At 35.5% G+C, this 144,179-nt stretch overlaps 9 protein-coding genes across 18 annotated transcripts in view; 3 read left to right on the top strand and 6 right to left on the bottom strand.

Moving 5' to 3' along the window:
- Nucleotides 1-7,000: 7,000 nt before the first annotated feature.
- Nucleotides 7,001-8,518, top strand: LOC128546760 (uncharacterized). Its single transcript, XM_053518059.1, has one exon. It carries the CDS (start codon nt 7,001-7,003, stop codon nt 8,516-8,518), a length of 1,518 nt encoding a protein of 505 aa, XP_053374034.1.
- A 2,061-nt stretch (nt 8,519-10,579) lies between these two features.
- On the top strand, nt 10,580-92,691 carry LOC123532844 (tubulin monoglutamylase TTLL4-like). 10 transcript variants are annotated; one of them, XM_045314428.2, is made up of 23 exons: nt 10,580-10,692; nt 25,214-25,394; nt 25,839-26,055; nt 26,869-28,099; nt 28,401-28,525; nt 29,143-29,364; nt 29,991-30,101; nt 30,515-30,591; nt 31,022-31,216; nt 31,841-31,923; nt 33,319-33,447; nt 34,968-35,090; nt 36,274-36,372; nt 39,965-40,099; nt 40,518-40,658; nt 46,601-46,712; nt 47,662-47,872; nt 74,796-74,869; nt 77,410-77,507; nt 78,770-78,838; nt 87,139-87,300; nt 88,605-88,652; nt 92,342-92,691. In XM_045314428.2, exons 2-23 carry the CDS (start codon nt 25,314-25,316, stop codon nt 92,343-92,345), a joined length of 3,747 nt encoding a protein of 1,248 aa, XP_045170363.2. In that variant the 5' UTR covers nt 10,580-10,692; nt 25,214-25,313; the 3' UTR covers nt 92,346-92,691. The 10 variants fall into 10 exon arrangements, 9 of the variants coding, with proteins under 9 accessions (XP_045170363.2, XP_045170362.2, XP_045170364.2 ...); XM_045314427.2 differs by lacking the exon at nt 10,580-10,692 and adding an exon at nt 22,756-23,003; XM_045314429.2 differs by lacking the exons at nt 10,580-10,692; nt 88,605-88,652 and adding an exon at nt 22,759-23,003.
- Nucleotides 61,774-64,357, bottom strand: LOC123532847 (uncharacterized). The gene is made up of 2 exons (XM_045314438.2): nt 64,214-64,357; nt 61,774-64,042 (listed from the first exon to the last, which is right to left on the bottom strand). The coding sequence occupies exon 2, from the start codon at nt 63,498-63,500 to the stop codon at nt 61,935-61,937; it is 1,566 nt and encodes a 521-aa protein (XP_045170373.2). The 5' UTR covers nt 63,501-64,042; nt 64,214-64,357; the 3' UTR covers nt 61,774-61,934.
- On the bottom strand, nt 69,131-74,178 carry LOC123532846 (uncharacterized). The gene has a single exon (XM_053517249.1). The coding sequence runs from the start codon at nt 73,622-73,624 to the stop codon at nt 72,059-72,061; it is 1,566 nt and encodes a 521-aa protein (XP_053373224.1). The 5' UTR covers nt 73,625-74,178; the 3' UTR covers nt 69,131-72,058.
- Nucleotides 92,692-107,362: 14,671 nt separating the features above from the next.
- LOC123532616 (uncharacterized) lies at nt 107,363-110,431 on the bottom strand. Its single transcript, XM_045314087.2, has 2 exons — nt 110,035-110,431; nt 107,363-108,138 (listed from the first exon to the last, which is right to left on the bottom strand). The coding sequence occupies exons 1-2, from the start codon at nt 110,255-110,257 to the stop codon at nt 107,507-107,509; spliced, it is 855 nt and encodes a 284-aa protein (XP_045170022.1). The 5' UTR covers nt 110,258-110,431; the 3' UTR covers nt 107,363-107,506.
- A 6,125-nt stretch (nt 110,432-116,556) lies between these two features.
- Nucleotides 116,557-119,321, bottom strand: LOC123532550 (uncharacterized). Its single transcript, XM_053518060.1, has 2 exons — nt 119,004-119,321; nt 116,557-117,158 (listed from the first exon to the last, which is right to left on the bottom strand). The coding sequence occupies exons 1-2, from the start codon at nt 119,224-119,226 to the stop codon at nt 116,557-116,559; spliced, it is 825 nt and encodes a 274-aa protein (XP_053374035.1). The 5' UTR covers nt 119,227-119,321.
- A 10,426-nt stretch (nt 119,322-129,747) lies between these two features.
- LOC123532596 (uncharacterized) lies at nt 129,748-132,233 on the bottom strand. Its single transcript, XM_045314059.2, has 2 exons — nt 131,823-132,233; nt 129,748-130,177 (listed from the first exon to the last, which is right to left on the bottom strand). Exons 1-2 carry the CDS (start codon nt 131,857-131,859, stop codon nt 129,882-129,884), a joined length of 333 nt encoding a protein of 110 aa, XP_045169994.2. The 5' UTR covers nt 131,860-132,233; the 3' UTR covers nt 129,748-129,881.
- A 5,861-nt stretch (nt 132,234-138,094) lies between these two features.
- On the bottom strand, nt 138,095-141,917 carry LOC123532599 (uncharacterized). Its single transcript, XM_045314062.2, has 2 exons — nt 141,488-141,917; nt 138,095-139,659 (listed from the first exon to the last, which is right to left on the bottom strand). Exons 1-2 carry the CDS (start codon nt 141,708-141,710, stop codon nt 139,028-139,030), a joined length of 855 nt encoding a protein of 284 aa, XP_045169997.2. The 5' UTR covers nt 141,711-141,917; the 3' UTR covers nt 138,095-139,027.
- A 2,243-nt stretch (nt 141,918-144,160) lies between these two features.
- LOC123531890 (deleted in malignant brain tumors 1 protein-like) overlaps nt 144,161-144,179 on the top strand; it is a 4,323-nt gene continuing 4,304 nt past the window's right edge. Inside the window, exon 1 of the mRNA XM_053518282.1 lies at nt 144,161-144,179. This exon is cut by the window's right edge and continues 107 nt beyond it. The gene's annotated coding sequence lies outside the window, so the exon portion shown is untranslated.

Consider the following 144,179-nt stretch of genomic DNA (forward strand, 5'->3'; position numbering starts at 1 on the left):
TACAGTTACAATAGTTTCACGCTCATTCCACGATATCAACATTTATATGATGTTATTCCTTCTTTCGATAAAAATGCCTCGCAAATCAGAATTCACTACTCAAAGTAAAAAAGGTCCACAGTATGGCCGTCTGACAGGCATTTCAAAAACGTTTTTTAGTTATTAATGATAACACAATGAGTTTGCTAAAGCCAATGGGTCAACCATAAATGCAGGGATTCAGAAACTACTTTACTTGTATATACTGTGTTAAAGCCTTTTTTCTCTAAAATGACTGTCCGTGACTTTACAAAGATAGAGCATATTGTATTTTCTGTCTGTATTTAAACTGATAGTTGTTGTTTAAAAAGTAATCTTATGTAGGAATATCGGAATATTAAGATTGATTTACAACGTTACTGTGTTCATACCAGTAAAACTAAAAATGGCATTTAAAAATACTGTCTTCAAGACCAAGCCTTATTCAGAGTCTTATTAGAGTCTGTCTCTCCAGCAAAATATCTAGGACTAATAATTTTCAACTATAACACTCGTATCCCAAGAACGACAACAAATCGTCACCTCAGTGCAAAAAGTGGAAAACTACATTGACTTAAGAAAGAACTTATTCATTTTTTGCGCTAAGGTGACGAAATAATAATACTTTTTGATTCATTAGATAGGCAGAGGAACTAAACATACAAACTTCAAGTAAGCTCTACCTATTTTAAATATATGTGTAGTTAACTGCATCAAAGTACACTCTGAAAAACTAATCAAAATATCATTTTCTGAAAAAAATGATTTGAGCTAAAAAAATTATCCTGGGTAAAATATTTGATACAAATGGAGACAAAATCCGCTATTTTAAAGACCTTATGCAAACCATGCGCTTTTTACCTCTAGGCATGAAAAAGTATGCATAGTTACTACAGTGGCCAGCAGTCTGAACAGAAAACTATGTAAAGCTCAAATAAATTTATGCCCAGGGGGAAAGTGTTACATTTTTTTTTTGGTAAAATGTGTCAGCAAACAGACGATTTTACTGAAAAAGTCAAAATCCACGGAATTTTATCAAGTAAATATGTTGGAAAATCTAATGCTACAAATATATATATGCGTCAAAGTACGAGAAACCTTTCTAAAAATACGAGAAAATCAAAGAAACAATTTCGTGATAGTAAGATGCGTGACTTTGTTTTCCTTGATAACATTTAATATAGACAGCTTATGTTTTCATTGCTTTGATGTAACACAGACAGGATTAAGATTGACAAACGGTGTTCACACAACAATTGAATATAAAGGTTGTTCGCTTTGTGTAAAGAATGCTTAAGGTAAATCTCTACATTAAGTGAAACATCACCACCAGCCATGAAAAAGAAAAAATAAATGGCATACAAGCCCTAAGACCGACTGGAATATGCTTAAACCATCTATAACCCTTATAGCAAGACAAAACGAACAAGGTAGAAATGGTCAATGATACGTACCATACATTGGATGAAGCGTGATTATTCCGCTCTTTCGAGTGTTATTGACGTTCAAGAAGATTGGGGCTGGCGGTCTCTTAACATTTCTGACATGTACTTAAAATCCTGCCTGTAGCACTCGCGAGGGAAATTGGCGGTATGGAGAGAGAGGGAGAGAGAGAGAGAGAGAGAGACAGAGAGACAGAGAGACAGACAGACAAAGCCGACCTACTGACAGATATATGGAACATATGGACAAGATGAATTACGATCAAAAGGTAGTTTAGATGTAGTTATAATTGTATGTTTAACCTAATTCGACATTTGATGAGGCGGGAGTTCTTAGTAAAATTTCACTTTTATTTTCAACGGCCGTGGCTAGTGGTTACGGTGTTCCGTTTGGACAATCGTGACTTTTTATTTAATACTAAACGGCGATGCACGATGGTACGATGACGAAAACGCGATGGCGCGATGGCACGATGATGAAACAACGATAGTACGATGGTGAAAACACGATGGCACGATGATGAAATCGCGATGGTGCGATGGTACGATGGTGAAATGTCGATGTAATATCGCGTTTTCATCATCGTACCATCGCGTTTTCAACATCGCACCATCGTGCCATCGCGTTTTCATCATCGTGTACACCATCGTGCCTTCGCGTTTCCACCATCGTACCATCGCATTTTCACCATCGTTCTATTTTTTTATTTTATTTCTAAAATATCTACACAAAACTACGTTACAATGACGACTTAATGACAACTTATCACAGCTTATCCCCGTTAGTTATCACATGCAATGGTAACACAGTACAAGTATATCGATTACCGGGCCTCTAGATTCTGGGTCTGGAGGTCCGGTTACCAGACCTTGTCTGGAAGTCCGGTTACCGAACCCCTAGCCACTTCCTTTTCTAAAGCCAGCTTGCTCTTTACACAAAATATCATACGAGTTTAAACACTTGTTAAGATGATTATTCATTACAGTAGTAAAGAGATTGTCTAAACAGCTTGACGTAGTTATACCCCTGCAACTATCGGGATCATTTACATCACCCTTATTCTTAAACAATGGTAAAATAACTCATTTGCTCCATAACTCCAGGAAAATACCAAACGTCAGATTAACATTAAACAATTTACAAAACATAGGCAGCATATCATCTTTAGAATTTTTCAAATACTCATTCAAAATATTGTCAAAAACTGAAGACGTTTTACCACTTTTCTTAAGATTTTTGCGCTGACGATACTTCTGCTTCGGACAATGGTGCATTTAGCTCCACATTTAATGCAGGTCTTCAAGATTGACATCATCAAACTGGGTGCCTTCATCACTTAAATTCTGTTTAAGCTTACTAAAATGGTCATAAAATACTTCATTAGAAAGGAGAAGGTTCACTTTTGCCCAAAAATGGTCTAAAAGTGAGTCTCTAAATGGAGTAAAGAGCACGTTTTCTTTCATCAAGAAGTATTGTTTTATCAAACTGCACGAAATATTTTACAATTCATTCATTATCAAAGAAAATATCTGACGTAAATGAAAATACTTTTAACATTATGGGTACGGGAAACCCTCAGTTTTTACCGATTTTTTTAACACGTCCGAAAGTTTCACTTTGAGCACAGCTTTCAACCGCAATAAAAGATGATCATAAATTCTGTTAGAGAAGCTAGACCAACTTTCAACATATTTTTGTGGTCCTTGAGTGTGCTCACTACTAAAAACATTCCCATGTGACCAAAATATGGTAAAAAATGAGATCTCATCAATATTCAGTGACATGTTTTGAACAAAATAATTATTTTGTTTATAAAAAAACTAAATTCATTATAGTAGATAAACATTCTGGTAGCAAACAATGTATATTATTTCTAATCATAATGAATTTGAAAATTTTCCAAATTGTGTTGGCCATATAAGGCTTAATTTAGATTTGAAAATTGAATACTGCTTAAGCCGGTGCTAGGGGGCGTTGGGAGTGTTGCATTTTCCATTACTGCTCATGAACAGACTCAATCAAACCGAGTCTGCAATTTTCACTTTTTGCCTTGTTCTCGGTGCTTCCGAGGGATCTACTTTCCAGAATTTATTAAGTGAACTTTGTCCGTTTATTCAAGACAATCTTCCTTTCACTTGAATATTTGTTTAAAAGAACCCAATAAGATTCAACTGTTTATTAGCATTAGCATAAAATGATCTAAACTTAACATTAACTTCCTTTTTGTATCGTTTACTACTCGGTAACAAATTATCATAGTTTGCTGTGTATCGAAATCTTCTCTATTTACCCTTAGCATGCAAATACTGCTTAGATACATTCTTCAAGAATCATCAAACCAGGGTTTAATGTTATTAACAAATGCATTTTTATTGCTTTTTTTCCTAGATTGTTTTTATTTTGATTGCACACTGGTCTTCCAATCCTGAGGTCGGGGGTTCGATCCCCGGCAGCTACTCGGAAATTTTCAGAAACGCTTTTCAGTGTTTCCCACCCAACTAGAGGTGTACTGGTCAGGAACCCAGGCAATCCTTGCGTGTATCAGTGCTATACACTGGGCACGTTAAAGAACCAGGCTGTCTATTAGCAACGAGCTAGGCTAAGTTAGCCGGACAAGCCTGTATCTGATTTCTGATCTCTCTGTCGTGGGGGCTTTGTCTCACTCTGTCCCTCTGGTCAGATCGCTCTGTGTCTGTACTAGTAGAGGATGAATTATGCGCCCTATGTGGCTGCATTTGAACTATGTAAAACGCCTTTGAACGTGAAATTGATCATGAAAAGGGCGCTATATAAATCTGGTATAATAATAATAATAATAATACCACAATTTTTAGCAGCATCTACAAAACTCTAAAGCATGTTTTCTGTTAACAATAACTTCACTGCAAGTTTTACTAGCATAAAAATCAGACAATTGCACAAAACTATCGACTAAGACAACATTTTCCAATTCCGTTACAAATTTCGTAGCTTCTTCTTTTACTCAGACAGGTTTATCTTCATTAACTATTACCACATTTTCATCAATGTCATTTGACAAACATGAATTAGAATAGTCATTGCAAAATTCAATGGGGCAATGTCTAGTTTTCACCAGACAATATAACATAGTTAATAACACTGCCAGATAAGCAGGTGTTTGTACCAATGTAGGCATCTGTGCCACACCGACCATTAGCAAGGTTCCATTAGCAATACATAAGCTTGTACTCCTACAAATATCCGCAAGTCTATTACCATAATTACTGGTTTGCTTGTCTACTGAGAAAATTATTAATATAATAACCATGTAATAGTTATTGTCAAAATCAGTAAAATCTGACAAACTCCACTTCTGGCATTAAAATCTCCAACAAATTTCAAGTAAAATATACACAATCCCAAAAATACAATTATCATCCTTGAATTTATACCAAAGAAAATTTTCAGAACCAAAGTCAAGAAAACATATAAAATTCACAAACTAGTTTTGACAAACACACATAAACCTCTAGATTTTTTTTTAAGATGAAACCTTAGCACCAGTTATGTACGTTCCCTTTTAAGAGTATCCATTAACAGAAACATCATCATATTGATCAAGTTTTGTTTCTGCAACACTGAAAATGCCGTTCTTTTCATAAAACTGATTTAAAATCATTTCTCAATTTTGTGATAAACCCACAAACATTTAGAAAAGCAGCTTTGACTTTGTCAGACATAAATAATGGAGCCGAAATGAGTCAGGCCAGCAGTCGTATTAATAGCTCGGAGCAGATAAATTTAGAATCGGCCGCGGGCGGAAATGAGGAAAACGGCAGGAGTAGTGAAAGGGGCCCGAAACGGGGAAAGGAAAAGGTGGTAGAATTTATAGAGATAGGGGAGCAAATCCTACAAAACTTACAATAAACGATGGCAGAATTATCTGCCCAAAGCAAGAAAATGACTTCGGTTGCAAGCGTTGTAGAGCATCTCCAATCAGAAATGGAGGATATGAAATCAAACACGTTTTCGTAAGGGAAAGGCCAAAGCACAAGTACTAATGGACAAACACACATCTCATCAGACAATACCCATATAGACATTGACGACACTGATGAATCAGATTCAATTCTTCGACAGGCAAAATCAAAAAGGCCAGCAGAGGAAGCAGAAGATGCAAACTGTCAAGGAACAAATAAAAGACGAAACACATCAAATTACCACGAAAGCTCCGATGATGATGAATATGATGAAAATTTAGACGACCTTTTATCTTCATAAATACAGCCAGAAGCTCAAGAATCCGATATTCTTCAGGAACTTGAAGACTTGTTTGAGGACAAAGAAGTAACTGGGGCCTCAGTGTCAGAAAGACTGAGCAAAGTTGTTAACAAATCAATGCGAACACAAATGGAGGACAAACAACTGAAAGACTTAAGGGAGAAACACCGAAGACCTGTGAACACAGAACACCTTCAGACACCAGGGGTAGAGCCATTTATTTGGAGAGACCTCCCTACTCCAACAAAAGCAATAAATGTAAAGATGCAAAGGGCAGCGACCGACATGTCAGCCTGCCTCGTTCCGATAATCAGGGCACTTGACATAATTCAAAAAGCTCCAAACTATGATAGGGATCAAGTAAAAGAATTGGTTGGAGACAGTTTCAAGATGATGGTTCACAGTATTTCTGCAACCAATAAAGCAAGAAAAGACAGACTCCTCAAGGACATCCAGCCGGCATACAAATCCACATGTGCTAGGTCGAAAACATCGGCAACTCAATTATTCGGTGACACATTGAAGGAAGATATCAAGGTTGTAGGCGAGAAGACCCCGCATATCACGTCTTACAGCATGAAGAAGGGTTCTTTTTTAGGCAGAAGACAGGTCCCACAACACAACAGGGGTCATCAAATGGCTTATTACAAAAAAACTCAGATGTACAACCGGAATCAGTATCAGCCAAGAACACAGGGTTTCCAGCAAAAGAAGACACAACAGACAACAGCAAGACATCACAAAAAATAAATGTAAATAGCAGCATATCAGATCTGACAAATACCACTGACAATTTTGTTGCAGGGAAAACACAGTATTATTATGATAACTGGAAATCAATTACAAATGATAAGTGGATACTTAAAACCATAACTGGATATCAAGTAGAGTTGGCTGAGACACCTTTTCAACATACAATCCCAAAAGCTTTATCATTTAACACATTAGAGCATAACTTAATCCAGATTGAACTAAACAGGTTTCTAAATTGCAACATTATTGAAAAGGCCGACAATAAGCCACAAAGTGGTGAATTCATTTCAAACATTTTCACTCGACCGAAAAAAGATGGTAAAATTAGAATTATACTTAATCTTAAACAATTTAATGATAACTTTATGGAAAATATTCATTTCAAAATGGAAACATTACAACATGCAATCAACTCCATGCGAAAAGATTGTTCGCATCTGTAGATTTTTCCGAGGCATTTTACTCAATCCCCATTCGAATTCAAGACAGGAAATATTTCAGGTTTATTAATGACAATCAAAAGTATCAATTTACTGCGCTAGTCATGGGCTTAACAACATCACCAAGGGTCTTTACCAAAGTAATGAAACCTGTATTTGCTTCACTCAGAGCGAAAGGTCATATCAGTTCTGCATATATAGATGATTCTTGCTTACAAGGATCCACATTTACCGAATGCCAGACAAATGTTTCAGATACAGTGGAACTCATGGATTCGCTAGGATTGACAGTACATCCAACAAAATCAGTTTTGATACCATGTAAACAAATCACATTTCTAGGTTTTATCCTATGTTCTGAAACAATGTCCATAAGATTAACCTCAGATAGACAGGAAGAGTTGATTAGCCTCTCTTATTCTGTTCTTTCAAAAAAGTCTGTAACAATACGTCTTTTTGCTAAACTCAAAGGAAAAATGGTGGCAGCTGAACCAGGAGTGGAAGCTGCTCCTTTATTCTATAAACCTCTAGAAAAAATCAAAGACAAATGCATCAAAATTGCAAAAGGTGACTTTGACAACTATATGAAAATTCCATCATCAGTCAGGTCAATTATTTCTTGGTGGATAAGCCATCTCCCTACAAGCAAAAAGCAAGTGTCTCATGGACAACCTGAATATATTATCTATTCTGATGCCTCAAAAAAAGGATATGGCGCCATAAATAAAACTACAAACACTTCAACAAATGGTCAGTGGTCTTTGGCAGAACAAAATTTACATATTAATATTTTGGAGTTGAAAGCATGTCAGTTAGCTCTTACCTCTTTATGTAAAGATACTAATCAGTGCCACATCAGAATTTTCATGGACAACAGCACAAGTTGTGCTTATATTAACAAATTTGGGGGCAAGACAGATGAACTAAACAACCTTGCTAGAGACATTTGGCTTTGGTGCATAGATAAAAACATATTTGTAAGTGCGGCACATGTGGCAGGATCTGAAAACAATGAGGCGGATACACTGTCAAGAAAATTCAATGATGATTTGGAATGGACGCTGAAAGAAAATATTTTTCGCAAAATTAGGGACCAGTATCCAAATATGTCAGTAGATTTGTTTGCTTCTAGGCTTAATCACAAGTTAGAAAAGTATGTTTCATATTCACCAGAAGCAAACTCTTATGCAACAGATGCATTCACACTACACTGGGTTCATGAATTGTATTACATATTTTCTCCTTTCAGCTTAATACCAAAAATTCTACAGAAGTTAGAGGAAGAACAATCCGAAGCAGTGATGGTGTGCCCAATTTGGCCAACACAAGTTTGGTGGGCATCTCTAACAAAATTGATTTGTGGACAGTGCTTCCTTCTTCCAAATCCCCAGAACATTCTTTATCTTCCGCACAAACCAGACAGAATCCATCCCCTCAAAAAGATGCGATTAGGGGTTTTCAGACTATCAGGCAATCGCTCCAAAGCCAGGGAGTACCAACAGAAGCAATCAACATCATACTACAGTCATGGCGTAATTCCACCAAAACACAGTACAACACATATATTAAAAAATGGATTACATTTTGTGGGAAGCGCATCAATCCCATTCGACCATCTGTGAACTCCATATTAGCATTTTTTGTAACATTACATCGACAAGGACTCAAATACAGCGCTTTTCAAACAGCACGATCAGCAATTAACAATTTAACCAAAATATGTGGAAACTTTGATTTCAGTAACAACAATTTAATAAAAAGATTTATGACAGGAATTTTCACTGAACGACCCAGCTTACCAAAATACACAACAGTCTGGGATGTCGACATTGTATTAGGATATACTGGGACATTACAGAATACCACGCTTCTCCAGTTATCCTGCAAATTATCGGTGCTGTTCTTAGTGCTTACAGCCCAAAGATGCCAGACCTTGCACCTCTTAGAATTAGACGACATCGAATTTCAATTGGACAAAGTTATAATTCATGCTAATCATATACTTAAACAAACTAAACCAGGACATCACCTTCAACATATCGCATTACAAAAATATGACGCAAACCCAAATATATGCATTGTAAGGTACTGAAAGAATACAATGACAGGACAAAAGAACTACGTAACAAAGAACAACAATTACTCATAAGCACACAAAAACCACATAATGCAGTATCACATCAGACTGTTTCACGATGGGTAAAAATTATCGTAAAGAAGTCTGGCATTCATAACAAGTACGGGGCACATAGCACAAGAGCAGCATCCACTTCAGCAGCTAATATGCGAGGGGTTTCACTGACAACCATCATAAAGACGGCAGGATGGAAAGGAGCTGAGACATTCGCACGTTTCTATAACAAAACAATAGACAGCAGGGAAAAAACTGTTCAGGAAGCTATTCTGAATTAAACAAACTGTTTCAGGACAGCACAGTTCAACAAAATATGGTCATAATAACATTCATAGTTACATTCATAATAAACTTAGATTAGATAAAGCATATTAAACTTAGATTAGTTAAACTAGCGTTTTACATTTTATTTATTTCCCAAAACGTTTAACCATAGTACGAACAACAGTATTTTGAATGCTCCGAAGAATCAACTCTAAAATCTCTGTATGAGGCCCAAAAGGGATATGCGGTTGATAAAATGGGAAGATTAAACGAGACTTACCTTAGGAAGTTGAAGTTTGATCGATATTTTATTAACCGCAGTCACTTCAGGAATAACACACCCACCCACCCAAATCCCACCCAATTTTAAATAATTTGATTCTTCGGCAGCATTTACTTACCATAGGGTCAAGGTTTAACGCTTAAACTGTGACCTAGTGGTGACTCTAAAGACTGACCAGTGTTACTGATAAGCCATCTTCTCTCTGTGTGATCCCAAAAGTGATTGCGGTTGATAAAATATCGATCAAACTTCAACTTCCTAAGGTAAGTCTCGTTTAATCTTCCCAATAAACATGATCATGTATAAGATTATCTTTCATACACTCATCAGGTGAAGAATTAGTTACGCTCTCAGAACTATCAGAACAAGATTTAGTACGATGTGCATTGATTATTTTGACATTTTACTGACAATGTGTGCATGGTGAATACGTGTACTTAAAACAAAATGAAGAAGTAAAACATTTTTCAAGATCAATGTTTAAGCAAGGACAAGCAATGTTATTTTCATTGCGACACTTTCAAACATTTAAACAGGATCGAATAGTCTATAAACCCATTCACCTCGACGTCCTATTCTGGGGTCTTCAACCCCAAAGCTGACAGCTTCTCGTTTACATCAATGTGAAGACGAAATAACCATCTTCACTTTGACATTCATTGCCTTCGGATTTTTACACGTGCAATGAATGTTACCATCTCTCAGGTACACGTTGGTGACGTTTGGAGCATTATCCACAGCAGTTTTTTAAGCTTCATACAGAGGGCAGTAAGGTTCTCCGAAATAAACACATTTTTTTTATTTTTCAGACTTCTTCATGAACTTTTTCATCTTGAAAACTTCATGCACTGTAGAACGGAACACAAAACGCTCAATAACTTGAGCTTTTCCATTATTGGTTTTGATACCTCCTTCATTTCGGTTTAATTCAGCACGTTATGGTAGTTGAAACCTATTTCGCTTCGGCTATAATATTTGTAATCCAGTCAGCGCACGTTGGCGCCGTATTCCTCGCACATGTCCCACCGAATTTCATTGGTTAATTGGTATGTTAAATCAATTTTGATTGGTTTCAAATCTGTTACTTAGCATCGGTGGAAATAGTTGTCATCAAGGTAAAACATTAAATTAACTATGATGTTTCAGACTTTAATTTAAGTTAGAATTTATTTTTACTTTACTTTCCTTTGTAATTGATAACATATACTATAATATCATTCACTGGCATAACTCCTTTTGCGTCTACTATGGTGTATAGACATTCGTACCCAAATTATTTCGAGTTCGGAAATTTCGGGTCAGTCAGATTATGCCTCTTTGTCGTAATTCCGAGCCTTCTCATTGACCCGAGCCTTTGACTTGCAGCTATTTCCTATTTCTAAATTTTATGTATGTTGTGGCAAATCGTTGAATCATGAGCCCTGATTGGCTCGAATGTCTGGTAGTCGGTCACATCGGTATTTCTTCACGGTATAATTTTCACTCGGGTAGTATTCCAATAAATTAAATTTAATGTGAGGAGGTATTGTTCATGTGACGCTTTGTGATACTTATGAAGCTGCAGAGCGTCTCGTTCAATAAATGTCGCCATTCAGTGTAAGGGAACTTCCGTAATACTAGAACCGGAGGCTACGATTACGGCAGACCTGGGGTCAATTACTTTAAAATGTAATTAATTAAATTACAATTACATTGAGAATTGTCCAATTAAATAACAATTACCATTACATGAAAATTAGCAATGTAATTAATTAAATTACAATTACATTGGAAATTGTAATTAATTACATTCAATTACAATACCAAATGTGGTGCTTCTTACACGAACACTGTAGCAAAGTTCTTTACTTTGTACTACACAAACATGATAATCCACATGTAAACTGATTTCAGTTATTTCAAAATTGAATTTAAGCTCAAAGTAAAATCTGTGTTTGCAGGAGAACATTACTCTGTCTTTAATATTATTGCAAAAGGAGCTACAAGTCAGCCCTAATTAATAGTTAATACATCGTCTAGCAGAATTCGGTTAGAGAAGATGCATGTAAAGTCAGGTATTTCAGTGTACGAAATTCAGATTTGAATCCAATAGCCCGTTCGGGCTACCAGATTAAATTTTTTCCAAGCCCGACACCAATTTCACTAGCCCGAACTTTTAACACCTTAAAATACATAATTTTTGCACCATATAACATCTTGTTTTACAAACATCTCTATGCATGTTTAAAGTAATAAAAAAGACATACAGTACATGTTTGCCATGTTTTTGAAAAAATTTAACTCGAAATACTCCAGTCCAGATCAGCATCGTCAGAGTCCAAAAGCATCGGACATGACACTCCTTGCCAAAACGAAATCTAAACTGTTATGCCCGATTTTTTAGGATCCGCACTCGCCAATTACTGCAACTCGGACTGTTGACAATTTGTAAAATGTAATACAGAGTGCTGAATACACATTTACACACACGCTGATAACATAATTTAAGCTCCGCCTACTGCAGGTACTTGTGAGATTTTCGCGAGAAGTGTGAAAGCTAATCAAATTATCCGTTACGCTAGAGGTGATTGTATTCAGCCAATTAGCGCTGCGGTTACGTCTTTGACACTGTGTTTGATTGTCAACACGTTAGAGTGCAAAAACCAATAATTCCATAAGCGTTTCTCAGTCTGGAAAATCACGATGCAGTACTCGTTTAATTAGCATGTTTTTTTTTAAACAAATGAGGAAAATTCGGTAGCCCAGTCGGGCTTGTACCTGTGGAAAATCGGTAGCCCGAGCTGAAATTTGGTAGCCACGGGCTGTCGGACTACCGTGAATTTCGAACACTGGTATTTCTCTGAGGTCTGAATTTCTCTGAAGTTTATAGGATCATGGTTCTGCAATATATGTTTCAAATTTAACTAGTCTAGTTCAGTATTTAATAATGGAAGTGTCTAGGGGTACGGATCCGTACCTCTAGAATCTGATTCTAGAGGTACGGATCCGTACCTCTAGACAAGCCTGTTAGAGGTTTTCTAGGGGTACGGACCTCCTTTTTCTAGAGATTTAGGTTTATTTATATCTTAAATTTTGTTGAAAATGAAAAAACAACTAAGTCTTAACCAGTCTTCACATAAAACTTGGATCTAATTGGTTTACAGATACCAGCGTTCGTCCGATTGTTTACCTTCTCTTTCAGAACCTAAATAACCGAGGAACTCCAAATGAATACACTGTTCTGTGCCGATAGGAATTGGTTTGTTGTCAAATAAACTGTTGATAACAGCTAGATTAATGAATGAATCTATCCCTTAAATGAATTCTATTTGAAATTCAGCAAATAAATAAATAAATTAGGCATAATAATATGCACCAATCTATTTTGTTATTTAACAATGTACATTGTTGTATAATGATAATCGGCACGGAACTGATTGTTTAATAATCAATTAAGCGACATTAAGTAAAAGAAACTGTTTGTGAAAACGTCCCATGTATCTCGTAACGGCTACCAAATGTGTGAACAAAATTTGAAATGTAAATGACCCTTAATCTCTAGAAAAACGGAGGTCCGTACCCCTAGAAAACCCCTAACAGGCTTGTCTAGAGGTACGGATCCGTACCTCTAGAATCAGATTCTAGAGGTACGGATCCGTACCCCTAGACACTTCCTTTAATAATTTACATTTTAAACATATATTTTAAGTTTTTATCCTTGACACTACAAGTTATCCAAAGGACCACATTGAAAATAAGTTGTAAAACATTCATGAGTCATCCTAGAATAACTATGTCACTAAAACTGTAGAATACTCATAATGTCTACAATAATAATTAAATTTTTTATCTTGTTAGAACTGTGAAATGCTATGTTGTTTATATCATTTAATACAACAAATTTTATCACAGATAAAAAATGATTAAACTAAATGCTAAGCATTTCAATTTTTGCTCCGATAAAAATCTAAATAATAATTATGCAAATAACAATTTCAAATCCTAATTTGATCATTTTCTCCAAAAACATAGTGACAAACATCATCGAAGATTACCAGTTAGTTCTAATGAAACAAATATCAGAACAAGGAGCTATGTCCAAGGGGTTAACACCTACCATAATATTCTATTGTTATTTTTCACAGCTATGAAATGCATATTAGCATGTTAAAGTGAAGTGTCACTGGTAATAAACATAAAATAATAATCCAGTTTGTTGAACAAATTATATATACTATTTGTTCAACAAACTTGATTAGCATGTGCCATGTAATTGGAAAGTAATTGAAATGTAATTGTCAATTACACCCTAGAACTGTTCTGTAATTAATTAAATTACAATTACATTTAATTGATAAATGACCCAATTACAAATTACATTCAATTACTTGGGAAATGTAATTTAATTGCAATTAATTACAATTACATTTTTAGCTCGACTATTCATAGAATAGTAGAGCTATTGGACTCGCCCATGCGTCGGCGTCCGCGTCGGCGTCCGCGTCCACGTCCGCGTCCCGATTTGGTTAAGTTTTTGTATGTAAGCTGGTATCTCAGCAACCACTTGTGGGAATGGATTGAAACTTCACACACTTATTCACTGTGATAAACTGACTTACATTGCACAGGTTCCATAACTCTGTTTTGCTTTTTTACAAAATTATGCCCCTTTTTTGACTTAGAAATTTTTGGTTAAGGTTTTGTATGTAAGCTTGTATCTCAGTAACCACTTGTGGGAATGGATTGAAACTTCACACACTTATTTACTGTGATAAACTGACTTACATTGCACAGGTTCCATAACTCTATTTTGCTTTTTTACAAAATTATGCCCCTTTTTCGACTTAGAATTTTTTGGTTAAGGTTTTGTATGTAAGCTGGTATCTCAGTACTCACTAATGGGAATGGATTGAAACTTCACACACTTGTTCACTGTCATGATCTGACATGCACAAAGCAGGTCCCATAACTTTATTTTGATTTTTTACAAAATTATGCCCCTTTTTCAACATAGAAATTTTTGGTTAAGTTTTTGTATGTAAGCTGGTATCTCAGTATCCACTAATGGGAAAGGATTGAAACTTCACACACTAGTTCACTTTCATGATATGACGTGCAGTGCAAAGGGTCAATAACTCAACTTTGCATTTTACAAAATTATGCCCCTTTTTCAACTTAGGAGTTTTTGGGTTAAATTCTTATATGTAAGCTGGTATCTCAGTACCCACTAATGGGAATGGATTGAAACTTCATACACTTGTCCACTGTCATGAGCTGATAAGCACTATGCAGGTTCCATAACCCTATTTTACTTTTTTACTAAATTATGCCCCTTTTTCGACTTTCTTATTCATTCAAGCGACAAGGCTGTTAAATAGTCGAGCGTTGCTGTCCTCCGACAGCTCTTGTTAATTACCCCAGGTCTGGATTACGGTACCGTAATCGTAGCCACTGTCTTCTTTCTTTGGAGTACTGTAGTGTATCTAGCAAATTCTAGTTGTAATCTCTTCAAGATAATGCTGGAACTGTTTCAGCAGCATGTCGACATGCGCTCAATGGCGATTCTGCTAACCCGATCCTATGCATATACCCATTTAGCATGCAGTATCCGGTTCTCAATTGATGGATGACATGCTGGCATTGTACTTCGATGCTGGTGTTTGTGGGGTCCTTCAGTTTAAGCCCAACATCAGGCATGTATTGTAGTCCAACTAATTGTACGTGAGCCACGATATTGTGATAATTTTTGCATAGGTCAATATCTTTCCTCCACGTACAACATAGAAAGTACCTTTTATGTGTTGAGTCTTCCGTGCTGTTTTCTGAGTGGAATGCTCAACACAGACAAGGTGATTTTTAAATCGCATTCTAACTATTAGAAAACAAAAATATTTGTGAAATTTTAAGATACCTGAAAAGAATATCCATTTTTTTCTTCAATTCAATTAATGTTTATGTGAATAAACGGTAAAACACGAGTTTGTCACTGTTTTAAACAACACACCCTAAAGTTTACACAAATTTTACATCAGCTCCGATTCGTGTCACGTGATCGATAACGACCAACTGCACTGTCAGCGTGTGCTGAGTATAATGGTGGATGTGTAAATACAGCAAGGTAGCCAAACTGAAACATTTTGTGTTTACGCTTTATTAACGTGTTTTACTGTTCTGTTTAAACCATAAAATGATTCAGTTTTATTATGTTTTACGATTTCATCGTGTAAATATATTGCCTGATCGTGTTTTAACCTAAATCTAATTTCAACACAGGAAAGGTTGTTCTTGGCTTTGATGTAAAGAGAGGGATTATGACCTATCACGAAAATATCTCAGAATCACTTTTGACGTCAAATTATTTGGACTAGCATGTGTTGGTGTCTGTTAGTTGCCATCTATTCTGCCATTTCATCTCGCATGACTTCTTTGCAAGGTAGTTGGGATATCAGACTCGCCCATTGTCTCAGCTTCACTTGCAGCTTCCTTTGCTAGACGGTCAGCTATTTCATTCCCAAAGATGTTTGCATGACCAGGTGTCCATAAAATGTTTGTTTTGATGCCTACTGAGTCCAGATCTTTCATCAGTTGTTTAGTTTCTCTCACAGTTGTTGTGTATGTGTCAGCTTTCCAACCTAACTCAGTAACTGTAGAATTCCTACAGCAGATTGGCTGTCTGAAAGTATCTTTATTTGGTTTATGTGTCTTCTTTCTGATTCTTCTTTGCAGTGTTGCAGTGTTATTAGCTCGACTATTCGAAAAATAGTCTAGCTATTGTACTCACCCTGGCGTCGGCGTCGGCGTCACACCTTGGTTAAGTTTTTGCATGCAAGTACATACAGCCATCAGTTAAAGGCATATAGCTTTGAAACTTATTTTTTCTTTTTCTAGGTCAATTACCAACCTCTCTGGGTCAAGTCCCATAACTCTGACATGTATTTTGAGCAAATTATGTCCCCTTTTGGACTTAGAAAATTTTGGTTAAAGTTTTACATGCAAGTTACTATCTCCAAAACTAATGCAGATATTGATTTGAAACTTCACATGTGTCTTCGGGGTTATAAAACTAGTTGATAGCAGCAAGTCCCATAACTCTGACCTTCATTTTGGCCAAATTATGCCCCCTTTTGGACTTAGAAAATTCTGGTTAAAGTTTTGCGTGCAAGTACATACAGCTATTTCTAAAAGGCATATAGATTTGAAACTTATTTTTTCTTTTTCTAGATCAATTACCAACCTCACTGGGTCAAGTCCCATAACTCTGACATGTATTTTGAGCAAATTATGCCCCCTTTTAGACTTAGAAAATTTTGGTTAAAGTTTTACATGCAAGTTACTATCTCCAAAAGTAATGCAGATATTGATTTGAAACTTCACATGTGTCTTCGGGGTTATAAAACTAGTTGATAGCATCAAGTCCCATAACTCTGACTTTCATTTTTGCCATATTATGCCCCCTTTTGGACTTAGCAAATTCTGGTTAAAGTTTTGCATGCAAGTACATATAGCTATTACTAAAAGGCATATAGATTTGAAACTTATTTTTTCTTTTTCTAGATCAATTACTAACCTCACTGGATCAAGTCCCATAACTCTTACATGTATTTTGAGCAAATTATTCCCCTTTTTGGACTTAGAAAATCCTGGTTAAAGTTTTGCGTGCAAGTACATACAGCAATTACTAAAAGGCATATAGATTTGAAACTTATTTTTTCTTTTTCTAGATCAATTACCAATCTCACTGGGTCAAGTCCCATAACTCTGGCATGTATTTTGGGCAAATTATGCCCTCTTTTGGACTTTGAAAATTCTGGTTAAAGTTTTACATGTGAGTTTCTATCTCCAAAACTAATGCAGATATTGAATTGAATCTTCACATGTGCCTTCGGGGTTATAAAACTAGTTGATAGCAGCAAGTCCCATAACTGATATGCATTTTGGTCAAATTATGCCCCCTTTTGAACTTAAAACTCTTTTAATATTTAACCTTTTTGGGTAATATTTTCCTGCTTCTGGGACAATATTTCGAATAGTCGAGCTTGGCTGTCTTACGGACAGCTCTTGTTTTTATAGCTACAATTTCACCAAGCAGGATTATTGCTGAGCTTGACACTGGTTTCTTCTGTTCTGTATGTGTGTCGTCAAGTGGCATAAATATGCATGCCCCGGCTCCAGATGGTCCTGGATTGCCCTTGCAAGAACCATCGGTGAATGCTAGTAAGGTGTGGATGTCGCGGTCGTGTATCTGGTTTCTGATTATTTCTTTTGATTCTTGTATTTGGATTGCAGATCTATTTATGGATGAACCTAGGGTGATCCAATATTCTGATGGTCGCCGTGTTGGTTGCATGTACTCTAGGTAGGTTAGCTGATGTTCAAGATTGTAGTAGTTTGAACTTGTGTTCCATGTCATTTATCTGGATGAACATCTTTCCTAAGGGAGATAAGTACCTTTCTGGTGTCTCTTTTGTTGTCTCTAGCCAATGTATTATGGTTTGCTTGATGGGCTCGGTTTCGTGTCTCATGAGTAGTCGGGCCAGTTCTCTAACAGACAGTTCTTCACGTCTGAGGTCTAGCGGGAGTGTATTTGACTCTACTTGAGGGCTTCTGTGCCACCACAGGCTGGTATGCCAAGACATCAAGACATGCAGCTAGTCCTTTCCTTTGGATACTATCTAATCATATGACAGTTAAACAAAAATTAAAAGAAAATAGTATTACTTGCATTAAAATTTCTTATCTAAAATCACTGGGGTAACCTATAATATATAACTATATAGCAAAAACTCTTTTGAAACTTAAAACTGTTACTGACCAGCACTGAAATACCGGTTAAGGGGCTCGGAATAACGAGGAAAGGGCATACTGGCATCTTTTTATTTTCAACTTCAGTGAGGTTTCTTGCCAACATCCACAACGTAGACATCTATAGCAATATGTAATTTTGTAAATTTTTTTCAAATACCTGCACATAAAACTTATTAATGTTCTTGTCATCATACTTATTGCCTTGTGTTGTGTGTATGTTACTGACCTTAAATGTCAGTAAATAAATAAAAAAAATAATACAACTACTAAGACTGAGGAAATTAAATCCAAAATCAGGGTCACTTTTAGAAGTCAAAATTTTATGTAAAATGGCTTTGTTTCATTTCTGCCTTGTGTGTGGTATAACAAGCATCAGTTGTTGCAGAGGGCTAAAACCAGGTCACAGTGTTTAAGATCTAGGTCAAACTTGGTGGTCAAAGGTCATGAACAAAGTTTATCTTTCAATATCTGGGGTTATTTAATGATCACATTCAGTGATAGCTTCAGCTTGAAAAAAAAGTTCTTGTATTGTTTTTTGTTAAATCCCCATTGGTCTAAAATAAGTTCTGATTGGGCTTAATTATGTATAGATGTGCCCAGCATGTTGTATGGTGGTGATTTGTTGGCTGGTACTGTGAATTAGGACAGTTTCATTACTGTAAAATCATTTATTTTCGTGAGCATGAAATTTTGTGGTTTTGGTCCAAACGGCAAATTTCGTGGGATATGAATTTGTGGATTTCAACGTTTGAACATAAAATGAATGGGAATTTTACATGTTCGTGGGGATTAGATTGACTCAACCACGAAATCCACAAAACTTAGTCTCCCATGAATATTAATGATTCCACAGAACTCTATAATTCATCTTACCAGGAAAAATTGAGCTGTAATGTTATCTTGATCATTACATTTAAATATATATTGACTGTTACTTTTTAGAGAACTTGCTCTTAGGCAGTGTTGTTTTTCCTTTAAAATTTAGTATCTTCTCAACTCTGAAATTGGCTTATTATTTTCATATTTTAGAAATACAATTTCTAAATTAATCTCTTTCTTATTTGTCTTTGTGTTCAATGATGTTACATGTATTCTTGAAACTGTTCCTGGTGAAATGCAAAAGTTTCATAAAAAGCAAGTTTTGTTTTCTTAAAGACAAGGCTCGCCCAGCATATGTATCTATAAAGTCAGGGTGTTTTTTTTTTTGTCACAAGGAGGTGAAGGACCTGCGTATGTCATCCTGGAATTGAAGAGCATAGTGTAATGTCAATTTTATGGGAATCGGCATGATTTTAACATTTTCTGAGGGCCTTGCTATAGAAGAATTGGGAAATCTGGATACATAAGTGATGATAAATTACAGCCTTACAATACAGGATTGCTTTGAACTGAAACTATTTGTAGTTTTCATTCTGACATGCCATTAAATATTTTGTAGTCTTTACTTGTATGGAGATCGACTTCTTTTGTGGTAAAATACTGCTGTGTATTAGCTTATGAATAAATCGTATTGGGAGATCCTTTCATAAATTAGATTTGAAGGAATCTTTAAGAAGTTTGTCTCTAAAGTATTGATGAGTTTGTTTGAAAATTATTTATCCGTGTATTGATTTGTTACAATGATAGCTTTGTGAAGTTTTACCAAGGTTTTGCAAAAACTGTCAGAAAGATAAGAAAATTGATATATTTGCCAATATTAAATTTACATTCCTTTGATGTACACCATTGGCAGAAAAATCAACTTACTGTACTGCGGTTGGAAATAGCTACTTGTTGGACAGTTCTTAGATAAATCATAATTACGGTTATTGCGCTAGGGGAAGGGCCCTCCCCTTTTAAGGGGAAAAAATTGATTTTTTTTTTAAATAGATACACACATCTTAACCCTCAACAAATCTACTCGTCTACTTTTAAATACAAGTAGAAATTGGCTCTGGGCGAGTGGTGCTAGCTTAAGTACTCATCCAGTAGGATAGAACTTCTAAGCCAGATAGGTAACAGATCTGAAAGGGAAGTTTATTTGTTGTTCGTAACTCTAAAATCTTTACCGCACTATGACAGTACTACATTATGAAAGCATTAGCAAGGCGCTCTTCAATCCATTAACCCTTACCATGCTAAATTTCTATAATGGACTGGTCCATCTTCCAATTTGGGCAGTACCATTTATCATTTGAAGGGGTGTTTACTAAAAATTTACTGACTGAATAGCGAACAGTGCAGACCATGATCAGACTGCACGGATGTGCAGGCTGATCTTGGTCTGCACTGGTCGCAAAGGCAGAATCACTTGCCGCCAGCAAGCTAAGAGTTAAACTCAATTTTGGTGTGTAATGATTTTAATGGACTTTAAAATAGATGCTCTCTTCTTTAAATGAATTACAGGACAAGTATAAATTGTAAATTGTAGCAGGACGAGTGAAAATTCTAGGCAGCTCAACAAAGAATTTGTCATGCCCTGCACCTTCCTGTTTCTGTATTGTGCAATGATTAAAGTTTCCTTTCATAGAATTGCAAGCATTTATATCTTTTATTTACGGTTTTAGACTATGCAAATAGCAATTGTTACATTTAAATTCCATTTTGTTACTTTGTAATCGCTTACTTTTCATGGAGTACCGAAACCTATTTTAAGAACGTGAAATTGAAAGTACAGTTTTCTCGTCAGTTTTCCCATGCATGGACAAACGGATGTAAACGATTAATGATTGCAGCTGGAAGCAATAGTTGCGAGATTTCAGTAAGATAATTTGACCATTATAATTTGTATGTTATGATTAACAAAGAATCCTTTTTTTTTCCACATAATCATAAATTTTTACTGTCTTGGTATCTTGACATTGTTTATTTCCAGAAATAGATGTCTGTGCATGGGCTGATGTTAACTGCTATTTTAATAATTGAGCTGCGCCAAGGGAAAACCAACATAGTGGCTTTGCGACCAGCATGGATCCAGACCAGTCTGCGCATCTGCGCAGTCTGGTCAGGATCCATGCTGTTCGCTTTCAAAGCCTATTGCAATTAGAGAAACTGTTAGCGAACAGCATGGATGCGCAGGCTGGTCTGGATCCATGCTGGTCGCAAACCCACTATGTTGGTTTTCCCATGGCGTGGCTAAGTTGCTTTATTGTTGTGCACGATAGTTAGTGGTTTTGTGGTGTTTCCCATCAAAATCTTTGAGAGAGCCAGTTCTAACAATTTTCATTGCTTCACTACTGAAAACAAAATAATTTGACCAGGTACAAGTAGAACAGTTTTTTTCTCTAACAAAATTTAACCCTTATCATGCTGGACATGATTGAGTCTGCGATTGCAGCCAGTGTAGATCATGATCAGCCTGCACATCCATGCAGTCTGATCAAGATCTGCACTGTTTGCCATTCAGTCAATATCTCTTTGGTAAGCACCCCTTTTAACAGTTAATGGTACTGTCCAAATTGAAATTAGCAGGGTAAGGATTAACTGTTGTGTGGAAAGCAGCTTTAATGAAGAGAACTCTTTTTAAAAAAAATATTTCTTTGTTTGGCAAAAAAAAACCTCTTTTTTTTATACTTATTTGTAGCCTTTACTTGACTGCTGTCTGTTAAGGAAAGAAACTTCGGCAGTACTTGTAATGCTAGGTTGGAATAAATCTTTTTTTAATACACAAAAGTCTGGGGGAACTATTGTATGAAAAAACATTAAGGATCTTTTAGCAAAATTGTCAATTTATTGCAACAGACTAATTATGCAGTTCAAACTGATATTCTTACACTTGACTTCTTCTAATTGAATTTTAAACGTTATTATATTTGCATTAATCGGAGAACTTATCTTTCATAAAAACTAATTTAAGCATAATTGAACTTTTATGGCTGTCACTTTACACGGCTTTAGTTACCTTTTGGAAAACTTTTATAGAATGCAAACATTCATATATCAAATTTTATTGCATGCTTTGACACTAGCAAGTTTTATTTATCGATACTATTGAACAGTTATAGCCTATTGAACTAGTTTTTGCAAATGAATAGGTTATACCGTTAAGATATTTTAAATGTGGAAAATGTATGTTAACGGTTCAAAACGGTTCAAATATATTCTGCACTTGTTGGATCCAAACGTTTTTCGGATTTATCAGTTGTTGAATTTCAAGTGTCCTATTTAAAAATCTGGTTTAATCTATGTTATAGTTTATTTAGATCAGTTTTGAATGTTTTTGACAAGAGTAAATATTTCTCTTTGGCTAAAAGTCAGATATTTACAAACAAAAGTCAACAAGCTAAAGACCTAAGCAATATATGGCTACTTAAATGTATTTCAATATTTACATTCGACTTAAAATAGAAAATGCTAACATTCCATTTGTGGATATGTCAAGATTTCCTTAGCGATGCTGATTAACCATATGAATAAAAAATGTCTGTGTAACAAGTTCTCAGGTATGAAGTCAGAAAAAAAATTACATTAAACGGAAATTGAAATATTCTGAAAATGGATCTTTAGTGAAATCAAAGGAGTGAAGATCAATACAGGAGCGATTGATTGTATTGAATTTATTGAAATAATGTTTGATATTAAAGATATTAAAGAGTAAATCAATATTTCTGTGATTAAAATTGAAATTGTGCATGAAGGACGGATTTGAAATTTGCATTAGTTTGTGAGTATGTTTTGATGTTTATGTTGAAGTAATCCTAGAGGTTTGAGGATTGATTTTTTTCTGCAAGTTTCATGGAAAAAATATTTTTAATAAGGTACAGTCTGAAGATGGAATTTTATGTTGAAAGGTGCTTGATATTTCAGTGAATTTTGAGGATGTGAGGAATTTCCTTGATACTGTATTATAACCACTTTATTTTGTGAGCATGAAATTCCATCCTTTTGGGCAAAATGGCTGTTTTATTATAGGGACATGTCAGTTTGTGGATTACTTAAAATTAATCTGAAATTTACATGTTCACTAAAACAGTAAAATGTAATTTTGTGGATGGACTTAACTACAAAAAATCATCGTCAGTCTCAAAAATTGATAATTTCATAGTATTTTTTATTAGTCATTGAATTATTAGAGCACAAAGTGGACCAGGCTAGCAAAATTAGGGACTTTTATTGGAAATTTCAAAATAAATTTTTGGCAACAATCACTACAAAATTTCTTAGAGACTTCCTAAAGAAAAGTGAACGTGCCATGGTTTTGCAGTTGTAACCTCAGATATTTTTAGCTTGTCTTACTGTAATTTTTTATAGCTTTGAAGCTTTCTGCTTATACTTTGTTAATTAACATTAGATGAATAAGTATTCTTGGAACTGCAATCTTCTCTTGCATCTGAATTATCTCCCTTTTTACCTCAGGTTTGCTTCTGGGACAACCTGTATATACGAAAAGAACCACAGTTTTCCCCATGCATGATAAAACAAGACAACTAATAGGCGCTGAACACATTGTTTGCTGTATCATTGTGGTTCCAGCAGGCATATAAGTTACGATTCCATACCTCTTATTGTTATTTCGTTGTAAATGAGATTTATTTGAAACCAAACATTTTAGTCCTGTTTGTGACTTGAATTGTGTTGGTACGCTGTTAAAAAAACAAATAGAAATGAGATTACTGATACTTTTTAAAAAAAAGTTCCTTGTTTGTGGCCACTTCTTGAATACTTAAAGCTACCGGTATATATTTATTTGGCAAAGAACCATAACTCATTATAAATATACATTGCCTTATGTCAGGCAATTACAAACGAGTGATGGCACCTGCAGAGGGTGCTCTTGTTAAATGTCGGAATAGTATACTTTTTGAACACATTTTCAGTTTTTAAAAAAGTTAGGAAATACATAAATATTTACATGGAATCTTAGCAACTATCGTGTTAAATAAAAGTACCACTTCAATTTTTGAAGTATGTTAGTATATCAGTTTTAATAGACAATGATAGATGCGTTAATACTTGTACAAGTAAATTTACAAAAAAATTTAAAATTGAAAAACAGTGGGATTAAAAGTTCGCCTAACTTTTAAGGCAAGTGGATTTAAAAGATAATCCTACCTTGATTGGTAAGGAATGGATTATGGTTGGTTTTAGCACCTTGCCTGATAACATGACAGGGACTGTATTAAAACTAAATGGTTAACCTGATAAAATGTCTCCCAGTAGGTCAGGTATTCTGCGTGATTTTGATTGATTTAGATAAGTATTTGACATACATGATTCAGCATATATCATTGTCAAGTGCTATTGATTTGAATTTGTTTTAAGTAGTTTGAAAATACATGTAGCTCTGCCAGTGTTTAAGCAGTGATTTGTTGGTGCATGTTCTGGGATTTTTAATGGATTTTTAATTGCCAGTAAATATGTTTCTGACATGAAAATGATCAAGGTAAGTAACTCACAGTGCCCCTCAGAGAATTGTTTCTGGCATGGGCGGCACCCAGGTAGAACCACTAACTTTAGGTAAGCTAGCTGGATGGCTCCCTCACATGAAGAATTTTACACAACAAGCAAGGTTTCGAACCTTCGTCAGTGAGTGGCAAGTGATTCAAAGCCAGCAGTCTTAACTACTTGTCCATGGAGGCTCCCACTCTGCATGTGAACCAGCTCTTCTTTTAATCTTGGAAACCTTTACTTGTGGAGGTCAGCATTTTCAGAAGCATTCTGAATAAAATATGAAATGATATTGATCGTAAAGTGGTTATGCATTTTTAAACCAGGTAAAAGGCATTCAGAACTATTGCTAAGGACTTATTAATAGATTTTAGAATGCTATGTTGTGCTTGAGGACTTACTAAAGAGATTCAGCCCTAAAAATCTGCAAAGGAGAGTTTATTTTATTGTCAGCTATGCTTTACAATGATTCATTTTCTTTTTCAGAAAATTTAATAGATTTCTGTGATGACAGGAAGTTGACGTCAGTGGGAGGTTAGTCCCTCCCCCTTTTCTTTCCGTCCCCACCCACCAGAAACAGGTCATCATGGGAGATCAGGGTATGGGCAAGTTGACGGCAAGCCTGGAAGACCTTTCCTTAAAGAAGCAACTTCCACTTCGTCAGCAGGTAAATGAATTGTCTATATATATACATAATTGCATAAAAAGTAGCATTTTATTGAAATGGTTGGTTGTTTTATAAAATCACTTAATCCCCACAACTAGATAATAATTTGTCCTTGTGAAGAAACTAAGCAACTGGAGGAATTAAGGAATTTTATTTTTGTAAGTTGTGAGGTAGGGTCTAATGACCCATTGCCAGGTTATAGGCAGATAGTACTGAAAAGCTTAATATGTAGATGGTTTTATCTGTTGATAAACAAAAACAGCTGATTGATTTTGCTTTATTAACCTCTGGTATCTTTTTTATTATTTACCCATTGGCAAAGAATGGTACATTTATGATTATGAACAGCATTTGTTAAACTAGAAGCCTGATCAAGTAATTTTTACAAATTTGTCAGTTTTATTTTTTACATGGAATGAAAGAACTTTTTTTGCTACTTCACAGGCCCAGAAACCAATGCTTAAATACAGCAACAATGCAATCAAACCAGTTCAGTTGTTTAACCATGCTGACCTGATGTCAATACGCAGCAACGCGGAGGCAGCGCGTAATGCGTATAGCAGCCTCAGTAATGCATCTACGTCCAGTACCATGTCGACTCCATTTAGATCCAGTGTTAAACCTGCACCAAGTCCACAGATGCTACTTCAACAAGCTACAGGTATGTAAAATTTTTGTACTAGGGTTTAAAGGTAATTTAACCCTAATGTCATATTTGGAAAAGATGAGTTATTTCTACATATAATTTATGTAAGCATGAAGTTAACAGGTTATTTGTATAAAATAACACACTCGTAATACATATACAGCTAAACAAAGTATAAATATTTACTGCAACTAAAAAACTGTGAGTTTTGTAACAGTCAACTGTTACTACATGGCATTTAAGGATGTAGCTCTACCTACACAACTTTTATATTTAGTAAATTTAAATACATGTGATGAGTTTTGAAGGATAAAATAACCCACTGAATGATAGGCATTTGATATCTTTAATCTTGTTTGCACATGCTAGGCAATACTTTCCCTGGGAAACACAAGCTTGTCAAATAATATGCATGTCTGTAAAATATTTTTAGCACTATCAGGGAATTATATTACAGCTAATTTGCTGTAAAACAATAGATAAATTAAATAAATGTATCAAAATTAAGCCACATTTACCACCAACTGAATGGTTTCATGAATTTTCGGCCACCTGTTCTAAAAAAAGAGAGTTGTTGCTTTAGTATGAATTTCCAGAACTTTCCGTTTTGAAGAAATTTTAGTAGATTGTAAATGGTTTTAGTAAAGTATGTTATTTCTTGGAATAAAATGACAAGTGTTGAGACACTTCTGCAATAAGCTTTCGTTTTTGATTAATAAAACTGCATCCTGTTTCCTAAAAATACAGTGTTTCTATGTTGATATGACAGAGTATGTAACCTGTACATCTTATGAAAATGAAGAAAAAATTTACTGATATGTATTACAGGTACAAATGGCCAGCCGTCAAATTCAGCATCTTCAGGAACACTGAAAACATCACCATCAAAAGGACATTCCAACCCCTATGCACGACCCTTAAGTGCCAAGGATATTGTAAGTGACCTTCAGAATCAGCAGAAGATAAAAAAGACCCCAAGTTCCACCCAAGCACAACCAGGACCCAACTCCATGTACACAAATGGTGGGTCTGGGACACCAATGTTTGGTTTCCCTATGAATGCATTCATGAGACCTCAAAGTGCTTTAAGAAAGGAAAATTCTGCTCAAAGTACGAAATCAACAACTGAATCCAAGAACAGCATTAATTCACAAAATTCGAGTGCAAAATCCAGTAGTGCCAATGAAGGAAGTTCAAATAAGACTGGTTCCAAAGTAACTCCAAGGAAAACTATTCCACCCACCAGATTGGAACGGGAACCAGATTTAAGCCAGACTGGTTTACCAAATTCTAATTCAAGTACCCAGACTGTGAAAAACCAATTTGGACCAGCTAAGGCTTATAGTGTGATATCTGAAAAAGCAAAAATAAGCGCTGAAAAGACCAGTGCTGCTAATAGTACATCTAGTCCTTCCAAAGTTACTGCTGCTTCACAAACACCAAATAGTGCTATAGCTAAAATGAACGAGTCTTCGAACTCTGAAAGTGTGAAAAAAGTGTTAAATTCTGAAGGAAACAGTAACACTCAGTCGAAGCCTATAGTTTATGCAAGACCTGTGTCATCACTGCCAAGACCTGGTTCAGGGGCATCATCCTCTAAATCAGGTACACCGGATTCCCAGACCAAAGTCCGAAACCCCAGCTACACGCCAACCAAGCCTTACCACGAAGTAAGTAATCCAGCAAATGTAAGTTCAAAACCACCAATATCTGCAGTTACGAAGGTCCAGCAAACTACAGAGACTGTTATAACAGTTAAAGCGGATCCTCCCAAGGGTAATACTTACATGGCGCCTACAAATATAAAAAAAATGAACGATGCAAAACAGTCGGCCTCTAATCAAAGTAGTGGCAGTTCAAAGGAATCAAGCGCGAGTTCTGGGACTGTGTATTACAGAAAAGAGTCAAAAGCTGACACCATTATTCATGAGCAGCGACCCCCGGCAATAGGTGCTCCATCAAAACCCCCTAGGGGCGCAGAGAAGGGGTCACGAACCACTTTGACATCAGGGTCAGAATTAGATGAGGCTGCTGATGATGAGTCAGAAGTCCCATCAGGGTAAGTAAATACCATTTCTAGATAAAATCAGGGTAAATCAGTTTTGCTTACAAGACAGTTTAGAGTATAACTAAATATTAGAGTCTATTTGCAAAGTTGATTAATTAGGCCCGAAATTCCATCATTTTGCTACTGAACTAATTTTAAAACTGATACATTTATAAGTAAAGATTCTTCAAATACTTTTAATAAAATTTGAGTTAGCTTAAAGAATGTATGTTGGCTTTTACATTTGTGTGTTTCCCTTGCATTACTTATGTACATTTAGTGTTTTAAAGCTGGTATGATGGTCTGTTTTCAGAGAACGTATGCCAGGCGATGGTGAGGCGAGTGTTGAAGGTGGTGATGATGATGATGAATTTGATGATTATGATGATGAAGATATGGTTGATGATTTAGATGATGACTGTATCGGAGGATCAGATGGTATGTAATGGTGATGTGGTCATGATTTCAGTTTTTTGGGGATGGGGTCAGGGCCATGAGGAGGGGAACATCACAATGTATTGATTAAAATAGGGTGAAAATCATACTGAAGTGAAAGACGTATTTTTGATAAGTATGTGACATTTCTGGAGAGAATAGTTGAGAAACATAATTTTGTGTTTCAAATGATAAGGCTTACATAATGTGAAGATTTTTGGCTTAAACATGTAAAAAATGATTTTATTACGGGGAGTTGTCAAAATTCAGAAAAAAAGCACTTTTGAATTTTAAGTGGCATAGTGCCAAATTTTAGTGTTGAAGAACATCTTTGGTGAGTGTGTTTGAAAAGAGAATTCATTCATTTCATACCTTTAGTAATCAGTGAGATCAGTTTAAAACTATGATGTGCACAATAGAGTCAGTTGTAAAGTGACATTTAGGGAATGATGAGAGAAGAAAGGGTATGCAGAAAATAAAGGTTGCATGTGCTTATCTTGAAGCAGACTGATAAATGTGTGAAATGTTTCGTCACCTTAGTGTAAATCAACTTCTGTATTTGTATTCAGTTAAAACAATTTGTCATTGATACAACAGTATCACATACTTTGTAATTTCAGGTGAATCAGACGGGTATTCCTTCACCAGTAGCAGTTTGTCACGGCGTTCATCATCTGCACATCGACTGAAGACACGTGCGTTCAGTGCGACTGGTAGCGAGATTGGTTCAGTCAGTCGACCTCAGACTGCTTCCCCGGACAGATCCGTCAAACCACCCCTTATCCATAGTCATTTTCCAAATATTCCACCTGTGGTAGCTTTTGTTGCAGATGGGGAAAAAGGTTTAAATTACCTTAATGAATAACCTTTATAACTTATAGCACTAAGAATAATTTTTGACTTGTAACTACAGGACAAAGGGTAAACCTCTTAATGTGTTGAAAAAAGACTAGACAGTTTATATTAAGTCAAATTAATATATAAGAAAATTTTTGAAAAGAACTTACTATTTTAGTACATACTCTTGTATAATGCTACATCTTATTTGTACTTTGTCTGTCTCCCTTTACTGTCTTAATACCCGCCCGTTTAGCTCAGTAGGTAGAGCGTTGGTCTGCGGATCATGGGGTCGTGAGTTCGATCCTCGGGCGGGGCGTATGTTCTCCGTGACTATTTGATAAACGACATTGTGTCTGAAATCATTAGTCCTCCACCTCTAAATCATGTGGGGAAGTTGGCAATTACTTGCGGAGAACAGGTTTGTACTGGTAAAGAATCCAGGAACACTGGTTAGGTTAACTGCCCGCCGTTACATGACTGAAATACTGTTGAAAAACGGCGTTAAACCCAAAACAAAACAAAAAAAAAAAAACAAATTACTGTCTTAACCTTTTACAAGGACATAATAATATACTACTTTATTCTTTTTGTTGGCATGTTTATTAATGTCCTCATTTATTTTATATAGTTGAACAGTTACCGTGGGATTACAGGAAGTTTTTGAAGTGGCGACTGAGTCCTATCACACCAAATGTTGTAAAACACTGCCTTGCTAGGTCAGGATTTAGGATAACAAAACGTAAGCATAGCAGTTTTTCTCAGCAAACACCTACTTAAGCAGTAAAATATTTGAACCAATAGTAAAATTAAATGAAATGAAAGGTAGGGTATTGAGTCAATGATTATTATAAGGTTTCATTCACCTCAATGTCATGTTTATTTACTATACTGAGATGTGAGTTCTATTTGTTTTGATGGAGTTAATGGTTATTACATGTTTCAGTAATGCTACAGGAATGTATAGTGCTATAATTGATCTTTATATCCGGTGACATCACTGAATTTTCTATTGTCAGATATGTTCATGCCATATGCACTTACCTTCAGCAGATTTCACATCTCTGCTGAATGCATCACTTTATAAGGCTCTGCAAATTACAAAGTTGAGTTCTTTCTATTAAAGTGATGATTGTTTCTTTCTCTGTTTGACAGGTAACCATGACTGGTTAGGTTGCTGGGGTAAACATATGAAATCACCAGGTTTCAAAGCTCTCAGGGAATACCAAAAGGTTTGCTTGCTCCTCTGTGTTTAAAATTTGTGTTCCAATAATTGGGCAGTAACTTCATTTTGATTTTTTTTTAAATTCATGTGTTGGAACAAACAGTCTCGCAAAATATAAGCTTAGGTGTTAAATGTACACTGTTAATTTTGTGTACAAAAAATGGAATAATAACTTTGTTTAAAGAAGGTAACGTACATAAAGATATATAATAGGTAGTAAAAGGTATTACAAGTATTAGGTTTTGATGTGGCTTGCTTTGAATAGCAAAATGTCGTGAACGAGAAGAATAATAGCAAAATATAAAAAACAACAGATCAAAAACACTATCTGTAGTTTTGATGTGAATGTATTGTTTTCACAAAGAAACAACATAGAAGTAAACAAAAAGTACTTTTTTCCCAAAAAATGAAAGAAATTTTGGAATTTATTGTTTCAGTTAAACCATTTTCCGGGATCATTCCAAATAGGACGTAAAGATCGTCTGTGGAGGAACTTGTCCAAGATGCAGGTTCATTTTGGCAAGAAAGAGTTTGGATTTTTTCCTCAAACATACTGTCTTCCAATGGATGCTAAACTTATGAAACGTGCGTTTGAAGATGGAGGAACTAAACAGAAGTGGATTATCAAACCTGTAAGATTTTTCTGTTCCACTCTTACAAGTGTGCCTAAATTAAGGTGTTACATCTTAAGTCAATAAAATAGATCTTTAAAAAATCACAGTTAAAAAGAAAAGCATGACGCCGTTAGAAACTGAATTTTAAGTAATGATGTTTTAGGATACTGTCAAAGACATTAGAACCATTTTAGACTGGAGGGGTGGAGCTCAATGGCTGGGTAGCTAAGGCTGCTGACTTTGAATAATGTGGGTTCCAAACTTTGCTTTAGGTTTAGAATTCTTTCATGTGAGGAAGCCATCCAGTTGACTTTAGGAAATAATGCCTGTAGAGGTACCGGGGTCTTTCTTCACCGTCAACAGCTGGAAAAATTGTGTCAGTATGAGTCTAAACTGAACAAAAACAGAACAATTTGGACCAAAGTTAAAGGTTTTCCATTTTTCAGAGTTACAGGATTAGAGAGAGTGTTTACTGAGAATAACTTTATGATTGTATTGCACTTTATAGGGGATAATTTTTGTTGTGATTTTATTTTGGCTTACCCGACCCATTATGTTTCTGGAGTTTAAAGCAGCCATGAAGCTTAGTCCAAGATATAAATCAGATACATCTAATACATCCCCATTTGATTTTTTTTCCAGCCTGCATCTGCTAGAGGTATTGGGATCAAGGTAATCAACAAAATCACTCAGGTACCAAAGAAACGACCAGTCATTGTTCAGAAGTAAGTATTTGGATCAGGGGAGAGATTCTTTTAGTTTATATAAACATTTAAAAGTATTATTGTCATAAAAGCTTATTTAATGATTACTGTGAAATCATTAATTTTCGTGGGGGACTAATTTTCGTGGATTTCGTGGTTGGGTCAATCCACGAAATTCAATCCCAACGAACAAGTAAAATTCCAATTCATTTTGTGTTCAAAAGTTGAAACCCACGAATTCATGTCCCCACGAAATTGCCGTTTTGACCAAAACCACGAAATTTCATGCCCACGAAATTAAATGATTTCACAGTATTGTGTTTGCTTCATTGAAATTCAGTGTTAATTATATACTGTAAAATCATTTAATTTCATGGTTTTGGCCATAATGCCTGTCTCATGGGGATATAGATTCATGGATTTGATCTTTTGGAAATACATTGAATTGGAGTTTTACTGCTTCCTTTGTATTTAATTACATGAATGACTCTACCATGCAATCCGTGAAAATTAGCCCTGCACAAAAATTAATGATTTCACAATATGAATTTTGTGGACGCAGTGATCAAGTGGGCTAAGATGCTTTCCTACAGAGGTGAAGGCCCCTGGTTCGAATCCTGGCTACTCCCATTGCGGTGTGTCCTTTGGCAAGGCACTTTATCACGATTGCCTCAGTAGACCCAGCTGTAAATGGGTACCAGCAAATTGCTGGGGGTAAGATATAATTGGTTTTAACTGTTCTTAAAATAGGGTCGCTCAAAAGCTCTACAGAGCTTATGTAAATTGTTTCACAAAGCAACGGTAAATAAAATTTACCTTTACCTTACCTTTACCTTTAAAAATTTAATGTATTTGCGGGCTTGTGACTCCAGAAGGGTTTGACTCTAGGCCTAGGGTCTTAGGTTTTTAAAATGGAGTCTTGTGACTAGTCTGAAAATACTGCCCTGTCATTGGTCAGTTTCAAGTTCAACCTTAGATTCAGACAATCAAATAATAAAGATTTGAGACTAGTCTCCAAACTCAGTTTTATAACCTTGAACCAATAATTCCTGAGATTGTATTACTGATACCTTCTCCTCTTTACTTCACCAAGAAATATTGACAAATTTAAGAGTTCTTTTGAGTTTGACATATGTTAGCCTTCAGTTTATAAGTACACTTTACCAGTGAACTTGATTTCAGGAATTTAGTGCAATCAAACTTGGACAAAAACAGCATTTAAGAAAGATTTTAGTGCTTTCAGTAGGTTAAAAGAAATAATAACATGCTCGGGGATATGTATAAAATATTATTATTTGGTCTAGCATGGCTTACATTTAATCTGATAAAATATTAAAATTGATTTCTGAATAATGACAGACACTGTAAAATGACTGCTAGAATCAGCTTATGGGATGTTTTCTTTTGTCATTTCAGATATTTAGGTCGACCTTATTTAATTAACGACAGCAAGTTTGATCTACGTATATATGTGTATGTGAGTTCCATGGACCCACTTAGACTGTATGTGTTTGAAGATGGGCTGACCAGATTCGCGTCAATGAAGTAAGTTCTTTTCTGATAAATGTAAATGATTTTTATTTTGAATAATACAGTGAAACACTTTTGCTCAAGTACTAGTGGTTCTAATACCTGCAGGACCAACTCTAGGAGTTTGTGTTCATTGGCTGTTCTCCTTGTTTGAATCCCCCACAGTCCTGGATAACTAGCATTTTGGTCATCCTATTGAAATTTCATGGGGTTTGGTGTTTTATAGTATATGCTATAGGTCACATTGATTCAGCCTACAAGAAAAGCTGCCATATTTGATCTGCTATTCTACAAAATATATTATACATATGAGAATCAAAGTTATATATAGCTGACACATCTTCTATATACATACTGTTTCCTAGCTATTGAACTGGCCTTATAGTGATCTATATCAATTTAGTATTGAAATGCTTATTGAAGTATAGAATTATGCACTTGAGAAAAGGAAAGGATTTTTGTTGAGCCCGCTTGTGGTGAGCTTGATATAGTTGTCACTTTTAGCGGGTCGGTGTATGTGCATGCGTGTGTTTGATTTTTTTCCGGACCATAACTTTGACATGCATAGACCAATCTTGTTTATATTTGGCATGAATGTTTACCTCAATGAGAAGGAGTGTCATGCGCAAACCCCATATTCCTATCTCAAAGGTCAAAGTCACAGTTGGAGGTCAAAAGTCAAATTGAAGTTTGTCCAGACCATAACTTTGACGTGCATGAACCAATCTTGTTTATATTTGGCGTGAATGTTAACTTCAATGAGAAGGAGTGTCGTGCGCAAACCCTGTGTCATCTCAAAGTTCAAGGTCACAGTTGGAGGTCAAAGGTCAAATTGAAGTTTGTCCGGAGCATTTCTACTTCATGCATGGTGGGATTTGGATGTAACTTGGCATGAATATTCACGATTATGATACGGAGTGTCTTGGGCAAGAACCAGGTCCCTAGGTTTAAGGTCAAGGTCACACTTAAGAGACCAAAGGTGTGGCGGGCTTGACATTCTGCTCGTGGGCATGCAGAATGGATTTCTAGTAGAAAAATAAGCATAGTAAAGTGTTAATGCCGTCCAGCGAGTATTGCCTGATTGGTTTAAGTTGTCTGAAATATTTTTAGCCGTAAACTGGTTGATGTATTATGATTCTTCTTAATTTGTAGAAGATTTAAGATCATATGATGGACATCATATGAGATACATATGTTTGTTTTGTCTTTTCACCGTAAAGTCACAGAAAAAAGTGCCAGTGTACAGTTTTGATAGATAAGTGAATTTAGTCTCACAGAAATAAGAGAAATTACTGTATACCCACATATAAACTCTCCCACTCTTAAATTAACGCCTTGAACCCCATTTACCAAATAAGTATCGATCTTAGTTGTTGTAAGTAAATTTTAGTGTTAGTTTTAAAAAATGGTAGAATTTGTTCATTGGAAGTTTTAGGGAAAAAAACTGGCCCCTAAATAAATTTTCCTGAGGTGACACACCCAGGTGTGGGCGAGTATATTGTAATATGTTACATTTATTTTGCTTGTGTTTCTAGGTACTCGGGTTCTATGAAGCATCTGGCCAACAAGTTTATGCACCTGACAAACTACAGTGTGAACAAGAAGAATACAGACTACCAGGCAAACTCAGATGATACGGTGTGTCAGGGACATAAATGGTAAACAATTCTTATGACTTAAGAGCGTAACAGAAATTGAAGAGGATAGAATTTAATGAAGAAAAAATTGTGCCTGTGGCGGGATTCGAACCCGAGTCGTACACGTGGAAGGCCAATGCTCTAACCACTGAGCCAAAGCGTCGACTCTCTGATGCAGTTGTCAGAGATTGATTTAAAACTTTCAAGCTATCAGTAAGCAACTGTAACAGTATCTGAAAGCTTGTAGAATTGGTCAGAAAGAACACAAAGTTACAAAAAATTTCAGTTATAAGATTTCACATTGTTGAAAATAGACATATTTGACTTTGTCAATGGACTGGTGTAATGGATTTTAATTGTTTTAATTGATGACAAGGGTATTTATAGAAAAGGATAATTTCTTCAAGAATATTAAAAGACAGGAATATACTTTACACACAGAAGAAGTTCTATTAAGCAAGTTCATTTTGTTAATGGTGGATAATCAGATTTTGGCCATGTAACGGATTTGTTCGAAACTTTAGCATCTGATCATTTACACTCATTTATGTTCACTTAACACTTATTACAAATTAGATACGAGGTTAACAAAATGGGACCGTTTTGTCTAGCATCAATACCCCTTACTAGAATGACTTGATACTAATGCAAATGTAACCTATGACCATTCCTCATCTTAAGACAGCCCGCCCGCTTAGCTCAGTAGGTAAGAGCGTTGGTCTACGGATCGCAGGGTCGCGAGTTCGATCCTCGGGCGGGGCGTATGTTCTCCGTGACTATTTGATAAACGACATTGTGTCTGAAATCATTAGTCCTCCACCTCTGATAATTCGTGTGGGGAAGTTGGCAGTTACTTGCGGAGAACAGGTTTGTACTGGTACAGAATCCAGGAACACTGGTTAGGTTAACTGCCCGCCGTTATATGACTGAAATACTGTTGAAAAACGGCGTTAAACCCAAAACAAACAAACAAACAAATCATCTTAAGACATCACCTGACCTCAGTTTGACCTTGTTTTGGACTTTGTATCGACAAGGATGCCACCGGAAGCATTAAGCGTTTATTGAACGCATCTTCTCGTTTTGTTATTGTGAGTTTGAAAATATTACTTCACTTAAAGTAAAAGGTAGTAGGTCTCTTAGTCAGTCTATGTTGTAGCTTAAAGTTGAAGACGCCAGTCAGAATTTCTTTATTTGATTACAGGAGTCTGAAAGCATTGTGGAATTACATGAAACGGCAAGGAGTGAATACATCGGCAGTGTGGGAAAATATGAAAGATCTCATCATTAAAACTATCATCTGGTATGCTTCTTTATTATTGTCATTGTTGGACATGTTACTGTAGGCATAATATAGTATAACCTTAAGCCTGCTGGCGGCAAGTGATTCTGCCTTTGCGACCAGTGCAGCCCAAGATCAGTGCAGGCTGATCATGGTCTGCACTGTTCGCAATTCAGTCAGTAAATTTTCAGTGAACACCCCTTTGACTAATAAATGGTATTGCCCAAATTGAATGATGGACCAGTTCATTTTAGAAATTTAGCTGGGTATTGGTTAACTTTTGTTAATGACACCTCTGACAAGCAGATACATATTGCATATGTACAGATATGTATGTCTATATTTTTTCTAACTAGACCAATTTCTTTGTAAACTAACCTCCATGGTTGACGGGTTAAGGTTATGGAATTTGAATCACTTGTCTTTAGTTGCTGTGGGTTTGAAACCTTGCTTGGATTGTTGAATTCTGTCATGTGAGAAAGCCATCCAGCTGGCTTACAGAAGGTTGTTGGTTCTACCCTGGTGCCCACCTTGCCCGAAATGATGCTGTAAGTGTACCTGGGGTTTTCCTTTGCCACAAACTAAAGTCCATATGACCTGGCTTGTCATGTTATATTAAACCAACACAAAAATAACCTTGCAGTGCACTATTAGTCATCTTTTACTTAAGTTAAAATGTTTTTATTACTAACAAGTTAGATGTGATTCATGAAACGCAAGAGTGATAATCGCAGTTGGGAATATGATATCCATCATTAACTATCATTGGTATGACTTCTTTAATATTGTCATTGTTGGACATGTTATGTAGGCATAATTAGTATAACCTAAGCCTGCTGGCGCAGTGATTCTGCCTTGTGACCAGTGCAGCCCAAGATCAGTGCAGGCTGACATGGTCTGCACTGTTTGCAATTCAGTAAGTAAATTTTCAGTGAACACCCCTTTATAATAAATGTATTGCCAATGAATGATGGACAGTTCATTTAGAAATAGCAGGGTATGGGTAACTTTTGTATGACACCTCTGACAAGCAGATACATATTGCATATTTTCAGATATGTATGTCTGTAATTATTTTTCTAACTGTCCAGTTTATTTGTAACAACGTCCATGGTTGACTGGTTAAAGTTATGGAATTTGAATCACTTGTCTCTAGTTGCTGTGGGTTTGAAACCTTACTTGGATTGTAGAATTCTGTCATGTGAGGAAGCCATCCAGCTGGCTTACAGAAGGTTGTTGGTTCTACCCTGGTGCCCACCCCTGCCCAAAATGATGCTGTGAGTGGTACCTGGCGTCTTCCTTTGCCATCAAAAGCTAGAAAGTCCCCATATGACCCATGCTTGTGTCAGTGCTATATAAAACGAAACACAAAACTAACCTTTGCAGTGCAATATTATATCTTCTTTTACCATGATATGTTTTTAACTAAAAGTAGAGTAAAAGCAAATTAGAAAGCTTTTTTTCCCCCTCATTTGTCTTTAATTGAAAATAAGTCCATTTTCACATTTAAAAGAGTGTAATTTATGTGGTGCAGCTGTAATGGTTGTCTGATGCTACATTTTGTAGGCAATTTTCTGTTTTATTTAAGTGTTTAACTGTAAGACTTATTACCAGTAGAAAGCTGATAGGCCTGTTCACTTCTTTTCACATACATAGCGCATTTTAGATCAGAATATATTAATGGCATCTTAGCACAGATTAGCTCTTACCATGGTGGACCACGATAATTCTGCCTTTGCGACCAGTGTAGATCATGATCAGACTGCATCTGATCATGATCTGTACACTGTTCGCTATTCAGCTGATATCGTTTTGGTAAGCACCCCTTTCAAGTTAATGGTACTATCCAAATTGGAAGATGGTCAAGTTCTTTATAGAAATTAAGCAGGGTAAGGATTAGATACCAGTTCTATTTTTGTAATTAATTGTGTCTGATAGCAAATAAGTATTTGTTTGAAGAGTGAAATATTTGGGATAAAATGTAATTGTTCTCTGTAATGGAGTGCTGGGAATGTTGAATAGTATTTTTGGGTCCTTGCAGTAAGCATCTGCATATGCATAGAAATTTCACCATCTTGGTTCAAGTGATGTCACCATCAAATGCCAACACTGCTATTAAGAATTGTTGACTCCATATGAAAAGCTTATAGTTCACTGCACCCAACCCCCACTCATTTTTCAAGGACAAAAATGGGATTTAGAAGAGAGCACTACCTTCCTGTCAGTCTGTCACACTTAATGACCAGTCAAAGGTATCTTATAGTACTAGGCATAAAATGTTTACAATGACGAGGCAGTGTGTCCAGTGCAAGACTTAGGTCTGTACAAGGCCGAGGTCCTTAGAGGTCAAAGGGTTTGTAGGATCTGTTTTGTACCAGTTCATTACACTGCCTTTAACTGAGGTATGTCAGTATCATTTGACACTGGTGTTCTTTTTCAGACAATATGTCACACTCAAGACTGAGGCAAAGGTCAAGGTCAAACTTGGTGATCAAAGGTTTATGTGGCTTCTCTCGTGCCTTGTCCATCAATAATTAGACAATGTGCCTTGTACCAGACCCAGGCCCATAGCTCCAAGTTTGAGACCCTTAAATTTAATATTTGTTGAGAATTTAATGCAATTTGTAGTAAACATTATTTGTAACAGGTAAAAGTTCAGACCAAAAGCTCCCAAGTTTCCAAATAATTTTTAAGGTGGAAAATGATATCAGCATTGTTTCAGTTCCTTGTTGTGTATATCCTAAGCTAAAACTTCACTTACTTCACAGGAAAATCAGTGCATTTTATCCTGTGGTATAGAATGTGTGAATTTCAGTGAACAAATCTATATTTAGCATGATACTATTTCAGAATGTGTGGGAATGGTTTGTTGCACCTTGTCATTGAATTATGTTGTAAAACTTCATGGTTTAGAATTGTGTTAGAATTTTAGATTATTTTCTGTGAAATTGTGTTGTTACACATTCAAAATCACATTATATCAAAGTCAGAAATTATTGTTCACAGTCACTGCTAAATATTTCAAAATTCACCAAAAAGTAGAAGTTTTTATGTATATTTCTGATAGGGTAGAAAAAAGTTAAATGGCAACTAGATTTTTATTGTTGATTTTTATGTTAGCATATGTGTGGAGCATTTTATTCCATTTTAGAAATTATTCATGAAATAATTAACTTTTATGTGTAAATTGAATCAAAGCAGAGATAGTCAATTAAGAATTTGAAATAGAATTTTGTTGAATGATTGGATTTTATTTAAGATGACTTTTTAACTGCAAGCAAGTAGCTGTAAAGATTTTAGCGAATAAAATTTCATAAGGCCTTAAAAGGTCATCTTAAAAGCAAGGATTAGTGTTTTATTGTGTTTTAAAGTGTATTTTAAATTTTAAAAACACTTGCATAGTCAACAAATAATGTAGAAAATCTCACAGCTGTATTAATTTCACAGTAAAATTTTGATGGTAAATAAAAGAATTTATCATACTCTCATTATATCAATGTAGACATATCCAGCTTATGATATTTGATATCTTAAAGACATTGCCACTTATATTCTATAATGTACATCTAGAGTTATGCCCCTTCAATATGTGATTATGTTGATATGTTCACAGTTCAGATGGACCAGTAAACAGTTTGATCAAGGCAAACTGCAAGAGTCGTTATTGTGTACATGAGCTGTTTGGTTTCGATATTCTTCTAGATGAAAGTTTAAAACCTTGGATCCTGGAAGTCAACATTTCACCAAGGTTTGTAGTCTTTTTCAACCGATATCTTGCTGGACACGATTGATTCTACCTCTGTGACCAGTTCAGGTCATGAATGATCAGCCTGCACATCCATGCAATCTGATCATGACCTGCAATGTTCACCTTTCAGTCAGTATCTTTTTGGTATGCAACCCTGTTTAACAGTTAATGGTACTATCCAAATAGAAGGATGGATAATTTCATTATAGAAATAGCAGGGCAAGGGTTAAATTTGTTGAAGTTTGTCGTTACTGTGGACAAATCTTTCTGTTTGCACCTTCAGGTTTGTTGTTTTTTTTTGTGTGAAAAATTACAAAAATTCTGTTAAAGCTTGTTTACACTTTAATGATTTAAAGCCATCATAAGATTTTCTTATAAACTTTTTGTATTTATTTTTATTTGCTTTATAATGTTTCAGTTTGCATTCCAACTCACAACTTGATATCAACATCAAGGGTCACATGATCAAAGACCTGATGAATATCTCTGGTATACGTGTACCTGACAAACACGATCTAGTCCAGCACCCGCCACAGACCAGCGGACCACCCGATCTCAGGTAAGTCTGTGTATGTAACATGGTAGCTTACATAATTATGTGATAGATGAGTGTGTTGTCTTTCTCTTTAAGGGTAATGGTGATGAGGCACTTTGATAGAGGAGAAATAGTATCATGAGGGGAAATTATTGCAAATAATTTGACATGATGCAGTGTAAAACTTCAGTTTCAAAACAGTACTCACTTACTTTCACTTTTATTCTCATTTTGTTCCACAAACCAAGTAGTAGATAGCAGTGTTCTTGGTATGAAGAGAATATCAGTCTCTTTTAGACAACACCCTTTTTGGCATCCCCAATATTTGAAAAAAAGTTTTTGGATGTCAGAGGGAAGTTTGATACAAAGTAGTAAGGAAAAAAATAATTTTCAGTGTGGCAAATGTTGCCAGATTCAAGCCAATAATAGGTATGAAAAAATTATTATAAATGGTAGTGCTTTAATTAATTTCTTTTTGAAGTGTGTTACACATCTGTTAAGTAACAAGGCATTATGGTCTAGAGGTAGAAGTTTTAATTTTATCTTGAAGATACTTCAGGGTTAAGGATGTATCAAGATCAAGTTGAGACCAATGTTTTCAAACTCTTCAAAAACTTGATAAAGGTTGTTCAGACTCAGGTTTGATGCTCAAGGTTTTGAGGAAAACAGGCCTTGATATTGTAAAAAGGTACTTTAAATGTATGTGAATTTTGTCTTAGATTTTCTGTATGAACCCTGTTATATAATCCAGTAAGCAGTTACCACTTGGAATTATTAATAATAAGTATCAAGTAATAATTTGTGAAAAGATTTTTAGCTTGAGTATTTGTAGAATACATGGACCTATTGCACTCACCCATATGTCAGCGTCTGTGTGGGCATCCTGCTTTGTTTACGTTTTTGTAAGTAAGCTAGTGTGGCAGTAACCACTTGTGGAGAATGGATTGAAACTTCACACACTTATTCACTGTGATGAACTGACTTGGTTACATAGTTCTGTTTTGTAGTTTTACAAAGTTATGCCCCCTTTCTGACTTCTGTATTCATTCATTTAACTTTTCTTATGTGACAAAGTTGTTGAGTGTTGCTGTCCTCAGGCAGCTGTTGTGTATAGTCGTTTGAAAATAGATAAAAAATCTTAGCACAAAATTTCTACTGTAATACTTTATCAAAATCTGGTGTGCTCTTACTGGCTTGTTTCCATTATTTATTGAATAGTCAGCGGAATTTACCAAAACTGTTTTGTTTGATATAGATATATGCAATACTTGAATGATTAATCCAGTATCAAAATGTTTTGAAGACATTGTACCTGTAGCGAATGACCCTTTTGAGTGAGAAACATGCCAAATAATAATGTACAAGTAATGTATAGGTTATAAAAATGAATAGTACATTTTAAAAAAGAATATGTTCGTAAATTTTGACCGACAAGAGTTATTAAATGCTGTGTCAGTAAAGCAATAATACCACATTTTTTTGCCTTTGATATGGAGTATAAAAAATGACAAGGCTTAGTTATAAATCTTCCTGTACAATATAAAAGGGCAAAAGTTATGTATAGCAAGTGAGGGTGTTGGTTAGATCAGAGATATCACTTACTATTGTAAAGTTTCTCATGTTTCAAGTATATGGTCATTTGAGATATTAATATCTCTTTAACATTACGTGACACTGTACATAATATATTGAAAATACCCCTTTCACTTAGGCATGTACGCATATTTAGGAATATCTTGATTGACGATGTATTGTTTTAGAAAATAGGGTTTTCCATAAAGAAATTTCGTTTAGGTGACTAAGAGTTCAACAGGACTGGGCTCAAGGTTATAAGACTGAGTATCAGTAAGTACACTAGACTTACAGATACAGAAATCTGATTGGCTGCTTTTGAGCAGAATTTCGAAATTGGCCAATGACAAGTCCTCATTCTACAAGTGATCTATATACTCATCTAAATGACCTTAGCTACTATGAGAACTCAAGCTGATTCAGATAAGCTTCCATATTCATCTATCGTTTAAGCCAGAAACTTGGACTTGTGAACAAAAAATGTTCATTTTGACATAATTTTTGTTTTTTTAGCTAATCTATATATAAGAAATTTTTGCAGACCTGTTTATAGTTACAGAATGCACATTTTTAGCTCGACTATTCGAAGAATATGGGAGCTATCCTACTCGCCCCGGCGTCGGCGTGAGCGTGAGCGTCACACAAATGTTAAAGTTTGCGTACGACCCGTAATATTTTCAAAGTCCATTGAGGTATTGCTTTCATATTTTGCATACTTGTTTACCATCATGACCCCAGTCTGTAAAAAAAGAGGAGGCAACTCTATCAAGCATTTTGACTGAATTATGGCCCCTTTTCGACTTAGAATAAATGTTAAAGTTTGCATACCACCCCAAATATTTTCAAAGTCCATTGAGATATTGCTTTCATATTTTGCATCCTTGTTTACCATCATGACCCCAGTCTGTTAAAAGGAGGAGGCAACTCTATCAAGCATTTTGACAGAATTATGGCCCCTTTTCTACTTAGAATAAATGTTCAAGTTTGCGTACCACCCCAAATATTTTCAAAGTCCATTGAGATATTGCATTCATATTTTGCATACTTGTTTACCATCATGACCCAAGTCTGTAAAAAGGAGGAGGCAACTCTATCAAGCATTTTGACAGAATTATGGCCCCTTTTCTACTTAGAATAAATGTTAAAGTTTGCGTACCACCCCAAATATTTCCAAAGTCCATTGAGATATTGCTTTTATATTTTGCATACTTGTTTACCATCATGACCCCAGTCTGTAAAAAGGAGGAGGCAACTCTATCAAGCATTTTGACTGAATTATGGCCCCTTTTCGACTTAGAATATGCTTATAGTAATGTTAAAGTTTTACTCATTGCTTATATTATACTATCAAGCACTGAGAATAGTCCACTGACAGCTGTTTTTGCAAAGTTTTATTACTAGATGTGCATACTTAAGAATAGCAGAGCCAAAGGATAGATTCTTTCATATTTTGAAGTCTTCAAGATCCAGACTTAAAACTTTATGTATGAATACAGGCCCAGGCTTTCTTCATAACTGGGGAAAAAAAACTCCAAACATAACAATGGTATATTACAGTTATAAAAACTGAACCTGGTAGTGAATAACTTGGAAGGTTCATGAATATAGCATGCCCATATTCATATCTTTACATGCCATTAACATGCATATGCAGAGGTTTTGATCTTACTGATGACATAAGGAGATTATGTGAAATCTGTTGAAATAAGACTTTAGCACATTTTGGCATGCATTCTGCAGATCCAGACTTTACATGCAACATGCTCCTCAGTATGATAAAAATCTGGAAGATAATCATATAGTTTGTATTGTTCTTGTATAGATTTTATCTCATCTGTCTTGTTAACTATAATGTTTACAGCTAACCTTGCCAAAAATTGCAGTTGAAAGAAGCTAGACGGTCAAAAACATTGTCATTGTTCTTCATACTGTTACAAATGGCTGTATATGCATTTTTTTTTATCATGCAATATTCATGCATTATTCACCATACCTTAAATTGTTTTACTGAAATACTATCACTGCGGATAAATATTAACCAGAGTTTTGTCGCCTTGGTGCAAAAAGTGGTTAAATACATTTTGTGTAATAATGGTATCACAGACTGTGATTGCAATGTTTGTGAAAACTGTCATGGGAGGTTGTTGTGTTAAAAACCTCGGTAGATATGTGTATTTGTGTTAATCTTGAATCGGGGACAGATTTTGAATACTGCAAATGATTTTACAATATAATTATATATCTATGTGTACAGTTGGTATTGATTGAGTATTTTGATAATGGTTCTGAAATTTAGGTAATTAGGTTATAAGCATTGTCCTTTATATGAACCATGTTAAGATAATCTTTAGATTTAATCAAAACTAACAGATATAATTTACTGTTTTGACAGTCCAGCCTAATGATATATTTGTTTTTGTTCAGTTTAAAATCACACCGACACAATTTTAGGCCATATGGCGACTTTCAAGAGTTTGATGGTGGAGGAAGACCCAGAGTACCTTTCCATTTGTTTGTTTAGGCATGGACTGGAACCTGGATAGAACCACCAACGTCCCATAAGCCAGCCAGATGGCTTCCTCACATAACAACCCAATAAATTCATTTTAACTTAAAACTTACTTAAATCACTCATTTGTGAATTTCGTGGAGAAACAGTACAGTAACTAATGTTGTATGAGGATGTGTGATTGTGATGCCAGCCAGTGTTGAACCTGAGACCTGGGTTTGAGTAGCCCACACCTTGTTCCCTGGACCACTGCATTTGTTTAATAGATCTAATAATAACAGGTCTTAGTTTGATAAAAACTGTTCTTCCAACAAATCTACATAGTAAATAGTTTAATCAAAATTACTGATATTTGTTCTTCACCATTGCTCAATGTGGTGAAGTTGTCAGTTTACACTGAAAATCATCCTTATCAACAAAAATATATATGAGCCGCGCCATGTGAAAACCAACATAGTGGCTTTGCGACCAGCATGGATCCAGACCAGCTTGCGCATTCGTGCAGTCTGGTCAGGATCCATGCTGTTCGCTAACAGTTTCTCTAATTGCAATAGACTTTGAAAGCGAACAGCATGGATCTAGACCAGAATGCGCGCAATGCGCAGGCTGGTCTGGATCCATGCTGGTCGCAAAGCCACTATGTTGGTTTTCTCATGGCGGGGCTCATATGGTAAAAGTTATGGTATTATACAATTAATGTTTAATGGGTTTGTTAGCATGGCATGAAAGTCAAACAATTGCATTCATGAACCCAACACATTTATATTCAAAATTCTGTTAGTCAGTCTATTAGTCAATTTATTACTCAGTCATTTAAGCAGGTCTTATAACACTGTTGTACATGCCTTCTCAGATATTCATGTAGTACAGTAAACTGCCAAAATATTGACTACACATAGTAACAACTACAGGGGTCATCATAGGCCAACTAAAATGTAGGTCTGGGGAATCAAATTTCTGATAATTGGTGTCTGTGATCATGGTTTTCTATAAAGCTTTTGTGTGGGACTGCTGACTTTGTAAATTGTCAAATCTGATAAAGTAATGTTAAAAATAATTAGCAGGTCATTTATTAATCAATTATCTTACATAAGGATATATCTTTGGTTATATAATAGGCTGTAAAAATTTTCTGATTAAGAAAATGATTGATCTTTATGGGTAATTTAGGTTTATTTTATAAAGTGTATGTCTGGCTGGTTGTGGAATAAGTTTTCTGCTGTAAAAAGTGCTTAATAGAAATGGCTATGCCAAAACAACTATTTATATGATTTAAATGCCAAATGCACAGGACTTTTGAAGTATTTTAAATGAGTTTATGATATCACTAATACAAATTCTAAACAGCTGAAAAGTTAAGGTATGTCCTAACTCACGTCTGGTTTTTGTGGAGGGGAGGGGGGAAACTAGGGCACCATATTCCTTGACTTAGTCAACAATTCTGGGGTCAGCAGTATTACCATAACTGATGTTTCAGTTTTTTGTTCATTTAACATAGAGCATAGTTTATACTGGAACTCGCCTGAATTAGTTCACCAGTGTTTTGATTTTACAACATCATGAACAGCAGTAAAACATGTTAACTCGCAGCCTGCTGGTGGCAGGTGATTCGGCTTTTGTGACCAGTGCAGACCATAACCTGCACAGTTTGCTAATTGGTCAGTAAATTTTCATTGAACACCCCATCAAATAATAATAAATGGTACTGCTCAAATTGAATGATGAACCAGTCCATTTTAGAAATTTGACTGGCTAAAGGCAAAATATTGAAATTTAGTGAATATAGACAGAGGTGTGACAGTTACTGATAGCATTAATGCATTTTCTTACAAATCCTAGCATGTATTTTGTATTTTAGAATGATTTTATATTGTTTTGTTTTCAGTATGTACGTCCCACCAAACAATGTATGTATGGACAAACGTCTGTTCAGTCAGCAGTTGTCACCAGATGAGAGAGCTAAGCATGCATACTATAGTCAGAGACATCAGGATGAGGTAAGGGAAGAGTTTACAACATGTATTCTAAGTTGGCTTGTTTACGAGATGTATTCTAAGTTGGCTTGTTTACGAGATGTATTCTAAGTTGGCTTGTTTATGACATGTATTCTAAGTTAGCTTAGCCGGCTCCCTGGAACATCAAACATCCAACATCTCATTTGATAATCTAATGCTTTACAGGCAAAGATTGCTATAAACAACATAAATAATGAACAACAGTGTGAGTCCTGTTAATGGTTGATAGGCCAACTCAATTCTTCTTCTTTACTTCAGAAAGAAATAAAAAATTAAAGGGAAAAAAAACAGGCATTTATATTGTGTTTAGGGGATCTTTTAGACATATTAGCACTCAAATGCTTGTATTCATAACTTTAACATGACATCAGGGGTTCTAACTGACCAGTCAGAGAGCTGCATTTTCGAGTACCTGCCAGTTTCCACTTGTGCAAAACGAAGTATATTTACAATGAACATAATTATAGTGACTTTAGAAATAAATATCACATTATTTTAGAAATCAAATTAAGATTTTTCGCTGCACATGCCCCAGATGATGCTACAAACAACAAAACTTTGAAGTTTTATTGAAATATTATATGGATTTAGTTTAAAGTTTGAGATTTTACACAGGGAGTCTAAGATAAAGTCCGAGTAAAATATAATCACTACCCAAGTGAAATAAGTATCATTCCGCAATGTTTTGGACATGTTAAAATTATGAATAAAAGTAAATTTATCTTTTATCATTCCTGCTGGTATCTAAAAAGCTTATAAGTTAAAACCAAAGCAAGTACTAAGACTGGAGTTTAAAAATTTAAGACAGTACTTCACATTCAATTTGTTTTAATCTGTTGGTAAACAAATGTATTGAAGTGACAGTTTTAGGATGCAAAATTTCATGGAGACTTAACCCAAGGAAAATTAGAACTACATTTTTATGTTACAGCAAATTCAGCAGACAATACTTGACATCCTGACACCAGATGACATTCGCTTCCTCACTGAGAGTATAGATGAGGACGGTCGTAAAGGAGGGTTCCAAAGGGTGTTTCCAACCCCCACCACACACAAGTACCTCAAATACTTTGAAACACCAAGATATTACAATCTCCTGTTGGATCAGTGGGTACAAAGGTTCAACAGGATGGAACAAAGGGGTAACTACATATTTTTTCCCCTTAATGGGCCCGAGTGTGCAAATAGTACATTAATTTTGTTTATCTACAATGAAGCAAAGTGGTAATGAAGGAATAAACAAATGATGATTTTTCTCCTTTGATACCCCTGAATATGATAATTATTCTCCTTTGATCAATTACCTCCCTTTCATATTATCTTTGATCAATTACCTACCAAGACTATTACAGTGATTATTCTCCTTTAATCAGTTATCTCCCCTGAATATTATGGTTATCATTGTCCTATAATAAATTACATTCCCTTAATAGGGGATGAACATTCCCGAGACGGTAACGTCTGTATATAGTTATTCGTCTTTGCTGTTTGCATATACTGAGGCAATTTTTTCGACGTTTTCTGGTTCCAGTTTATGTACACGTTGCAGACTGGTTGTCTGCATGTCCATCCGAGCATCCCGAATCAATCACAGAAATTCGAAACCGCGTCAACATGATTCTTTTTCTTCCTTTTTGTAATGAAAACTGTACATGTAACTGAAAAACACTTTTATAATAGTAAGGAAGTGTTAAGGCCGTCAAGTTTCTGCATGGAGTGCAAACAAACCAAAAAAATCCTAAAGCCAGTGCGAGAACGCGATGAATGACGTCATCGTCACAGCTTCCCATAAATTTTGCAAAGTATGATATTGGCTGTAAGATGTATGATGATCCTAAATGTAAACTTGCTGTTAGAAGGAAGTTTCATTTTCTTTTGAGTGTTGAATATTTCTTTGTAAGTGGATATATAAAAGATAAATTCCCATGCATAGCGGTGCCTTAATATTCATATTATTTGGATGATTAATTCCTTTTGATCATCAACCTCCTCAGAATAAGCGCGGTCTTAAATTCACGCATCGGTCCTAGTGAAATACGCGAAAATTCGTCCTACACAAATAAAAATGATTTCACAGTATGTAAGATTTCAATATATATCTGATTCATAAGGTTCATAATGCCGTTGTTTATAACGTGGCTGCTGCATTTTTTGGTATGAATATGAAGTATCACAATTTCGTGTTCAATCCTATTTCCGATAATTGTTCTCTAATATTTGTGAAAGGTTTAAATAATGAATATTGATTAATGTAGTAAACATTATTATTGGATCCATTGTTCTGATTACCTCCCTTTGTAGCTCAGACTTAAAATTGCTTGTGTAGTATTAAAATAAGTGCTTTTCTAAGCAGGTAATTATGCATAACATTTGTTTGGACAGCTGCATCGCCTGTTTTTAATGTAGAATTTTTATAGGTTATTAGCTTTGTATGGAGAAAAATGCACAAGTTCTTCAGCGGAAAATATTGCACGACCTTAGGAGCAGAAGAACGAGTGCATATTTCCCAGTGCAAAGATAGTAACCTTTATTACATACGTATCTACAGGTATATAATGTAAATATCATAAATTTGTTCAATAGCATGAATAGGATTGGTAGTAATGAACTAAATAGAAAAAAATAGTGCAACAACACACACTGAATTACGTCACGCACCCGATATGAAATTCAGGCGTCAGTGTATGAAAAAATATTGACGTTTCCAGTACCAGTGTAACTTAACGGGGAATAGAAACAAGTATGTTATAACAGGCTTTATGGAATTTAACAGTGTGCTTGTAAAATTTAAACATATAATGTGAAGTCAGTTAATTTTATGGGCATGAAATTTTCGGGGTAATAGCCCAAACAGCTGTTTTTTTGATATAAATTCTCAAGGTATTAGATCACTAATAGAGAACCTCCTATTTGAAGAGTACTAGTATTCAATTCCTACCATAAACCTACTTTTACTGCAATTCTTCGGGGGGCGTAGGTTCAAGCCCTACTGGGACCAAATTTTTTTTTCTTTATTTTCCTTTTTTTTCTAATAAGTTTTTACTTCTTTCAAGACTTATTATTGATTTCTTGTACAAAAATGGAAAAAGATGAATCTTATCAGCGATTTCTTGGTGTTCAAAGTGAATTTGCTACTTAAACAGAAGGGGTAGAGTTACACATCTTTAAAAATATTGAGTTACACGTGGTGAATGTTCTCTGTTTTGCTTTCACTCTTAGATTATATATTGTGGAAGAAATTTAGGTAGGTTTTACGTCTGCCCTAAGGTTATTTTTAAATGGAGTAAGCAAAATTCAAAACAGAAACACAGCATTCGACCTTATTATACGCCCGAAGGGACGTATTATGTTATGACGCTGGTGTCCGTCTGTCCGTCTGTCCGTCCGTCTGTCCGTCTGTCCGTCTGTCCGTTAGCAATTTCGTGTCCGCTCTGTAACTCTTGAACCCCTTGAAGGATTTCAAGGAAACTTGACACAAATGTTCACCACACCCAGACAACGTGCAGAGCGCATGTTCCGGATGACTTGCTTCAAGGTCAAGGTCACACTTAGGGGTCAAAAGTCATATCAGTTTGTTTCGTGTCCGCTCTGTAACTCTTGAACCCCTTGAAGGATTTTAAGGAAACTTGACACAAATGTTCACCACACCCAGACGACGTGCAGAGCGCATGTTCTGGATGTCTCGCTTCAAGGTCAAGGTCACACTTAGGAGTCAAAGGTCATATCAGTTTGTTTGTGTCCGCTCTGTAACTCTTGAACCCCTTGAAGGATTTCAAAGAAACTTGATACAAATGTTCACCACACCAAGACGACGTGCAGAGCGCATGTTCCGGATGACTTGCTTCAAGGTCAAGGTCACACTTAGGGGTCAAAAGTCATATCAGTTTGTTTCATGTCCGCTCTGTAACTCTTGAACTGCTGGAAGGATTTCAAAGAAACTTGGCAGAAATGTTCACCACATTGCAACGATGTGCAGAGCGCATGTTCCGGATGACTCGCTACAAGGTCAAGGTCACACTTAAGGGTCAAAGGTCATATATGACTTTGCTTTGTGTATATTGCTCTGCATTGCAGTGCTCTTGTTTTTATTTGGCAGATCTCTTTTTTTGTACTTACAATAATTGTTTTTTGAATTACTTCCCTTTTATGTTACTATAAATAGCTTATTTTGAAACTTTTTTATTATTGGCCGTAGGGAAAAACCGAGACCACTTTTCTGTGGTACAACATGGATGGTACCTCCAATTTTAAGGTGTATTTTTACATACCTGTACCTGATAAAGATTTTTGTGTAGACTTTGAATTTTTTTTTTGTGGACTTAGATTTGTTTTTTGAAGTTTTCCTTTTGTTGTTCCAGTCCTTTGGGGCTTCAACAGTGAAGTTCTTAAAATTTTGCTCCTATCCTATGATGTAAGCCTTCGGGCGTATATTGCCCCGCTTGGCGGCGCTCTTGTTTTTTTCAATGTTGAAGTATGAATTCTGTCTCATTAAATCCGTTTACTTGAGGCACCATACAAAAATGATAGTGACTTTTTAGCTCACCTGTCACAAAGTGACAAGGTGAGCTTTTGTGATCGCGTGGTGTCCGTCGTCCGTGCGTGCGTCCGTGCGTCCGTAAACTTTTGCTTGTGACCACTCTAGAGGTCACATTTTTCATGGGATCTTTATGAAAGTTGGTCAGAATGTTCATCTTGATGATATCTAGGTCAAGTTTGAAACTGGGTCATGTGCCTTCAAAAACTAGGTCAGTAGGTTTAAAAATAGAAAAACCTTGTGACCTCTCTAGAGGCCATATATTTCACAAGATCTTCATGAAAATTGGTCAGAACGTTCATCTTGATGATATCTAGGTCAAATTCGAAACTGGGTCACGTGCCTTCAAAAACTAGGTCAGTAGGTCAAATAATAGAAAAACCTTGTGACCTCTCTAAAGGCCACATTTTTCATGGGATCTGTATGAAAGTTGGTCTGAATGTTTATCTTGATGATATCTAGGTCAAGTTCGAAACTGGGTCACGTGCGGTCAAAAACTAGGTCAGTAGGTCTAAAAATAGAAAAACTTTGTGACCTCTCTAGAGGCCATATATTTCATGAGATCTTCATGAAAATTGGTCAGAATGTTCATCTTGATGATATCTAGGTCAAGTTCGAAAGTGGGTCACGTGCCTTCAAAAACTAGGTCAGTAGGTCAAATAATAGAAAAACCTTGTGACCTCTCTAGAGGCCATATTTTTCATGGGATCTGTATGAAAGTTGGTCTGAATGTTCATCTTGATGATATCTAGGTCAGTTTCGAAAGTGGGTCAAGTGCCTTCAAAAACTAGGTCAGTAGGTCAAATAATAGAAAAACCTTGTGACCTCTCTAAAGGCCATATTTTTCATGGGATCTGTATGAAAGTTGGTCTGAATGTTCATCTTGATGATATCTAGGTCAAGTTCGAAACAGGGTCATGTACCTTCAAAAACTAGGTCAGTAGGTCTAAAAATAGAAAAACCTTGTGACCTCTCTAGAGGCCATACTTTTGAATGGATCTCCATAAAAATTGGTCAGAATGTTCACCTTGATATCTAGGTCAAGTTTGAAACTGGGTCACATGCCTTAAAAAACTAGGTCAGTAGGTCAAATAATAAAAAAACCTTGTGACCTCTCTAGAGGCCATACTTTTCATGGGATCTGTATGAAAGTTGGTCTGAATGTTCATCTTGATGATATCTAGGTCAAGTTTGAAACTGGGTCAACTGCGGTCAAAAACTAGGTCAGTAGGTCTAAAATTATTAAAATCTTTTGACTTCTCTAGAGGCCATATTTTTCAATGGATCTTCATGAAAATTGATCTGAATGTTCACCTTGATGATATCTAGGTCAGTTTCGAAACTGGGTCACGTGCGGTCCAAAACTAGGCCAGTAGGTATAAAAATAGAAAAACCTTGTGACCTCTCTAGAGGCCATATTTTTCAGGAGATCTTCATGAAAATTAGTGAGAATGTTCACCTTGGTGATATCTAGGTAAAATTCAAAACAGGGTCACGTACCTTCGAAAACTAGGTCAATAGGTCAAATAATAGAAAAACCTTGTGACCTCTCTAGAGACCATATTTTTCAATGGATCTTCTTGAAAATTGGTCAGAATTTATATCTTGATAATATCTAGATCAAGTTCAAAACTGGGTCACATGAGCTCAAAAACTAGGTCACTATGTCAAATAATAGAAAAAACGACGTCATACTCAAAACTGGGTCATGTGGGAAGAGGTGAGCGATTCAGGACCATCATGGTCCTCTTGTTTATTTTGTGTTTTATAATTGTTTACCAATAGTTTGATGTTTCTTTTATTAAAATTAATGGTAAAATGAGTTCGCTGCAAACGTTTTGGATAGTGGCTATCACTTTGAAATTTGTCTCTACTTGAGCTTGAGGAGATACCATAAGTTATACAAAATTTATAAAAAAATGGCACGGTAAAAGTTGTTTAAAAACTGCAAAATAGTGCAAAACACGGTTACCTTTCAGAATATACCAAGCAAAAGCCATTTTGCAAACATTACTATTAGTGATCTAATACCTTAAGTTAATTAATGGACATTTTATTAGCTCACCTTGTCACATCGTCCGTCGTGCGTCAACAATTTCTAAAAAAATATTCTTGAAAACCACTGGTCAGAATTACACCAAACTTCACAGGAATGATCCTTAGGTGGCTCCCTTTCAAAATTGTTCAAAGAATTGAATTCCATGCAGAACTCTGGTTGCCATGGCAACCGAAAGGAAAAACTTCAAAAATATTCTTTTACAAAACCACCTGGCCTAGGATTTTGATATTTGGTACGTAACGTCATTTAGTGGTTCTCTACCAAGATTGTTCAAATTATCCACCAGGGTCAAATATGGCTCTGCCCCAGGTGTCCCAAGTTTTACATAGACTTACATAGGAAAAAAAGTTTAAAAATCTTCTTGTCTGAAACTATACGACCTAGGCTTTTGATATTTGGTATGATGCATTGTCCATTAGTCTTCTACCAAAATTGTTCAAATTATGCCCCTGGGATTAAAAGAGGCCCCGCCCTTGGGTCACTTAGTTATGTGAGTTATATAGGAAAAATAATTAAAAAATCACCTGATCCTATTTCCAAGACTATTTAATTATAATTACCTGATGACCCTAAGTAATATGATGTCACTTGACTGTGACCTTGACCTACTGACCTACTTTCTTGTTTTTTTTTAGCTCACCTGAACCAAAGGCTTAGAGTGAGCTATTGTGATCAGTTTCTGTCTGGTGTCCGTCATCCAGTGTCTGTCCGTAAACTTACTTTAAACGACATCTCCTCATAAACTGCTAGACCAATTTCATCCAAACTTCACAGGAATGTTCCTAGGGTGAAGCTCTACAAAAATTGTTCAAAGAATTGAATTCCATGCAGAACTCTAGTTGCCATGGCAACCGAAAGGAAAAACTTTAAAAATCTTCCTCTCAAAAACCAGAAGCCTAGAGCTTAGATATTTGGTGTGAAGCATTCACTAGTGGACCTCTACCAAGTTTGTTCAAATCATGACCCGGGGTCAAAATTGACTACGCCCAAGGGGTCATATGATTTTACATAGGAAAGTCTTAAAAAATCTTCTCAAAAACCAGAAGCTGTAGAGCTCAGATATTTGATCTGTAGCATTGCCTAGTGAACCTCTACTAAAGTTGTTCAAATTATGACCCCAGGGTGAAAATTGACCCCGCCCCAGGGGTCACTTGATTTTACATAGATTTCTATAGGAAAATCTTCAAAAAAATTTGAAAAATAACCCAGAAGGCCTAGAGCTTAGATATTTGACATGTAGCATTGCCTAGAGGACCTCTACAAAATATGTTCAAGTCATAACCACCCCACCCCCCCACCCGGGTCAAAATTGACCCTGCCCCAGGGGTCACTTGATTTTACATAGATTTCTATAGGAAAATCTTCAAAGTTTTTAAAAAAATAAACCAGAAGGCCAAGAGCTTAGATATTTATGCCCCCCTTCAAAGAAGGAGGGGTATATTGTTTTGCATGATGTCGGTCGGTCGGTTGGTCGGAATGTAGACCAATCCATTTCCGGATGATAACTCAAGAACGCTTGGACCTAGGATCATGAAATTTGATAGGAAGGTTGATCATCACCAGTAGATGACCCCTATTGATTTTGAGGTGTGTATGTCAAAGGTCAAGGTCACAGTGACCCTGAATAGTAAAATGGTTTCCGGATGATTACTCAAGAACACTTGGGCCTAGGATCATGAAAGTTGATAGGGAGATTGGTAATGACTAGCAGATAACCCCTATTGATTTTGAGGTCAGTATGTTAAAGGTCAAGGTCACAGTGACCCTGAACAGTAAAACGATTTCAGGATGATAACTGAAGAACGCTTAGGCCTAGCGTCATGAAATTTGATATGGAGGTTGGTCATGACCAGCAGATGACCCCTATTGATTTTGAGGTCAGTATGTCAAAGGTCAAGGTCACAGTGACCAGGAGCAGTAAAATGGTTTCCAAGCAATAACTCAAGAACGCTTGGGCCTAGTGTCACAAAAATTGATAGTTAGGTTGGCCATGACCAGCAGATGACCCGTATTGATGTTGAGGTCATTAGGTCAAAGGTCAAGGTCACATTGGCCAGGAACAGTTAAACGGTTTCTGATCTTCTTGTCCAAAACCATAGGGCCTAGGGCTTTGATATTTTATGTGTAGCAAAATCTAGTTGTCCTCTACCAAGATTGTTCAGATTATTTTTCCTGGGGTCAAATTTGACCCCACCCCGGGGGTAACATGGTTTATATAGACTTATATAGGAAAAAACTTTGAAAAACCTCTTGTCCAAAACCACAGGGCCTAGGGCTTTGATATTTGTATATGACATCATCTAGTGGTCCTCTACTAAGATTGTTCAAATTATTCCCTAATGTCAAATATGGCTCCGCCCTGGGGGTCACATGGTTTACATAGACTTATATAGAGAAAAACTTTGAAAATCTTCTTGTCCAAACCACAAAGACCATGACTTTGATATTTTGTAATGTAGCTTCATTTAGTGGTTCTCTACCAAGTTTGTTCAAATTATACCTCTAGGGTCAAATATGGCCCCGCCCCGGGGGTCACATGGTTCGTATAGACTTATATAGGGAAAAACTTAGAATCTTCATGTACATTATCTTACATCATTCAAATTTGGACCACATGTATAGTTTTGAGTGGCAAGATGAACCTTGACATGAGTTGACCTTGATCTTGACCTAGTGACCTACTTTCACATTTTTGAAGGTACAGACTTCAAATTTGGACCACATGCATAGTTTTGTGTTCCAAAATAAAATTTGACCTTGATTTTGACCTAGTGACCTACTTTCACATTTCTTAAGCTACAGCCTTGAAATTTGAACCACAAGCATAGTTTTTTTGTACTGAAATGAACTTTGATCTTGAGTTTGACCTAGCGACCTACTTTCACATTTCTGAAGGTACAGGCTTCAAATTTGGACCACTTCCATAATTTTGTGTTCCGAAATAAGATTTGACCTTGATTTTGACCTAGTGACCTACTTTCACATTTCTCAAGCTACAGCCTTCAAATTTGAGGCTCATGCATAGTTTTGTGTACCGAAATGAACTTTCATCATGAGATTGACCTAGTGACCTACTTCCACATTTCTGAAGCTACAGGCTTCAAATTTGGACCACATGCATATTCTTGTGTTCTGAATTGAAATTTGACATTGATTTTTACCTATTACCTACTTTTAACATTTCTCAAGCTACAGCCTCCAGATTTGAAGCACATGCATAGTTCTGTCTACCGATATGAACTTTGACCTTGAAATTGATGTAGTGATCTGCTTTCACATTACTCAAACCACAGCTTTCAAGTTTCACCACATACACATTGTTTTGTACCGAAATGAAATTTGACCTTGATTTTGACAGCATTTGGAACATTCAAAAATAGCTCAGTGGATGGCGCCAAGATCACTCTGTAATCTCTTGTTAGGTTAATAGGTTAAAGGTCAAGGTCAGATTAAACCAGAATGGTAGAACTTTTGTTTACAGTGAACATATAATTTCTGAATTTTGTGCAATTACTAAATGCATCAAGGGGGCATTTCATGTTCGACGAGCTCTTGTTGACATGTAGCATTGCCTAGAGGACCTCTACAAAATTTGTTCAAATCATGTACATAGGGAAATGTTCATAAATTTGCTAAGAATAAACCAGAAGGCATAGATCTTTGATATTTGATATGTAACATTGCCTAGTAGACTTCTACAAACATTGTTCAAATCATGATCCCCAGGGTAAAATTGGACCCACCCCAGCGGTAACTTAATTGTTCATCGGAAAATCTAAAAAAAAAAATTCTAAAAATAAACCAGAAGGCCTAGAGCTTAGACATTAGACATGTAGCATTGCCTAGAGGATCTCTACAAAATTTGTTCAAATCATGACCCCGCGGCATCAAATTGGCCCCGCCCCTGGGCTTACTTTATTGTACATAGGAAAATCTTCCAAAAAATGTCTAGAAATAAACTAGAAGGCCTAGAGCTTAGATATTTGGTGTATAGCATTGCTTAGTGGATCTCTACCAATTTTGTTCAAATCGTGATCCCGAGGTCAAGCTTAAATGCAAATCTACATAACAACTATTTAACCAGGTGAGCAATGTAGGGCCATCATGGCCCTCTTGTTGCGTTTTTTAGATCAATTACCAACCTCACTCGATCAAGTCCCATAACTCTGGCATGTATTTTGGGCAAATTATGCCCCTTTTGGACTTAGAAAAATCTGGTTAAAGTTTTGCGTGCGAGTTTCTGTCTGCAGAACAAATGCAGAGATTAAGTTGAAACTTCACATGTGCCTTCGGGGTTATAGAACTAGATGATAGCATCAAGTACCATGACTATGACATGCATTTTGGTCAAATTTTGTCCCCTTTTGAACTCAAAACTCTTTTGATATTTCAATATTTTTGGTAATAATTTCCAGCTTCTGGGACAATATTTCGAATAGTCGAGCATTTGCTGTCTTAAGGACAGCTCTTGTTTTGTGTTCATGTGTTAAGAGTATGTCTTTTGATTATTGAAAGAATCCAACTATTATTGTGGAAAAGCGATCTAAGAAGTTGATGTAATACGCTTATTGTTGTTGATCATGATCGGTTTTGACACAGAATTGAGTTGGCTAATCTGTATATGTAACTTTTGGTTTGCTTTTCTTTGAAAATTTGTTGTGTATATTTAAAATAGAAAGTGGGGATGTGCCTGTTCATTTTGAGCAGTACAAGTGAAGTCATGGATAAATAAATTGTAATAGGGGAGCCGAGCACAAAACTGCTGTAACTTTCTATAAATAGAGAACAAGATATAATAGATTTGCACTCAGCCCTAGAATTTATGACATCATTGTCGAGGAAAATTTCATTCCCGAATTCTGAAGTAAGAATACCCCAAAGAAAGCTTATTCTTCTGCTATATATCTATTGTATTGATAGAATTGCTATTCTTGTTTATTGATATGCAGGTAAAGTTACTTTTTATTCTAACAAGACCAGCAAATAACCTACATACATGAAGGCAAAATCTATACCCCTGGGGTGAAAAGAGGCCCCGCCCCGGGGGTCACAAGTTTTACATAGACCTATATAGTAAAAAACTTTAAAAAATCTTCTTGTCTAAAACTACATGACCTAAGCCTTTGATATTTTGTATGTAGCATTGCCTTATGGTCCTCTACCAAAATTGTTTAAATTATGCCCCTTGGGTGAAAAGAGGCCCTGCCCTGGGGATCTTGTGTTTTACATAGACTTATATAGGAAAAAAAACACTTTAAAAATCATCTTGCCTGAAACTGCAAGGCCTAGGCTTTTGATATTGGATGTTTGCTAGTGTTTCTCTACCTAAATTGTTCAAATCATGTCCCTAATATGAAAAGAGGCCCTGCCCTGTGGGTACAAAGTTTAACAGACCTATATAGGAAAAAAATTAAAGATCTTCTTGTCTGAAAGTTCAAGGCCTAGGCATTTGATATTTGGTTTGTAACATTGCCTGGTAGATCTCTAACAAGTTTTTTCAAATTGTGCCCCATTGGTAAAAAGAGGCCCTGCCCCAGAGGTCACTTGTTATAATTATGAGTTACATAAGAAAAAATACTTAAAAAATAGTCAGGTCATATTTAGTATACTGTTTAGTTATAATTACCTGATGACCAAAGCGATTAGGGATCACATGACTGTGACCTTGACCTACTGACCTACTTGATACAGCCTTGAAATTTGGATGACTTGTACAGTTTTGCACACCAGTCTTAAAACTGTCTTTCAGTGACCATGAATGTGACCAACTGACTTACTTTCTAATATTTTAGCATAAGTTTGTCATTTGAAACATGTAGCTCATATTACTCAGGTGAGTGATTCAGGGTCATCATGACCCTCTTGTTTCTAACACTGTTGATATAAGTATGTTGTGCTAGAATCGAAATAACAAGTTCCCAAGTATGATTTATCGTAGAATAATTCGAGTTTATTCGGATTATTCTATGATAAACCACATTTTGGGAACTTATTATTTCTTAATTACAATGATAAAAAATTGACCAGTCATAGGTTTTACATTCAAATTTAAAGAAAACCCAGAGTTACTGATAAATCCACGGACAAGTAACTTAGAAAATTTTCTTGTCCGTACTGCTAGTTTACTTGTCCGTACATTTTGTATAAACTTTTAGTTTTGGCATTTGTCTAATAAAATAAAACAATGTACTAATTTTCTACTTACTTGTATTATTAGACAGCCGCAGTCTATAAAGCCTTATGCTATAAAAAGTCAGACAGTGATGAAATCAGCTTTACAGTGTAACAAGATAATCACTGCTGTGTGTAAAGTTTCATACACAGTCAGTAATAGTGTTATGGTGGTGTCTCAGACTCACTCGGTCCTTGATTCAAAAAATGGTCAATACTATTTATTCATTTTCTTAGTAATGTCATTTCCAACTCGAGGACTATTGTTTCAATAAAGTTAGTTGTTTTCAAAACGTTGTACTGACAATTTTGTAATATTTTGCGCTATACCAATGTAAAGAAAGGGGTTTATTTCTTATTAACACCAAGTCACCAGTCTGGCATTACAAAAACAGCATTTCACTCGAATAGAAATGAAAAGTAAATTGTGTAAAATAAAGATATGTGTTCTCAATTTTCATATCAGTTGATCGACGAAAGACGTCTGCCACCCATCGTCTTTATGTAGTTGAATATTTTCAAAACAAGGCGTTAATTTATTATGGATATCATCATAATAATACAGTTTTATCAAAAATTAGTTTACACATGTCGATAATTAAACCCAGTTAGATAATTAGACGTAACAGCGTCGCTGATTGACTGAGTACAATTGCATCTCGTGTAACTGTTAATTTGATTCGCTTTCACATTTCTCGGGAAAATCTCGCAAGTACCTGCAGTAGGCAGAGCTTAAATTATAATGGCGAGTATTCAGTGTATGTTTACGTAAGCAGTTAGTTAGCAAGTGTGGATCAAAAGAAAAATCGGGTGACTTGAATATTGCTTTGAGTGTCTGAATTGGAATTTCGGTCAAATTTTAGGAAGCAGGTGCTCAATTTTCACTGTCTTGTCCACGGACAAGCAAAATGCAAAAATTCGGTTGTCTGGACCCACAAATGTACGACTCGGACAACTCGGACAATTGATTTTGCCGGCCCTGGATAAATTCATGTTGAAATGTTAACTGATTACCTACACTAATAGACAAGATACATGAATGACTACGTAACATCTTTGCTGAACTATAGTTATATTAAGAAAGATACAGGCGGGACTTTTACATGTAAGAACTGTCACTGCATAACAGAATTATTTGTCTCTACTTATTACCTTTCAACACTTTGATAGTTTGTTTTTTAGCTCACCTGTCACAAAGTGACAAGGTGAGCTTTTGTGATCGCGCAGCGTCCGTCCGTAAACTTTTGCTTGTGACCACTCTAGAGGTCACATTTTTCATGGGATCTTTATGAAAGTTGATCAGAATGTTCACCTTGATGATATCTAGGTCAAGTTCGAAACTGGGTCACATGCGGTCAAAAACTAGGTCAGTAGGTCAAATAATAGAAAATCCTTGTGACCTCTCTAGAGGCCATATTTTTCAATGGATCTTCATGAAAATTGGTGAGAATGTTCACCTTGATGAGATCTAGATCAAATTTGAAACTGGGTCACGTCCGGTCCAAAACTAGGTCAGTAGGTCAAATAATAGAAAAACCTTGTGACCTCTGTAGAGGCCATATTTTTCATGGGATCTGCATGAAAATTGATGAGAATGTTCATCTTGATGATATCTAGATCAAATTCGAAACTGGGTCAACTGCGGTCAAAAACTAGGTCAGTAGTAGGTCAAATAATAGAAAATCCTTGTGACCTCTCTAGAGGTCATATTTTTCATGGGATCTGCATGAAAATTGATCAGAATGGTCATCTTGATGATATCTAGGTAAAGTTCGAAACTGGGTCACGTCCGGTCCAAAACTAGGTCAGTAGGTAAATAATAGAAAAACCTTGTGACCTCTCTAGAGGTCATATTTTTCACGGGATCTGCATGAAAATTGGTCAGAATGTTCATCTTGATAATATCTAGGTCAAGTTTGAAACTGGGTCACATGCGGTCAAAAACTAGGTCAGTAGGTCGAATAGTAGAAAAACCTTCTGACCACTCTAGAGGCCATATTTTTCATGGGATCTGTATGAAAGTTGGTCTGAATGTTCATCTTGATGATATCTAGGTCAAGTTTGAAACCGGGTCAACTGCGGTCAAAAACTAGGTTACTAGGTCTAAACATAGAAAAACCTTTTGACCTCTCTAGAGGCCATATTTTTCAATGGATCTTCATGAAAATTGGTCAGAGTTTTTGTCTTGATGATATCTAGGTCAAGTTCAGAACTAGGTCACATGAGCTCAAAAACTAGGTCACTATGTCAAATAATAGAAAAAATGATGTCATACTCAGTTCATGTGGGGACAGGTGAGCGATTCAGGACCATCATGGTCCTCTTGTATCTTTATTGTTATAAATACAATTTCTTTCATCTCTGAAAACTATACATACCAAATTTTAACTAGGTAAATATTGACTCAGCGTTCAAGATTTCAACTGAAGCAAGAAATTATTTATAGTTCAAAATTAAATGTAATTTGAGAACCGGAAAATTTGTATACCACACTCGATTCATCTCTTACTGTTTTCCATGCATCTTTCAGTCTTTCCAGGTCTTTGATTTGATCATTATGTTCAGATTTTGCAGCTTCCAGCAGCTGTTCAGCATTCACTGTTAGGTATTTACTTATGCTTCTACGGATATTTGGCGGACCAGAATCGATCTCTAGTCTTGGTATGAAAAGATGTTCTACAGTCATATATTCACTAAACATGTGAGGTTGCCTTGTGCATGTTTCGAGAGCAATGGATAAAACTTTCAAAATGTCTGTTAAACAGCGAGCAGGGTTGTATTGACATTTACACAATTCTGTGTGACGTAGAAGGAAAGTTTTTAAGAAGTAGCTGCAAATAAGATTTGCAGACGTCCATTTCCCCTGAAATAGATATTTAAGAATTCTGTAACAGAGAATGTGTTCCTTTGAGAGATGAGTCATAATGTTTAGCTCAGTGGTTGTGACAGTAACCTTGAAGCAGACATCGGTGTGTGCTGTATGTATTGGTATCAAGAAGTACTGGTTAGTTTCCAGCAAGATTTTGCAGTACATCTGACATTGTACTTCTTCCATAGCTAAAACGTTTTCTATTCCATTCATTTCTATGGCCAGTACAATGTCTACAGATATCTCTAACTGATTTCCTGATTTTGACTCCCATAGTAACATTAACTTTATTGCCGGTCCAGCATTGATTAGAACTTCACTAATGTCTAGATTCTTATTTTTGATAGTGCCGGTGCTTTTATTCACATTAAGGTTCAAGAAACCTAACATACCTTCTGAATCTTTGTTTAGACACTTCAAGAAATGATTTTTCCAGTTGCAAACATAACCAAGTTTTTTCCATTTTCCTGGAAATTTCTTGTTTTTGCTATCCAAGTTAGCCAGATTTGTAAAGGGCAGATGAACATGTTGGTAATCAACATCACCTGTACATTTTTGTATAACTGGCATTGGTTTATGAAAGTGATCATTAAAGCAGTCAAATTCTGTGTCATCACATTTTATGTAAATATCCTCTTTAGTAATAGTTTCCACAGAAACATTATCCGCAGTTAGTTCTTTAAGCACCAGTATGAAGTCAAATTCATCAGGTTCTCTGATTTTTGTGCCTTCTGCCATACTTCCAACAGCATACTTATGTGAAACCGCTAATAGCGGATCAGTGTTTTCTAAATGTTTAGCAAAACTATCCACCATTTCATGAACAGCCTCTTTAATGTCATTAATCTCTTCTGGTGGTTTTTTGAACTTTAGTTCGGTTTCATCAATGAAGTGAAGGAATTTGTTCATCTTGGTTTCCTCCGCCGGTGTCAAGTCATTCAGGAATGGAAGGTGACTTGAATAATAATGTTTTGAATATTTAAAATTAAAAGCATATCCGAAGTACTCTGCATTGTTATATACACTAGGTTCTTCGTCTTCTGTCCAAGACGCGTATGACATTTTGTTGGGCTTACTATAAAAGGTTTTTTTTTGTTTTTGTTTTTTGTTTTTGTTTTTTTGTTTTCTTAAAGTCATACAAAGTAAGTTGAAGTTAGTGGACTCTGTTTCTGTAGCATTAGAAGAGATAATTCCATAAAAACAGAAACAAATCCTGAGAATTTGTCATGATAGAGAACACTATATAAACAAAGTTTTTCCTGTTTAGATCAGGAGAAATAATTAATTTCTTAACTTTTTCCCCATAAATCCTATCTTTTCTGTAATAAAAATTGGTCCTTCATTTGCAGTGATTTGGTTGTTTACATTATACCCACATTCCTGTATGAAATAGATACCTTGCTAGTTTTTGTCACTGTCTAGAAAACAGTCTCGTGATATCTAATTGCATCCGTGTTTAGTAATTGGAGTTAGTTTATACATCCATCATCCAAAAAACCTGATACCCCTAAACTACAAAATGAAACCAGTCATTAATTACTATGCATATTTAAGCTGATAGTATCTCTTCTTCTTTCGTTTTTATTATCTCTTCTTCTTTTGTCTGCTCTGAATTTCATTGATCCGGATAGAGCATGCAGATAAGTTTTTTTGAGATGGTCTTCTTTTCCTTTCTCATACTGAAAAAATTAACATAAATATGCAGAAACATTTATCTGTTCATTATATATTAGTTACAAAATTCATTATTGATACCTAACAGCCTTACAATTAATATACTGATTTATCAGTTTAGCTTATTAGTTTTAAAGTATAAAGTAAATTTGATTAATTAAATGGTATTTACTTACCTAGAGAAGTTAGCTGTTTTGGAAGTTCCAATTTTCTATTTTTAGAAAGTGACCTTGTGCAGTAGCTGTTGTATAGGATAAGTCATGCAGTTAGATTGAAATGTGTAAATGTATACTGTTGCTTTGTATTTACATTGGTGTAAATGGGAGGCTTAGGGGTGTGGAGAAATGTGAGGGCCGGCCAGCTTAACCTGCCTATATTTTCCTTGAACATTTTTGAATAACAAAAAAATTGAGTACAATAACACCCCCCCTCTCCACCACCAAACCCCCCCCCCCCAAAAAAAAAACCTTCTTCCCCCATATTAGTTTATACTAATTTATTTTAGCTCAGTTGTGATGGAAGCTTCAAGATTATTTAAAACCACGATCCCTGGGTTGAGCAGCCGACACCTTAACTACTAGACCTATGCTTCCTGATATTTGACAATAGACATTGCATCAGATCCTGATCAGTACAATTACATGCTCTCTCCAAATTGGCTTTTCTCCTTTATCTTTTGTTATTTCTGTTTAGGGGTCAAAAGTTGAGGGGAGGGGTGGGGGAAAGCATATGCTGCCCCCCCAACATTCTGAAAATTTGGGGGAGAGGGGACCCCCCCTTACACCTGTATATCTAAAAAGTTAAATTGCATTGCTTTTAATATTAACTGAATCTAGAAGTTCAGCAATTTTTGTTCTATAGATAAAGTTTCAATGTTTTAAGACTAAATTATGTGAGGGTAGCTATGCTTAGAAATTTGATACCACAGATACTGAAATTCCGAATGAAATCGTACAGGTATTTGTACTAAATTTGAAATGTCAAACTCCAGTTCTGATGAATACAAAACTGGTTACAGAAAAGGGTTGCCAAATTTTATTTAGTATGTGAATTGTGGTATGTATATATGTGTATATATTTAAATATATGAATGTTACCTTTGATTAATTACCTACCAAGACTAGTACAATGATTATTCTCCTTTGATCAGTTATCTCCCCTGAATTTTATGGTTATTATAGTCCTTTAATAAATTACGTCCCCACAAAATTAGGATGATTAATTTCTTTTGATCAGTTTCCTCCCAAGAATATTATGATTATTCTCATTTGATCAATTACCTCCCCTGAATAAACCATATCAAAAATTAATTTATTGCGAGCAGCAGAAAGTTCATAGATACTACAGAGGTTGCGCTTGTATGGGCATGTGCACATGTAATATTTCAATAAATGTCCGGTGTGTCAAAACTAAGGATGTTACTGTTATCACAAGGCAGAAAATGTCGTTGTTTATAACGTGGCTGCTGCATTTTTTGGTATGAATATGAAGTATCTCAGTTTCTTGTTAAATCCTATTTCCGATAAATGTTCTCTAATATTTGTGAAAGGTTTGAATAATGAATATTGATTAATGTGGTAAACATTATTATCGGATCCATTGTTCTGATTACCTCCCTTTGTGGCTCAAACAAACAAACAAAGTGCTTGTGTAGTATTAAAATAAGTGCTTTTCTAAGCAGGTAATTATGCATAACATTTATTTGGACAGCTGCATCATCTGTTTTTAACATAGAATTTAAAGCTTTATGGAACTTTAATTTAACAGTGTGCTTGTAAAATTGTACTGTGAAATCAGTTCAAATCAGTTCATTTTGTGGGCATGAAATTATGGGGTTGAGCCCAAACAGCTGTTTTTCTAATCGCTCGATGTCCGTCGTCTGTCGTCTGTCTGTCAACATTTAGCTTGTGTATGCGATAGAGACTGTATTTTTCAATTGATCTTCATGAATATTGGTCAGAATGATAACCTTGATGAAATCTAGGCCTAGTTCGAAAATGGGTCATCTGGGGTCAAAAACTAGGTCACTAGGTCAAATCAAAGAAAAACCTTGTGTATGCGATAGAGGCTGTATTTTTCCATTGATCTTCATGAATATTGGTCAGAATGATTGCCTTGATGAAATCTAGGCCGAGTTCGAAAATGGGTCATCTCGGATCAAAAACTAGGTCACTAGGTCAAATCAAAGAAAAACCTTGTGTATGCGATAGAGGCTGTACTTTTCAATTGATCTTCATGAATATTGGTCAGAATGATTGCCTTGATGAAATCTAGACCGAGTTTGAAAATGGGTTATCTCGGGTCAAAAACTAGGTCACTAGGTCAAATCAAGGAAAAACCTTGTGTATGCGATAGAGGCTGTATTTTTCCATTGATCTTCATGAATGTTGGTCAGAATGATTGCCTTGATGAAATCTATGCCGAGTTTGAAAATGGGTCATCTCGGGTTAAAAACTAGGTCACTAGGTCAAATCAAAGAAAAACCTTGTGTATGTGATAGAGGCTGTATTTTTCAATTGATCTTCATGAATATTGGTCAGAATGATTGCCTTGATGAAATCTAGGCCAAGTTTGAAAATGGGTCATCTCGGGTCAAAAATAGGTCACTAGGTCAAATCAGTGAAAAACCTTGTGTATGTGATGGAGGCTGTATTTTTCAACTGATCTTCATATAATTTGGTCAGAATGATAGCCTTGATGAAATCTAGGTCAAGTTCGAATATGGGTCATCTCGAGTCAAAAACTAGGTCACTAGATCAAATCAAAGAAAATACTTATTTATACTCAATATTTTTGCTCCAATTTTAATGATAATTGGTCAGAATATATTTTTCCATGAAATCACTAGGTCAAACATGTTTACACTGTTTAATATGTTGTTTTATGGTGTGTTTTTCAGGTGAGCGACCTAGGGCCATCTTTGCCCTCTTGTTTGATGATATGAATTCTTGGATTTAAAGGTTTTTAAGCTGAAATTAATGAACATTTTGTTTGTTCCTTGGGATCATGATTGGGATGTAATTTTTAGCTTGACTATTCGAGAATAGGGGAGTATCCTACTCGCCCCGGCATAGGCGTGAGCGTCACACAAATGTTAAAGTTTGCGTACCATCCCAAATATTTTCAGAGTTCATTGAGATATTGCTTTCATATTTTGCATACTTGTTTGCCATCATGACCCCAGTCTGAAAAAAGGAGGAGGCAACTCTATCAAGCATTTTGACTGAATTATAGTCCCTTTTCGACTTAGAATAAATGTTAAAGTTTGCGTACCACCCCAAATATTTTCAAAGTCCATTGAGATATTGCTTTCATATTTTGCATACTTGTTTACCATCATGACCCCAGTCTGTAAAAAGGAGGAGGCAACTCTATCAAGCATTTTGACTGAATTATGGCCCCTTTTCGACTTAGAATAAATGTTAAAGTTTGCGTACCACCCCAAATATTTTCAAAGTCCATTGAGATATTGCTTTCAGTTTGCCATCATGACCCCAGTCTGAAAAAAGGAGGAGGCAACTCTATCAAGCATTTTGACTGAATTATGGCCCCTTTTCGACTTAGAATAAATGTTAAAGTTTGCATATCACCCCAAATATTTTCAAGTCCATTGAGATATTGCTTTCGTATTTTACTTGTTTACCATCATGACCCCAGTCTGTAAAAAGGAGGAGGCAACTCTATCAAGCATTTTGACTGAATTATGATCCTTTTTCAACTTAGAATATGCTTGTTGTAATGTTAAAGTTTTACTCATTGCTTATATTATACATTTTTTGTACTATCAAGCACGGAGTCGAGCGCGCTGTCCACTGACAGCTCTTGTTAGCTCATCTGATTTTCTGAGAAAAAAAAGATGAGTTATTGTCATCACTCGGTCAGCGTCAGCGTTTGTGTTGCCTGGTTAAGTTTTATGTGTAGGTCAGCTTTTCTCCTAAACTGTCAAAGCTATTGCTTTAAACTTGCATCACTTAATTACCATCAATAGCTGACTCTGTTCAGATCAGATGTGTGTCTGCACCTGCAAGGCAGTGCTCTCGTTATGGATTGGTGTAACAAAGAAATCCACAAAAATTTAAGTCTGCCATGAAAAGTACTGATTTCATAATTTGTTTATCTGTAGCCTGAAACTCATATAATTATTGGAAAATGATTAGCAGAAACTTATTATTTTGTCTTTTTGTGTTAAGAGTATGTCTTTCAACTATCGAAAGAATCCAACTACTATTGTAGACAATGCAAGCGATCTAAGAAGTTGATGTTATACGTTTATTGTTGTTGATCATGATTGATTGTTACCAAAAATGAGCACAGAATTGCGTTGGCTAACCTGTATAATTGAGCAGTGCCATGAGAAAACCAACATAGTTGGTTTGTGACCAGCATGGATCCAGACCAGCCTGCGCTACGTTGGTTTTCTCATGGCACGGCTCATATACTTTTGGTTTGCTTTTCGTTGAAAAATTTGCTTTGTATATTTAAAATAGAAGGTGGGGATGTGCCTCTTCATTTTGAGCAGCGCAAGTCATGGATAAAAAATTGTAATTGGGGCCGAGCACAAAACTGTTGTAACTTGATATAAGTAAAGAACAGGATAAAATAGTTTTGCACGTAGTTTAATATGACATAATTTTCAAGGAAAATTTCATTGCCAAGTTCTGAAGTAAGAATACCCCACAGAAAGCTTATTCTGCTGCTGTACTGTATCTATTGTGTGGATAGAATTGCTATTCTTGTTTATTAATATGCTGGTTAAATATTTTTAATTCACCAGTCATAAAAAAATGGACCAGTCATTGGTGTTACGCACAAAATGAAAGAAATTCCATAGGTACTGATTTAAATTGACATTGAAATTTTGACAGATACCTTACACTAATGGACTAGGTACATAAATAAATTCCACTGGTACCCTTAGGTTGGACATTAAACTGCTGTATTGACTACCCACCATGATTAGATGGTTATTAGTCCCCAACTGGTTGAAAACCAGTTTCGGGGACTATAGGAATGCGCTTTTCCGTCCTTCGTCATTCTGTTATTCCGTCCGTCTTTCCGTCCTTCCATCCGTCAACAATTTCATGTTTGGTCCATAACTCTGTCATCCATGAAGGGATTTTAATATTACTTGGCACAAATGTTCCCCATGATGAGACAATGTGTCGTGCGCACAACCCGGACCCCTAGCTTAAAGGTCAAGGTCACTATTGGAGGTCAAAGGTCAACAGGGTCTTTTTCCTGACTGGTCCATAACTCTGCCATCCATGAAGGGATTTTAATATTACCTGGCACAAATGTAACTCATAATAAGATGATGTGTCATGCACAACTTTCAGACCCCTAGCTCAGAGGTCAAGGTCACACTTGGCTTTCAAATGTTAACATGGCATGAACAGGGTCTATTTCGTGTCCGGTCCATGACTCTGCCATCCATGAAGATATTTTAATATTACTTGGCACAAATGTTCCCCATGATGAGATGACGTGTCATGTGCAAAACCCTGGCTATAAGGTCCAGGTCACAATAGGAGGTCAAAGGTCAATAGGGTTTTTTTTCCTGTCCGGTCCAGAACTCTGTCATCCATCAAGGGATTTTAATATTACCTGGCATAAATGTTCCCCATGATGAGACAGTGTGTTGTGCGCAACACCCAGAAACCTAGCTTAAAGGTCAAGGTCACACTAAGTCTTGGAGATCAAAGGTCAGTGGGACATTTTTCCTGTCCGGTGTATAACTTTGTCATGCAAAACAGGATTTGAATATTTCTTGGCACAAATGTTCACCACTATAAGACATGTAAGATTGAGTGTCGTGCGCAAGAACCTGGTCCCTAGGTCGAAGATCAAGGTCACACATAGAGGCCAAAGGTCAGATACAAGATTAACTTTGTCTGGAACACTTCTTCTTCATGCATGGAGGGATTTCGATGTAACTTGGCATAAATGTTCACTACCATGAGGCGGATTGTTGTTTGCAAGAACCAGGTCCGTAGGTCTAAGGTCAAGGTCACACTTAGAGGTCAAATGCCAAATTCAAGAATGACTTTGTCTGGAGCATTTCTTCTTTATGCATGGAGGGATTTTGATGTAACTTGGCACAATTGTTAACCATCATGAGACGGAGTGTCTTGCGCAAAAACCAAGTCCCTAGGTCTAAGGTCAAGGTTACACTTAGAGGTCAAAGGATACAAGAATGAAAACTTTGTCCGGAGCATATCTTCTTCATGCATGGAGGGATTTTGATATATCTTGGCACAAATGTTCACCACCATGAGTCAAAGTGTCATGCGCAAGAACCAGTTCCTAGGTCTAAGGTCAAGGTCATAGAGGCTAAAGGTCAGATACAAGAATGACTTTGTCCGGAGCATTTCTTCTTTATGCATGGAGGGATTTTGATGTAACTTGGCACAATTGTACACCATCATGAGGTGGAGTGTCATGCGCAGGTCCCTTCTTTAGAATTACTTCCCTTTGTTGTTACTATAAATAGCTTATATTGTAACTTTTTCATTACTAGTCGTAGGGAAAAAATCGAGACCACTTTTCTGTAGTACAACATGCATGTTACATCCAATTCTGAGGTGTATTTTGACCTATCACTACCTGGTAAGTATTTTTATGTGGACTTACAATTTTTTTTTTTTTTTTTTTTTTTTTAAAGATTAACTTCCCTTAGTTGTTATTATAAATAACTTACATTGTAATTTTTTTTATAATTGATCGTAGGGAAAAACCAAGACCACTTTTCTGTGGTACAACATAGATGTTACTTTCAAATTTTAGGTGTATTTTAAGGTATCTCTACCTGGTAAGGATTTTTTGGTGGACTTAGAAAAACAAAAGAATTACAATAATTAACAAAATAAAACATAGTAAACAACCACAAAATTAAAATTCCATTTGCAAATACAGGTGCTAATGTAAAGAAATTTGCTGTGACGGGCGTATATTGTGACATTCTGGCACTCTTGTTTTCTTTTGACTATAAATAATATGATACCTTTTTAATAATTGGCTCAAAAAAAAGCTATATACAAATTTTAATCCAAGTGTTTTTTTATAACATATATATAGTACAATATTATTGATACATTATTGACAGATATCATATCAGTTCATTATGTTATACTGCAGTAGAGAAAATATAGTGCCTTCCAGTTGGGGACTTTGTATTGCATGGCAATACTTCATTCACTTGTTTCTCCTATTTTAACTTCTTTATGTTGATGGTCACCAGATAACCCACAACTTTCAATCTAAATGCTTCTTTACAATATCCAGAATTTACGGATGATATTAAAAAAAAAAACAAGGAAGCTCTCATGTCATTTTTTTCAACAGATGGAAGTAGATTGAATTCAGCTTGGCAATGAAAACTACAGTATCTGTGGTGATAGGTAAAAAGTGTGAGATTCCCGGCATGCGCATGTGTTTTCACTTCCAAAGCTGGTTCGATCCACTTCAAATGCTTGAAAAAATGGCGTGTGGGCTACCTTGTCATTTTTTAAATTCTGGATATTGTAAAGAAGCATTTAAATCGAAGATTATGGGTTATTCTTTGACTATAAATGTAAAGTTTTTCACATAAGGTAAAGAATGGTCTGATCACGGTGTGTAGTCAGCAGAGCAGAATATGTCCGGCCTCAGGGTACCTATGATAAATACGTAACTTCTTTGCTAAACTACTTTATTTTAAGAAGATACAGGTGGGATCCTTTACATGTAAGAACTTAAACTGCATGCTGATAACTGAATTATGTCTCCAATAATACCTGTCAGTGCTTTAATAGTTTGTTTTTATCTTTATTGTTATAAATACAATTTTTCATTTCTGAAAATTTTTATACATGTCATATTTTCACTAGGTAAATATTTACTGTAGCAGTCAGTATTGCAACTGAAACAGGAACACATGTATAGTTCAATTAGTTGTTACTTGTTTATAAAGCATAATGGGTCAAACTGTTTTGCTATCATATATAGTGTTGCAATTGCTTGTTCAGGACCTGTAGCTATATCATTCATAGATGTACTCCCAGAAGGGACAAACTCTCTGACAGTCTGGCTATCTTTTTTTCTTTGTCAGTGGGTTCTCCAGGACCTTTAACTATGCTGTATAGAACAAAGCCTATACATGCATTGATGGAACCTGTCCAGTTTTCTGATATTTCATCTTTTACTGTTTTCCATGCATCTTTCAGTCTCTCAAGGTCTTTGATTTGATCATTGTGTTCAGATTTTGCAGCTTCCAGCAGCTGTTCAGCATTCACTGTTAGGTATTTACTTATGTCATTATGGATATAGTTTTGACCATTATCTAAATCTAATCCTGGTATGAAAAGGTGTTCTGCAGTCATATAATCACTAGAAGTATAGTTTAGTTTGCATATTTTAAGAGCAATGGATAAAATTTTCAAAATGTCTGTTAAACAGCGAGCTGGGTTGTATTGACATTTACACAAGACTGCGTGCCGTAGAAGGAAAGTTTTTAAGAAGTAGCTGCTTAGGAGATTTTCAGAATTGCAATCCCCCTTCCTCTGAAATAGATATTTAAGAATCCTGTAACAGAGAATGTGTTCCTTTGAGAGATTAGTCATAATTTTTTGCTTAGTGGTTGTGACGGTAACCTTGAAGCAGACGTCAGGGTATGCTTCCTGTATTGGTACCAAGAAAAACTGGTTAGTTTCTAGCAAGATTTTACGGTACATCTGACATGGTACTTCTTCCATAGCTATAACGTTTTCTATTCCATTCATTTCTATAGCCAGTACAATGTCTACATCTATCTCTAACTGATTTCCTGATTTCGACTCCCATAGTAACGTTAACTTCATTGCAGGGCCAACATTGATTAGAACTTTACTAATGTCTTGATTCTTATTTTTGATAGTGCCGGTGCTTTTCTTCACTTCAAGGTTCAAGAAACCTAACATATTTTCTGAATCTCTTTCGAGACATTGCAGGAAGTGATTTTTCCAACTGCAAACATAACCAAGTCTTCTCCATTTTCCTGGAAATTTCTTGTATGTGTTATCTGAGTTAGCCAGATTTGTAAGGGGTAGATGAATGTGTTGGTATTCAACATCACTTGTACATTTTTGTATAATTGGCATTGGTGCAGGACTGTGATACCAATTGCATGTATCATCACATTCTATGTAAATATCCTCTCCAGTAATAGTTTCCACAGAAACGTTATCTGCAGTTAGTTCTTTAAGCACCAGTATGAAGTCGAATTCATCAGGTTCTTTGATTTTTGTGCCTTCTGCCATACTTCCAACAGCATACTTATGTGAAACCGCTAATAGCGGATCAGTATTTTCTAAATGCTTAGCAAAACTATCCACTACTTCATGAACAGCCTCTTTAATGTCATTAATCTCTTCCGGTGGTCTTTCGAACTTTAGTTCGGTTTCATCAATGAAGTGAAGGAATTTGTTCATCTTGGTTTCCTCCTCCGGTGTCAAGTCATTTAGAAATGAAAGATTATTTGCATAGTCCTCTTCAGAATATTGAAACCTAAAAATATATCTTGTGTTCCTTACATTATAATAAACATGTGTCTTACTTCCTGAAGCATATGACATTTTGCTGAGCTTGTTATAAAACCTTGTTGTTTTTTTTTGTTTGATTTAAGTCTTACGTAGTAAGGTGGAAGTTAATGGTCATAAAGAAAACAGATAAAAATCCTGAGAATTTGTCACGAAAGAAAACACTATGTAAAGCAAGTATTTCATGTTAAGATAGAAAAATTTCTCAACATTTTTTTTTCATAAATTCTGTCTTCGGTGTTTATCTTGAAAGAGGATACTAAATAAACAGTATTTCCTGTCTTTCTCAACCTTCTTTTTTATATGAATAATACATGTATCTTCTTCACTGTGATTGGTGTCTGGTTCTTAATCCTTCATTTGCCCAATAACTTGGTTGTTTCAATTATACAAGTATAAGTCAATTCCTAGCTACTTTTTGTCACTGCCTAGTCTCATGATGATGATATATATTATTGCATCCAGGTTTAGTAATTGAAGTCTGTGTATACATCCATCTTTACAAAAACCTCATACTCTTTCTTTCTCATTGTCTGCCCTGAATTTCATTGATCTGGATAGGGCAGATAAGTTTTTTTGAGACGTCTTTCCCTGAAAAAAATTAACATAAAATATGCAGAAACATTTATCTGAATATTAACTATTCAGAACATTTGTTACTGACACCTATGTGTAAAGGAAAAAAAGGAGAAAAATGGCTTATAATTAATATATTGATTTGTTAGTTTAGGTTATTAGTTTTAAAGAATGAAGTAGATTTAAGTAATAAAATGGTATTTACTTGCCTACAGAAGTTAGCTGTTTTGGAAGTTCCAATGTTCTATTTTTAGAAGTGGCTTTGTGCAGTAGCTGCTGTATAGGATGAGTCATATCTGCATCAATGAATACTGTTGCTTTTATTTACATTGGTATATGAATGATCTCAAAGTGTGGGGGGGGGGGGGGGGGGGGTGAGAGGTGTTGGCAAATGGGAGGGCCAGCCAGTTAAACCTACCTGTATTTTCCTTGAAAATCTTTGAATTAAAAAAAAAATTCCCCTTATTGACAATAGACCTACTTACTCTTCAAAATTGGCATTTCCCCCTTTATCTGCTGTTCTTTCGATTTTAGGGGTCAAAAGTTTGGGGAGGGGGAAAAAATGGTATAATATCATTAATTTAAGATGAGCATCATAAAAATGAAATTTTGTTCTATTTGTGTTTTGCAGGTATAGCGTTGTTACAGTCCTACTGTGAGGATGGCATTCACCTTGAGATAAATACAGATAGTCCAAACCATCAGGTACGTTTTCTCGATCAGTCATAATGGATGTAAATGGTGAATTATGATTTTTGTCCGATAGTATTGTCACCACAGAGCTGAAAGTGGATAAGTGCTACTTTATTTTAATGCATGTAGTTACCTACTTTAAGGCGTGTGTGCTGGTACAAAATTTTTCTCTACAGATCATCCATACATACTTAAGAGCAATCTATTACAGAGTGGTTTCCCATAACAGTGATTTAGATTTGTGATATAGCTAATGCAGGAGCTAACATGAGGAAATATGATACAAAAAAAATTAACATTTGAGTTTTTTGAAATAGTTTCATCATAATTGAATTTGTATAAATTAAAATCACATAGCTTGTATTGGTAATGCATAAACTTGAATTTTTTTGTGTAAGAGTGTTTTGCATTATGATTGTAACTTCCTTAAGAATAAAGCACTTTCAAGTTGTTTTTTAGCAGACTCGCAGAAACTGGCTTAAGTAGATGAATGAACTATGGTATAAAATAGATTAGAGAACTTTCATGATAAAAAAAATGAGTGTATCCTAACAGGAATGTAGATAAGTAAACTGTTGTTTTTTAGCAGACTCGCAGAAACTGGCTTAAGTAGATGAATGAACTATGGTATAAAATAGATTAGAGAACTTTCATGATAAAAAAAATGAGTGTATCCTAACAGGAATGTAGATAAGTAAACTTTAAGGATAAAAAAGATGGATGATATAGATAAGAGAACTGTAAGGATAAACTAGGTGAGTGAACTCTAAGGATAGAATAGATAAGTGAAGTCTAAGTATGAAATAGAAGAGTGAAGTCTAATAGTAAGTATAAAACAGATAGGTGAAGTCTAAGTATAAAATAGATAAGTGAAGCCTAAGGATAGAAAAGTCTAAGGTTAGAGTAGATAAGTGAAGTCTTAAGTATAAGATAGGTAAGTGAAGTCTAAGTGTAAAATAGATAAGTGAAGTCTAAGGATCGAATAGGTAAGTCAAGTCTAAGATAGATAAGTGATGTCTAAAGATAGAATAGATAACTGAAGTCAAAGGATAAAATAGATAAGTGAAGTCTAAGATAGCTAAGTGAAGTCTAAGGACAGAATAGATAACTGAAGTCTTAAGTATAAAATAGATCAGTGAAGTCTAAGGATAAAATAGATAAGTGAATTCTAAGATAGCTAAGTGAAGTCTAAGGACAGAATAGATAACTGAAGTCTTAAGTATAAAATAGATCAGTGAAGTCTAAGGATAAAATAGATAAGTGAATTTTAAGGATAGAATAGATAAGTGAAGTCAAAGGATAAAATAGATAAGTGAAGTCTAAGTGTAAAATAGATAATTGAAGTCTAAGTATAAAATAGATAATTGAAGTCTAAGTATAAAACAGAAGTGAAGTCAAAGGATAAAATAGCTAAGTGAAGTCTAAGATAGATAAGTGAAGACTAAGGATAGAATAGATAACTGAAATCTAAGTATAAAATAGATAAGTGAAGTCTAAGATAGATAAGTGAAGTCTAAGGATAGAATAGATAACTGAAATCTAAGTATAAAATAGATAAGTGAAGTCTAAGGATAAAATAGATAAGTGAAGTCTAAGATAGATAAGTGAAGTCTAACTCTAAGGATAGAATAGATAACAGAAGTCTAAGTATAAAATAGATAAGTGAAGTCTAAGGATAGAATAGATAAGAGAATAAGGATAGCAAAGATAAGTGAAGTCTAAGTATAAAAAAGGTAAGTGAAGTCTTAAAGGCGTATGCTAGAATTCCCTGTATATGAGATGGGTGAAAATTTTCCCAATAACAGAATTTCTTTAACCTTTGGATATTGAAGGACAATCATCTAAGAAACAAAATAATGCAATAAAAATCATATGCCACCGGATTCGAAAAAGAGTTATCTGCCCTTGAAAACATCATTTTTGGGGGAAATGCCGTTTTCAAGGGTAGATAACTCTTTTTTGAATCCGGTGACCTATGATTTTTATTGCATTTTTTTGTTTCATAGATGATTGTCCTTCAACATCCAAAGTCTGAAAAATTCTGTTATTGGGAAAATTTTCGCACCAAATTCTAGCATACGTCCTTAAGTATGAACTTGGTAAGTGAAGTCAAAGGATAGGATAGATAGGTGAACTCTAAGGATAAAACATTTGAATGAACTCAAAGGATTGAATAGATAATGTGAATTCTTAGGAGAACTCAAAGGATAGAATAGATAATGTGAATTCTTTGGAGAACTCAAAGGATAGAATAGATAATGTGAATTCTTAGGAGAACTCAAAGGATAGAATAGATAATGTGAATTCTTAGGAGAACTCAAAGGATTAAATAGATAAGTGAACTAAAAGGATAAAGTAGATGATTGAACTCTAAGGATAAAATAGAAATGTGAACTTAAGGATTAAACATATTTGTGAACTCTAATGCTAAAATAGATTAGTAAACTCTAAAACTTGACAAACAGATAAACTGAAACTGTAAGTTCATAATGATGATAAATTTGAAGGCAATGAAATAAGTCAACTGCAATTTGTATTGTCTGTATTTACAGTGGAACCCACCTAGTGCAACTTGTCACACGTACCGAGAGAACCGTCTTCTTAGTGCACCAGTGTCGAAACACAAAGAAAATGATTTGCTGAAAACAAGGTAAATATGGTAATCTATGATTACCTGTGATACTCATTTTCATGTTATACATGTATAAAGATGAATGTCTTACATCTAGATACCGTAGGATTCCAAATGAAAATTTTCCATGTAAAAATATGTGTCCACGTTTGGTTAAGTTAAAGTACATAATACTTAATACCCAAAAAGCTAAAAAAAAAAGAATGGTTGAAGATCTATTAGGAAAAAATAACATCCAAAACAGGAAAAAAAAGGAAGTTGTTGAAAATCTATTAAGAAGAAATTGTTGCATTTACTAAACGATTATTTGAATATATCTTGATATTCCGAGGCCTGTTTACAAAAAAAAATGTACATAATCATTTACATGGGATTTTGTTCATATAAACCATTTAATTGTTTGAGTAGAAATAACAAAATATATATAGGAGAATGATTGTAAATTAGCTATTGATATTCAATGGGATACTGAAAGAAATAAGAGCTGTGAGTTCTAAGGCAGAGCTCTTTTTTTTTTTTCTTTTTTTTTTTTTTTTTAATTTCAACCCCAATTTACATTCTAACCATTCTTCCATCAACTACAAATAGTCTTCTAGATATACATGTGAGACAGTTTTTTTTATGGATTTTACAGACTATTTTCCAGGTTATGCTTGACAAACACAAGGGAAAAAGATAAATTTTAGTGAATTAACGGTAAAAGGTTCTCAAATTGTTAAAAATTTTTACGACTGTTTATTAATTTCAGTTGAATTTTATTATGCTTGTTTATGATCAAAATATTTAAATCAATGTTAGCATTAGGTAAGAGATCCAGCTGATGATAGCGATAGGCCAAAAAATGTAGTATTTTGATTCATATATGATTATGACAATTTATAATGCTAGAAGGGCCTCCTTGGCCGAATAATTAAGGCTGCTGACTTCAAATTAATTGCCCCTGACAACCATGGGTTTGAAGCCTCATTTCAGGAGAAGAGTTCTTCAGTGTGAAGGAGTGTAAGGTTGATGTTTCTACCCTGATGCCCACTTTTGCTTGAAATAATGCCAAGAGGAGCTCCCGGGATTTTCCTCCACTGTCGAAAGCTGGAAAGTTGCCCTGTGGCATTTAGCCCCAAAATAAAAAACAAAACAAAAATAAAAACAATTATGCTACAGTAAAACATAACATAATTGAAAAATTTAGTCCCACATGTACCACGCAAAGCCCAAATAATAGTTGGCAACTGTCCCCCTGTACCAAGCATAGCCCAGATAATATTCGTTATATTTGGCAACAGTTTCAGACCGCAGTATGAAAGTATGACTTCCGTGGTGATTAGCCTACCGGCGATTCCAAAACGAGTCTAGTAAGCAACTTTAAGCTATGGACTGGGTAGTGCTTTAACCTGATTGTACCTCATTTATCATATAAACAGTGCCTATGCTGAATGGATCATCGAGTTATTAAATGAGCTGTGCCATGAGAAAACCAACATAGTGGCTTTGCGACCAGCATGGATCCAGACCAGCCTGCGCATCTGCGTAGTCTGGTCAGGATCCATGCTGTTTGCTAACGGTTTCTGTAATTGCAATAGGCTTTGAAAGCGAACAGCATGGATCCTGACCAGACTGCGTGGATGCGCAGGCTGGTCTGGATCCATGCTGGTCGCAAAGCCACTATGTTGGTTTTCTCATGGCATGGCTCAAATTGTCATACTGCTTTGCAATGTCATAGGGTTTGGGCATTTGGATGTGAAGCTATCATTCTAGGTGCAGATATTAAATTTTTAGTACTTTGATCATAGTATACTGGCATCACTATATGTAGCTTCTTCTTGGTTATGTCTATAGCTGTTTGCTATGGTAATGGAATTGGTTTTTTAATTACAAAGAAAATAGTCCCAGTAGAGAAATAGAGATTTTCATGCATGACTTAAATGGTAACAAGCAGACTCTTTTTCATGTATAAGAAGTTTGATGTAGACCCTTTTTTGAAATTCACAACTTAATGCAAGATTTCAATTCATTTATTAGAGAATATACAAAATTAATGGACATTAAATCAATATTCTAGCATAAAACTGCTGTTCTTGTCACTTTTCGAGCGTATTTTAACAGGAGTGAAAACGCGTTTACAGAGAGATTCTCGTGCTCACGTATTGTTAACACATCTTTTTATATATAGGCATTCTGTGGCAAAGTGTAAATGTCATTTGGCTCCAAAACGGATAATTCAAAAGGAAATGAAATCAACTTAAAAAACCAACTAAGACATTCCTCGCAAATCATGGAAATTTAATGATGTTGAGTGACAACGTATTCTTTTATCAGTTTTTACATGTTTTATGCTAGAAAAGTGAAAGCGCATGTTCATTAACATCTTCAGAATCCCTCGGGATAGCTTTGTACACTCGCCCTACCAGGCTCGGACACCAACCAATCCCTCACAATTCTGCAGATGTTATAATGGGGAAAAAACATGCGTTCTACCTACATTTCTTTGATTTTCTATAGATGCTTAAAAGTATAATGAGCTCCCAAACATACCAGTAGTGTAATGTTGTCTTACTCCTTTACTATTAGCTTTGGCAATTAACCAAGTTTTTTTACACTTGTTTTTAGACATACTTCTTAACCATGCTTTACATACAAATCCTTTATATAGAAAAATAAAGTCTACCAGCTTAACCCAGTAGAGAGAGTACAGATCTATGGATCACTGGCTTTTGAGTTCGATCACTCGCGTGAGGCATTATGTTCTCTGTGACGATTTGATACAGGACATTTTGTCTTAAATCATTTATCCTCCACCTTTGATTCATGTAGGGAAGTTCCCAGTTACTTGTGGAGACCAGGATGGTTAGATCTGGAACAGAATCCAGAAACACTGGTTAGGTTAACTGTACACTGATACATGACTGAAAAATGACGCTTACCCCAAACAGACAAAAGAAAATATAGGTAGATAGGAATTGGCATTTTATTTACGTTATTTCAAATTTGAAGACAGAGGTGACACAATCATGATAAAGCCAGCAAACTGAAAAGGTTGCAGAATATTGTAAAGTTAAATGATATGATATAATACTTTAATAGATATTTGAGCTGCGCCATGAGAAGACCAACATAGTGGCTTTGCGACCAGCATTGGATCCAGACCAGCCTGCGCATCTTTGCAGTCTGGTCAGGATCCATGCTGTTTGCTTTCAAAGCCTATTGCAATTAGACAAACCATTAGCAAACAGCATGGATCCTGACCAGACTGCCCGGATGGGCAGGCTGGTCTGGATCAATGCTGGTCGCAAACGCACTATGTTGGTTTTCTCATGGTGCGGGTCATTTGTGCTTACTTATTTAATTTGTTTTTACTATTTCTTTAGTCGTCAGAAAAGTTTTGATCTTTTCTTGATAACATGAGGTAGGGTTGTTGTTAAAAGTACTGCATGTGAAACTGTGATTTAAGTCATGTGATATACTGTCGTATATAGTACACTAAATGCATCATTGTTTTGGTTTGTGTTCAGTTGTTTACGTCATTTCAAGAGTTAGCGTTATATTGCAATAATGTAACAAAATTATCGTCACTTCATTTTTTGTGCAGGTTTTTTTCCATTATAGTTTTCTCCTACTCTATATAGTGTATTTGTGTTTGGTTTGTTTTGTTGATTTTTAGCCTAAAGGGGCGGTTAGTATTTACCTCCAAATGTAAGGCTGAGAAGTGGCAGGATAGCCTGTGGTTAGTGTAATTTATGATGTTTATTTATACAAAAAAGAAAAAGAAAAAATGCACTCCCACCCAATTTTTAATACAAATTTATTCAATTTACAGAGAAATACATGTAGCCTCCCCATTGCCCAAAGAAAGATTTTGTTACACAACATTAAAACGAGAGAAATCGTTTAACACTGTGTTGTTACAAAGGCAGAACTCGTGTCTTACGCCATCAGGGTCTAGAAAGAGTAGTAGAAACACGCAAATGATATTGTATAGACGAAGAATCATGCTTCTGTCAAGGGTAAAACAAAACATGTCAATATCTTACATTGCTGCTGAGAACACTTGCTAACCACTATATAGATCTTCTAGAAATAGAATGGTTTAAACTTTGAATTAAAGTTTTGTGTAGATCTTCTAGAAATAGGATGGTGTGAGTTTTGAAGCCAGATCTCCCACGTACAGTGGAATCAATAACATTCATTTGGGACTAATTTCCATGGATTTTTGGTATCTTTCTTTATGTGGGTGGGTTATAATTATGAAATTAATTCCCATGCACAAAAAAAAAATAAAAAAATTCCAGTTGATTATGTTTTCAGAAGTTGAAATCAAAGAATTCGTTATACCAATGAAATTACCATTTTGGACAAAATTGTGAAATTTCCTGCACAGGAAATTAAGAAATTATAAAATGCAGTTGGCATGTAAAACAAATGTTTGAAAAAACAACAGCAACAGCAACAAAAAAAAAACCAAAACAAAACAACAACAACAGAAGCAGTCATTTGCTTGACATGGTCCATTTTACTTTTAAAGGCAGATGTGATGGACCTTTCCAGTGTTCATGATCAAACATTACAGTAGACTCAGTACTCATGTAGGTGTATCTCAGCATCATGTTAGATCGGTTACCATAAAAGAGGATGAATTTTGCATATACATGACAAACCTTTGGCTAAATTACTTCCTATTATGAACTTTGCCCTATCATGAATGATAAACATAAATTTTGCCCTATCATGAATGGTAAACATAAATTTTGCCCTATCATGAATAGTAAACAAAAATTTTGCCCTATCATGAATGGTAAACATGATGAATTGAACATTTTAAGTTTCATTATAAACAAGGAATAGGAATCAAAATACAGCTATTGTGCTTTAACCTTTTTGAGCGAACTATTGCGTAGATCCTGATTGAGAAAAACGTCAAACTTTTTGAAAAAAAAAATTCATCCTGTTTTAGCAGTGATCTTGCTGAAAGCATAACCAGACTTTGTAAGCATGATACTCTGTCTGTATAAAGCATGACAATATTTTGCATGAGTTTTTCATGGTTTTGGAGAACTGTATCTCACAATTTATTTCTGTATTCATGTAAATACATCAGGTTTTCTTTCTGTTGAGTATTAAGCAAATGGCTTGGTAATTGATAATTAGGATTTTGGGCTCCTGCAGTGTAAGGAAATACAAAAAAGTAAATGAAATTTTAATATAAACATAAACGCGAAACATATTTACATGCCGTTGTGAAATTTTACTTAAAGAGTGAAGTATTCTACAGCTCATTTAAATGGGTCAACCGTGTTGTTGTACTTATATGATAGACTGACCTGGTTTATAGGTTGGTCAGGACTTTGATATGCATTGTATTTTGCCATTGAAATATTTCTATCAAATGCTTCTCCCCCTTCCGTTTGGATCTGTCCATGTTTACAAACATGTTTGTTTATTTTATGGACTGTAAATCAAAGCAGAGCGCATTTGTATTTGTTATTAAGTGCAAAGTGATTTGGACTGTTGGGCTTGGGTTTCATGTCAATATTTTTCTGTCATGCATAAACCTGAGAGTGTAATCTGAGTAATGATGGTTATGCTTAGCCTCATGGCAATTCACACACTTCTTTTTGAAAAAAATAGCACAAAAATAAGATAAAACAAGGATGATTTTCTTTTAGACTGATTTAAAGAATCGGAAACATTTGAAGAATCAAAATTGGTATTTAATACTGAGTAATTGTATTTATTTCACTTTATAGTGAGGGAGACACCAATTAATGTTACGTTAAGCGACAGGTAAAATACTGCTTAAATATTGAGATTATATCAAAATAGAAATGCTTACACATTTCATATGTATCTGTGTCACATGTATCGTAATTGTGTAAATCTATTTCTGTATCACTGTAATACAAAAAGATTATTATCTCCCATCTATTTCTTTATTCTAAACACAACTTTTTTTATATCTGGTATAAAATTCACATTATTTCTTTGATTCATCTTGACAAAGTGCTGAATTTACTATATCAAAGTTATATCTACGGGTGTTTATTATATTCAGTGATAGCTCTAGTTTATTGTATAATTATTTGAGTAGATGTTGATGCCTTTTTAGATGTGATGCCTATGTCAGTGTTACCCTATTTATTTATTTTCTAATATTCACTGTCAAATTCTATAAATATGTAGTTTCAAATATGTATTTATTACTTTTAGTCCTGCTTTCTATCATTGTTATACCCCTAGACCCAAAGTACGCAGGGGTTTATTGGAATCACACGTTTGTTGGTCCATCTGTCCACCTAGGCAATTTGCATGATGTACAACCCAGGTCACTAGATCCAAGGTCAAGGTCACACTTAAAGGTCAAAGGTCATGATTACAGTATGATACTTGTCCTGTATCAAAGTGGCAACTGGTTGTATTAATCCCATTTTTAGCTCGGCTATTATAATAGTGGAACTATCCTACTCGCCCCTGCATCAGCTAAGCGTCACACAAATGTTAAAGTTTGCGTACCACCCCAAATATTTTCAAAGTCCATTGAGATATTGCTTTGATATTTTGCTTACTTGTTTACCATTATGACCCCAGTCTGTGAAAAGGAGGAGGCAACTCTATCAAGCATTTTGACTGAATTATGGCCCCTTTTCGACTTAGAATATGCTTATTGTAATGTTAAAGTTTTACTCATAGCTTATAATTATTATACTATCAAGCACTGAGAATAGTCGAGCACGCTGTCCACTGACAGCTCTTGTTATCCCCCGACGAAAGTCGGAGGGATATAGTTTTGGCGTTGTCCGTCCGTCCTTCCGCACGTCTTTCTGTCCGTCCGCGCCCGCGAAATGATGGTTAAGTGACTGCATAACGGTACTTTCTCTTTGATGTCATTCATTCCGTTCTGTTTATGTGACTATTTTTCTTTTTATGTGACTGTTAGAACAATAGAGAGAACAATGGGGGAGTCACATAAAGACCGTTTAGTTAGAACGTCCGTCCCTCCGTCCGTCCATCCGTCCCTCCGTCCGTCCATCCGTCCGTCCGTCCGTCCGTCCGGAGCCATATTTAGGAAATGGTTGGGAATATTTATTCATATACATGTTCACCACTATGAGTTCTTGCGGCCTGTCAAGTTTCAGTCAGATTGCCCAAGTAACACCAGAGTTATGGCCCTTAGAAAGTTCTAGTGTTAACTATATAGGGTACTATAAATATGGCAATTTCTGCACCATAATTTTTGATATATTTGACCTAGAACTATGAAAATTAAACAGAATTTAGATCACCATAATGTGGTTGTGTACACACAATTTCGTTCGGATTTATATGTAAATTTAGAGTTATTGCCCTTTAATTGTATAAAAATCCACATATTTATACATAACAAACTTACCATTTGGTAGAATTTCATTAAATTTCTTTCATTCTTTTCCATGAAAATTTATTGTAAACATGTGAAGTTGTGTACCCACACCTGGTCACCCCCTTACCTTGATTACATCCCTCCCTATCCCCCGACCCCCCCCCCAAAAAAAAAAAAAAAAAAAAATTCCTTATTTAAATTTTTTTAAACAAACTTCATATACATGTTCACCACTATGAGGTTATGCGGCCCATCAAGTTTCAGATATATTGCCCAAGTAACGCCAGAGTTATGGCCCTTAGAAGTTTCCAGTGTTAACTATATAGGGTACTATAGATCTATAGATATGGCAATTTCTGCATCATAACTTTTGATATATTTGACTTGAACTATGAAACTTTAACAGAATTTAGAGCACTATAATGTGGTTGTGCACACTTAATTTCGAACGGGTTTCTTTTGTAACTGGAGTTATTGCCCTTTAATTTTCTAAAAATCCACATATTTGTACATAACAAATTTACCATTTGGCAGAATTTCATTAAATTTCTTTCATTCTTTTCTGTGATTTCTGTGAATATTTATTATAAACATGTGAAGTTGCGCACCCACACCTGGTCACCAACTTGCCTTGTCCCCCCCCCCCCCCCCTCCCCCTCCCAGCCTCCCTCACCCCACCCCACACCCCTCCAAAAAAAAATAATTTTTTTTTTCATTTCTTATTTTAGATTTTTTTCAAACCTTCCATGATTATTTATCAACATGCAAGTTGTACCATTCCCGCACCTTACACCTCCACCCAGTCATGCCCACCACTGATCATGCATCCTCTGCCCCCCCAACTTCACCCTTTTACCCTTTTTTTTCATTTTTAATTTTCCATCAATATTTATAATCAACATGTGAAATTTTGTTTCCTCTCCCGTTCCCCCGCACCCCCACCCCCTAAAAAATAAATATATTAAGTTGTGACTGCACAAACCTTGTCCTCAGCCATGTTCAAGATATCTTACCAGTCCTGTGTTCTCTTAAGAACATCTGTTCTTTTAAGTTCAAATGTACATGTTAAACAGCAACACCTGGTGCCAAACCACTCAAAGACAATATTTCGTTCCAGTTAAACTTCAAGCTCACATTTCAATTAACTGCATTTAATGTTAAAAGCTAAGCTTACTACAGTAAGCATATCCCATTCAAAATAATTTCTTTAGTCAGGATCAAAGTATCATACATTTATTATGTACTCTTTTATTAAACATTTGTTTTCTGTTAAATTGATTTTGACTAATGAAATTATTTGCTACTTATTAACATCCTTAACTTTTTGCCGGATATATTTTTTTGCCATTCCTCACCACAAACCCTTCGGCGGGGGATACCAATTCATCGAATTTACTTGTTTGATAGCTCTAGTTTTCCATGTGCATGTTTTAGATGGACTTAAGAGTATAGAATGATGGATATGCAGTTATGTGTAGGAAGCTTTCACAAAAGGTCCATTTGGAATATATTAAATTGACTTACAGTTCCACACATGACCAGCGACAAGAAACTTAACCTTTTTATCACATATTTGATACTAATAAGCGTGAAATAAAAACAGTCATCTTACATTTCTCAGAAGGGTTTTCTGGTAATCAAAAAAATGGATCCATTCATTTTACTGCCCCTGTGGTGATAGTGTCTTAGAAATTGAAATTCTGCCACTTTTTCTAAACTAAAATCCTTGTTTGTAAAGAAAGCCATTAGAGTTTTACTAAAAGCGTAGAAAAAAATGTTCGAAAACCTGAATATACCTGTACTCTCATTCCTGGCCTAAAAAAAATAAAACCACCAAAAAAAAATCTAAAATTACCATGTGTGGGTTAGTCACTTCAAAATTCTAGAATAAGAAAAATATGATTATGCTCTTTTTTGGTATGATCTTTCATCTTTTTCACCAATTCCAGTTTGAAAAATAAGTAAATGGTTAATATAGAAAATTATTTTGAAAATGGATCTTTATGCATGTGCTTGTAGGTAATAGATATTGTATAATATTATCAACATAATCTCAATGCATGCAATTACATTTTTGCAGTTTTATTTTTAAAATTTCGAAATTTCATATAATATGGAATTTAATAATGGTGAACTTTCTATGAATTTTGTAAAAAGAAATCTTCAAAGTCTACAAGCATTTTATTCAATAAGTGATGTACAAAAAAAACTGAGAGAAACTGCAAAAATGGTAACCAAGGTATTTTTCTGCATGTACAGCAAGTAAGAGTGTATACCATTTTGTTATTTCTTTCTTCACAGCTCCTCCTCATCCAACCTACTCAAGACACAAAAACGTACCGTCTCTAAACCCGTACCGCAACGCTCAGCTAGTCAGTCGAGCGGAACATCCTCCATTAATAATCTAGTCTTTAGCCCCCAACCTCCAGACATCTTGTCTCCGAAAGGCAAAGCACCAAGCAGGTATAGAGTTCACACATACCAGAGTGATGTGTTTTGTTTTTCAACAATTTAATCCACTAAAGAGCGAAATTAAATGTGGAATGTGGTGTTTTTGTTAAAACAGACAAAATTGCTTCAGAAAAATTCTCCCTGCTCGCAGTTTGACTAAGGCAAACAAATCCCGCCAGTATTTTTTGGAGGAGGGCAAAGATATCCCAATTTTCAATACATGGATTACTTTCGCCTTAAAAAAATGTTACTTTCATATTTGCGCTGGCATTTTAAAAAAATTCTTGTATTCAGGAAAATCAGTTGTGGGATTTTGTCAGCCTTGGTTAAATTGAAGAGGGTGCCACATTTGTTTTTTGATAGACAACTTGATGAATTTCCTGTAGATCTGGAGAGCAATAATGTCATTGAAGTTGTTTGTCGTTTTACTTTAGATGCTATTAATGCGAATGGTTTGCAAGGAAGAATGTATGATTGTATGATTGTACAGCTTGTCTAACAGTTTTGAGCCGTGCCATGGGAAAACCAACATAGTGGGTGTGCGACCAGCATGGATCCAGACCAGCCTGCGCATCCGCGCAGTCTGGTCAGGATCCATGCTGTTCGCTCACAGTTTCTCCAATTCCAATAGGTTTTAAAAGCGAACAGCATGGAGCCTGACCAGACTGCGCGGATGCGCAGGCTGGTCTGGATCCATGCTGGTCGCACACCCACTATGTTGGTTTTCCCATGGCACGGCTCTTTTGGTAATACGTACCTGCTTCACTAGATAGCTGAATTGAAAACTTGCAAACAAAATTATATAGATATATTTCAGAAGGTCCAAAGGTTTTAAATTTAATGGGTAATATGGGTTAAGTTTTCTTTTACTGTAAAAATTTATGGAATTCGGGTAGAAGTAGATCAGTTGATTTTAATAATACTTTTTTTGTGTGATGAATACATAGAATATTTAATTTAATAATTTGATAATAAATGAGGCCAATTTTTTATTTTTTATTTTTTTATTTGATATGACATGGTTGTAAAAATTAGCATCATGTTAAAACTATATGTTTAAACTTGACATGAGTACAAGCAAAACAGATAAAGCAAAAGTCTGTACAAGAATTACCTAATCTATAATATAAACATATTTATAAAAGCAAAGCACTATTCACATGAGGGGAGGTAATTAAGCAGATACTATTTAAACTGAGTCATTTTTGACTACAGTGAAATATTATAGTCAGGTTAAACCTACTACAAGAGTATAATTATGATATGAAATAGAAAAATAGTTTGCTTATGAAAATAATCTTCCCTGTTAAATTTAGGATGATTTTGGAAGAAAGTAACATCGCTTTTGAGCGTGAGAGGTCAAGGTACCAGTTGCACTCTTGCAGAAAAACATTTTTCTCTGAACTCTTTTTCTGTTGTTTTTTTTTTCACTCTAGGTGCAGGATTGGATCTGATTGTACACAGAATTTTCTTCTTGTCTCTTTTCTAACAGAAATACAATCTAACCTTAAGGCCATTATTTTTTTATTTTTTGGTTTACGAACCGCCAGGATGACACATGGTCGTAGGAGGAGGGAAAAAAAATAAAATTAAAAAACAGAATCAGAATTTTTTTTCTCCGTAGGAAACGGACCTTTGAAAGGAATATGGGTAAATTCTACGTAACATCACACAGGCTGCATGTTATAATCTTCTTTCCCACTTTTGATGCTTTTTCCTGCAAATATACCTTGGGGCTTGTCATAGCAGCTTGAGAAAAAATTTTGTCTTGGTATTTCTGTGAAATTACATTAATATACAGCTGGGCAGGTAGCTGTAACATTTTTCTTGAAAGGACTGTACTATACATAAAAACTGCATATATTCTCACAAACTAAATGATTGGAGACATAGAAGTCATATGATAAACACTGACTGAAATTAATACCTTCTGTTAAAACAACAGATGGAAGAATCTAATATTCCCCACATTTGAACAACACTGTCAGATCTTAAACCCATGGATGTATGATTTTACACTCAGCAGCTTTCAAGCATCTTGGCTGTTTATGGACCCAGTCTGAAACTTAGGGGTACAGTTATATGACAACATACACTGCACTGTGCCTAATAAGCAATTATCTTTTTAAGTGTTAGGAATAGGAAGTGTCTAGCCATCAGGTAAACAGACACCTAGCCTATGTCTGTTAACTGGAAGCCTTGCCTTTCCTCATATGGTTTTCTTGGTATTTGTTAATTTATTTTATGAATAGGCCTAATGTAACACAACAGTTCATCTTTGCAATGATCTTTGAAAATTCTGTTAGTCAATATTTGTCTTGCCACATCTACTGCACAGACAGTAATTACATCTATAATCAACATTAATCTGATGTTAATATATGACGTACAATAATTTCATTAAAAATACGTAATTCATAACTTATAAACAAATAGGTTACTGGACGCCAAAAAGCTGTACAGGCGAAACGTTTGCTTACCGGGTCTTACAATTACTTAGTTTTAATGTTCCCTGTACCAGTTTATATCATCAAACAAAAGTACTGTCATCACTGTGTATTTAAATGATATTTTTCGGGGAAAAAATGCTTTCATTGAAAGTTTCAAGTTCGCGTAATAAGCGGTGCATAGAATCACCGTAATAAGCATTGCGCTATTGGAACGACAGTTACCATAAACGTAGTTGTATACTAAATACAGACTGCATATCACCGACAATTGGCCATTTTTTCAGGAAAGCACTGCGTCGCAACTTTGAATGTTCTTGCATTTTCATTAAAATTACTTCAAAAGTTTAGAAATAATACAGCCTGGGCGCAGCCATTTTTAAACGTTTCGTAAATTGCGTAACAAGCATGCTGATTGGGCGCAGTATATATCGGAAATTTTAATTGGACGTTTACGTCATGCATAAGATATGAAGTTTAAAAATAGAATTATAGGAATTCCTAATGTTGATTTGACTCGTTCGCCGTGACGGATATTCGAAGAACGAGACTTTTTTTCTTTTTGGAATACGCGATGCATTTTTTCTTCTGCAAGCTTTCCTGTCATAGCGGAGGAAATAAAAAAATCACGTTTTTCCAATTTTTTTTTTTTCTGAAAACACGTTTTTTTGAGCGGCGGTTCCGTAAACCGAAAGATCAAAAATAAAAGGCCTAATATGTTTTAAGTAGTTGACATTTGAAAATTCTTGATGGAAATATGTTTAGAAAAATTTCAGTAGGTATTTTTTATCCACTTACAATTTTACCTTGTGGAATTTTCATTCATTTAAGAGGTTAAATTTGTCTGTATTCAAACAGATATTTTTTGCTGTAGCCAGTTATTGATTTACTTCTTTAAAGGACCATAACCCCAAAATAAAACTTTGAAAATTACTTGTGCCGTGCCATGAGAAAACCAACATAGTGCATTTGTGACCAGCATGGATCCTTGCTGGCTGCAAAACAACTATGTTGGTTTTCTCATGGCACGGCTCACTTGAATTTTGAAACATACTGCTTGAATTTTGCCTAGAACTTGAAAAAAAGTTCTTTCAACAAATTGCTTTGTCAAAACATTTAAAAATGTATTTAAAAAAGGAATAGTCATAGAAATCTTATTTGAAAGAATCTGGCAGCATTTTATTAGAATTTAGAATTAAAATTTCTTCTGTAACACGAGTTTTGGAAATACTTCATAAAAGTTGTTTCAAGTAAGATTTGGTTGCAAGAAAAATAATCCTTAAAAAAATTTTTTTTTAATTACTTGAAAAGAACTTAAATTTTGTATCAGGTATTCTACATGAAACATTATTACAAGTAATAGCAAAAAAACTAATGAAGAAATATTATTTTACAGCAGGCCAAGGTGTAAGTACCACCATTACTCCTATCAATAGATGGGTTTTAGTATGATTTTAAGATCAGGGAGACTGGAGTTTTAGGCAAAATTTACATTTTAGAGGTGGTACTTATGTAACTAAACATGAGGGATAAAATTTTCATTGTTATTGCTTGTAATGAAAATGAACCAGCATTTTTGAATGGTTTTGTTTTGGTTTGCTTGGTGTTTACATTTCTTTGTATTCTGTGTTGTCGGCCTTTTACAGTACTTGATTTTTATAAATGTTCACTTTTCTCAGGTATTTTAACCTTTACCCTGCTAAATTTCTAAAATGGAATTGCCCTTCATTCAGTTTTCGGCAGTATCACTTATTATTCAAAGGGGTGAACACTGAAAATTTACTGACTGAATAGCGAACTGTGCAGACCATGATCAGCCTGCACGTCCGACATGCAGGCTGAGGTTGGTCTGCATTGGTCGCAAAGGCAGAAACGCTTGCTGGCAGCAGGCTAAAGGATAATTCACTCCTGAATATATATATATGTTATATATTTCTTTTTTCTATGTATCTGTATATATTTAAAGATGTATTTTTATTTTTTTCCAAAAATAACTTTAATTTTATTATATTTTTTAAAAGATGTAAATTTGAAACAAGGTGACTGACACAATTTTAATGGTAGTTTGAATATTCATTTACATTACGTTTCATATCTTGGTGAAAGTGAGACCTGTGAAAAATTATTTTATTCAATTCTGATAAGATTTGTTTTTGGTGCATATTTATGTTACAGTTAAATATAGAATTACATACTTGACTTTATATTCTCTATTGTAACAAGTTACTGTAGAATATTTATTAAATTATTGAATTTCACTGCATGATTTTTTAGTATGTTTGGGTACTGGCGTGGTTTTTCGTTACACTTTATATGACCTCTGTTGTAGTAAAAGAAATACTTAAAATAATTTGATGCTTGTCACAACTTGAAGAATAATACCTAATTAATAGGGTTTTAATTTCATTAGGGATGGTCTAAAAATGAAATGCTATAAATCCGTATAATGTCTGTCTTCAATCATGGTTTAAATGATCCTGTATTAATATTCAGAATTTTGTCATCATTTCAGAGGCTTTAAAAATTCCATTTGTAGACATACTGTAGTTGAGTATATGACATATGTTCTCATCATCCAGTTAATAGAATGTCTGTTTTACTTTCAGGTGACTGTCAGTCCGTCTACCCCCGTTACAGGAACTATTTAGTGGTGTCTTGCCGGTGTTTGCGTCCACCAAATACCAACGTCAGACAATGAGACTCGTTCAGCAAGAAATCAATAAGCCACTCAACAAAAAGCCCAAGAAAAGAATCAAGTTAAAAATGGAACAGTTCTTCGGCCAAGGGCAAAAATAACAAGTCCCCTTGCCATGTCAGTTGAAGCTGTCTTTCCGCTCCGTGACAGTATTTACTTAGTCTTACTATGGTTGAAATTTCTGAACTGCCATGCTAGCAATTCTTATGAACATATGGGCAGCTGCCGAGACTTTTAGTCTTGTAACACTGGCCCCCAAGTTTATAAATCTGAGTTTGTAGACCAGTCTGAAATAACTACCTTGCATTGGTCAATTTCGAAAATGTGCTCAGGAACAGCCAATGAAATGGTGGAGATTTTAGACTGGTTTCCGAATTCAGGTTTATGACCTTTGACCCTTGTATTCTTGATAAACAGCTAGAATTATTGTATAAAGCCTCGTTTTGAAAACCAGGATTCATTGCAGCAAACATTTTAAATGCTGGATATTGTTTGGAAACTGAACTGCTGTCATTTGCTACTACAGATTCTATTTATTTTCTCTTGCAATTTATTTGTTTTAAATTGTTGCCTTGTTTATTTGTTACTGTTAATTGCTGTTGCTTATAGTTTACTTTAGTTGTTTACAGTTTTTTTTACAAGTTGGTGCCCAGTACTACATAATTATACATAATATTTGCTAAGACTAACAAGTTTTGAAGTAGCTGCGTTGACGCTTTGTTTTTAATGATATTATAGGCAGTTGTGATATGTATGGACATATGTGACCAGTCACAGAGTAACTTACCTCATTGTTGTGGGTTCGAGACTCGCTCGGGGCATCAAATTCTTCATGTGAGAAAGCCATCCAGCTGGCTTATGGAAGGTTGATTGTTTTACTTATGTGCCCACTTTTGATGAAATAATGCACTTCGGGGCACCCAGGGTCTTCCTCCACCATCAAAAGCTTGAAAGTTGCCAGGTGACCTATAAATGTGTCATTAAACACAACCAAAAAACAAAAAAGTTGCAGAGTAAATGTTTCATTTTCTGTATTGACTTGCTGTATGAGTGGTTTATTTTGCAACTTGGAAATGTTTGCAATTTTTGGAAATTGGAAACACTCAAAAAATGAAAGACATGTAATATGTATGAAACAACGAAAGAAGTGATCACATGAGGAAAATGTGCTATTTTATTCAGATAACCTCGACTGCAATCACATTTATGAAAATATTCACCAACATTTCTGCATGCAAACAGTCTACTTTTGGCATTTCGCATGTAATACAAAATGATTCTTTGGATGAATGTAAGCTTTACCTTATTTTACTGTGGTACAAAATTACTTTTTAAAAAGTAAAAAAAAAATCTTTTCGTAAGCAGTCATGAAGGTACCTTTTCCTGTGACTGGTCACATATATTGGTTTTACAAAAGGCTCTGTTTACTTTACATGATAATGATGCTTTAGTACAGTAGAATTTATACTAACCACAGTTACAGTTGTTGTAAAAAATGTTAATTTCAGCCTGAATTAAGGCTTCTGAATTGATTATGTATGGAAATATGTAAACACTAGATACCTGAAGAAGAAAAAATAAGTTAAAGTATTATTTAAAGACACAAAAATTGTGATTGCATGAAATCATTTAAATTTTTTTGCATGAAATATCGTGGTTTAGACAAATACAGCAGTTGTCACATGGGGATGGATTTTTATGCCCCCCTTCGAAGAAGGAGGGGTATATTGTTTTGCAGATGTCGGTCGGAATGTAGACCAATCCGTTTCCGGATGATAACTCAAGAACGCTTGGGCCTAGGATCATGAAAGTTGATAGGGAGATCACCAGCAGATGACCCCTATTGATTTTGAGGACTGTATGTCAAAGGTCAAGGTCACAGTGACCCTGAATAGTAAAACGGTTTCCGGATGATAACTAAAGAACACTTGGGCCTAGGATCATGAAAGTTGATAGGGGGGTTGGTAATGGCCAGCAGATGACCCCTATTGATTTTGAGGTCAGTATGTCAAAGGTCAAGGTCACAGTGACCCTGAACAGTAAAACGGTTTCCGGATGATAACTCAAGAACGCTTAGGCCTAGGGTCACGAAAGTTAATAGGGAGGTTGATCATGACCAGCAGATGACCCCTATTGATTTTGAGGTCAGTACGTCAAAGGTCAAGGTCACAGTGACCAGGACCAGTAAAATGGTTTCCAGGCAATAACTCAAGAACGCTTGTACCTAATGTCAGGAAAATTAATAGTTAGGTTGGCCATGACCAGCAGATGACCCCTATTGATTTTGAGGTCATTAGGTCAAAGGTCAAGGTCACATTGGCCAGGAACAGTTAAACGGTTTCTGATCTTCTTGTCCAAAACCATAGGGCCTAGGGCTTTGATATTTGGTATGTAGCATAATCTAGTGGTCCTCTACCAAGAATGTTCAGATTATTTCCCTGGGGTCAAATATGGCCCCACCCTGGGGGTCACACGGTTTATATAGACTTATATAGGAAAAAACTTTGAAAAACCTCTTGTCCAAAACCACAGGGCCTAGGGCTTTGATATTTTGTATATGACATCATCAAGTGGTCCTCTACTAAGATTATTCAAATTATTCCCCTAGGGTCAAATATGGCTCCGCCCTGGGGGTCACATGGTTTACATAGACTTATATAGGGAAAAACTTTGAAAATCTTCTTGTCCAAACCACAAAGACTATGGCTTTGATATTTTGTTATGTAGCATCATTTAGTGGTTCTCTACCAAGTTTTTTCAAATTATCCCTCTAGGGTCAAATATGGCCCCGCCCCAGGGGTCATATGGTTCATATAGACTTATATAGGGAAAAACTTAGAATCTTCATGTCAATAACTTACATCATTCAAATTTAGACCACATGTATAGTTTTGAGTGGCAAGATGAACCTTGACATGAGTTGACCTTGATCTTGACCTAGTGACCTACTTTCACATTTCTGTAGCTACAGCCTTCAAATTTGGACCACATGCATAGGTTTGTGTACCGAAAAAAACTTTGACCTTGTTATTGACCTAGTGACCTACTTTCACATTTTTGAAGGTACAGGCTTCAAATTTGGACCACATGCATAGTTTTTTGTTCCAAAATAAAATTTGACCTTTATTTTGACCTAGTGACCTACTTTCACATTTCTCAAGCTACAGCCTTCAAATTTGAACCACGTTCATAGTTTTGTGTACTGAAATGAACTTTGATCTTGAGATTGACCTAGTGACCTACTTTCACATTTCTGAAGGTACAGGCTTCAAATTTGGACCACTTGCGTAGTTTTGTGTTCCAAAATAAAATTTGACCTTGATTTTGACCTTGTGACCTACTTTCACATTTCTCAGGCTACAGCTTTCAAATTTGGACCACATATACATTGTTTTGTACCGAAATGAAATTTGACCTTGATTTTGACCTTGAACAAGTCTTGAAATTTGGAACATTCAAAAATGGCTCAGTGGATGGCGCCAAGATCACTCTGTAATCTCTTGTTAGGTTAATAGGTTAAAGGTCAAGGTCAGATTAAACCAGAATGAACTTTTGTTTACAGTGAGCATATAATTTCTGTTCCTTGTGCAATTACTGAATGCATCAAGGGGGGCATTTCGTGTTCGACGAGCTCTTGTATAGATTTCAACTTTTGAACATAAAATGAACAGGAATCTGACTTTTTCATTTGGATTTAATTTCTTGGATTGACTGGGTCACAGAATCTTTAAATAGAAACTTTATCTGAATAGACCCAGTCTGAAAAGAGAAAGTTCGCCAGTAAACCCAGTTTGAAAAGGGAAAATTCCCAAAATAGACACAGTCTGAAAAGGAACAATTCCCCAAATAGATTCAGCCTGAAAAATGGAAAATTCCCCAAATATAGACAGTCTGAAATTTGAAAAATCACCAGATAGGCCCAGTTTGAAAAGGGAAAATTCCTCAGATAGACCCAGTCTGAAATTTGAAAATTCCCCAAATAGACCCAGTCTGAAATGAGGAAAATTCTTCAAATAGAACCAGTCTGAAAAGGGAAAATCCCTCCTTTCATATGAATAACAAAATATATGGCACATTTTTATCACTGCCAGTCAGTTCATAGTAATGAAGTGTATTTGTCAAGTCTGATTTTTGTACATTATAATGTGAGACTGTGGTGAAGATTAACCTGCAAATGAATGTTTTTCTATTGGAGAAAGAAAGTGAAAAGATGTCTTTCACATTTTTATTTTGGAGTACATGTGCACATGGTCCTGCATAATTTCTAGACAAGTAAAAATCTTTAGTAAGCAAAACAAGTGGAAAATCAGGGGTTCAACACAAAACTTGTCAATCTGCATGTTTATTAATATGCACACAGACTAGTTTTGCTTGTCTTAAGTAATATTGCATTTGATTTTTATGAAGGAAAAAGTTTGAAATCTTCAATGAAGGGGCAATTTGATTTGACAGCTGACATACCAGGCATATACTGTTTTGTTCTCAGTTCCCTATATATATATCTGTCCGGTACCACAATGAGCGCAAGGCGGAGAACAATATTTTCACAGGGGGTAGACGGAATATTTGCGTACTTTGTTTTTTAATGGAACAGGGTTAGATTATTTTTATATGTAGAATAAAACTGATTTTCATTGAGACAGAGTAAAAGTATTGGCTCAAGTTTATAAAGCTGTTTATTAAGACCAGTCTAGAATTACCAGCATCTAATTGTTTATTCCTGAGCACCACTCAGAAATCAAACAATGGGATGGCTGGGTTCTGAGACTGGCTTTAAAATTTAGTTTATAATCTTGTAGCAATTTTGTTACATTCATAGATCAAAGCATTTACAGCTGCGTGATTTCATTAAATGAGCCGTGCCATGAGAAAACCAGCATAGTGCGTTCGCGACCAGCATGGATCCAAACCAGCCTGCGCATCCGCCCAGTCTGGTCAGGATCCGTGCTGTTCGCAAACGCACTGTTGGTTTTCTCATGGTGCGGCTCAAATGTTAATGAATGTGACTTAAGTCTTTTGCATTCCATTGCCATTTTACCTCAGTATACATGTATCACCTATTTATTATGCCATAAGGCTATCCCTAAAAATCTTGCATGTTTGCAGTGCTCTGACCTGCCCATCAGAATGCGTGACCCTTACCCAGAACTTACTTAATATCTGAAAGTAATTAGTTATAGCATGAAGTCATATATTTTTTCCCATCACCGTCCATTGCAACTATTGTATATAATTTTTCGAGATAAGTTACCTAACATCTAAGAATTACGTGCACCTCGTTACTAGCCATGATATAATTTCAATTTCCATTGTCAGTATTTCATTTAGCTCTGTGATGGCTGAAAGAAGAAAGAAATCCCCAAATGTCCCCTAAAGTTCATGGTTGGAGCAAAGCAAACATTTTTTTAAGGATGGCCTAATCATTTATGTCTGCATCTCAGTATTGTCTACCCAACTAAATTTAAGTACAGTATTTTTGTTGTTATTTATGAGCAATTTTTACTGGTATATCCACACATGTTGTAGGTTTATTGTATTTATTTTTAGCTCACCTGTCACAAAGTGGCAAGGTGAGCTTTTGTGATCGCGCGGTGTCCGTCGTCCGTGCGTGCGTCCGTAAACTTTTGCTTGTGACCACTCTAGAGGTCATATTTTTCTTGGGATCTTTATGAAAGTTGGTCAGAATGTTCATCTTGATGATATCTAGGTCAAGTTCGAAACTGGGTCACATACCTTCAAAAACTAGGTCAGTAGGTCTAAAAATAGAAAAACCTTGTGACCTCTCTATAGGCCATATTTTTCACAAGATCTTCATGAAAATTGGTCAGAATGTTCACCTGATGATATCTAGGTCAAGTTTGAAACTGGGTCACGTGCCTTCAAAAACTAGGTCAGTAGGTCTAAAAATAGAAAGACCTTGTGACCTCTCTAGAGGCCATATATTTCACAAGATCTTCATGAAAATTGGTCAGAACATTCACCTTGATGATATCTAGGTCAAGTTCGAAACTGGGTCACATGCGTTCAAAAACTAGGTCAGTAGGTCTAAAAATAGAAAAACCTTGTGACCTCTCTAGAGGCCATATATTTCATGAGATCTTCATGAAAATTGGTCAGAATGTTCACCTTGATGATATCTAGGTCAAGTTCGAAAGTGGATCATGTGCCATCAAAAACTAGGTCAGTAGGTCAAATAATAGAAAAAACCTTGTGACCTCTCTAAAGGCCATATTTTTCATGGGATCTGTATGAAAGTTGGTCTGAATGTTCATCTTGATGATATCTAGGTCAGGTTCGAAACTGGGTCAGGTGCGGTCAAAAACTAGGTCAGTAGGTCTAAAAATAGAAAAACCTTGTGACCTCTCTAGAGGCCATATTTTACATGAGATCTTCATGAAAATTGGTCAGAGTGTTCACCTTGATGATATCTAGTTCAGTTTCGAAAGTGGGTCATGTGCCTTCAAAAACTAGGTCAGTAGGTCTAAAAATAGAAAAACCTTGTGGCCTCCCTAGAGGCCATATATTTCATGAGATCTTCATGAAAATTGGTCAGAATGTTCACCTTGATGATATCTAGGTCAAGTTCGAAAGTGGGTCACGTGCCATCAAAAACTAGGTCAGTAGGTCAAATAATAGAAAAACCTTGTGACTTCTCTAGAGGCCATATTTTTCATGGGATCTGTATGAAAGTTGGTCTGATTGTTCATCTTGGTGATATCTAGGTCAAGTTCAAAAGTGGGTCATGTGCCTTCAAAAACTAGGCCAGTAGGTCAAATAATAGAAAAACCTTGTGACCTCTCTAAAGGCCATATTTTTCATGGGATCTGTATGAAAATTGGTAAGAATGTTCATCTTGATAATATCTAGGTCAGGTTCAAAACAGGGTCATGTGCGGTCAAAAACTAGGTCAGTAGGTATAAAAATAGAAAAACCTTGTGACCTCTCTAGAGGCCATACTTAAGAATGGATCTCCATAAAAATTGGTCAGAATGTTCACCTTGATGATATCTAGGTCAAGTTTGAAACTGGGTCACGTGCTTTAAAAACCTAGGTCAGTAGGTCAAATAATAAAAAAACCTTGTGACCTCTCTAGAGGCCATACTTTATATGGGATCTGTATGAAAGTTGGTCTGAATGTTCATCTTGATGATATCTTGGTCAGGTTTGAAACTGGGTCAGCTGCGGTCAAAAACTAGGTCAGTAGGTCTAATATTATTAAAATCTTTTGACCTCTCTAGAGGCCATATTTTTCAATGGATCTTCATGAAAATTGATCTCAATGTTCACCTTGATGATATCTAGGTCAATTTCGAAACTGGGTCACGTGCGGTCAAAAACAAGGCCAGTAGGTATAAAAATAGAAAAACCTTGTGACCTCTCTAGAGGCCATATTTTTCATGAGATCTTCATGAAAATTAGTGAGATAGTTCACCTTGATGATATCTAGGTAAAGTTCAAAACAGGGTCACGTACCTTCGAAAACTAGGTCAATAGGTCAGATAATAGAAAAACCTTGTGACCTCTCTAGAGACCATATTTTTCAATGGATCTTCATGAAAATTGGTCAGAATTTTTATCTTGATAATATCTAGGTCAAGTTCAGAACTGGGTCACATGAGCTCAAAAACTAGGTCACTATGTCAAATAATAGAAAAAACGATGTTATACTCAAAACTGGATCATATGGGAAGAGGTGAGCGATTCAGGACCATCATGGTCCTCTTGTTATGTATTAAAGAGATGTTTTCAATTTGATTTAAGAATATTTGAAATTTTCTCTGATAGTATATGTAAACTTGTTTAATGTTTGGCAGGGAGTTTACAAATATAGATCTTTATTACATGTTTTTCGGTAGAATAATGAAATATTTCAGTGAAATTTTTTTTTTTGAAGAACATGGAATAAAACAGTTGTTTTACATGAAAGATATATAACTTCCATTTGTGAAAATTTTCACTTGTGACTACCCAGCTCATGAAGATATTGCGCCTGGGGTTCACTTGCTGAAGGATACTTTGACATTTCACTAGAAACAAATATCCTGCATGTATTTACCATATTTACACTGGCAAATAAACAAAATGACTAACACTTTCCTAAAGGTGAAAAATAAGGGCATTTGTCAGAACTTGTTTGAACCTGTTGGTCAAATAATACTGTTAGTGATACCATAGACTTGTTTGATTTTTGCATAGTGCCAAATGTGTTTAAATTCATATGAGCCGTGCCATGAGAAAACCAACATAGTGGCTTTGCGACCAGCATGGATCCAGACCAGCCTGCGCAGTCTGGTCAGGCTCCATGCTGTTCGCTAACAGTTTCTCCAATTCCAATAGGCTTTAAAAGCGAACAGCATGGAGCCTGACCAGACTGCGCGGATGCGCAGGCTGGTCTGGATCCATGCTGGTCGCAAACCCACTATGTTGATTTTCTCATGGCACGTCTCATATATTTATCTTAGAAGGACATGTCTCCAGGTAACATAATATTGTCACCAGTTCTATAAGTGTTTATAAATTAATTTCTGTTAGTTGATTTTTAGTTAATTTGAGTTCTGACTCAAGTCCAGCAAAAAGTTGGTGTTGAATAAGGACTTGTCCTATAGTATAACCAATGGACTGGCTATTTATTTAAGGAGTTGATATTTTTTAGTCTTGCATAAAAACAGCTAAATTTTATCTGCTTTACTGTGTATGTGTTGCAGTAAAGAGCTTCTTTGCATATTTGACAGGCTTTAAACCATCATTTTGATATATAAATACAGAACTTGTTGAATCATTTTGTTTTTACTTTTATATTTACAGTTACAAAAAATAAATATTGTGAAACTTTCAGTAATGCTGACATAAATCTGGAGGCGTGCTCCTTTAATTAAGGTAGTGTATGTGATAATTAGAAGTTAGTAAAGGATGTTTAAAGACTACAGAAAGATTACATTTTGAAAACAAAAGTCAAACATAGTTATTTTTATCATTTCACAAATCTTTTCAGCAGTGATTGAAGACTTAAGGTAGCGGACTTAAACTGATATTCGACATTCTCCATGTGATTTTGTATTGCCGTCTGTTATATAGGAATTATTTGGCTGTAAATGTACCTTATGCCAACAACTGTTTCGGTAACAATCTGTAAATATGGGAAGCACATTTGAGCCATGCCATGAGAAAACCAACATAGTGGCTCTGCAACCAGCATGGATCCAGCGTGGATGTGCAGGCTGGTCAGGATCCATGCTGTTCGCTAACAGTTTCTCTAATTGCAATAGACTTTGAAAGCGAACAGCATGGATCCTGACCAGACTGCGCGGATGCGCAAGCTGGTCTGAATCCATGCTGGTCGCAAAGCCACTATGTTGGTTTTCTCGTGGTGCGGCACATTTGGAGGAAACGTAATGGACCAGAAATAGACGATTATCGTTACGAGCCCAATACCTTAAGACCGTGTTAATACAAGTTTGAATATGGCTAGGGCTAAAACATTGACTTGAAATTGGAAGTTACTGCTACAGACAAATTTCAATTATTTTATGTAGAATGATGTGTAATTATGAATTGTAAAATATGTTATTGTTATTTAAAACGATATGGTTTACACATATCAAATTCCAGTGTCGCACTCTTATTCTGTTTTTCAAACTTTCTTTTGTACTTGAAAACAATGTTTGTAAAAAGTAGCAAAACAGATCACTACCTGGTAGGTAGAATGAATTGTGTATGGTAGCTGGATAATTATAATTGTTTTTATTACACATGTATATTCATTCTTTCGTTTAGTTCTGCTACAAGCAGATAATTCCATATTTTTAGCTCACCTGTCACAAAGTGACAAGGTGAGCTTTTGTGATCGCGCAGCATCCGTAGTCCGTCTGTGCGTGCGTTCGTCCGTGCGTGCGTAAACTTTCGCTTGTGACCACTCTAGAGGACACATTTTTTGTGGGATCTTTATGAAAATTAGTCAGAATGTTCACCTTGATGATATCTAGGTCAGGTTCGAAACTGGGTCATGTGCGGTCAAAAACTAGGTCAGTAGGTCTAAAAATAGAAAAACCTTGTGACCTGTCTAGAGGCCATATATTTCACGAGATCTTCATGAAAATTAGTCAGAATGATCACCTTGATGATATCTAGGTCAGGTTCGAAAGTGGGTCACATGCCCTCAAAAACTAGGTCAGTAGGTCAAATAATTGAAAAACCTTGTGACCTCTCTAGAGGCCATATTTTTCATGGGATCTGTATGAAATTTGGTCTGAATGTTCATCTTGATGATATCTAGGTCAAGTTCGAAAATGGGTCACGTGCCTTCAAAAACTAGGTCAGTAGGTCAAATAATAGAAAAACCTTGTGACCTCTCTAAAGGCCATATTTTTCATGGGATCTGTATGAAAGTTGGTCTGAATGTTCATCTTGATGATATCTAGGTCAAGTTCGAAACAGGGTCATGTGTTGTCAAAAACTAGTTCAGTAGGTCTAAAAATAGAAAAACCTTGTGACCTCTCTAGAGGCCATACTTGTGAATAGATCTCCATAAAAATTGGTCAGAATATTCGCCTTGATGATATCTAGCTCAGTTTTGAAACTGGGTCACGTGCGGTGAAAAACTAGGCCAGTAGGTTTAAAAATAGAAAAATCTTGTGACCTCTCTGTAGGCCATATTTTTCATGAGATCTTCATGAAAATTAGTGAGAATGTTCACCTTGATGATATCTAGATAAAGTTCAAAACAGGGTCACGTACCTTCGAAAACTAGGTCAATAGGTCAAATAATAGAAAAACCTTATGACCTCTCTGGAGGCCATATTTTTCAATGGATCTTCATGAAAATTGGTCAGAATTTTTATCTTGATAATATCTAGGTCAAGTTCAAAACTGGATCACATGAGCTCAAAAACTAGGTCACTATGTCAAATAATAGAAAAAACGACGTCATATTCAAAACTGGGTCATGTGGGAACGGGTGAGCGATTCAGGACCATCATGGTCCTCTTGTTTCATATCGGGTATGTGACATCATGAGCAATGTCATTTAATGAGCGTCGCCATATTAAAAAGTTATTTGATGGCGATATTTACCTTGGCTAGAGAAGAAATTTATGTAATACCGGTAAGAAGTGACAATGTTTATGTAATAAGTCATTTAGCGTTGTTTTGAGAAATAGGCACTCGTTCTTTCCTACAGATGTGCAGTATCCCTGCACAATGACTTATGCATATTTCTTGTGTAATGATAATTTATTACATGTATGTTATTTTTGTAGAAATGGACCAAAAAATGCAAGTATTAGCACAATGTAAATTTAGTAATGTTAGACAAATATACATGAAACTGACCAAAGTTTATGGTTGTGAATTTACTGTAGAAATTCAATAAACTGGAACCACCAGCTTTCAATTATAAAATTAATTTTAAGATAAAAGTTACAGGTGAACCGTTCTTAGCTGCAGCTACTTGCCCTACACAGTGAGTTAGCTAACTTTCCAAACTGACTTTTTGTTTTTATTTCAACTTGTTCTATGTAGCCAGTCTTATTTTTCCATTGTTGTGGTTGGCTGCTTAAAACATCTTTCACAGTAATTAATTTATTGAAGAATTCTGACATAAAGAAGTTTGGGATGAAATATGCTTTTAAAGTGTAATACTTTCTGTATTACACCCTATATTGATTTTATGCATGTTCCAGGTTGTTGTATTTCTATAATAATACAATCATTTTCTGTGATTCTAGGAAGTATTATTGCAGTCTGTGATACTACTAGACCAGAATTATTGTTAAATCATTATTTAAATAAAAAATAGATAAAAACGTCTTGACTTCCCTTGTTTTGTATCCACTCATTTATTGGAATGGAATACCAACAACAAAGTATGTTAGAAATATATATTGATTTAGGGATTTAGTTGTCTGTTTAGTCTGTCTGTGCGTCTGTCAGACTCTGTTAAAATAATTGTATCGACAAACCCAAAAGAATAACTACATAACATTTAGAAGAAGTTATCTAATCTTGCACCAACATGAAAATTGCAAGTATCTGCACTATCCTGGAGGCACTCTTCTGACTGAATGGTTAAAGGTGCTGACTTCAAATCACTTTTTCCCTCGCATCTTTTGGTTTGAAAACCTGCAAGGATTGTAGAATTCTGTCGTGTGAGGAAGCCATCCAGCTTCGAGAATGCCATTGCTTTATCAAAGTGCCTGTCAGTTCCTAGAGCAGTGCCTGGATGGGCACCTTGGTTCGTCCTCCATCATTTATACCTGCTGAAAGCTTGTTTTCCCGATCTACTTGAACCAAACCTAATTATGCCCTCGTCGGTGAAGAGTGGTGTGTTACTTGCTCATGTTTGAAGGTCTGTAGACTTGTATTTGATCAATTACTGGAGAAAGCTTTGGCATAGAATAGTCAAACTTCATAAAATGATAGCTGTTGGACAGTAGATGACCTTTACCTTTTTTTGTGGGGTCAATAGGTCAAGGTCACAATGACCAAAATATAGAAAAAAGTTTCCGCTCAATTGAAAAAGGTTTGGACCTAAAGCGGTCAAACAAAATTGGATATTTTATTGAGATCAGTACATGATCTCTTTCTTTTGGTGGTCAGTAGGTCAAAGGTTAAGGTTATATTGACCTTAAAAATGTTACATAGACCTTAAAATGGAAATAAGTCCGCTGGCTTAGGTCTATCATCATTCAGCGTAACGAACATCGAGACTAAAATAGTTTGAAATCGGCTTTTTTATTATAAAAATAAATAGAAGGTTTGCTTACAAGTTTATTTTGTGCCATAAAGAACGCAAACAAAGTCGTTAGAAACATAAATGAAATTTTAGAAAGGGGATGCAAAAGGAGGTAAACAAATAACCTATCTTACCTGCACGAAAATTCTAAATTTCGGTTACTCTCACTGGCAACACTCGTAAGAAACATACGATACAAAAGACCCATTAAAAAGGTTCAAGAAATTTTCCTATTTATAGGAAAACAGAACAGTATTTTACGAATTGCCGTTTTGAAAAAGAAAGTAAAATATTCAAAAGTTCTCAGCTACCACAAAAATCTCGGATTGTTTCCCCCGGAAAATACCATCAGATGTGGTTGTCACAAAATATACAGCTACACGTACCAGTTGCACATTAGGACATAATGTGAACAGATGCAGACGAAACATTTTCTCACGTTTCCCAGTTTATTTACATGATGTCGAATTCACGTGATTTGCATTAAGTACAAGTGGGCGTTGATAGTCGAATATTTTTTCTAGCGAACAGATTTTTTAAATTTTTTATTGTACATAAAACACAAAGGACAGATTAAATTTTGACATTTGAACTCAGTTTGTGACCTTGAACTTTAACCTACTTACCACTATGCACCTCGTATTAGCGTCAGTTACTTAAATGCCGAGTTTGAAGTCGATACCTTGAACGACTATGATGGACATAATTATTTGACCTCGATATGACATTGACCTTTGACTTACAGCCTTTGTTCATGTGGTCTGAATATCGTCTTATCGTCATCTACCTATATGCCAAGATTAAAATTAATACCTTAAATGGTTTTTAGGTTATCCTCCGGACACGAAACATTAAAGACAAAATGACCTTTGAGTGCCATTTGTGATTGTGATCTTTGACCTTGCGCTCTGCACATAGTCTAATCGCCGTCTACTTACATGCTAAGTCTGAAGTCACTTCTTGAATAGTTACGAAGTCTTGCTCCGGACACGAAATATGGCAGTCGGACAGACGGACGCCTATTACATCGCGTAAAGAAAAGATGAAACGGCGTAGAGAAAAAGAAATTTAGCGTATAGAATATCAGAATTAAACTAAAAGTAACACAACAGTAAGTTTGAATTAAATTTTTCTTATATGCAGAAATGATATTGTCATGATATACATGATGAAGCAGCTCTGTAAGGATTTGAAGTAAGCAACAAATTTAAATGAACAGTAAGTATTAATTATATCATTGATAGCTAGTCAAACTGATTTGACAACCTAAGTTAATTCTGAATCATTTTCGTGTTGGGCCAGAATCCCATTAACTATATCTTGACCCACTATAGTTAATCCTACCACCGTTCATTCATAAATATCCGGTAGTATCGGAACATTCTGTTTCTTCCAAGCCAGGTACGCAGCTGGGGAAGATTTATCTTGCGATGATAAATTAATCAAAGACATCATTTGTGGTACCAGCACTAATAGAAATACTCTATTTAATTTTTATCTTCTGTTATTCAGTGATATCAAGAGCTTGTATGGAATTATTACAAGCTTTATCAAATTGTCTGCTTGACCGCTTCTTGGGACCGCCAGGGCTAAAATTATTTAAACATTTTCTATGAAACGAATGGACAGAATTACACAAAACTTTGTGGCATAGACCTCTCTCAATTTTGTTTATACGACTCCGATGGACTTCTCCTAGGAGCCGACAAAGTTGAAAATAGAAAACGACCATTTCCTCATCAACTACTTACTAAGTCTTAAAAGAAAATTTGAATGTAGCATCTATGTATGGAACTCTCTCAAATGTGTTTAAAAGTTTTACTTGACCCCTTTAGTGACCGCTAAAGCAGGAGATAAACCTTTGCACGACTTATTTCTTGAACTGTTAATATATCTTCACCAAACTTGTATGGACATTCCACAAGCTTTTTTTCAGATTGTTCTGCTTTATTTCTTCACGGGGCTGCAAGAGCTGGCTAAAAAAAAAAAAAAAAACCTTTATATGACTTCTGTATATCTTTACCAAATTTGGTGAGCAGCATCCTTGTTTGTCCACTTTATCTATAGTCAGTCCCTTTTAAACACAGCTAAAATAAAAAAAATAACCCTTTAAACAACTTCCAAATATATACCGTTTGATGTCATCTTTCGAGCTATAGTATGTTATGACATATTTAAAGCCAGGCGAGTGACTTCGTTAAATATAGTTTTTTAAATTTTATTTGTAGTTGATACAAACTTAAGCAATAGCGTAGTGAAACGAAATATTAAACACTAGAAAAAAATGCACTGTTAAATCTCTCTGAAATGTCTTTAGATTAAATATCAGGAACCTTTTTTAAACGATTATTTTGAGCACACAGCACATGTAAGTTCCCGTCCGTTCACGTAAGGTGGACATCGCAATGACCCACAGCGTGCCTCAACAAAATAGAACAACTTTCCATTGACATCAGAAGCTCCTCCGCCGATAATCTCCGGCTCACCATCCAAACAAACAAATTCGGTTGCATGATGGGTGTCATGTCCGCTTGTGAGATATCCGCTATATTCCAATATCCAACCGTCATAACAGATGTTTCGACCTGGTAACATAATAACACTTGGCCGCTTTGTCCTACAGACACAGCATGGCACATCGTTGTCGAGCAAGGTCTTTCCAAAGAACTTATCCATATTTCTATTGTAGAGTTCATACTCTGCTCCATAGACAGTTCCAGCCACCTGCTCTGAATCTTCATACACACCCCACACTGGTTCCTCGGGTAAACATAAATAAGTGCTTGCTGAACCTTTTTTGTCATAACGCCCACCACCTGCATACCCCTTGTACACCATGTCTGTCCCATTTCCAGGACATTCTGTTCTTCCCCAGCGGACGTATGTGTTTCCTGCCACACCGAACGACTTTTTTGCGTCTATCTCTTTCAGCCTTTTTTCTACACGGTCTACTATTGCTTGAGTTTGAAGGCTCTCTTCTGTAATATACAATACAATTCTGAAGAATGCTAGAGACACTAGACACGATTGCTTTTGACAACGCAACATTATAATAGGAATAAGCATGTTTTATGCGTATATATTGAAGGATGTTTTATGTATTTGGCAAAATAGTTTTCTTACACAGACTTCATTTCAATAAACTAGTACATTAAAAGATGAGAAATTCTCAAGCAATAAAACAAGTCCGACATCAGATGCCTGTATGACTGTACCGAGGTTTCAGAAAGTTCTTGGTAGACTCATTTTACATGTTGAGGCCTCCGTGGCTGAGTGATTAAGGTCGCTGACTTTGAATCACATACCCCTCACTGATATGGGTTCGAGCCTCACTCGAGGCGTTGAATTCTTCATGTGAGGAAGTCATCCAGCTACCTTACGGAAGGTCGGTGGTTTTACCGAGGTGCCCGCCCGTGACACTTGGGTCTTCTCCACCATCAAAGCTGGAAAGTCGCTATATGACATAAAATTGTGTCGGTGCGACGTTAAACCGAACAAAACAAACAAAATATGTTATCTGTAGTACACTTATTACGTAGACATGATGAATACCAAAAATGCCTTTGATACGCTTTTATGACTGCTGATAGGGTACTTCCAAAAACTGCTAACAATTTAAGTCTTCATTATATATAACATTGTCTTACTTTAAAAAAAAAACAGGTCCTTCTAACGTTACTGTAAGGCATTTATAGGAATATTGGGACTGTATGAATAACTGTTAATGTTAAACAGCTTTTTTAAATAATATAGAACGTGTAAGCTTAATTCATTCATACCTTCTTTTTCAATTCCTATGATGCCTTAATTACGGAGTAAATGATATACATTATAAGAAAAAGGAATTTGAGGATTTTTGACATAATTACTCAAACTTTAAATGATCCTGAGGAAACATTATGTTCAGCATATTTGTAAAAACTATTTAAACATCAAAAATAAACATTCAATAATAATTTAGATAAAGTGAAAATGTTTCTTCAATGCAAATGAAGAAACAAAAATAATCAAAATTACGGCTTTGATTTTATCATATCTGTCTAGACCAATACTCAAGAGGCAAACTAGAGACAGTGAAGCCATAATTTATATCGTATCATATAATAACTTTAAAAAAAGATTTATGATGTTTTTTGTTAAATTTTGAATTTCACATGGAGGCGCTTTTAAAATCAAAGTGTACATTTGTTTTACAAACTCGTCCGTTTAGTTCACAAACCTTTCGGAAATTGGCATTTTTATATTTTTTTGTTGAAGTCCTACTGTCTTAGTTAATATGAAAGCAAGATGTCAATTTAAACTGTTGATATAAAATAAACTTAATATGTTTCATTGAGCAATATTAACATAGGAGCTCTCTGCATAACAAACACTTTTGGACAAAGGAATGTAACTACCACTCAACGAGACCTTTAGTAAGTCATATAACTAACGCATGCATGATTCTGGAAAGCAGGAAGAAGTTCCGAGAAACCCATGTTTTGCAACTGGTGATCAGACAGCAAGTAAAGAAATAAAACTTTCTTCTATCATGTTCAGTTACACGGAAAATCTTGGAATTTGTGACGGGTAAGATATGTACTGCTTTAAGAAGGAACGGTACAGAAATGAAATACGAGCGTTGACCAAAATAGTACACATGGCAAAGTGATCATTGTTGGAAAAGATAAAAAAAGGAAATGTCACGAAACTCGAAAAGATTTCATAACTAAATTAGTGTTGTAGACAAGTGTACTGGCAGGCGTGTCATCAAAATTTTACTCGTGCGCGATTTTAAAAATCCCTACATTTGATCCCTATCTTCAATAATCTAACTGCCACATTATTCTTATTGAAACAATATTTACGAATTCAGAATATAAAATGACTTTTACCTTTAAGTATGTTTGGTAGCTTGTTCAGTTCTGCCATTAATTCCTTTATTTTGTTTTGTTCTGTTTCAAGCTCCACCATTTTATGTAACATTTTATATTCGTAGTCAAATCTAGATGTACATACAGGTTCCTCCATTTGTTTGTCCACTGCAATTACACGTAGGTTAAACGATATGAATAAATATAGTACTGTCCACGGTATCATATTAAATGTAGCCACCATGTTTTCCTATTTGTACGATCTAACTTCAGCACAGTAGATTCCGATCGCAAGAAATGCAAACATGCAGAACTAAAGTTAACAAGCTGCAACCAATGCCAACGCTTCAAATTACTGCTTGCTAGAAAGTTCCTGATAAATACACGGCTTGGTGAAGGAATGTTAGTACAGCTGGGCTGCCTCTGAAATTCCGAATCAACATTTCGCATTTAAGAACACTACAGAGTATGCCAATTAGCACTTTTCCATGAATTAATGTTAATTCAACTAGGTTAAATGTATGAAAACAGCTGTGGAGAGAGGGAGATTTGCCGTAAGCCTTAAAGATTTTAACTTGAATTCCTGTGTTTTTGTAGAAACGCTACTACTGTATTATATGTTTTTAAGCTCGTTTCTGTGCATGTACATATAGTTCAATGCAAACTTTGCTTTCCATATCTAAACATGGCATACTGAACTCGCATACGGATAAAACGTTTTTGGCGATTGTCATTACGGGGCCACTGCCTTAACTCATATAACTAACCTTTACTCTGCTAAATTTCTAAAATGGACTGATCTATCATTCAATTTGGGCAATACCATTTATTATTTGAAGGGGCGTTCACTGAAAATTTACCGACGGAATAGCGAATAACGTAGACCATGATCAGCCTGCATGGATGTGCAGGCTGATCTTGTTCTGCACTGGTCGCTAAGGCAGAATCACATGCCGCCAGCAGGCTAAAGGTTATGAGTGGACAGCACTTCTCATTCTTACATTGGATCTTCACTTGTGACTACCTAGCTCGTAAAAATATTGTACGTGGGGTTCACTTGCTGAAAGATATGTTAACATTTCACTGAAAACAAATATACTGCATGTATTTACCATATTCACATTGGCACATAAACATAATGACTAACACTTTCCTAAAAGCGAAAATTAAGGACATTTGTTTGACTCTGTTGGTCAGATGTAAATACTATTAGTGATGCCATAGACTTGAATGATTTCTGCAAAATGCCAAATGCGTTTAAATTTATCTCATGGTCATATATCTGGTTTACACACATCAAATTCCAGTGTTGCACTCATATTCTGTTTTTCAAACTTTCGTTATATACTTGAAAACAATGTTTCTAAAAAGTAGCAAAACTGAACCCTACCTGGTAGGTAGAATGAACCGTGTATGGTAGCTGGATATTCAATCTCTGTTTACTTCTGCTACAAGCAGTGAAGTCTGTATTTTTTCATGTTGACTAACATATTTCATGTCAACTCCCTTATTGGGATTGTATACCTGCCATGATGTGTGTTCGAATTATATTGATTTGAGGCATACGTTGTCTGACTGTATACTATTGTATTTACTAATCCAAATAATAACTCGTCAGCTTAGTACAAACAAATAGGTAACTGCATTTGCCATAAGGAAGCAATAATCCGCATATTGCATAGACATTGTAATTTGACTGAATTCGGTTGAAAATATCTGTATTGACTTGTTGGCACTGGTTGAGACCACTTACTTCAAATCACTTGCCTCTCACTGTTGTTTGGAAACCCTGCAAGGGATTTAGAGTTCTTTGGTGTGCGGAAGCCATCCAGCTAGCATACGAAAGGTCGTTTTTAGTTCATCTGATTTTTTGTCATCGCTTAATCGGCGTCGGCGTTGGCGTTGCCTGGTTAAGTTTTATGTTTAGGTCATTTTATTTCTCCTAAACTATCAAAGCTATTGCTTTGAAACTTGCAACACTTGTTCACCATCAATTCTTGACTCTGTACAGCAAGAAGCATAACTCCATCCTGCTTTTTGCAAAAATTATAGTCCCTTTTGGACTTAGAAAATATCAGATTTCTTGGTTAACTTTTGTGTTTAGGTAAGCTATCAAAGCAATCGCTTTGAAACTTACAACACTTGTTTATTATCAAAAACTGACTCTGTACAGCAAGAAACATAACTACGTCTTGCTTTTTGCAAGAATTATGGCCCATTTTAGACTTAGAAAATATCAGATTTTTTGGTTAACTTTTGCGTTTACGTCAAATTTTCTCTTTCACGGTCAAAGCTAATGCTATAAAACTTGGAACTCTTACCGGTTTTTGTCATTTAAAGTTAACTCTGCACAGCAAGTACCGTAACTCTACAATGCTTTTTGCAAGAATAATGCCCCCTTTTGGACTTAGAAAATCATGGGTAGGACAATATTTCTATTATACATAGACCAAACAATCAGATATGCGTTTGCCTTTTCAGTAGATAATCCCTATTGTTTTGGTGGTTAGTAGGTCAAACGTCAATGTTACATTGACCTTGAAACCTAACAGTTTCCACTTTATAACTAGGAATGGTTACGGCCTTTTGTGCTAAAAGTCCATAGGATGATTGCATATGACCAATAGATGACCCAATTTTGCTTTGAGAAATTATAGGTCAAAGGTCAAGGTAACTATCTTCAAGACTGAAGAGTTTGTAGACAATAACTGGGAAGTCTTTGGTCTACATTGTCAAGCTTCACAGGATGACTGCCTATGGTCAATAGATGGTTTTATTGTTCTTATATCATTAGGCCAAGGTCACATTGGTCTTGAGACTGAAAACTAGCTAGTTTTCAGTAAACAAAGAGAAGGTTTGGGCTTATGGCTGTAAATCTTTTTATAACAACATCATCATCAAGAACAACAACTAAAAAAAGCAACAGACACGAAACAATAGAAGATGTTAATTACATTTGTATTACATTACGGTAGACTGACGGCACCTTGATTATATTGATAAAAGTTAAGATATAAGCAAAATAAAACTAGAGCTATCACTAAAGGTGATGAATGTACCCCCCGCATGCACTGACACAGTAAATTGCAAATTGTCGCACACAAGATTGCATAATTATGTGGACTGTATGTATACAGACTGTATGTATACAGTATAGTAACAAAAAACAAAGTCCCTTAACTATGCAGAATATTTATCTAAAAGAACGTAACATGCAACATGCACAACTAGGGTTGGTACTGATAACTTGTGTGAAGTTTCATTAAATTGTGTGCAAGGGTTCGGAAGATTAGGCGCACACAAGATTGCATATGCAGACTATATGTACATAGTATGTTAACAAAAAACAAAGTCCCATAACTCTGCAATTTTTGTTGTTGAAAGAACCTAACATGCCCCAAGCACATCTAATGTTGTTAATGATCACTTGTGGGAAGTATCATTAAATTGTGTCAAGGGGATGAGGAGAGATGGTACGCACAAGATTGTGTCTATGTATATAGTAAAGTAACAAACAACAAATTCCCGTAACTCTGCAATTTTTTTTTCTGAAAGAACCTAACATGCCCCATGCACAACTGCTGTTGTTACTGATAACTTGTGGGAAGTTTCATTAAATTGTGTCAAGGGGATGAGGAGAGATGGTGCGCACAAGATTGTGTCTATGTATATAGTATAGTAACAAAAAACAAAGTCCCGTAACTCTGCAATTTATTTTTTCTGAAAGAACCTAACATGCCCAATGCACATCATTAAATTGTGTCAAGGGGATGAGGAGAGATGGTGCGCACAAGATTGTGTCTACGGACAGACAGACGGACGGACGGACGGACAGACAGACAACCTGAAACCGGTATACCCCACCTTACAACTTTGTTGTCGGGGGGTACAATTATATTCTTTGAGTTTGATGATTCTTTGAGTTTGATGATTCTGTCACGGAATAAAGGCGAAACAAGTAGAATCAGTATCGGAGAAATACGACCAAGACTCCGAGCTCCTATGGGTAACACTCACTTGAAATACCCATAAGAAACAACTGTTTCCCTCTATGTAGGAAATCTGTAATTTTACACGTTGCTTCTTTAAAAAGAAAGTAAAAACTTCAAAAGATCTCAGCTTTCACACAAATCTTGGAACTTTTCTCCTGAAAATGCCAACAGATGTAGTTGTCAAAATATACACAGCTATCAGTTGCAGCATTGATGTCAACAGATGCAGACTAAATATTTTCTCACGTTTCTCAGTTTATTCACATGAAATGGAATTCACGCGATTTGCGTTACGTACGAGTGGGTCTCGATAGTCAAATTTTTGTTTGAGAAAGAATTTCTATTTAGCCTAGTGGTAATTTACATGCTTTTCTGGAAGTTTCAGGGGCAAAATTACAATAGTCAAAGAAAATCAAGTATTCATTCTTGATAACAAAAGCAACAAAATGGCAACATCTTTGTTTTTTTACGAGAGGGCTACTACTAAGTAAGATTTCAGATAACTATTGTATTTCTTAATGCTTTAAATTAATCTGAGAAATCAGCAATACAACACCTATTATATTTAGAAAACTGACCCCGAAAGCCAAGTCCCTTAAAAAGTGATTTTTTTTTATTTTGGGTGAGGGGCGGATGTTAATGTGGGTAGGGGAAGTATTGTAGATTGTTATATTCCTTAAATCGTCACACCACTGCCCACCTATATTCCGTGTTTAGAGTCAATATCTTGAAAAGATTTGAAGTTGTGCTCCGGGCACAAAGGATAGATTTGACATTTGAACTCGGTTTGTGACCTTTGATCTACCGGCTAAGTTTATGCACTCTTCTCATCGTTTTATCGTCAGCTACCTATATGCCGAGGTTGAAGTCAATACCTTGCATAATTTTAAAGTTATACACGTTGAAATCAATTTCTTGAAAGGTTATTAAGTTATGCTCTGGACATGAAATATGAGAGAGAAAAAATGACATCTCAGCTCCATTTGTGACCTTGATCTTTGACCTTGCGCTGTGCTCATCGTCTCGTCGCCATCAACTTGTATGCCAAGTCTGAAGTCAATATCTCGAATGGTTATTAACTTATACTCTGGACACCAGATATGCCAGAAAGGTAGACGGACATAAAAGGACGCGCCATTAGGTAATACTTACGTTTCGCCAAAGAAAAAAAAAACAGCGTAAAAACGATTTAACGGCTTAGGGTGGCAAATTTAAATGAATAATAAGTATTCATTATATCATTAATAGGTAGTCAAACTGATTTGACAACCTGAGTTAATTCTGAACAATTTTCGTGTTGGGCCAAAATCTCCCATACATATATCTTGACACACTACAGTTAATCCTACCACCACTCCTTCATAAATACGCGGAGGTATCGGAACCTTCCGTTTCTTGCAAGCCAAGTACGCAACTGGGAAAGATTTCCCTTGCTTCGATAAATTACTTAAAACTTAGAAATCAAAGAAATCATTTTAGTTTTGGGTGCCAGAACTAATAGATGTCCTCTGTTTAATATTTGTCTTCTGTTATTCAGTGATATCAAAAATATTTCATCTTTTCAACACATCCCGCATGAGCTACGTATAAAAATAACCTTAAAACAACTACACATGGACTGATTCAGAGATCTTCACAAAACTTGGTCTGTACCATTGTTGTATGCGTATCTCTCAGTGTTGTTTAATGCTAAATAAGGGACCCATAGAGGTTGTATGGAATTCTTCAAAGATTTCCCAAACGGTCCATTTGACCCATTCTTAGGACCGCCAGGGCAGAATAAAAATTATATAAACATCTTCTCCTATGAAACAAATGGTCAGGATTTCACAAAACTTGGTCTGCAACATTTGGGCATGAACCTCTCTCAATATTGTTTGTTCCGATAGCCTTCATCTAGGAGCCAAAAGAGCTTAAAATAGAAAATCTTTAAACTACTTTGTAGATCTTCAACAAATGTTGTATGCAGAATCTTTGTATGGAATTCTCTTAAATGTGTTTAAAGGTTTTACTTTACCCCCTATATTGACCTTAAAAGCGGGAGATAAACCTTTACACAACTTATTCTCTTAAACTGTTAATATATCTTGATCAAACTTAGTCTCTAGCATCGTTGATGGAACTTAGTCTCTAGTATCCTTGATGGACATAAGTGTTTTCAGATAACTTTGTTTAACTCCTTCACGGGGCCGCGAAAGCGGACTAAAATAGAAAGACAGTATACAACTTCTGTATATTTTCACCAAATTTGGGGAGCAGCATCCTTATTTGTCAACTTTTTCTATTGCTTAACCCAGCTAAAAATAGAATAATACCTTTTAAACGGCTACCAAATCTTACTTTTAAAGATACATTATGTTATGACATTATTCTGGCCAGGTGAGTGACTTAGTTAAATATAGTTTTTAAATTTGATTTGTTGTTATATCTTCTTAAAATTAATGTTTTAAAACAGTTATAGTTTATATCTGCCTTAAGCAACAGCGCAGTAGTAAAACAAAATTAAATACGAGAACATCTCTCTGAAATGTCTGGAACCCTAGTTAATCGGTTATTTTGAGCACACAGCACATGTAAGCTCACGTCCGTTCACGTAAGGTGGACATCGCAGTGACCCACAGCGTGCCTCAACAAAATAGAACAGCTTTCCATCGACATCAGATACTCCTCCAGCTATAATCTCTGGGTTGACATCAAGGCAAACAAATTCGGTTGCATGATGGCTGTCATGTCCACTGGTGAGATATCCGCTATATTCCAACGTCCATCCGTCATAACAGATGTTTCGACCTGGTATAAACAGAACACTTGGTCTCTTTGTCCTACAGACACAACATGGCACATCGTTGTTGGCCAAGGCCTTTCCAAAGAACTTATCCATATTTCTACTATACAGTTCGTACTCTGCTCCATAGACCGTCCCAGCTGTCTGCTCTGAATCTTCGTACACACCCCACACTGGTTCCTCCGGTAAACATAAATAATTGCTTGCGGCATACCCCTTGTACACCATTTCTGTCCCATTTCCGGGACATTCTGTTCTTCCCCAGCGGACGTATGTGTTTCCTGTCCCACTGAACGACTTTTTTGCATCTATCTCTTTCAGCCTTTTTTCTACACGGCCAACTGTTGCTCGATTTTGAAGGCTCTCTTCTGTAATATAGAATACAGTTCTGAAGAAACTAGACACGATTGCTTTTGACAACGCAACATTATAATAGTAATATGCATATACTATTTTTGCAGGATGTTTTATGTATTTGATCAAATAAGTTTCTAATACAGACTTTTCATTTCAACAAACTAGTACATTTTTGTAAATTAAAAGATGAGAAATTCTTCATCCGACTTTAGATGTTTGTATGACTGTACAGAGGATTCAGAAAGTTCTTGGTAGACTCATTTCATCTGTGGGGCCTCCGTGGCTGAGTGGTTAAGGTCACCGCCTTTGAATCACATACATCTCACCAATGTTGGTTCGAGCCACACTCGAGGCGTTAAATTCTTTATGCGAGGAAGCCATTGAGCTTACGGAAAGTCGTTGGTTTTACCCAGGTGCCCACCCGTGATGAAATAATGTACGGAGGGGCACCTTGGGTCTTCCTCCAGCATCAAAGCTAGAAAGTCGCCATATGACATATAATTTTGTCGGTGCTACAATAAACCCAACAAAACAAACAAAACATGTTATCTGTAGTTATTACGTAGACATGATGAATACCAAACATGGTTGATGATACGATTTTACGTCCAAAAATGACTTGTGATATGGTATTTCTTCTAAAAACTGCTCACAATAAGTCTTTCATTATGTTTTACATTAACTCTCTGAAAAAAAAACAATAAAGCACTTCTTTCTCAATTCGTATGATGTCTAAGGTTATGGAGTAATTAATATACTAAATATATCAAATGATCCTGAAAAAGCATTATGTGTAGCATAATTGTAAAAAGTATTAAAACTTCCGAAATAAACATTCAATAATAATTTGGATAAAATGAAAGGTGTGTTCAGTGCAAATGAAGAAACAAAAGTATTCAATTACACGCATATGTCTGGTCTACAGCGATAATTATCTGACGCAAACTACAAACAGTGATACCATTATTTATATCGTATTATCATATGAACTTTGAAAAAAATGATTTATGATTTTTCAAAAATACAAAATAAAAACTTAAACACTTGACATTTTTTGAATTTTGAATTCCACATGTAGGCGTGTCTCTTAAAATCAAAGAGTACATTCTTAACAAACTTTTCAGTTTAGTTCACAAACTTTTCGGAAATTTGATTATTTTTATGTCATTTGTTAAAATAAGTACTACTGTCCTATTTAACATGAAAACAATACATTTTGTATATCAATTTAAACTGTTGATATAAAATAAACTTAAAATGCTTCATGGACCAATATTAACATAGGAACTCCCAGTATAACAAGCACTTTTGGACATAGGAATGTAACTACCACTCATTGTGACCTTTAGTAAAGTTATATAACTAACGTATGCATGGTTGTACAAAGTAGGAAGAAATTACGAGAAACCCATGTTTTGCAATAAAATTATTGGTGATCAGACAGCAAGTAGGCCTACAGAAATAAAACTTTCTTCTATCATGTTCAGTTACACGGAAAATATGGAATTTGTGACGGGTAAGATATGTACTGCTTTAAGAAGGAACGGTACAAAAATGAAATACGAGCGTTGACCAAAATAGTACACATGGCAAAGTGATCATTGTTGGAAAAGATAAAAAAACTGGAAATGAAATTGAAAGCATGGCGCAAAACTCGAACATTTCATAACTAAACTCATTTAACTAAATTCTTGTAAAGTTGTATATATGTGTAAAGATAGGCGTGTCAGCAAACTTTTACTGGTGCGTGTTTTTTTTAAAATGCCTACATTTGATCCTTATCTGCAATAATCTAACGGCCACATTATTCGTATTGAAACAATATTTACGAATTCAGAATATAAAATGACTTTTACCTGTAAGTATGTTTGGTAGCTTGTTCATTTCTGCCATTAATTCCTTTAATTTGTTTTGTTCTATTTCCAGCATCACCATTTTATGTAACATTTTATATTCGTAGTCGAATCTAGATGTACATACTGGTTCCTCCATTTGTTTGTCCATTGCAATTACACGTCGGTTAAACGATATGAATAAATATAGTACTGTCCACGGTATCATATTAAATATAACAACCATGTTTTTCCTATTTGTACGATCTAACTTAAACACAGTAGATTCCGATCGTTACAAATGCACTAAAGTTAACAAGCTACAGCCAACGCCAACGCCAACGCCAACGCCAACGCCAACGCTTCAAATAACTGTTTGCTAGATATTTATACACGGCTTGGTGAAAGAAAAAAAAGTAGCTGGCAGGTTCTGAAATTCCTATCAACATTTCACACTTTAGAACAGTATAGAGTTTTCCCATGAACTATTTTGAAAGTATAAAAAAAACAGTGGAGAAAGGGGGCTTTGTTGTCGTGGGAATTTCGTGAAGAATAACGTACATTTGAAAAGTATTCAATGCAACTTGATTTCATGTATCTTACTTTATATCAATTTTATATTAATAGTTAGACATTAAGACAGTAGACCCGTAACGACACTCGGTAATTTCCGTGTGATTACGTGTTCTCGTTAGAAAATTCGGCATTCTTCGGAAGAAAACGTAGTTCAACGCGAACATTAATTTCCGTTAAAACTAGAGAATACCGAAATCACTTACGGAGCACACGTAATTTGCCGATTGTCGTTACGTGACCACTGCCGTAATCCTTACCTTGCTAAGTTTCTTTAATGAATTTGTTCGTCTTCAAATTTGGACAGTACCATTAACTTCTAAAAGGGGTGCGTACATCTACCAAAAAGATACTTGCTGAATAGCGAACAGTGCAGATCATGATCAGACTGCACGGATGTATGATCTACAATGGTCGCATGGGCAGAATAAATTGTGACCAGCATTGTAAAGGCTAAGTTATATGACTTGAAATGACTAGCATTTCTAATCCAGTTTTTTTTTAAGTCAACAGTTAACCTTTAGCCTGCTGGCGGCAAATAATAATGCCTTTGCCCTTGTGGCCAGTGCAGAACAAGATTAGCCTGCACATCCGTGAAGGCTGATCATGGTCTGCACTGTTCGCTTTTTAGTCAGTAAATTTTCCATGAACAGTCCTTTAAATAATAAATGGTACTGCCCGAACGGAATGATGGATCAGTCCATTTTAGAAATTTTGCAGGGTAAGGGTTAATCAACACTGACATGAGACGTAAACACATATAATATATTACATGGCAGACTCTATGCTGTTATACTAACAATAAGAAAAGCGCTTGAAGACTTTATTGCGCATAGACGTGATTAATTTTATATACCATATTATTATGAAACATTGTATTTTTCTTTTTATTCAGGCAGGTAAAAGTACAGCCAATTTTCCAAAGCGTACGCAAGTTTATTTAAATATTGTTGGAAATTTCTGAAATGCTCTTGAATGTCTCCCACCCAGCTAAGAGGCCTGTACTGTTTTTTTTTCAGGAAAGACGGATTCGCGTGTATCGGTGCTATACACATGACACGTTGAAGAACAGGCTGAATACTCACTAAGAGCTAGGACATGCCTGTTCTTAGGGCTTTCTCTCACCCTGTCCCTCTGATTAGATCGCTCTGTTTCTGTTCTGGTGAGGAGGACTTTTGAGCATTGAGTGGTTGTCTTCCTTTGTATGTAAAGCACCTTTGAACGTGTTTTTCATGAAAAGGGCGCTTCTAAGTATGGTATAATATATTAGATAATACCGGTATCTATCACAACTACAAACAACCCTTTTGAAGAGCAATCATATCAGAGAGGAGAAATGTACGTCAATTCACATTACAAGAATTTCCACTTCGAGTTTGGTCTTTCATGTGGCGCTGCTCAAAAAGCGGTCACATTGTACAAATGCTAGCTTTCAGTTTCTCGTTAATTTCAACGACATTATGGCCCCAAAATCATGCATCCGGAATATGGTCGGCAATGATGCCTAATTACATAAAGTATTGAAGTAGCAGAAAGTGTTTTAGCTATAATTAATGATTTCTAAAGTGAGTTTCAGATTGCTTTGTATACATTACAGGAAACACGACCAGAATTCATATACTTACATTGTAAGAAATAATTTATAGCAAAACAGTGCTTTATCATTACTTATACACGTTGGGCGGTTATACGTCGGGTGTAATAATTTCACGAGGGCGCAGCCCTCGTGAAATTATTTCGGACGTCGTATAACCGCCCGAGTGTGTAAATAGTGATAAAGCACTGTTTTGCTATAAATTATTTCGATTCGAATATTTTCTTTATTGTAGAATTAATATTAAATATGATGGAAATGTTTCTTCGCGCAAGCATGGCCCCAATAGTAGGTATTTGATAAAACACGCCAGGACCGGAAACGGTAATACTTCTTGCGGCAGAATTCAGTTCGAGCGAAAGTTATTGTGAATTATTCAGCAAAGCGAATAACTAATTCAGTATGTGTATAAATTAATCAAAACATTTGTGCAATGTGACATTTCGTTTAAAACATGTTATTAAGTAAAATATTTCATGAAATCTGAAAGCGCTATTTCTTGATGCGTACATGGCGCTAAATATCACGTTAACGTGACGTCAACATAACATCGTTGTGATGATTAAAGCATTGTTAGCCATATTAGAATACACATTAAACGTTACGCTGTATAAGTTCAATAACTTTGTATTGTATATTTTCAATACTTATTTTCGGCCAGTTTCAACGGGTCGGTATTGCGATAAGATTTTTGTTCTAAAAACAACGAAAAAGACAGAAGCTTTCGAATCCCATACTTTTTAATATAATGGCAAGTTGAGAACCTGCATTTGCAATGTATAAACACAAAGCGACTTTTTCTAAATGAAAGTTGTTTCCTATTTGCGCTAATGGTCAACGGTATACTAGTATATGTACTTCATAGATCTGTCATTCTCAGTTATGTTTAACATTAGCAAAATAACTGGCCACCGAATAGATTTTTACAAAATGGCTTACCAAAAAGTTTACCTTGTAATATAGTTAGACTAATTAAGCATGTTTCTTAGACCGGAAGTCAATGCTTTACGTCATTTATCAGGTTGACACAGAATGAAACCGGTATCCGGTATAACCTCATATAAATGACAACACTTGTGCGGAATTATATTTCTGAAGATTGAATATTATGAAACTGTTTTCATGTAAAACGTTTCTAAGTAATACCACAGGAAGCATCTGTTTTAAAAGATATATTTACAACAGCGAAATGTTATATTGTAGATTTCTTTTATACGCAAAATGATCAAATTAGGGTCTCAATCAACAAAATGTCGTAACCAGAAATAATTCTGAATCGCAAGTATGTGAAAAATCATTTAACAAAACACGCTCAAAATGAAAGAGATAGTGTTTAAGTGTAATCAATGTTTGTATAAATCTATGCTACGGAAATGTTCTCTAATTGTGTTTGAACATGATACATGTACACCATTGAAATCAAAATAAAGGTAATATTCACTGTAAAAAAAGCTCAAGACCTTTTTCTAGTTTCTGTTCGATAGTTGACTTTACCTTGCCTTCTACATGACTTTGTTTTCTGCGTTTCTGTTGTAAGGGACGCACGTGCTGACCCGATAAAATCGTCAGATCGTACTTTTCCGGTGCTGTTCTGCCTTTATACTTCGACCGAATATTAACCTTAAAGAGTATGTCTTTTTTCAAATAGTAACCATAATTAATTACCATCAAGATGCTAGTAGACTGACCGCACCTTGACTGTAATTGATAAAAGTTACGATCTAAGCAAAATAAGATTATAGTCTTTGAGTTTGATGCTTCTGTCATGGAATAAAGGGGAAACATATAGAAACAGCGTTGGGGGAATAGGACCGAGACTCCGAGCTCCTATGGGTTACATGAACACTCATTTACAATACTCGTAAGAAACAACTGTTTTCCTCCATGTAGGAAATCGATATTTTTACGCGTTGTATAAAAAAGTAAAAACTTCAAAAGATCTCAGCTATCATAAAAAGCTTGAATGTTTTCTCCTGAAAATGCCAACAGATGTGGTTGTCAAAATATACATAGCTATCCTTTGCAGCATTGGCTAAATATTTTCTCACGTTTCTAAGTTTATTCACATGAAATGGAATTCACGTGATTTGCGTTACGTACAAGTGGTTCTTGAAAGTCAATTTTTTGCTTGGTAATAAATGTTTTATTTAGCTTATACTATCGGTCTCAGTTGTAATTTACATGCTTTTCTGGAAGTTTCAGGGGCAAAATTACAGTAGTCGAAGAAACTGAAGTATTCATTCTTGATAACAAAACCAACAAAATGGCAACATCTTTCATTTTTTTTCCGAGTGAACAGAACTTTGATTTTTACAGGGAGTTAATACTATGTAAGATTTCACATAACTATTGTATTTCTTAATGCTTTAAATAATTTGAGAAATCACCGCTACAACACCTATCATTTTTAGAAAACTGACCCAAAAAACTAAATCCCTTTAAAATTACAAGCTAGGTGCGTTTAAACTTCGGAATTTCCACCTTTTTTTCCCGTTCCTACTGATTTCGACCCAGCGCAAAAAATACGCCAGGTGCAGGCGGTCAAAAAAGAATCTTCATTTCCCGTCAAATTGATGCGGGAAATTGCTCCGGACACGAAATATGACAGAAAGGTAGACGAACAAAAGGACGCGCCATCAGGAAATACTTTCGTTTTGCCAAAGAAAAAAAAAAGAACAGCGTTGAAAAAGTTTAAACAGCTTAGGGTGGCAATTTTAAATGAATAATTAATATTCATTATATCATTGATAGGTAGTCAAACTGATTTGACAACCTGAGTTAATTCTGAACAATTTTCGTGTTGGGCCAGAATCCCCCATGCATATATCTTGACACACTACAGTTAATCTTATCACCACTCATCCATAAATACTCGGCGGTCTCCAAACCTTCCGTTTCTTGCAAGCCAGGTACGCAACTGGGGAAGATTTCCCTTGCGACGATACATTACTTAAAACTTAGAAATCAAATCAAATCAAATCAAATCATTTTAGTTTTGGGTACCAGAACTAACAGATATCCTCTATTTTATATTTGTCTTCTGTTATTCAGTGATATCAAGGACTTTGTATCTTTTTAACACATCCCGCAAGAGCTACGTATAGAGAAGAATTAACCTTAAAACAACTACATATGAACTGATTGAGAGATCTTCACAAACATGGGGTGTACCATTCTTGTATACGTCTCTCTCAGTGTTGTTTAATTAAGAAATAATTTATAGCAAAACGGTGCTTTAACACTATTTATACACGATGGCAGTTATACGCCGGGCGTAATAGTTATTTCGATTGATGTATAACCGCCCGAGTGTATAAATAGTGTTTAAACAACATTTTGCTATAAATTATTTCGATTCTAGTATGAATTTTATTGTAAAATTTAAATAAAATATGACAGAGCTGTTTCTTCGCGCATGCATGGCGCCAACTGTTAGGTCGTCACGCTCTTTGCTGCGCCCTCGTGATATTATTACGCCAGGAGTATAACTGCCCATCGTGTATAAATAGTGTTAAAGCACCGTTTTGCTATAAATTATTTCTTAAACAAGATTTAGCTTACCGAAAGGTTCCTTCTAGCGCATATAAAATACCGGTATTCTTTTTAAGGGATATTGTTTTAGCATAATGTTACAAATGTTTAAAAATGCAATGAGAAAAAATCTCTTCTGTGATCTAATCTTAGTATTAACAGTTTTAACATAAACCAAAGTTCTTTTTTAATATAATATTTCACTTCCGGATATTTTCACCACGCGACTACATCAGCGAGTACCTGTACACTTAACACAAAGTAATTTCATACATGCATTTACGATTCGAAAAACAAAACAGGAAGAGTAAAAAGTACTCAAAAGAAAGCAACGTTAGTAGCTAAAAAATCACGTGACCAGGGACAATTTCATTACGTAATATTTTTTTGGCGGGAGTCTATTTTTAGATGATGCATATTCATTTCTTTAATCTCGATTCTTTACTATGATATATTCAATCGAGGAGTTACATGATTTAAACTTTATTATTGTGTCTTGTTGTTCTGTTATTTTACGTAGTTGTATTGCCCTAAAGACTGAAATAAAGATTGAGTATGCATAAACACATATTGGGCTAGAGGCTAGTTAATGAATATTCATGAGTCCAAGATGGCGGTGCTCTACGGGAAATCGGATTCCTTTGACGATATCCTTGTTTCCATTACATGCTCAGTCAAGTGTGACATGTTCACCAAAAGTGTTCCTTCCCTTGAGAAGAAACAATAAGGGACAGCTAGAGGTTGTAAGGAATTCTTTCAAGATTTCTCAAACGATCTGTTTGACACCTTCTTAGGACCGCCAGGGCAGAAAATATAAAATTATATAAACATCTTCTCCTATAAAACAAATGGTCAGGATTTCACAAAACCTGGTCTGCAGCATTTTGTCATTAACCTTTCTCAATATTATTTGTTCCGATAGCCTTCATCTAGGAGCCAACAGAGCTTAAAATAGAAAACACTTTAATACACTTGGTAGATTTTGAATAAATGTTGTATGTAGCATCTTTGTATGGAACTATCTCAAATGTGCTTAAAAGTTTTACTTGACCCCCTTTATTGTCCTCAAAAGTGGGAGATAAACCTTTACACGACTTATTCTCTTGAACTGTTAATATATCTTCATCAAGCTTAGTCTGTAGCATCCTTGATGGAAATCTCTCAAGTGTTTTCAGATAATTTTGTTTAACTTCTTCACGGGGCCGCGACTAGACTAAACACGCGGACTAAAATAGAAAACCCTGTATATAACTTCTGTGTATTTTCACTAAATTTGGGGAGCATCTGCCTTATTTGTCAACTTTTTCTATTGCTCAACCCCTTTTTACCACAGCTAAAATATCCTTTAAACGACTAACAAATGTTACGTTTTAAGATACAGTCTGTTATGACATAATAATGGCCTGGTGAGTGACTAAGTTAAATAAAGTTTTTAAACTTGATTTGTTGTTATATCCTCTTAAAATTAATGTTTTAGAACGGTTATGGTTTATATCACACCCTATAAACGACTGTATTCCCCCTCTTCCTCTTGCGAGTGATCAAAACAATAAACAGACATGCAAAATGTAAGAATCGTCTTCAAATTCATTATTTGGCTTACACTGTATGTGTATTTAAGTTAAACGATAAGTCTAACATAAATATGTGTATATGTTGATATAATAGATGAAACGGACAGGTAATGTTTAAAAGATGTTGACTGATCACACTCATTGCATGAAAATTCACTCGACCAAGTCACGAAACTGATGAATATCACGCCAAATTGATTTGTAATCCAAATATCCATGATGTTTTCTATAATAAGTATGCATACTCCATAAATATATGTAAATAAAATGTTTCGTTTCTGTTGCGCTTTTGAATGAAATTAATTTTTATCTAGTCGGTGAAAAAACATTTACTGTATGCCGACTTGCCAATTTTGATATTTGATCTGAATGCGTATTTGCGAGTGATACTGTATTCCATCTTGCGAGTACAATATGCGATTTATGTCCTTAAAAGGCGTAAATGAAATAAAAATATGCATATAAAATTGTTTCTTTTGATCAGTCTTCATGTTTATAATGTCATTTAATGTCGAAGCCCCCATGCGATGGTTGTACTAATCCATTGGGAGTGGGGCGGAGTGTCTGTGACTCGCTATCCTACTTAATTAAATAATTAATTGAATGCTTCAGCGTCGTTTACATGCAAGTGTTCAGTGTTGGTTTTACACACATATACTATCATAAAATACGAATTAGAAACTGAATGTATACACAGGGTCCCTACTTTGTCTTGCAAGAAATTAACCGTCGATTCCTATGGAAATCACACGAAGAAATGTTACCTTACGATTTCAAAATATCGATGAGATGAGACAGGAGAGGATTATAGGTTGACCCCCAACTGTCTGTCCGTCTGCAGCAAAATGATCCTCTGATTTAAAAAAAAAACTATTTCACCCGCAAGTATCCTGCGAATGGACATATAAATAGAAAAGGATAACGAAAACATTATCGGGAAAGTGGATTAAGTCTTTATTAGTAATTCAGAGTTTACTTCATGGTAAATCAGTCAACAAGATTCAAAAGTAGTACAAAATAGTTGAATGGCCTAATGGTTTAACTACCCGATTCCCCTTCCTCAATAATAAAATAAACATGTTATCGTTACAAATACAGCCGTTGTGTTTACTACCTGTCAAGATTTACCGCTATTTCTCATGTTAGAAATAATTTACATTTGACAGTTATAACGCATACACGCCGGGAATCTGTCCTTTCGGATTTGGTCATTTTCATTGCTATGCTTTGCTCAATCCACTTCCATTGTTTTAAAAATGGCGTGAGTTGTACCTCGTCTTTGTTTCTGTATGATCGGCAAATTCCGACATTTATATCGAAAGCTGTATGTTATTTGGTAAGTATAAATGTATGAGAAATAATTTTTCAAATCGCAGCGGGTAATCGTGGGTAGGCATTAGAGATATTGCCATATTTATGGCCGATAGAGAGTTAACATGCTTTTTCTTTGATTTTATCTGGTGACCTAGTTTTTGACCCCAATTGACTCAGATTTTAAGTCACCTATAGATTATCAAAATTGATATTAAGTTTTATTACGATATGGTCATAGATGTGGCCTCTAGATTGTTAACTTGCTTTTCCTTTGATTTGACTTGGTGACCAAGTTTTTGACCAATCTGACCCAGATTTGAACTCGACCTAAATATCAACAAAAACACATTTTGAAAAAAAGTTTCATTGATAAATGGTCATAAATGTGGCCTCTAGAGTGTTAACTAGGTTTTCTTTTGATTAGACCTAGTGACCTAGTTTTTGAACCCAGATGACCCAATGTCGAACTGGTCCAAGATTTTATTGAGGGTAATATTCAGACAAAGTTACATTAAGATTAGACCAAATTGTGATCTCTAGACTGTTAACAACCTTTTCCTTTGACTTGACCTGGCGACCTAGTTTTTGAGCTCAGATGACCCAATATCGAACTCGTCTAAGATGCTATTGAGGGTAACATTCTGACCAAGTTTCATTAAGATTGGACCAAAAGTGTGACCTCCCAGTGTTAACAGTCAAATTGTTGACGACGGACGACAACGACGGACGACGGACACAGGGTGATCACAAAAGCTCACCTTGAGCACCTCTTGCTCAGGTGAGGTAATAGACCCTCATTTTTTTCCTCTAATGGCACTTCTACTTGTAAAATGGGGACTTATTTCATTCGCAGAATGTATTTTCAGTAAAAAAAGACCATTTTCATGTTAAAGTTCATGTGTTTATGGCAAATACAAAGACAAAACTAAAATAGAGCTGTTTACTGTGCGACGCCGTCAAGAAAGCGATCCACAAAGGATTAGTGGATTCAATCTGGCGCCGTTTCACGCCAAATCACTCCATTTACTGTTCATATTTTCACACCTTATTAACTGCAGTTGCGATTATATATTGGTTTCAATGGTTTGAAATTCTAGAAAATATAGTCTTGTATGCGACACATCGTCGCATTACGGCCTCATGATGGTGAACATTTGTGCCAAGTTATTTCAAAATCCCTAATGTCACTTTAAAAAGAAGAAGGAAAATAATAAGATGGATATTAGCTACATATGGCCGATGTTTGTATGTAAACTTTGAGAGAGGTAGGTGCAATATTATTGAAGTAAATAAGCTTTATACCAACCTCCTTCAACCATTGTTTGCGGGTTCTAAATATGAAGAAATACTACAGGAGCATAGAAAAGGCCGATATTTTATAAAGAAGTCACCCACAAACTGGCATACAGTCTTTTACCAAACTCGCAAGCACTTGGACAGTAATTAAGCAAGCGTGCATACAGTCAGGAAATAACACCGAATCATCTTTCATTTACGGTTATAAACAAATTGGAGAATTTATCAATGATTTTATTTTATTTTACCAAACTAGTATCGTTACTTTATCCATGAAACAGTGGAATTTACATGTAGGTCATTTTTCAAGCAAGAAAATAAGCACTTTTGACGCCGACAATGTACATTTTCTGGACAAAATCAGTGACCAATCGAGTTTATTGCTATAATTCTACCTGTCATCAGACTAACACATTATATACAGAAACAAATTATGTTTAGCTTCCAATAAAATGTAAACATATATACCTTCAAGCAAATCAGTCCCTTTAAAATGTTGCTTTCAACTTTTAGCAGTCAGTTTATTGTTTTGATCACTCGCAAGAGGAAGAAGTGGAATACAGTCGTTTATAGGGTGTGTATAATAGACCTTAAAAGCAGCCTAGCAATAAAACAAAATTAAACACGAGAACAAAAATGCACTGTTGAATCTCTTTGAAATGTCTGGAACCTTTCTTAAACGGTTATTTTGAGCACACAGCACATGTAAGCTCACGTCCGTTCACGTAAGGTGGACATCGCAATGAACCACAGCGGGCCTCGACAAAATAGAATAGCTTTCCATCGGCATCAGATGCTCCTCCACTAAGAGACTCTGGATCACCATCTAAACATACGAATTCGGTTGCATGATGAGTGTCATGTCCGCTGGTGAGATATCCGCTATATTCTAGTGTCCAACCGTCATAACAGATGTTTCGACCTGGTAACATTATAACACTGGGTCGCTTTGTCCTACACACACAGCATGGTACATCTTTGTTAAGCAAGGCCTTTCCAAAGAACTTATCCATATTTCTACTATAGAGTTCGTACTCTGCTCCATAGACCGTCCCAGCTGTCTGCTCTGAATCTTCGTACACATCCCCACACTGGTTCCTCAGGTAAACATAAATAATTGCTTGCGGCACCTTGTTTGTTATAACGTCCACCACCTGCATACCCCTTGTACACCATTTCTGTCCCATTTCCGGGACATTGTGTTCTACCCCAGCGGACGTATGTGTTTCCTGTCCCACCGAACGACCTTTTTGCATCTATCTCTTTCAGCCTTTTTTCTACACGGTCAACTGTTGCTCGATTTTGAAGGCTCTCTTCTGTAATATACAATACAGTTCTGAAGAAATTATAGAATCACTAGACACGATTGCTTTTGACAACGCAACATTATAATAGTAATATGTATGTACTAGTATTGCAGGATGTTTTATTTATTTGGTCAAATAAGTTACTAACTTTTCATTTCAGCAAACTAGTAAATTAAAAGATGTGAAATTCTCCATCCGACATTAGATGTTTGTATTACTGTACAGAGGATTCAGAAAGTTCTTGGTAGACTAATTTCATCTGTGGGGGCACCGTGGCTGAGTGGTTAAGGTCACCGCCTTTGAATCACATACATCTCACCGATGTGGGTTCGAGCCACACTCGAGGCGTTAAATTCTTTATGTGAGGAAGCCACCGAGCTTACGGAAAGTCTGTGGTTTTACCCAGGTGCCCACCCGTGATGAAATAATGTACGGAGGGGCAAAAATGACTTACGATATGGTATTTCTTCTAAAAACTGCTCACAATAAGCCTTCATAATGTTTACATTAACTCTCAGAAAAAAACAACAATTCTTTCTCAATTCGTATGATGTCTAAGTTTATGGAGTAAATAATATACTAAATATATTAAATGATCCCGAGAAAACATTATGTTTAGCATAATTGTAAAAAGTATTTAAACGTCCGAAATAAACATTCAATAATAATTTGGATAAAATGAAAAGGTATGTTCAGTGCAAATGAAGAAACATTAATATTCAGATACATGCATTTGTCTGGTCTACAGCGATAGTTATCTGGCGCAAACTACGAACAGTGAAGCCATTATTTATATCGTATTATCATATGAACTTTGAAAAAAAAAGATTTATGATTTTTCAAAAATACAAAATAAAAACTTAAACATTTGACAATTTTTGAATTTTGAATTTCACATGTAGGCGTGTCTTTTAAAATCAAAGAGTACATTCTTAACAAACTTTTAAGTTTAGTTCACAAACTTTTCGGAAATTTGAAATTTGTTATGCCTTTGGTAAAATACTTCTGTCCTATTTAACATGAAACCAATACATTTTTTTTTATATCAATTTAAACTGTTGATATAAAATAAACTTAAAATACTTCAAGGACTAATATTAACATAGGAACTCCCAGTATAACAAGCAATTATGGACATAGGAATGTAACTATCACTCATTGAGACCTTTAGTAAAGTTATATAACTAACGTATGCATGGTTGTACAAAGTAGGAATTACGAGAAACCCATGTTTTGCAATACAATTATTGGTGATCAGACAGCAAGTAGGCCTACAGAAATAAAACTTTCTTCTATCATGTTCAGTTACACGCAAAATATGGAATTTGTGACGGGTAAGATATGTACTGATTTAAGAAGGAACGGTACAAAAATGAAATACGAGCGTTGACCAAAATAGTACACATGGCAAAGTGATCATTGTTGGAAAAGATAAAAAAACTGGAAATGAAACTGAAACAGGTCGCGGAACTCGAAAACATTTCATAACTAAACTCATTTAACTGAATTCTTGTTGAAGATACGTGTCATCAAAATTTTACTCGTGCCTGATTTTAAAAATCCCTACATTTGATCCCTATCTGCAATAATCTAACCGCGACAGTATTCTTATTGAAACAATATTTACGAATTCAGAATATAAAATCACTTTTACCTTTCAGTATGTTTGGTAGCTTGTTCATTTCTGCCATTAAGTCCTTTATTTTGTTTTGTTATATTTCCAGCATCACCATTTTATGTAACATTTTATATTCGTAGTCGAATCTAGATGTACAGACTGGTTCCTCCATTTCTTTGGCCATTGTAATTACAGATCTGTTAAACGATATGAATAAATATAGTACTGTCCACAGTTTCATATTAAATGTAGCCGACATGTTTTTCCTGTTCGTACGATCTAACGTCAATACAGTAGATTCCGATCGTTAGAAATGAACTAAAGTTACCAATCTACAACCAACGCCAACGCTTCAAATTTCTGTTGGCTTGAAATTGTTACACTGCTTGATGAAAGATGATAAGTAGCTGGCAGGCTCTGAAATTCCAATCAACATTTCACACTTTAGAACAGTACAGAGTTTTCCCATGAACTATTAACAACTGCGGGCGGAGAAAGGGAGCTTTGTTGTCGTGGGAATTTCGTGAAGAATACCGTACATGTGAAAAGTATTCAACGCAACTTGACTTCATGTATCTTACTTTATATCAATTTCATACGAATTGTTAGACATTAAGACAGTGGACCCGTAACGACACTCGGTAATTTCCGTGTGATTACGTATTCTCGTTGAGCAATTCGGCATTCTTCGGAAGAAAACGTAGTTCAACGCGAACATGAATTTCCGTTAAAACTAGAGAATACCGAAATCACTTACAGAGCTCACGTAATTTGCAGATTGTCGTTACGTGGCCACTGCCTTAACCCTTACCCTGCTAAACTTCTTTAATGAATTTGTTTCATCTTCCAATTTGGACAGTACCATTAACTGCTAAAAGGGGTGCGTACATGTACCAAAAGATACTTGCTGAATAGCGAACAGTGCAGATCATGATCAGACTGCATAGATGTATGATCTACAATGGTCGCATAGGCAGAATAAATTGTGTCCAGCATTGTAAAGACTAAGTTATATGACTTGAAATGACTAGCATTTCTAATCCAGTTTTTTTTAAATCAACAGTTAACCTTTAGCCTGCTGGCGGCAAGTGATAATGCCTTTGCCTTTGTGGCCAGTGCAGAACAAGATTAGCCTGCACATCCGTGAAGGCTGATCATGGTCTGCACTGTTCGCTGTTCAGTCAGTAAATTTTCCATGAACACTCCTTTAAATAATAAATGGTACTGCCCGAACGGAATGATGAATCAGTCCATTATAGAAATTTTGCAGGGTAAGGGTTAATCAACACTGACATGAGACGTAAACACATATAATATATTACATGACAGACTGTTTGCTGTTATACTAACAATAAGAAAAGCACTTGAAGACTTTATTGCGCATAGACATGATTTGTTTTATATACCATATTATTATGAAACATTGTGTTTTTCTTTTTATTCTGGCAGGTAAAAGTACAGCCAATTTTCCAAAGCGTACGCAAGTTTATTTAAATATTGTTGGAAACTTCTGAAATGCTCTTGAATGTCTCCCACCCAGCTAAGAGGCCTGTACTGTTTTTTTTCCATGAAAGACAGATTCGCGTATATCGGTGCTATACACATGACACGTTGAAGAACAGGCTGTTTATTCGCTAAGAGCTAGGACATGCCTGTTCTTAGGGCTTTCTCTCACCCTGTTTAACTGATTAGATCGCTCTGTGTCTCTTCTTTGAGCATTGAGTTGTTGTTTTCCTTTGTATGTAAAGCACCTTTGAACGTGTTTCTCATGAAAAGGGTGCTTATAAATAAGGTAAAATATATTATATAATGCCGGTATCTATCACAACTACAAACAACCCTTTTGAAGAGCAATCATACCAGAGAGGAGAAATGTACGTCAATTTACATTACAAAAATTTCCACTTCGAGTTTGGTCTTTCATGTGGCGCTGCTCAAAAAGCGGTCACATTGTACAAATGCTAGCTTGCAGATTTTCGTTAATTTCAATGACATTATGGCTTCAAAGACATGCATCCGGAATATGGCCAGTCATGAAGCCTAATTACATAAAGTATTGAAGTAGCAGAAAGTGTTAAAGCTATTAAATGATTTCTAAAGTGAGTTTCAAAGTGCTTTGTTTACATTACAGGAAACACGACATCAATTCATATACAACACAACAAATGTTACCTCGTATAAATTCTTAGAGGACAGACCACTAACTTTGTATTGTATATTTGCCATACTTATTTTCGGCCAGTTTCGACGGGCCGGTGTTACGATAAGATTTTTGTTCTAAAAGCAACGGAAAAGACGGAAGCTTTCTAATCCCATGGAAACTTTTTAAATATCTTTTTTCTGTGCGAGCAATTGTAAATGCATTGGCAAGTTGAGAATCTGCTTTTGCAATATATAGACAGCTATTTTTTTCTAATAAATGCGCTACTGGTCAACAGTATACTAGTATTTGTACTTCATAGATCTGTCATTCTCAGTTATGTTGAACATTAGCAAAATAACGGGCCACCGAATAGAATTTGACAAAAAGCTTACCAAAAAGCTTACCTTGTAATATAGATAGAATAATTAAGCATGTTTCTTAGACCGTAAGTCAATGTTTTACGTCATTTATCAAGTTGACACAGAATGAAACCGGTATCCGGTATAACCTCGTATAAACACTTGTGTGGAATTATCTTTCTGAAGATTGAATATTATGAAACTGTTTTCACGTAAAACGTTTCTAAGTAATACCACAAGAAGCATCTGTGTTAAGAGATAAAGGGTGTGTTGTAAATTCGTTCCTATCCGTTTCTGTTACCCTAATAAACTGTATAGTGTCGAATGGATTTTGTTACATGTCTTGCATAGTTACTATAAAACTTGTTTAGTATAAAAGAATGTCATCAAATGCAATTTGGCACCTAGACTGTAAGCTAGATTTCACATTTAAAAGGTGTGCAAAGTTTGGATAATATCATTTCGGGTAAAATGAAGTTGTTGAATATTTTACAGGCTAGCTTTTCCATTTCGAAACTTAAATTGATCGAACGTTTTCATTTTCAGATGAACATACCTATAAGCTACTTAGGCCATAACCATGAATTTATTCAGGTCACCAGTACATGTAAACTGTATGATTAAGTGGATGGGGACAGTGAAAATATTTGCCTTTTCGACATTGAGTGATTTCATTATATATGTATTTTTATAGACAAAGAATCCAGTTTGTCCGGAAATCATGATATTTTTATTCAATTTTTTAAAACTGATATGCGTTCTTGTTTGAATGTTTTATTCAAAGCGGCACTTGCCTCCTCATTTGAAAATTAAGCCTATGGTGAAAAAAAGAACGAACCTTTTACACACCCTTTATATTTACAACAGCGAAAGGTTACATTGTAGATTTCTTTTATACGCAGAATGATCAAATTAGGGTCTGAATCAACAAAATGTCGTAACCAGAAATAATTCTGTATCGCAAGGTGTGAAAAATCATTTAACTAAACACGCTCAAAATGAAAGAGTTAGTGTTTAAGTGTAATCAATGTTTGTATAAATCTATGCTACGGAAATGTTCTCTAATTGTGTTTGAACATGATACATGTACACCATTGAAATCAAAATTAAGGTAATATTCCCTGTAAAAAAAGCTCAAGACCTTTGTCTAGTTTCTGTTCGATAGTTGACTTTACCTTGCCTTCTACATGACTTCGATCGTTTTCTGCGTCTCTGTTGTAAGGGACGCACGTGCTGACCCGATAAAATCGTCAGATCGTACTTTTCCGGTGCTGTTCTGCCTTTATACTTCGACCGAATATTAACCTTAAAGCATATGTCTTTTTTTTTCAAATAGTAACCATAAATAATTACCATCAAGATGCTAGTAGACTGACCGCACCTTGACTGTAACTGATAAAAGTTACGATCTAAGCAAAATAAGATTATAGTCTTTGAGTTTGATGCTTCTGTCATGGAATAAAGGGGAAACATATAAAACAGCGTCGGGGGAATAGGACCGAGACTCCGAGCTCCTATGGCTTACATGTACACTTATTTGCAATACTCGTAAGAAACAACTGTTTTCCTCCATGTAGGAAATCGATATTTGTACGCGTTGTATAAAAAAAGTAAAAACTTCAAAAGATCTCAGCTATCATGAAAATCTTGATTTTTTTCTCCTGAAAATGCCAACAGATGTGGTTGTCAAAATATACATAGCTATCCGTTGCAGCATTGGCTAAATATTTTCTCACGTTTCTCAGTTTATTCACATGAAATGGAATTCACGTGATTTGCGTTACGTACAAGTGGGTCTTGAAAGTCAATTTTTTGCTTGATAATAAATGTTTTATTTAGCTTATACTGTCGGTCTCAGTGGTAATTTACATGCTTTTCTGGAAGTTTCAGGGGCAAAATTACAGTAGTCGAAGAAACTAAAGTATTCATTCTTGATAACAAAATCAACAAAACGGCAACATCTTTCATTTTTTTCCGAGTGAACAGAACTTTGATTTTTACAGGGAGTAAATACTATGTAAGATTTCACATAACTAATGTATTTCTTAATGCTTTAAATAATTTGAGAAATCACCGCTACAACACCTATCATTTTTAGAAAACTGACCCAAAAAACTAAATCCCTTTAAAATTACAAGCTAGGTGCGTTTAAACTTCGGAATTTCCACCTTCTTTTTCGTTCCTACTGATTTCGACCCAGCGCAAAAAATACGCCAGGTGCAGGCGGTCAAAAAAGAATCTTCATTTCCCGTCAAATTGGTGCGGGAAATTGCTCCGGACACGAATATGACAGAAAGGTAGACGAACAAAAGGACGCGCCATCAGGTAATACTTTCGTTTTGCCAAAGAAAAAAAAAACAGCGTTAAAAAAGTTTAAACAGCTTAGGGTGGCAATTTGAAATGAATAATTAATATTCATTATATCATTGATAGGTAGTCAAACTGATTTGACAACCTGAGTTAATTCTGAACAATTTTCGTGTTGGGTCAGAATCCCCCATGCATATATCTGGACACACTACAGTTAATCCTACCACAACTCATTCATAAATATCCGGCTGCATCGGAACATTCCGTTTCTTGCAAACCAGGTACGCAACTGGGGAAGATTTCCCTTGCGACGATACATTACTTAAAACTTAGAAATCAAAGAAATCATTTTAGTTTTTGGTACCAGAACTAATAGATATCCTCTATTTTATATTTGTCTTCTGTTATTCAGTGATATGAAAGACTTTGTATCTTTTCAACACATCCCGCAAGAGCTACGTATAGAAAAAAATTAACCTTAAAACAACTACACACGAATTGATTGAGAGATCTTCACAAAAATGGGGTATGCCATTCTTGTATGCGTCTCTCTCAGTGTTTGTTTAATAAAGAAATAATTTTTAGCAAAACGGTGCTTTAACACTATTTATACACGATGGCAGTTATACGCCGGGCGTAATAGTTATTTCGATCGACGTATAACCGCCCGAATGTATAAATAGTGTTAAAACAACGTTTTGCTATAAATTATTTCGATTCTAGTATGAATTTTATTGTAAAATTTAGATAAAATATGACAGAACTGTTTCTTCGCGCATGCATGGCGCCAACTGTTAGGTCGTCACGCTCCTTGCTGCGCCCTCATGATATTATTACGCCCGGCGTATAACTGCCCATCGTGTATAAATAGTGTAAAAGCACCGTTTTGCTATAAATTATTTCTTAAATAAGGGACAGCTAGAGGTTGTATGGAATTCTTTCAATATTTCTCAAACGGTCTGTTTGACACTTTCTTAGGACCGCCAGGGCAGAAAATATAAAATTATATAAACAGGGGAAGAAACAAATGGTCAGGATTTCACAAAACCTGGTCTGCAACATTTTGTCATTAACCTTTCTCAATATTATTTGTTCCGATAGCCTTCATCTAGCAGCCAACAGAGCTTAAAATAGAAAACACTTTAATACACTTGGTAGATCTTCAACAAATGTTGTATGTAGCATCTTTGTATGGAACTATCTCAAATGTGCTTAAAAGTTTTACTTGACCCCCTTAATTGTCCTCAAAAGCGGGAGATAAACCTTTACACGACTTATTCTCTTGAACTGTTAATATATCTTCATCAAACTTAGTCTGTAGCATCCTTGATGGACACCTCTCAAGTGTTTTCAGATAATTTTGTTTAATTCCTTCACGGGGCCGCGACTAAACTAGACACGCGGACTAAAATCATTCTCGCATACCAGAGGTCTACCGTGGTTCCCCGGATGAACCTCTGGCACATTTCGCCGATATTTGTGGTTTAGTTACATTACAGGTAAAACGTTTCAGCCAATCAGCGTCGTTTCGCGACAAAATGTAGCGAACCAATTAAAATCGTCCGTGAAAAGCGTGACCGCGTCCTTTCATACATTCTCATCCATCAGATGTTCGTCAAAATCCCGAGACGAACCTCTGATTTATTTCTGTCGTTTATTTGATGAGCATGCGCACTCTAATTACTACCGGGAGAAGTTTCAGCCAATCAATGTTTCGCCACTATTTTGGCACGCCGAATTGAAATTTCAAACAATATGTAAGCAAGGTAGTTGCTAACGATGGATAAAGGCGATATTCCATGATTGCAATTAATAAAGATTTATTTCTGTTAAAGAAATTTACCTGAAGAAATAATAATATTCCTCGTAAGGCGGCATCGATATGAAAGGACGCGGTCACGCTTTTCACGGACGATTTTGATTGGTTCGCTACATTTTGTCGCGAAACGACGCTGATTGGCTGAAACGTTTTACCTGTAATGTAACTAAACCACAAATATCGGCGAAATGTGCAAGAGGTTCATCCGGGGAACCACGGTAGACCTCTGGTATGCGAGAATGACTAAAATAGAAAACCCTGTATATAACTTCTGTGTATTTTCAGTAAATTTGGGGAGCTACTTCCTTATTTGTCAACTTTTTCTATTGCTCAACCCCTTTTTACCACAGCTAAAATATCCTTTAAACGACTAACAAATGTTACGTTTTAAGATGCAGTCTGTTATGACATAATAATGGCCTGGTGAGTGACTAAGTTAAATATAGTTTTTAAACTTGATTTGTTGTTATATCCTCTTAAATCAATGTTTTAGAAAAGTTATGGTTTATAATAGACCTTAAAAACAGCCTAGTAATAAAACAGAATTAAACACGAGAACAAAAATGCACTGTTGAATCTCTTTGAAATGTCTGGAACCTTTCTTAAACGGTTATTTTGAGCACACAGCACATGTAAGCTCACGTCCATTCACGTAAGGTGGACATCGCAATGACCCACAGCGTGCCTCGACAAAATAGAATAGCTTTCCATCGGCATCAGATGCTCCTCCACTAAGAAACTCTGGATCACCATCTAAACAAACAAATTCGGTTGCATGATGAGTCTCATGTCCGCTGGTGAGATATCCGCTATATTCCAGTGTCCAACCATCATAACAGATGTTTCGACCTGGTAACATTATAACACTGGGTCGCTTTGTCCTACACACACAGCATGGTACATCTTTGTTGAGCAAGGCCTTTCCAAAGAACTTATCCATATTTCTATTGTAGAGTTCATACTCAGCTCCATAGACCGTCCCAGCTGTCTGCTCTGAATCTTCATACACACCCCACACTGGTTCCTCAGGTAAACATAAATAATTGCTTGCGGCACCTTGTTTATTATAACGTCCACCACCTGCATACCCCTTGTACACCATTTCTGTCCCATTTCCGGGACATTCTGTTCTTCCCCAGCGGACGTATGTGTTTCCTGTCCCACCGAACGACTTTTTTGCATCTATCTCTTTCAGCCTTTTTTCTACACGGTCAACTGTTGCTCGATTTTGAAGGCTCTCTTCTGTAATATACAATACAGTTCTGAAGAAACTAGACACGATTGCTTTTGACAACGCAACATTATAATAGTAATATGCATATACTAGTATTGCAGGATGTTTTATTTATTTGATCAAATAAGTTTCTAATACAGACTTTTCATTTCAACAAACTAGTACATTTTTGTAAATTAAAAGATGAGAAATTCTTCATCCGACTTTAGATTTTTGTATGACTGTACAGAGGATTCAGAAAGTTCTTGTTGGTAGACTCATTTCATCTGTGGGGCCTCCGTGGCTGAGTGGTTAAGGTCACCGCCTTTGAATCACATACATCTCACCAATGTGGGTTCGAGCCACACTCGAGGCGTTAAATTCTTTATGCGAGGAAGCCATCGAGCTTACTGAAAGTCGTTGGTTTTACCCAGGTGCCCACCCGTGATGAAATAATTTACGGAGGGGCACCTTGGGTCTTCCTCCAGCATCAAAGCTAGAAAGTCGCCATATGACATATAATTTTGTCGGTGCGACAATAAACCCAACAAAACAAACAAAACATGTTATCTGTAGTTATTACGTAGACATGATGAATACCAAACATGGTTGATGATACGATTTTACGTCCAAAAATGACTTGTGATATGGTATTTCTTCTAAAAACTGCTCACAATAAGTCTTTCATTATGTTTTACATTAACTCTCATAAAAAAAAAACAATAAAGCACTTCTTTCTCAATTCGTATGATGTCTAAGGTTATGGAGTAAATAATATACTAAATATATCAAATGATCCTCAGAAAGCATTATGTGTAGCATAATTGTAAAAAGTATTCAAACTTCCGAAATAAACATTCAATAATAATTTGGATAAAATGAAAGGTGTGTTCAGTGCAAATGAAGAAACAAAAGTATTCAATTACATGCATATGTCTGGTCTACAGCGATAATTATCTGACGCAAACTACAAACAGTGATACCATTATTTATATCGTATTATCATATGAACTTTGAAAAAAATGATTTATGATTTTTCAAAAATACAAAATAAAAACTTAAACATTTGACATTTTTTGAATTTTGAATTTCACATGTAGGCGTGTCTCTTAAAATCAAAAAGTACATTCTTAACAAACTTTTCAGTTTAGTTCACAAACTTTTCGGAAATTTGATTTTTTTATGTCATTTGTTAAAATAAGTACTACTGTCCTATTTAACATGAAAACAATACATTTTGTATATCAATTTAAACTGTTGATATAAAATAAACTTAAAATGCTTCATGGACCAATATTAACATAGGAACTCCCAGTATAACAAGCACTTTTGGACATAGGAATGTAACTACCACTCATTGAGACCTTTAGTAAAGTTATATAACTAACGTATGCATGGTTGTACAAACTAGGAAGAAATTACGAGAAACCCATGTTTTGCAATAAAATTATTGGTGATCAGACAGCAAGTAGGCCTACAGAAATAAAACTTTCTTCTATCATGTTCAGTTACACGCAAAATATGGAATTTGTGACGGGTAAAATATGTACTGCTTTAAGAAGGAACGGTACAAAAATGAAATACGAGCGTTGACCAAAATAGTACACATGGCAAAGTGATCATTGTTGGAAAAGATAAAAAAACTGGAAATGAAACTGAAACAGGTCGCGGAACTCGAAAACATTTCATAACTAAACTCATTTAACTGAATTCTTGTTGTAGATACGTATCATCAAAATTTTACTGGTGCCTGATTTTAAAAATCCCTACATTTGATCCCTATCTGCAATAATCTAACTGCGACAGTATTCTTATTGAAACAATATTCACGAATTCAGCATATAAAATGACTTTTACCTTTCAGTATGTTTGGTAGCTTGTTCATTTCTGCCATTAAGTCCTTTATTTTGTTTTGTTCTATTTCCAGCATCACCATTTTATGTAACATTTTATATTCGTAGTCGAATCTAGATGTACAGACTGGTTCCTCCATTTGTTTGTCCATTGTAATTACAGATCTGTTAAACGATATGAATAAATGTAGTACAGTCCACGATATCATATTAAATGTAGCCGACATGTTTTTCCTGTTCGTACGATCTAACGTCAATACAGTAGATTCCGATCGTTAGAAATGCACTAAAGTTAACAAGCTACAACCAACGCCAACGCTTCAAATTACTGTTGGCTTGAAATTGTTACACTACTTGGTGATAGATGATAAGTAGCTGGCAGGCTCTGAAATTCCCATCAACATTTCACACTTTAGAACAGTACAGAGTTTTCCCATGAACTATTAACAACTGCGGGCGGAGAAAGGGAGCTTTGTTGTCGTGGGGATTTCGTAAAGAATACAGTATAGGTGGAAAGTATTCAACACAACTTGATTTCATGTATCTTACTTTATATCCATTTTAAATGAATTGTAAGACATTAAGACAGTGGACCCGTAACGACACTCGGCAATTTCCGTGTGATTACGTATTCTCGTTAGAAAATTCGGCATTCTTCGGACGAAAACGTAGTTCAATGCGAACATGAATTTCCGTTAAAAATAGAGGATACCGAAATCACTTACAGGGCTCACGTAATTTGCCGATTGTTGTTACGTGGCCACTGCCTTAACCCTTACCCTGTTAAATTTCTTTAATGAACTTGTACATCTTCCAATTTGGACAGTACCATTAACTGCTAAAAGGGGTGCGTACATGTACCGAAAAGATACTTGCTGAATAGCAAGCAGTGCAGATCATGATCAGACTGCACGGATGTATGATCTACAATGGTCACATAGGCAGAATAAATCGTGTCCAGCATTGTAAAGGCTAAGTTATATGACTTGAAATGACTAGCATTTCTAATCCAGTTTTTTTTAAATCAACAGTTAACCTTTAGCCTGCTGGCGGCAAGTGATAATGCCTTTGCCCTTGTGTCCAGTGCAGAACAAGATCAGCCTGCACATTCGTGAAGGCTGATCATGGTCTGCACTGTTCGCTGTTCAGTCAGTAAATTTTCCATGAACACTCCTTTAAATAATAAATGGTACTGCCCGAACGAAATGATGGATTAGTCCATTTTAGAAATTTTGCAGGGTAAGGGTTAATCAACACTGACATGAGACGTAAACACATATAATATATTACATGACAGACTCTTTGCTGTTATACTAACAATAAGAAAAGCACTTGAAGACTTTATTGCGCATAGACGTGATTTATTTTACATACCATATTATTATGAAACATTGTATTTTTCTTTTTATTCTGGCAGGTAAAAGTACAGCCAATTTTCCAAAGCGTACGCAAGTTTATTTAAATATTGTTGGAAATTTCTGAAATGCTCACCCAGCTAAGAGGCCTGTACTGTTTTTATTTTCATGAAAGACGGATTCGCGTGGCGTGTATTGGTGCTATACACATGGCACGTTGAAGAACAGGCTGTTTATTCGCTAAGATCTAGGACATGCCCGTTCTTGGCTTTCTCTCACCCTGTTTATCTGATTAGATCGCTCTGTTTCTGTTCTTTGAGCATTGAGTGGTTGTCTTCCTTCGTATGTAAAGCACCTTTGAACGTGTTTCTCATGAAAAGGGTGCTTATAATTAAGGTATAATATATTATATAATACCGGTATCTATCACAACTACAAACAACCCTTTTGAAGAGCGATCATATCAGAGAGGAGAAATGTACGTTGTTTCACATTACAAAAATTTCCACTTCAGGTTTGGTCTTTCATGTGGCGCTGCTCAAAAAGCGGTCACATTGTACAAAAGCTAGCTTGCAGATTTTCGTTAATTTCAATGACATTATGGCTTCAAAGACATGCATCCGGAATATGGCCAGTCATGAAGCCTAATCACATAAAGTATTGAAGTAGCAGAAAGTGTTAAAGCTATTAAATGATTTCTAAAGTGAGTTTCAGAGTGTTTTGTTTACATTACAGGAAGCACGACATCAATTCATATACTACACAACAAATGTTACGTCGTATAAGTTCTTAGAGGGCAGAGCAATGACTTTGTATTTGTATTGTATATTTTCCATACTTATTTTGTGCCAGTTTCGATGGGTCGGTGTTGCGATAAGATTTTTGCTCTAAAAACAACGAAAAAGACCTAAGCTTTCGAATCCCATGGAAACTTTTAATATTTTTTTCTGTGCGTGCAATTGTAAATGCACTGGCAAGTTGAGAACCTACATAGACCCAAAGCTATTTTTTTCTGATGAAAGGTTTTTCTTATATGCGCTACTGGTCAACGGTATACTAGTATATGTACTTATAGATCTGTCAGTCTCAGTTAGGTGGAAAATAAGCATAATTAACGGGCCACCGACTAGCTCCTCTTGTCATATAGTTAGAATAATTAAGCATGTTTGTTAGACCGGAAGTCAATGCTTTACGTCATTTATCCAGGTGACACAACAACTCATGTTTTATTCGAAATACAAGGTACCGGTATATTAATTGCATAAATAGGATAATAAGTCTTTATGGTATTAAGTATACAGAAAACACTTAAATGTACAAAGCGGTCAATTACTCCTGTAT

This window comes from Mercenaria mercenaria, chromosome 11 (assembly GCF_021730395.1).
Source record: "Mercenaria mercenaria strain notata chromosome 11, MADL_Memer_1, whole genome shotgun sequence".
NCBI classification, from domain to species: domain Eukaryota; kingdom Metazoa; phylum Mollusca; class Bivalvia; order Venerida; family Veneridae; genus Mercenaria; species Mercenaria mercenaria.

Bases quoted from the DNA above. Each gene is read 5' to 3' on its own strand.
- LOC128546760 (XM_053518059.1), top strand. From the start codon at position 7,001: ATGGGCTTAACAACATCACCAAGGGTCTTTACCAAAGTAATGAAACCT.
- LOC123532844 (XM_045314428.2), top strand. From the start codon at position 25,314: ATGGGAGATCAGGGTATGGGCAAGTTGACGGCAAGCCTGGAAGACCTT. The intron at 25,395-25,838 runs GTAAATGAATTG...GCTACTTCACAG, and splicing joins AACTTCCACTTCGTCAGCAG to GCCCAGAAACCAATGCTTAA. The intron at 33,448-34,967 runs GTAAGTTCTTTT...TTGTGTTTCTAG, and splicing joins ACCAGATTCGCGTCAATGAA to GTACTCGGGTTCTATGAAGC.
- LOC123532550 (XM_053518060.1), bottom strand. From the start codon at position 119,226: ATGGTTGTTATATTTAATATGATACCGTGGACAGTACTATATTTATTC. The intron at 117,159-119,003 runs GTAAAAGTCATT...TCTATATTACAG, and splicing joins GCTACCAAACATACTTACAG to AAGAGAGCCTTCAAAATCGA.
- LOC123532599 (XM_045314062.2), bottom strand. From the start codon at position 141,710: ATGTCGGCTACATTTAATATGATATCGTGGACTGTACTACATTTATTC. The intron at 139,660-141,487 runs GTAAAAGTCATT...TGTATATTACAG, and splicing joins GCTACCAAACATACTGAAAG to AAGAGAGCCTTCAAAATCGA.
- LOC123532596 (XM_045314059.2), bottom strand. From the start codon at position 131,859: ATGGCAGAAATGAACAAGCTACCAAACATACTGAAAG. The intron at 130,178-131,822 runs GTAAAAGTGATT...TGTATATTACAG, and splicing joins GCTACCAAACATACTGAAAG to AAGAGAGCCTTCAAAATCGA.
- LOC123532616 (XM_045314087.2), bottom strand. From the start codon at position 110,257: ATGGTGGCTACATTTAATATGATACCGTGGACAGTACTATATTTATTC. The intron at 108,139-110,034 runs GTAAAAGTCATT...TGTATATTACAG, and splicing joins GCTACCAAACATACTTAAAG to AAGAGAGCCTTCAAACTCAA.
- LOC123532846 (XM_053517249.1), bottom strand. From the start codon at position 73,624: ATGTCATATGCTTCAGGAAGTAAGACACATGTTTATTATAATGTAAGG.
- LOC123532847 (XM_045314438.2), bottom strand. From the start codon at position 63,500: ATGACTTTAAGAAAACAAAAAAACAAAAACAAAAAACAAAAACAAAAA.